At 44.3% G+C, this 144,179-nt stretch overlaps 2 protein-coding genes across 3 annotated transcripts; both read right to left on the bottom strand.

Moving 5' to 3' along the window:
• Nucleotides 1–10,084: 10,084 nt before the first annotated feature.
• CD276 (CD276 molecule) lies at nucleotides 10,085–117,571 on the bottom strand. Of its 2 annotated transcripts, none has more exons than XM_080642861.1 (8): nucleotides 117,343–117,571; nucleotides 31,317–31,437; nucleotides 20,043–20,381; nucleotides 19,574–19,870; nucleotides 16,130–16,264; nucleotides 15,012–15,053; nucleotides 13,579–13,614; nucleotides 10,085–11,877 (listed from the first exon to the last, which is right to left on the bottom strand). In XM_080642861.1, the coding sequence occupies exons 2-8, from the start codon at nucleotides 31,381–31,383 to the stop codon at nucleotides 11,855–11,857; spliced, it is 939 nt and encodes a 312-aa protein (XP_080498987.1). In that variant the 5' UTR covers nucleotides 31,384–31,437; nucleotides 117,343–117,571; the 3' UTR covers nucleotides 10,085–11,854. The 2 variants fall into 2 exon arrangements, with proteins under 2 accessions (XP_080498987.1, XP_080498986.1); XM_080642860.1 differs by lacking the exon at nucleotides 117,343–117,571 and adding an exon at nucleotides 62,589–62,622 and having other exon boundaries at nucleotides 10,138–11,877.
• A 15,123-nt stretch (nucleotides 117,572–132,694) lies between these two features.
• Nucleotides 132,695–133,140, bottom strand: LOC308244832 (NHP2-like protein 1; the record flags this gene model as incomplete). Its single annotated transcript, XM_080661112.1, has 1 exon — nucleotides 132,695–133,140. Exon 1 carries the CDS (start codon nucleotides 133,079–133,081, stop codon nucleotides 132,695–132,697), a length of 387 nt encoding a protein of 128 aa, XP_080517238.1. The 5' UTR covers nucleotides 133,082–133,140.
• Between the last annotated feature and the right edge of the window lie 11,039 nt (nucleotides 133,141–144,179).

Consider the following 144,179-nt stretch of genomic DNA (forward strand, 5'->3'; position numbering starts at 1 on the left):
TAGAATCGGTTTTGCTGGTGGCCTAAATGTTCTTTGCTTGCAGGTTCTTGCTGCCACAGGGACTGGCTATAAAGGCAGCCCAAACAATTGGTAACTCTACCAACATTTAAAATGCACAGGCCTGTGACCCCAAGTTTCCACTTATTGGGCTCCATACTGTAGAAACTCTAGCAGAAGTCCACATTGTTTATATCCAAACTAGATATAGGAACTGGCAAAATATATTCCAGAACAGTAGTACTAGGAGATATTATGTAAAAATTTAAATAGAATGAGGGATTCTTTGCAAGAAGCTAGACACAAAATAGAATATACTATTCTAGATACAGCTCTGGATCCCATTAATCCAGTGGTTTTTTAACCCTGGCTGCACATTAGAATCACTTAGGTTTTTAAGAATAGAGATACCTGGTGCCAATGGTTGAGATCATTGCTAACCAAGGGCTCTAGCCAGAAGCAGAGCACTCTGAAAGAGGAAACTATAGGATTCCACTTATATGAAGTTAAAGAACAAGCACAACGAATCTATGGTGAAAGCAACCAGAATAATATCTCTGGTGGGGCCACTGACTGAGAAGCATGTGTGGTATGTGAGAACATGGGCCCGCCCCTTCCCAAGCTCCAACTCCCCCGCCCACCCTGTGGGAATATGATGAAGGCCATCAGTAAGCAGAAGAGGACCGACCTTGGGAGCCTGGCCAGCTCCTCAGTCAAGAAACTGCCAAAGAGAAACTGCTTCTAGATGATAGCCTGGGCTGTGAACAACTGCGGAGAATCAGCTAGCGTTCTGATCTCCCACGGCTGTGTGCGCGCCCGGGCCCCTGTGCCGTTTGCCTTGTTTCCCACACTCGCTGCGAACCCTGTGCTGCAGACTGCACTGCACAGCCGCCACTAGTGCGCAGTAGTAAACCTGTGTCTTTCACAGCTAGGCCTCCGCGTTATTTCTTTGAAATCCACAAGTAATACCCCCAGGTTTTCTCAGACTATGGCTCTTTGCCTAACAAAGGGGCTCTGGGGAAGTTTCTGGATTCTAAAAGTGTTTTATATCGTGACCTGGATGATGGTTGCATGGGTAGAGATACTTGTGTGAAAATTCATGGAGCTATACACTGAGGACTAGTGTCTTTTAAACACTAGATGTATGTTACACCTCATTTAAAAAGTAAAGAAACAGAGAACTGACTTGGGTAAAGAAAAAAACAACAACAAAAAGTTGCACAATAATATGTCTGACTTCATTTTTGTAAATGAGTAACCTGGGGAAAAGTCTGGAAGGACAGCAAACCCTTAATAGTGCTTCCCTCTGAGTAGGGGACTGGAAGTGAAGGTGAGCACTTTATACATTTCTCTTTTGCTTGCATTTGGATCTGCTGCTCCCCAAACCCATCCATTCTGCCTCCTCACTTCATGTCAGCCTCCAGCTTCTCTGTGGGTCCCCTGCCCTTGGAGGCTTGGGGTTTGGCTACTTGGGGCAAACTTTGGCTCCATATCTCAGTTTAATACCTGGGCTTTGCAACAGGATATGTTGACATTGCCCCACTCAGATCAGCCATGGTCTCTGCTCATTGGCCCACAAGGATGAGCATCCTACTCAACAACTGCCTCCTGGGATGAGCAAGGTCACAAGCCTACCCCTGAACAGACCCCTTGGAAGGCACCATTCATGCCTGTGAACAGAAGCAGAACATTCTGGTGGAAAGAGGCAGATAGAGAAAGACAGAGTGACTCAAGGCCCCTGGCCATGCTGATTTCACTTCCACCAGTCTCGTCCCTCAGAGTGGTCAGATATACTAATTGGTCTTCACAGCCTTGTTTACAAATGGTCCTGGAGTTGAATTCCAGTCACACCTCAAGCCAGGCAAATGAACCCTTGCTCTGTCCCCTTTTTAATATGGATGTGACACCTGCAGGCTACAGCTTGACGCACTGTGAGATTTATTTCTCCATTAAAATGCAAGAGTTGGAGCTTTGCCCAGAAAGGGCAGCTAAAAATACTGCTCTCTGGGTACTTGTCACAGGGAACTTAGTGGCCACCTTCCTCAGCCCCTCCTCCCCCCAGGCAAGTCTGTTACCTGCTGGGTCGCTCCTAGAAGCACTTAATACAGTGTCATCTCTAAGCCTTAACCGCCCTGTTAGGAAGGAAAAGCACTGGTAATCATACCTGTTTTACAGATGGACAAACTGATCCAGTCAGTTTGTTCTGGGCCACAAAATCACCTAGGGAGCAAGAGTGTGCACCCTTGACTGCAGGAGAGGAAAGATAAGCCCTCCTATGTGCCCAGTACTTTATAGTTTGCAGTGTCTCCTTACCCACTGCCTGTCCAGCCCTCACAACAATCTTATGAAATGAACTACTGTCATCCCACCTTATAGATGGGGTTGAAGCCCAGTAATATGAGCAAACCCAAGGTGGTAGATAGGGGAAGCAAAGGCAGAGACTCTCATGGACCTTTTGGTTCTAAACCAGTGGTGGGACTTCAAGCAAGGTGACCCTATCACTCCCAGGACCACCTACTTTATAACAAGTGCTCCAGTTAGCAAGAATGTCACATCCTTTTCAGAACAGGACTCATCCCTGCTACTTAATAGATAAGAAAATTAAGGTTCAGAAGTATGAAGGACTTGGTCACAGGTTAGTAGCAGAGCCAGGAACCAAATTCAAGTGTCCTGACCCTCAGCCCTGGCTCCTGCTGCCGCCCCAAGGCCTGTGGAGTTCTGGGACCAACGGGCTAGTGCTCAGATTCAGTATTCCAGGGGGAAAGGAGCGCCGTGCATTCTGCAAGCTCCTGCAGCCCGAACCTGGTTCTCTGGACACGTTTGCCTGCCATGCTCAACCCTCCTTCTCAGTCTTTGGAGGTGGAAAGAGGTGAAAACCTCAGGCCTACTTTTCATATAAGAAAAGAAGGCCCACGGAAGCTAACACCTTTCTCCGGGTCACAGGTCCACTGAGTCATGTTGCTCAGTGGTTTGAGTGTCGACCCATGAACCAAGAGGTCACTGGTTCCATTCCTTTGTTAGGACAGGTTTGGGGCTCGATCCCCGGTGAGGAGCGTACAGGAGACAGTCGATCAATGTCTCTCTCTCATCGATGTTTTTATCTCTCCCTCTCCCTTCCTTTCTCTCCCAAAACCAATAATAATAATAAAATTTTATTAAAAAGAATAGCATGGATCAATGGAAGAAAAAAAAAATGGCGGCGGAATAGAAAGACGTGTTCCGAGCCTTGTCCCGGAGCAGAAAGAAAGAACAGCTGAGGGTCGCACTAGGAGTGTTTGTTGGCAAGTTGTGGGACAGCTGAACTCCAGAAGAAGGTGGGGGACTGCTAGACGGGGTTCCCCTGACCTGGCAGCCCCCACTGCGGCTGGGTCCCCTCCCTGAGCTGTGGGCTTGGACGCGGAGTCTGCGCCATCTGGAACCGGAAAGTAGAGCTTATCGGAAGCCTGAGAATCTACAACTGCGGCACCCACGGAACAGCTGCGAGCCCCAGAACCACGCTCCCCAATTGGCGCAAACACACGGGTTCAGAGGAGCTCTGCACTCCACCACAGAAAGGTCAGATTTCGCCTGGGATAAGGTGAGGTCTCTGGTCCCGGCGGGAGAGAGGAACGCACGTTTTGCGGGAGCTGGAGGACCAGGGAAGTCTGTGCCTAGAAAAATCCGTGGCTGTTGGGGCTGGCGTGATCTGTGAATGTGGAAGGGGGTCCTCAGAGCTGCTAACAGAAGGGCTCTCTATAAAGCAACCCATTTTGATCTGATGTGCAGGGACACCCTAAGAATTTCAGGGGTGTGCTAGACTTACGCGCAGCCCCGGTATGCGCACACTTGGGCTTTTTCCTCTTAAAATTCTTGCTTCTGATTGCTAAGCCCAATACGTAGGATCACCCAGTTGGGGACACCCTGGGAGACTGCAGGGGAAAGTTGTTTTTCTGGAACCTGGGGATCGGAGCGGGGAGTGACCATTGGAGAGACAGCTCTGAGGCAGCCCACTCCCACAAACCGGTGGTGAGTGCCACAGGGAAAGAAGGCTCTAACACTGCCTAGAGAGGCCATAGATAGACCCGGAAGTCAATCCAGAAACACTGCCACCCAGGGGCTGAATCACAAATTGACTCTTGTGTAATCAAAAATAAAGGAATACGAATTAAGACACACGGCCTGCTTAAAATCAGGGCTTACATCACTGAAGAGCAGTGGAACGCAGGGAACCGCAATACTGTCCGGACTGAGAAACAGGCGTGCCAAACAGAACAACAGAGGAAGTGAATGACCTTCACTACTCCACATTTTATTTTTATTTTTTATTTTTTTTATTTTCATTTTTTTGCATCTTTTACTCAAGAAACTAATTTTTTTCTTTTTTCCTCACTTGATTTTACCTTTTTAATTATTACATTTTTATTTTCAATCCGTATTATTACTACTGCTATTTTATCTTTTTTTTTTTTAAGTGTCATTTTATTTTCTCTTCATTTTGTTTTGGGATTAATGTTCTACATTCTATTTTTATCTTTCCTTTAGTATCATTTTACTCTATCTCAACTCTACCTTTATGCCATCACTCTCTTCCTCACTTTTCCCTTTTCAGTGTCCTGTTTACCTTACCCCTTTCCTGCTTTAGATTTTCTTATTCTTCTTTTGTTTATTGTTTTGTTTGTTTAGTGCTTCTGTTTTCCCTTGCCTCATTCAATATTAGTTGGTGTTGTAGTTTGTATTAATCCCCAGGTACTTGTTGCTGGCATTTGCTGGGATAAGTGATTGTTCTATTGAAGTTTTATCCCCAATATATATAGTCTGTTTCCCTTTCTCTCTTAGTCTCTTTCTTGTCTCTCTTACTTTTTTTTTCTTCTTTTTTTCCCTTTTCCCAATTTCATTTTGACACTCCTTTTTTTCTTCTTCTTTCTTTCTTTTTCCTCTTCTTCTTTCTCTTCTATCCCCTAATTTTCCTTTCTCTGGTGGTCACCTTTATTGGAGGTTATAAATATCATGAATACATTTCTGTTCAGTGCCTTGTGTGTTGTACCTGGTAGTGCTGTATTTTGTGCCTTTAAATCAACGCAGGAGAGAGAGAACTGCATAACCAGACACCCAGAGAAGAGAGACCATGGGGAGACAAAGAAACAGCCCGCATATGAAAGAAAAGCAGGCATCACCAGAAAAGGAAGTAAACAAAATGGAGGCAAGCAACCTTCCAGAAAAAGAATTCAGAGAAATGGTCATAAGGTGGCTGAAAAGAATGGAAGACAAATTCGACAATATGAGCAAGAACCAAGAGGAAATGAAGAAGAACCAAGAAGAAATGAAAAATGACATCGCTGTTGTAAAGAACTCAATAGAAAGCATCAAGAGTAGACTAGAAGAAGCAGAGGACCGCATCAGTGAGCTAGAAGACAAGATGGGAAAAAATACCCAAGTAGAGCAACTTCTAGAAAAAAAAAATTAAAAGGCAGGAGGAGAGCCTAAGGGAACTTTGGGACAACACTAAACAAAACAACATCTGAATAATAGGGGTTCCAGAAGGAAAGGAAGCTGAGCAAGAAGTAGAAAACCTCTTTGAAGAAATAATGACAGAAAATTTCCCTGATATAGAGAAGAAAAAACCCACACAAATCCAAGAAGCTCACAGTGTCCCAAGCAAAATGAACCCCAAAAGAGCGACGCCAAGGCACATTGTATTTAAATTGGCAAACACCAACGACAAAGTAAGAATCTTAAAAGCGGCAAGAGAGAGACAGAAAGTTACATACAAAGGAACCCCCATCAGACTAGCAACTGGTTTCTCAACAGAAACTCATCAGGCCAGAAGGGAATGGAATGAAATATACAAAGTCATGCAAAGGAAGGGTCTGAATCCAAGAATACTGTACCCAGCAAGGCTATCAATCAAAATTGAAGGTGAAATCAGGAGCTTCACAGACAAAAAAGGACTAAGGGAATTTATTACTACCAAACCAGCAATGCAAGAAATGCTAAAGGGTCTGCTGTAAAAAAAAAAAAAAGAAATAGGAAGCGAAGAAGGAATACAGGTGTAAAGAATAGGAATGGCGACAAATAAGTACCTATCAATAATAACTTTAAATGTAAACGGATTAAATACCCCAATCAAAAGACATAGGGTAACGGATTGGATAAGAAAACATGACCCATATATCTGCTGTCTACAAGAAACCCACCTCAGAAAAAAAGACACACAGACTGAGGGTGAAGGGATGGAAAAAGGTTTTCCAGGCAAATGGGACTGAAAAAAAAGCTGGGGTAGCAATACTTGTATCTGAAAAATTAGATCTCAAACTGAAGGACATAACAAGAGATAACTAAGGTCACTTCATAATACTAAAGGGAGCAATCCAACAAGAAGAAATAACTCTGGTAAACATATATGCACCCAATACATGAGCACCCAAATACACAAAAACACTCCTGGAGGATATCAAGGGAGAGATTGACAGCAATACAATCATAGTAGGAGACTTCAATACCCCACTATCACCATTGGACAAATCCTCTAAACAAAAGATCAGCAAAGAAACATCAATCCAAAATGACTCACTAGACCAGATGGAATTAATCGACATCTTCAGAACATTTCACCCCAAAGCCACAGAATATACATTCTTCTCAAGTGCACATGGGTCATTTTCAAAGATAGACCATATGTTGGGACATAGGCAAAGTCTCTTCAAATTCAAGAAGATAGAAATCATATCTAGCATCTTCTCAGACCACAGTGGCATAAATCTGGAAATCAACTACAATAAAAATAACCCAAGAAATCAAACACATGGAGGCTAAACAGCATGCTATTAAACCATGACTGGGTTACCAGAGAGATCAAAGAAGAAATAAAAAACATCATGGCAACAAATGACAATGAAAACACTACAATCCAAAATCTATGGGACACAGCGAAAGCAGTCTTGAGAGGGAAGATCATAGCTCTACAAGCCTACTGCAAAAAACAAGAAACAATGGTAATAAATTACCTAACCCAACAACTCAAAGAGTTAGAAAAAGAGCAACAAGAAAAGCCCAGTGTAAGCAGAAGGAAGGAAATAATAAAGATCAGAGCGGAGATAAACGACATTGAGACCAAAGAAACATACAAAAGATCAAGAAAACCAAGAGCTGGTTCTTTGAAAGGATAAACAAGGTTGATAAACCTCTAGCCAGGCTCACCAAGAAGCAAAGAGAGAGGACCCAAATAAACAAAATCAGAAATGAAAGAGGTGAAATAACAACAGATCCCGCCGAAATACAAAGGATTGTTAAAAAATACTACGAACAACTCTATTCCAACAAACTGGAAAACCTGGAGGACATGGACAGATTTTTGGAAAAATATAACCTTCCAAAACTCAATCAAGAAGAATCTAAACAGCTCAATATGCCAGTAACTATGGAAGAAATTGAAGCAGTCATCAAAGAGCTTCCGGCAAACAAAAGCCCGGGGCCAGACGGCTTCACAGGAGAGTTTTACCAAACATTCAAGGAAGAACTAAAACCTATCCTCCTCAGACTATTCCAGAAAATTCAAGAGGAAGGAACACTTCCAAGCTCCTTCTATGAAGCCAGCATCACCCTAATACCAAAACCAGATAAAGACAACACAATGAAGAAGAATTACAGGCCAATATCCCTCATGAACATAGATGCCAAAATCCTCAACAAAATTCTAGCAAATCGGATCCAGCAGTACATGAGAAAAATCATACACCATGACCAAGTAGGGTTTATCCCAGGAATGCAAGGATGGTACAATATCTGCAAATCAATAAATGTGATACATCACATAAACAAATTGAGAGATAAAAATCACATAGTCATATCAATTGATGCAGAAAAAGCATTTGACAAAATCCAACACACTTTCGTGATAAAAACTCTCAACAAGGTGGGAATCGAAGGATCATACCTCAACATAATAAAAGCTATATATGATAAACCCACAGCTAACATCATACTCAATGGGCAAAAACTAAAACCATTTCCCCTAAGAACAGGAACAAGACAGGGATGCCCACTCTCACCACTCCTGTTCGACATAGTACTGAAAGTATTAGCCACTGGAATTAGACAAGAAGAAGAAATAAAAGGTATCCAAATTGGAAAAGAAGAAGTAAAGCTGTCCTTATTTGCAGATGACATGATATTGTACATAAAAAACCCAAAAGACTCAATCAAAAAACTAACAGACTTAATAAATGAATTCGGCAATGTAGCAGGACACAAAATTAACGCCAAGAAATCTATGGCATTTCTATACATCAACAGTGAACTTACAGAAAGAGAGACTAAAAAAGCAATCCCATTTTCCATCGCTCCAAAGAAATTAAGATACTTAGGAATAAACCTAACCAAGGAGGTAAAAGACCTATATGCGGAAAACTACAGGAGACTGAAAAAAGAGATAGAGGAAGATGTAAACAGATGGAAGAACATACCATGTTCATGGATTGGTAGAATCAACATCATCAAAATGTCCATACGACCCAAAGCAATCTATAGATTCAATGCACTCCCCATTAAAATACCAACAGCATATTTCACAGACCTAGAAAGAACTCTCCAAAAATTCATCTGGAATAAAAAAGACCCCGAATAGCCACAGCAATCCTGAGAAAGAAGAATAAAGTAGGAGGGATCTCAATACCAGATTTCAAGCTGTATTACAAAGCCACTGTCCTCAAAACAGTCTGGTACTGGCACAAGAACAGACATATAGATCAATGGAATAGAATAGAGAATCCAGATATCGACCCAAACCAATATGCGCAATTAATATTTGACAAAGGAGGCATGAGCATACAATGGAGTCAAGACACTCTCTTCAATAAATGGTGTTGGGAAAATTGGACAGATACATGCAAAAAAAATGAAACTAGATCACCAACTTACACCATACACAAAAATAAACTCAAAATGGATACAGGACTTAAATATAAGACGGGAAACCATAAAAATACTGGAGGAATCCACAGGCAGCAAAATCTCAGACATATGCCAAAAGAACTTTTTCACTGATACTGCCCCTAGGGCAATGGAAGCCAAAGAGAAAATAAACAAATGGGACTACATCAAAATAAAAAGCTTTTGCACAGCTAAAGTAACCATCAACAAAACAAGAAGAAACCCCACTGTATGGGAGAACATATTTGCAAATGTTATCACTGATAAAGGTTTAATTTCCAACATCTACAGGCAGCTTATACAACTTAATAAAAGGAAGATAAATGATCCAATAAAAAAATGGGCAACGGACCTAAATAGAATCTTTTTGAAAGAAGACAGAAGAAGACCAAGAGACACATGAAAACATGCTCAAAGTCACTAATTATCCGAGAGATGCAAATCAAAACGACATTGCAACACCCTCTCACACCTGTCAGAATGGCTATCATCAACAAATCAACAAACGACAAGTGTTGGCGAGAATGCGGAGAAAAAGGAACCCTCGTGCACTGCTGGTGGGAATGCAGACTGGTGCAGCCACTGTGGAGAACAGTATGGAGTTTCCTCAAAAAACTGAAAATGGAACTCCCATTTGACCCAGTAATCCCACTCCTAGGAATATATACTAAGAAACCAGAAACACCAATCAGAAAGAATATATGCCCCCTATGTTCATAGCAGCACAATTTACAATAGCTAAGATTTGGAAACAGCCTAGGTGCCCGTCAGCAGATGACTGGATCAGAAAACTATGGTACATCTACACAATGGAATACTGTGCTGCCATAAAAAAGAAGGAATTACTACCATTTGTAGGCACCTGGATGGAATTAGAGAACATTATGCTAAGTGAAATAAGCCAGTCAATGAAAGAAAAATACCACATGATCTCACTCATTTGGGGATAATGAAAAACATTATAAACTGATGAACAAAAAGATAGATACAGAGGCAGTAATGCATCAAACAGACTGTCAAATTACAGTGGGAAGGTTAGGGAGAGGTGGGGGAAATAAGAGATCAACTGAAGGACTTATATGCATGCATATAAGAGTAACCAATGGATGCAAAACATTGGGGGGTGAGGGCATGTATGGGAGTGGGGTGGGGGGGCAATGGTAAGATATGTACACATATAATACCTTAATAAAAAAAATTTAAAAAAAAAAAAGAATAGCATGCAGAACTCCTTTCCCGGTACCAGCTTCTTACTAGGTCTCAGCTTCCCCATCTGCAAAATGGGGTATTAGCAGAAGCCCTAAACAAACCTGGGGTCAGAGTCTTCTTTAGGGGGTGTTTTAGGAATGAGTGGAGCCCCATAGAGTAACCAAAGGGCCCGACTTTCTACACAGCCAACTTCACTTCACCAAGAGGGAAACTGAAGCCAGGGAGGGGCAACACAGCTCCCAAGACCGAGTGCTGTAAGGATGGTGAAAGGAGGCCCAGTTGTGATGTCCAGGAAGGAATCCTTCCTGCTGAGTCCTGACCCGGCCCTATTCTATGCACTTCACAGAGAAAAAGCTTTCTACAAAGGCATTTATTTTCCTCCAAGTACCCCCCCAGTTAATGAAATTCCTGAGAGTCCCACATTTAAATTAGAAATCGCCACGTCTTCCACTGCTGGCGAACGGAGCTATGTCAGTGGGAGAACAGAAGTTCATTCTACCAGAGGCTGGGGCTGGCCAAAGAGAGGCCAGGAAATGTCTGCCCAGCCCCAGAATAGCACCATGGTGGGGGGAAGGGCGGAGGGGCTGTACCCCTGGCCGAGGCCCCAGGCGTCCTCCTTGCTGGGCTCTTGGGGTCTTTTTGGTCTTGCCTGACTGCCCACCTGCTCACCCTGAAAAGACACTTTGGGAGCCATCAGCTTCTCACCAGTTGGAGTGAGAGGTTCCATCCCTCTCTCCAGCTTTCTACCCACCCCTGCCACTCTGAGTAAGAACCAGGGATGGGATGGGGGTGAGGTACCTAGGTAGCTGGGGGCACAGCAGAGGGGTACAGCAGAGAGCAAAGCAGGAGCCCCTCTCATGAACTGCTATTTCCTCACAGGGTTGCAGCTGAAGGGCAAGTCCTTGAGGAAGCAGCTTGTCTTCTCAGGGAGGGTTCCCCACACCTAACACAGTACCAACCCCCATGGTGCTCAGTCAACATTACTTGATTGAATAAGCAAAAAGCAGAAAAGCAGGGAACAGAAGCTGATCCCCAGGACCCAGTGTGACCAGCACACGCTTCCTGTGGGGACGGTGGGCAGAGGGGGGCTCACAGGGCACAGACCAGGGCACAGTGGAAGAGACCGGCCCAAGGGAAAGCCTGTATGTGTCCCAGCATGTGCCCCTGTGCCTCTGCCTGCCTGGGGAGGGGACCTGTGCTCACTTAGTGGAGGAGGGAAAGGCCAGCCTTGGGGCCAGCGTGGGAGAAAGCAAGAGGAGACACCGCTAGACTCTAGGCCATACTGGGCTACAGTGCCCCATCTGAGGATACGGATTACAGGCAGGTGGGAGGAAATCTGAGAAGTGAGAGCTAGTGTATCAGGGCCACTGGAAAAACAAGGCGAGGAGTGACTATGTATCAAGTCTTAGGAGAAACAAGTCAGAAGGTCAGTCTGAATGTTGTGCTCTCTAGAGAAAAAATGCAGCCAGATGGTCCATGTAGCGTATCCACTGGCGAAGCAAGGTGGTGGGGTCTGTGTCTATAAGAAATAAGGCAGCAGGATGACTTGGGAGTCATGTCCATTGGAGAAATGAGGCTGCAAGTGGTCTTGTATCGCATCCTTTGCAGAAGGAGTAGATTCGCCAGGATGGGAGCCATCTGTTGGGGGCAGGGAAGCCCCAGCCCAGGGCTCACACAGAGGCCCCAGTGCAGGCAGAGAGGTGAGCCCAAGGCAAGGGCAGCAGCTCCCTGATCCTTGTGGTCAGGCTATTTCTGGTCCATCACCTGAATTTCATGATGGGAAGAAAAAAAAGGGGGGGGGAGCATTAAGTGTCCGAGTTCTACTCTTGGGAGAGTGCCAGAAGCCCAGGACATGGTCATATACTTCAGAGTGGGCAGTGTGTGTGGGAGTGCCCACAGAGGTCCAGCTAGCAGTCCCCAGCACTAAGCGCTGCCCCGCGGCCCCAAAAGACACAAACACCGGAGTTGGGCATCAGGCAGACCACCAGGGCGGGCGCCTGAGGGAGACAGCTTAGTCCTCACCAATCCCCATGGATCCACTCAACTCAAACACTTCCCTCCCACTGGCCCCTCTGCCTGGCACACTTTTCCCTTCCCATCTCTTCTATCGGCTAGCAGGAAACCCTTTCCAGCTTCTCTTTCCCACACCAATTTCCCTAGCAGCCATGCTGTGGGAAACCTTCTTCCCCCTGGCTTCTTGTCTCCATGTAGAGGGCACCTCATGGATTCATAGCCCTGGCCTCACTCTACTCCTGGCCTGAATGGAGAGTTTAGAAGGAAGACAGGGACATGTGTGACCCCACCCTTCCCTCTCCCATTCTTTGGCAGTCTGTCTGACTGGGAAAATAGGTCTCCTCCTGTGGACTGCCCCTGCGCTTGCCCAGCAAATCCAGAGCCTGGGACCCAGAAGAAAGCTAAATGCAGGGATGAGCATCCAGAAATTCCCAACAGGGACACCAAGGTGACTTGAAAAAACTCTAAGGCTCCATAACCTTTGGCAATCAACCTTGATTTTCTAGGTGGAAGCCACTCAGATCTGTGATAGGCAGTTAGAGAGACATGCACAGAGCAAGGACAATAGGCCAGGTACAGAATGTCACCAGGGTGGTGTCTAGCAAAGGACAATTGTAGAGTAAGACCTTGCCCCAGGGTGATTTCTCCTCCCCTAGCATATGGCTGGTTATGGGGTTTGGACCCCCTAACCTTTCCTTCCTAGAGATAACATCTAGGCCTCAGTTGTATGTCAGCTCCAGGCCCAGATAAGCAACAAAACCAGACACGGCCCACCTCAGGACCAGCTGCATTGGATAATGACCCCCTGCCCTGACCACCAATCAATCAGGGGAGACCTAGACCCTGAAAGGACACCTGGAAAGCTGCTGAATATTCTATTGAGAATTCCCCCTGGGACCTCCCCTAAACTCTCCACCCTTAAAACCCTTAGGACGGAGGACTCAGTGCATTCTCCCTTCTGGGAACATGCCCTTGCCTTTCTCTCCTCCTCCCCCTCTCTTCCTCCCCTCCCCCCATTGCCTTTCCTTCTCCCTCCCCCTGCTCCTCCCTGTCCCAGGCACTTGACCATTTGCTTCCTCACTCCCGAGCTCCAAGGACCCTTCCTCTACCTCTATAACTTGTTTACTAGGTGCATTTCTTCTAGAATTACTTTTTTACCTCTATGATTTACTAAATAAATGTTCTCTTACAGTTTGGGTCTTGACTCTGAATTCTTTCCTAGCCAGAACCCAAGTACCAAGGTTGCTGAACCCAGGTTTGGTCTGACCCCACCATTCAGAGGGTGGAGTAACCAAGGTCTCAGCAGCTCTACTAGGGGGTGTGAGGGGAGTGGAGGCTGCTCTCCTGGGGAGCAGGTCACCACCAAGGAGTACAATCACTTCCCCATGACCCTCGTGCCTCCTACACACAGGTGCACAGACACACACAATCTCAAGCACCACGTGTCATTACCTTCTTTGTTTTCAGAGTGCTTTAGAGGCCTCAGGACTGCAAAAAAGGAAGAAGCACATAGTTAGGAGGAACTGTGGAAAGTTGTGTTGTGGAGGGTGGTATGGAGAGATAGAAGAACTGGGAGGAGGCAGGAGAGTGGGGGCAACATCATAGCACCAAGGAAGGGGCCTAGGCTGCTCTCCCAAGTCCCAGCTCCACACTGTGGCTTGTTATTCCCATCTCTAGGCCTCAGTTTTCTGCATCAGTAGAATGAGAACAACTACCTGCCCTCCTGTGAGCTAGAGATGTAGTATCTACTCCACAAACACAGTGAAGTAAGGAGCCAGAGAGGTTGCAGATGTCCCCGGATGTCCCCAGGACCGTGTGGAACAGACACTGACTAAATCTCTAAGCCACCAGCTCCTGCCCTCCCTTCTTTCAACTCCATCTGCCTTTGAGCATGAAAAAAGGAGGCCTGATCCCAGAGCCGTCTCCACACCCGGACACCAAAGACAGATAATTAACTGGCATAATTTATAGCAGTCCCAGGTGTCTGTTTCTTGCCCTTCGTTCTATGGGTGTGGGGAGAGAACCGGTGTCAACTGGCATCATCCCAAATGGCTCAGCAGGAACCTGCCTCTCCCAGCCCAGGAGCCAGAAGGCAATGAGGGCACCATGGCCACGAGATACCAGCACCTTGGCACCCACCCCACGCTGGGATCCCAGTTTGTGTCCCCACAGCACTAGGACCTTCAAAAACCTCTTTCCTATCCTGTCATTTCAGAGAGCTCCAAAATAAGCTTCGGGTGCCCATCAGGGCAAGGGCAGGATGACATTTACAGATGAGAAACTGAAGCCCAAAGGAGGAAAGTTACCAGAGTTACTTAACCTCTATCCAGAGTGGGACTACCTTACACTATCTGCCTAATAACAGGACTCCAAGGTATTGAGCACTTCCTAGGTACCAGGTATGATAGGAGGCCATTTATAAACATTACCTCATCTAATCAAACCCACACACCCAATGAAGGGAGGCAGTTCTTAGGAGAAAACTGAGACTCAAAGATGAGGAGTCCAAGGCCCAGAGAAGCAAAGCTCAAGGCCACTTAGTTTATATGAGCAGGAGCTGGAACTGAAACTCAGGCTGCCCTATCCCTCTCCCTTAGGAATCCACCAGACTCCACAGTGCAGGGTCCCTAAGGGTGGAACTGGCTGGCAGATGGGTAAAGGTAGGCAGGCGAGGTGAAGCAGCACCTGGGAAGGAATCAGGGGAGAGCCACCTCCAAGCCTAATGCTGAGCAGAAACCAGACTCACCTGGGTGGTAAGGCCTCAGTTCACAGGACACGCTTCATTCAACCTCAAGCAAATATGGCTCCTCCAGGTCCTGAAAACCTCTCCCCTGTTCCTGTGTCCTTTCCTCAGTCAATAAGGCCAGCTACAAGCTTAGACTTACCAGTCTTAGATCCTTCTCCATCCCCATTCTGGTCCTCAGCTCCTGGAAGAGCAAACAAAAACTTTCTCAGCCCCATTTCCATTATTGCACTTCCCCACCTGGGGGTGCAGGAGGCAGGTAAATGGGAAGCAGGCCTGACCTGTGGTCAAGTATTAGATATAGAGTCATAACTTGAGAGCAAGTATCACAGAGCAGAGCCCTGGGGCAGGATAAAGGGCTCCCAGCCACTCATCTAGCCAAGGACCAGCTACTCACCCTCACCAATCCACTGAACCCATCATCTACCTGTCCATTCACTTACCAATCCAGTCAACCACCACCCTCCAACATGTATACCCACCCATCTATTGGTCCACTCATCCTTCCACCAGCCCACCCAGGCACTGCTGCACAAGCATCACCTATCTGTCAACTGACCAGCCTCTTCCCCATTCACATATTCACTGTCCTTCCTGACACCGAGTCATCTTTATCTCTCACCATTACTTTCATGTTTACCCAAGAAAACCTCTGTTAACCACTGTACCACCCACCAGGGTCAATTCACCCACTCATCAATGTCCACTCCCTCACCCACCACTCACCAGAGTCAATTTACCTACCAAGGTCAAGCCACCCATCTACTGAGATCAGCTCACCACCTGCCAGTCACCAAAAGTCAGCTCATACTGATCCTAGCCCAGCAAATGGCAGAGGATCCAGGCTCTGCCCCCTCTGAGGCAGACACATCCTCACATAATGACCCCAAACCCATGAAACATTCACACGTATGTTAAATTTCTAAACCTGTGCTCTCACTCACAGACACACTCGTGGGACTTACTAGTATTCTCACAGACACATTCATCACCTTCTCACACTTCAGCCTTACACGTCCACCACTCACTTCCAGTCACACTCATATACATATTCAACCTGCCATACTTGCACACTCACAGGTAGACTCAACTTGTTCACACACACAAGACATATTCAGCCCCAAGGTCATACACACACAATCTAGCCCCCCTGGCACACCCACATTCATTCTGTCAGGGGAAAGTAAAACTCATATTGATGTCACAGGCACACCAACATGCCCAAAGACATGTGCACGCACATCCACACACCCCTCTCACCTGCATTCTCCTCTTCACAGCTCTGTTTGATCTTTCTCCAGCACACGAAGGCCAGGGCCACCAGCAGTGCAACAAGACAGACAGAGAGTCCCACGGTCACCCACAGGGCCTCAGGGGGGAATGTCATGGGCTGTCCTGGGAGGGACAGTGGAGAGAAATCATCATCTCTGGCCCCCATGGCCATGAAGACAGTACCCTCTGGCTCCAAGGTGAATGGGGTCTCCCACCCTCTCTGGGCCCCAACACTATGTGCATGCCCTTTCCCTGCTCATCCATACACCCTCCAAACCCTGACAGACCATGGCTGGTATGAACATGCTTCAACCTGGTAAGGTTGAAGAATCTTCAGTTGATGATGCTCAAGAACTTTCTATGGCTCCCTGCGGATCTGAGAATAACGTTTCAATCTTTTTTACAAGATTCGAGGACCTCAATAATCTAGCTGCCACTTAACTCCCTCTCCCTCTCCTTTGTATCTAATTCCACTATAGGAACCTCTGCTGCAGCCAAACCGGTGTCCTGGCCCTTCTCTGCAGAGATAACTGGCTCCCTCCAGCCACCATACATTGCTGTCAGTTTCCCTGACTAAAAAAAATGCTCCTAAGCTCTCCACCTACCTTAAGTCCACCTCCTCAGGAGGCCTTCCCTGACTACCCAGGCCCCACCTGGTGATATTCCCCACCCTACCGATCAGGAGTCAGCAAACTAAGGCCTGTCAGTTAAATCTGGCCTGTGACCTGTGTTTGTATAGCCCGTGAGATAATTTTTGTAAAGAGTTGCCAAGAAATGGCAAGGGAAGAACAGAAGGAAGTAGGAAAGAAGCAGCAGTAAGAGATGATGTGTGGCCCATAAAGCCTGAAATATTTATTACCCAGCCCTTTACAGAAAGTATCTTCAGATCCTGCATGTCAATGGGGATGGGCACTGAGGGCGCTAGAATGAGGAGCTTGCCATGGGCATCTTTCTGTGAAATGCTGAGGGCCCTTCTGTGAACTCTCTCACGACAGATGGAAGGAGATGAAGTGCCCACACCTGGGTCAGGGCCAGCAGTTGTTCTGAGCATGCCATCCTCCAGCCCAGTCCCTGGATTCCTGCTGGCTCCAGGGTAGAAGGCTTGGGGACAACAAATCTAACCAAAGACAGTGCTGCCTTCTTGTGCTCTCTGGAAAACACAAGCACCCCAGGCATTAGCAGCCTGGGGCCCAGTGGCTCCTGTAGGATGCACCAGCTGTGCTGAGAGTAGTGTCCTCAGCCCTTCAGCAGTGGAGGCCCTGGCATAGATATGGGCATTTGAGGCAGATGCCACCTTCAGCTGGCATGGCTGGCAAAGCTGCCGGTCTGGACATAGGAAGCAGAGGGACCCATCACCTGATAAGCAGGAGAGGACAGCAGTTATATGAGGAGTCAGGAGGGCCAGTCCATGAAACCCCTGGGGAGCCCAGAGTGGGGCTCCTGCAGCTATGACAGAGCAGAGCCAAATAAATACCCAGAGGGAGGAAGACTCTTTCGGTGTTTATCGTGGGCTGGTGCCTAGAACACAGGTCAGACTTGCCCTCATTCAACCAGTAAGGGACAGAGCAGGGCTCAGACCTTTGTCTTCTGGTTCCCGAACAGTGCCTGCTCCATAAATCCCACTCACCTTCACTAACCTCCAGCAGGTATAGGAGAGAGTAGGCTGGAGGGCTGACAGTTTCAATACCAGAATGTTTTATAAGGCACAAAGCTGCCCGAAGTGAAATACAGGCCAAGGACTCCAAAGTAGGCCAGACCTGCTCTAACAAAAACAGGAGGCTGGGTGGTAGGGAGGAGAGAAAATTGGACTGAAAGGCTAACTGTTGAATTCTGGTCCGGGTTCATCTACTCACTGGAGGGTGCTGGAGCCAAGGTCAACAGACCCTCCCAGGCATGAATTTAGAGAGGCCACACACCCTCAAAATTTAAATACAAGCTATTGCATTTATCACTTATCCAATTTTCAAAGAGGTGCCTGACCCCCAGAAGAGCCAGAGCCACTGGGCTGGTCTGTGGCCTGGCAGGGCTTCAGTTTCCTCATCTGTGAAATGAAAGTACTAAATGTTAGTTACTAAAGTTTTAAATAAAGATCTTTGTCTTTGGTGGGGCAAACATTCTCCTTGCAATTACATTTGACTGACAAGCCCTTTTTGCATGGCATGGCAAATGTCCATTTCAGCCCAGTGTGCAAATTGCCAGGAAGCCCACCGATCCGTCAAGGTCTCTCAACTCTCACCAGTCCCTGGAGACTTCTCTTGAACCACTCCAGTCAACCTCATATCTGATAGTTCTTATTCTCTCCTGCAAACACACCAGAAAATATGCTGTTCTTTAAAAGGCCAAGGAGACCCCTCAGAACATCCAAAAGTCTGGGGCAGGGATCACTAGCCCAGAGGGTTTCCAGGAATAGGGTGGGGTTCATCTTGCAGGGGTGGGCAGAGGGAACACAGCCTTTACAGAAGGCAACAACTGAAAGAGAAGGAGGAGTGAGCCTGAATGCCTAGAAGACAAGTGAAGGCCTTGGAAGGTCCAGGTTCGCCTGTGAGAAGAGACAGGAATAAGTCAGTGAATTCTGAGGCTAGTGCAGAAACTGGGGACCAGGTGCAGATCAGGACATGGGTGCGCTGGGGGTTGAGTGGAAGTCATAGCAAGGAAAACAGGACAGAACCTGCTGTCCTGACCCAGATTCATGGGGAGGCCCCTGGAAAGGTCAGTTGGCTCATGGGGAGGAACTGAGGAGCCAGACTGAGATCCAAACACAGATGGAGACTGCTTCCCTTGGCCTCAGCCTGCTTCACATCCCCAGGTACAAGGGATGCCCACTAAGATGGGCATTCAAGGAAGAGAAAGGGTGTCTGTGCTAAGACCCCCCAAACCAGAGATTGTGGCATCAACCTAGTATTTGACCACATAGGAGCAGCAGAGAGAGCCCCAGCCATTCTGACTGCTGCTTGGGTTGTGAGCGCAATTATAGAAGAGCTGACGTTGATGGGCTGCTAGGGGCTGACCACCTGTAGAAACCCAGCTGTCTCTCAGGGTCTCAGAATCAAATGGCACCCATGGATGCGGCAAAGCCTTCCCATCAGCCAGAGAAGTTCCCATAAGAAAACACTCCCTCACCACGTCCTGGGACCATGCCTTGGGGCTGCCCCAGAACTCCCACCCACACCTTATATTCCAGGCAGGTACTTGGTTCCTTGTATAAGAAGCATAAGTGCTACCTAAGGTGCTGCTAGGACATTACAAATGCCTCTTACCAGTTCATTAGGCAAGTCCCTTAAGGACTTCTTGGGAGAGAATTTGAGACACCTAAAATGTATGAAAATGGTTTTTCAAGTCTTCTGAACATTCAAACCTATCTAAATTCCAGCCCAGCATCTAGAAAAGAGGGGTGGCTCCTTCATCCTCCCCAGCTGTTCATCAGTCCCCTACCTGTGATGGTGACGGAGCCGTGAGTGTCCTGCTGCAGCACGGGGTTGCGCACCAGGCAGCTGTAGGTGCCATTAGCACCCAGCACCACTCTCAGAACACTGTGCACGTCAAACAAACCCTGTTCATTGGCCATCTGTGATGTGGTCACATTGCCCACCAAAGGCACACCCTGCCCATCCTGCCAGAACACCTCGGCCTCAGGGTAGCCCTGGTAGCTGGAGCATGTGATGGTCACTATATCCCCAGGCTGCAGGTCCTTGTTGGGCTCCAGGGTCATGCTGGGCTTTGAGTAGGGGGCTGGAGGGAGGCAAAGGGTAGAAGTCAAGATAAGGCAAGGACAGAGGGGGCACAGTGGAGGAACAGGGTGCCTGGGGCTGTGAGTAACAGGGGTCAGCACTAGGCAGTGGGTAAGGAGCTAGGGAAGTGAGAGGGGTGACTCAGGGAAAGGTCGCCCCCTTCTGGTGCTCACCTGCCACCTGCAGGCTGACTGCAGCGCTGCCAAAGTCTCGGATGCTCACGAAGCAGGTAAAGCTGCCCTCATCAGCCACACAAACATGCTGAAGCCTCAGGGATGCGTTGCCCTGAGCCAGTAGGTCAGGGAAGAGTGCGGTGCGGTTGGCATAGGCGCTGCCCTGGTCCTGGCCCTGCGTGAAGCTGTGCACCAGCTGTTTGGTGTCTGTCAGCTGCCAGATGAGGTTGAGCTGCTCCAGGCTGAAGCCAGGCTCTGGTGAGAAGGAGCAGCGCAGGGTAGCATCGGTGCCCAGCAGGGCCACCACAGGGTCTTCAGGGACCTGGACCTCTACTGCGCCTGACAGCGAGGTTGGAGGAGCAAGGTAGTGAGGAGGGGTAGCAACACTCTATGTTACCACCCTACAGCCTCCCACACCTCCTTCCCAATCAACCCCAGGCCCCGTTCCAACTTTCCCATTTTCTCCCCACACCCAAAAGCAGATTGAGCCTCAGGACTCCCAGACTCCTAGAGTCTCCCTTATCTTCTGACAGAAATCACAGCAGGTTGGCCTTGGTCTGACAAGGTCCATTCTGGGGGCCAAACTTGGGCTGCCCCTGGCCCTAGCAAAACTCTCCTCCCAGCTAGGACTCATTTCCCTCCCCTTTCCTTCATCCCTGCTGAGATCTGAATGCTTCTCCATCCTTCCAGAAATCTCCAGGGCCCTGAGTCAGGAGATGTAGAGAGTAGAGAAGGCCTGTTACCATCGCCCTCACCCCTTACGACTACCAACCCTGCTTTTATCTTTTCTTAAATAAACATGATTGTGGGGCCTGTATCTCCAAGGCGGTGCCTGGGGGAAGAGTCAGTGGGGCAAGGTGGTCAGGATGGGTGGAGACACTCTGGGCCTCTCTAGTCCCCTTCTCCTTCAGGGTGAACCCCAAGCCCCATCCACCTGTCCTTGGAGGCCTGAGACCTAAAGTAAATTTACTGGTTGCAATCCTCATTCAATCAACACAAATACAGTAAGCACCTACTATTTGCCAAGTAGTTAGGAATGCAAGAGAATAGGACCAAAGTCACATCTATACAGAGCTAACATTTTAATGGGAGAGATGAACACACTAGCACACAAATCCTTATTAGCATTAGGGCTAGACTAGGAAGAAAACATGCCAATGAATTAGAAAGTACAGTGGTAGCTTTTCAAACACCTGGCAGGTACTTAACAGCTATCTGTGCTGGTTTCATTTTCCCATGAGTATATTTATAATAATAAAAGTGTAATATACTAATTAGACTGGACAGCCAAACAACCTTCCAGACAACCTTCCGGATGAAGCCACAGTGGTGGGGGCCAAGGCAGAGGCAGTTAGGGGCAATCAGGCAGGCAGGCGAGCAGTTAGAGGTGATCAGACAGGCAGGCAGAGTGGTTAGGGGCAATTAGGAAAGCAGGCAGGCGAGCAGTTAGGGGCAATCAGGCAGGCAGGCAGAGTGGTTAGGGGCAATCAGAAAGGCAGGCAGAATGGTTAGGGGCAATCAGGCAGGCAGGTGAGCAGTTGGGGGCATTGGGCAGGCAGGCAGAGTGTTTAGGGGTGATGAGGCAGGCAGGCAGAGTGGTTAGGGGCGATCAGGCAGGCAGGCAAGCAGTTAGGAGCCAGTGGTCCCAGAGGCTGGGCTGAGGGACCATCCCTCTCCCCTGCACAGATTTCATGCACCAGGCATCTAGTATTATCTTTATAAATTGGAAAGTGGAGTCTAAAAAAGTATGCATTGTAGTGTTAATAGTGGTTTTCTCTGGATGAGAAAGGATCACAGGTGCTTTTTTCTTTTCTTAAATAAACACAATTAGCTTGTACAGAAGGAAAAAAAAGTGCCCATACTTTTAAATATGGTAGTGAGGCACATTCTTAGAGCTATTAAGCTGAGATTTAAAGGGAATGAAAAAGAGCCTGACACACTGAAGCCCCACTAAAGTAATCTTGTTCTGTACAGTCAATCGCTGCATAACAGTTCTACTGTACTCATAGCCAGTCCTCAGCCAGTCAGCCTAAGCATCAATCTCTCCCACTGACATGCCAATAGCAATCAGGGCTCAACTACAGAGAAGGGCATACACAATCCACACAATGGACACATCTGGAGCACCTGGTTCAGGTGACCACAGAGAATGTGCCACTGGGCCCCACAGGACACCTACTACATCGACCACTCTACCAAGACCAGAAGGCAGAGCAGCTCTACCTAATAAATAGAAACCAACACAGGGAGCCAGCCAAAATAAGGAGACAAAGAAACAGTCCCAAATGAAATAACAGACCAAAACTCTGGAAAAAGAACTAAACACAATGGAGACAAGCAATCTACCAGATGCAGAATTCAAAACACTGATTATAAGGATGCTCAATGATCTCAGTAATGACTTCAACAAAGAAATAAGAGACATAAAAATGGAGATAGAAAACATAAAGCAGTTAGAAATGAAGAATTCACTAACTGAAATGAAGAATATATTAAAGGGAATCAACAGTGGAATAGAAGAAGCAGAGGATCAAATAAGCAATATGGAAGATAAAGTAGCAGAAAACACCCAATAAAAATAGCAAAAAGAAAAAAGAATTAAAAAAGTAGGATAGTTTTAAGGGACCTCTGGGACAACATCAAATGTATCAACATCCATAGCATAGAGGTCCCAGAAGGAAAAGAGAGGAAGCAAGGAAATGAAAAGCTATTTGAAGAAACAATGACAAAAAAATCCCTAACTGGAGAAGGAAATAGACACACAAGACTATGAAGCACAGAGTTTCCCAAACAAGATAAGCCCAAAGAGGCCCACACCAAGGCCCATCATAATTAAAATCCCAAAGGTTAAAGACAACGAATCTTAAGAGCAGCAAGTAAAAAAGCAGAGAGTTACTTACAAGGGAGCTTCTATAAGACTGACAGCTGATTTCTCAATAGAAACTCTGCAGGCCTGAAGGAATTGGCACAAAATATTCAAAGTGGTGAAAAATAAGAACCTAAAACCAAGATTACTCTACTCAGCAAAGCTATCATTTAGAATCAAAGGATAAAGAGCTTTCCAGACAAGAAAAGCTAATGAAGTTCATCACCACCAAACCAGTATTACATAAAATATTAAAGGGCTTTCATGAAGAAAAAGAAGAAAAAAAGATCAAAAGTATGAATGATAAGCCCTAGCTGGTTTTTCTTAGTGATTAGAGCATCAGCCTGCAGACTGAAGGTCACAGGTTCAATTCCAGTCAAGGGCATGTACCTTGGTTGCAGACTCCATCCCCAGTCCCCATCAGGATGAGTGCAGGAGGCAACCAATTGATGTGTCTCTCTCACATTGATGTTTCTCTCTGTGTTTCTCCTCCTCCCTTCCACTCTCTCTAAAAAATCAATGGAAAAAATATCCTTAGGTGAAGATTAACAACAAAAAATGTGAATAATAATATGGCAATAACTACGTATCTATCAACAATTACTTTAAATATAAATGTATTAAATGCTTAAATGAAAAGACATAGGGTGGCTGAATAAATAAGAAAACAAGATCCTCGCCCTGGCTGGTGATCTCAGTGGTTAGATTATTGGCCCATGTCTCAAATGGTTGCAGGTTCAGTCTCCATTCCCAGTCAGGGGACATGTCTCTCTCACATCGATGTTTCTCTCTCTCCCCCTCCCTCCCTCCATCCTACCCTCTCTAAAATTCAATGGAAAAAATATCCTCAGGTGAGGATTAACACACAAAAAAAAAAGAAAAAAAAGAAAAAAAGATCCTTATGTATGCTGCCTACAAGAAACTTACTTCAGATCAAAAGACACACACACACTGAAAGTAAAGAGATGGAAAAGGTATTTCATGAAAGTGAAATTTAAATAAAAAAACTGGGGTAGCAATACTTATACCAGACAAAATAGACTTTTAAAACAAAGGCTATAACAAAAGACAAAGAAGGACCCAGCAATTCCACTTTTGGTAATTTATCTGAAGAGATCGAAAACACTAATTCAAAAAGACATATGCACCCCTATGTTCATCGCAGCATTATTAACAACTAGGGGCCCAGTGCACGAATTTATGCACCTTGAAAGGGACTGTGAGCCGCAAGGCTGCAGTGGGCACAGGGGCGGGTCTTGGCCCATCCTCCACACCCTCGCCTGGCCCCTCCCACCGTGGCCCTGGTCCCCTGTCTGCTAGTAGCCCTGCTCCCACTGCTGCCCCCATGTGCTGAGGGTGCAGAGCGATTGGGGACGGCACCGGCAGTGGGTGCGAGCAGGGCTGGAGCCATCAGTGGGTGCAAGTGGTGGCTGCTGCCCTGATCACACCTCAGGAGCAGAGGGAGGTGGAGAAGCCCTCAGGGACCATCAGGACCAGCAGCCACCACTTGCATCTGCTGACGGTGCCCAGCGATCAGGATTGGTGCCAGGCGCTGGCTGCAGGTACAAGCGGGGCCAGCACCAATAATGGTTGTGGGTGGCGGTTCCAACACCAGCAGCAAGTGAGAGCAGGGCTGTCGCTGACAGCAGGTGCGAGAGGCAGCTCTGGCACTGGCAGCAGGTGCAAGCAGGGCCAGTGCCGGCAGCAGGTGCGAGCATTGGGCGGGACCGCAGCATGCAGGAGCAAAGAATTTTTAGTAACCACCAGAGGCTCGCCCTGATGACAGCGACCAGCGCCCCGCTTTGGTCTAGCACCCCAGCTCACCTGCTCCACCACCCCGCCACAGCCACTGCCCACCATGTTCTGCTCTCTGCCTCCTGCTGCCAATGCCTGCCATGTTCCGCATGCGACCCCTGGTGGTCAGCGCACATCATAGCGACTGGTTGTTTGGTTGTTCAGTTGTTCCACTGTTCAGTCTAATTGCATATTAGCCTTTTATTATATAGGATAGTTAAGATATGGAAGCAACCTACATGTTCATCAATAGATGAATGGATAAAGAAGTGGTACATACATACAATGGACTATGACCCAGCCATAAAAATGAATGAAATCTTAACATTTGTGACAACATGGATGGACCTAGAAAGTATTATTCTAAGTGAAATAACTCAGAGGAAGACAAATACCACATGATTTCACTTATACGTGAAATCTAAAAAACAAAATCAATGAACATGCAAAACACAGACTCAAAGATAGATACAGACATTTTGATGGTTGCAGATGGTAGGGGGTTTGGGAGGCTGGGTGTGAAAGAGGAAGGGATAAAGAAGTATAAATTGGTAATCACAAAATAGTCATGGGGATGTAAAATACAGAATAGGGAATACAGCCAATAATATTGTAATAACTTTATGGCGTTAGAAGTATACTAGATTTATGGGGGTAATCACCTCATAAGTTATATTAATGTCTAATCACTATTTTGTACAACTGAAACTAATATGATATTGTATATCAACTGTAATTGAAAAATAAAATATTACTTTGAAAAATAAAAATTAAAAAAAAAAAAAGATAAAGAGCCACATAGAGGCAATAGCAGGTGTGAAGGCCCTGAGTCAAGGTTCAGGTTACTATGTGATAATATCAGGAAACTGTTGGTGAGGCTGCAGCATTTGGATGGGAGAGCTTTGTGGACCTGAAAGGAATTAAGGGAAGTCATTTGGAGAGTTTTAATCGGGTATAATTTGGGTAACAATGCTTCAAATTCACTCTGGCTCTTCAGTGGTCCCTGTAAGAAGTGATGATGGTTTAGCTTCAGAGGGTGGCAGTAGCTATGAAAAAAGGAGACAGATTCAAGGTTTATTTAGGAGGTAGGATGAACAGGGTTTGCTGAGGGAGTCTAGGTGAGGGGAACACAGGAGCATGGATCTCATCAGCCAAGGTCAACTCCATCCCCAAAAGCCGGGCCCACAGGCATAGCCAGAGACAAACCCCCTGCTCCACACCTGCCCTCCATCCTATGGCTGTACCCTGTAGCTGCCCCACCTTATCACTTCTATCTCCATTCCAATTCTTCTTTTGGAGCCCCGCAAAATTAGGAAAGGATCCCCAATAGACTTTTTGGGGAAGGTGTGCCCCTACCCTGACATTGCCATTCCTGGGTCATAGTTCGATTAAGTGTGTGCTTTTGGTACCAGCAAAACAGGCACACCAAAAAAGTGTGAAAATCAGTCTTAACACATAATTTACTAAATACAGTATTCAGAAAGGTTTCTTGAATTTACAAAAATAGCATTTTTGTAAGAAAAAATTACAAACAACTATATGCCAACAAATTGGAATGAATGGATAAATACCTAGAAGCATACAATCTTCCAAAACTGAATCAGAGACAATCTGGATAGACAGATTACAACTAGTGAAACTGAAGTAGTAATAAAAAAAAAAAAAAAAAAAACTCCCAACAAACAAAAGTCCTGGACTGGATGACTTCACAGGTGACTTCTGCCAAACATTCAAAGAACTAACACCTATCCTTCTCAAACTATTCCAAAATGTTCAAGAAGAGGGAAAACGCTGAAGCTCATTTTATGAGGCCAGTATTATCCTAATTTCAAAACCAGATAAAGAAAGAAAATTATAGGCCAATATCTCTGATGAACACAGATGCTAAAATCCTTAACAAAATATTAGCAAATCAGATCCAGCAATACATTTAAAAGATCATACAACATGATCAAGTGGGATTTATTCTGGGGATGTAAGGCTGGTACAATATTCACAAATTAACAAATGTAATGCCTCACATAAACAAAATGAAAGATAAAAACCATACAATCATATCAACAGAGGCAGAAAAAGCATTTGATAAAATCCAGCACCCATTTATGGTAAAAATAAATAAATAAATAAATAAATAAAAATAAAAAAAAAACACAAATCTCAGCAAAACAGGAAGAGAGGGACCATACAGCAACATAATAAAGGCCATATATGAAAAACCTACAGCCAACATCATATTCAATGGGAAAGACTACAAATATTCCCCTTAAGATTGGGAAGAAGACAGAGATGTCTCCTTTCACCATTCTTATTCAACATAGTGCTGGAAGTCCTAGCCACAGTAATCAGACAAGAAGAAGAAATAAAAGATATTCAAACTGAAAAGGAAGAAGTAGAACTGTCATTATTTGCAGATTACACATTACTGTATATAAAGAACCTTAAAAATTCCACACACAAAAACTACTAGAACTGAAAAATAAATTCTGCAAAGTAGCTGGATACAAAATAAATGTCCAGAAATCAGTTGCATTTTTGTACACCAATAATGAACTATCAGAAAGGGAAACTAAGAAAACAATTTCATTCAAAATTGCCCCCAAAAGAATAAAATACCTAGGAATAAATTTAATCAAGGATGTAAAAGACCTGTACTCAAAAAATTATAACACACTGAAGAACAAAATTGAAGAAGATACAAATAAGTTGAAACATATACCATGTTCATGGATAGGAATAATTAACATCATTAAAAAGTCCATACTACCCAAAGCAATCTACAGATTCAATGCAATTCCTATCAAGATACCAATGGCATATTTCAAAAAACTAGAATAAATATTCCAAAAACTTATATGGAACCACAAAAGACCCCAAATTGCCAGAGCAATCTTGAGAAAAAAGAATAAAGTTAGAGGAATCTTTCTACCTGATATCAAACTATACAAGACCAAAGTAATCAAAACAGTATGGTACTGGCATATTGATCAATGGAACAGAATAGAGAGCCCAGAAATAAACCCATGCCTTTACAGTAAATTAATATTTTACAAAGGAGGCAAAAACATACAGCAGGGTAAAGATAGTCAATTCAATAAATGGTGTTCAGAATATTGGACAGATGTGTGCAAAAAATGAAACTAGACCATTTTCGGACACTATACACAAGAATAAACTCTAAATGGGTTAAAGACTTAAATGTTAGGCTCCAAACCATAAATATCCTAGAAGAAAACATAGGCAGTAAAATCTCAGTCATTTCTTGTAACAATATTTTTTTCTGATATATCTCTTTGGGCAAGGGAAACAAAAGAAAAACTAAACAAATGGGACTACATCAAACTAAAAAGTTTTTGCACAGAAAAAGAAACTATCAACAAAATAAAAAGACAACCCACCGAATGGGAGAACATATTTGTCCATACATCCGATAAGGGCTTAATATCCAAAATTTAGAAGGAACTTATAAAACTCAATACCAAAAATTAAAAAAATCCAATTGAGAAATGGGCAAAAGGCCTGAATAGACACTTCTCCAAAGAAAACATACAGATGGCCAATGCATATATGAAGGCATGCTCAACAATACTAATCATCAGAGAAGTGCACATTAAAACCACAATGAGATATCATCTCTGCACTTGTCATGTGGAGAAAAGGGAATGTAGATTGATGCAGCCACTGTGGAAAGCAGTATGGAGTTACCTCAAAAAATTAAAAATGGACCCAGTGATTCCACTTCTGGAAATATATCCAAAGAAACCCAAAACACTAATTTGAAAGAATATATGCACCCCTATGTTCATTGCAGCTTTATTTACAATTGCCAAGATTTGGAAGCAGTCCAAGTGCCCATCAGTAGAAGAGTAGATAAAAAAGCGGTGGTACATTTACACAATGGAATGCTACTCAGTTGAAAAAAGGAGGAAATCTTGCCTTTTTTGATAGCATGGATGAACCTGGAGAGTATTATGCTAAGTGAAATAAGCCAATCAGAGAAAGATAAGTACCATATAATTTCACTTATATATGGAATCTAATGAACAAAATAAACTAAAAAAGTGGAGACAGGCTCATGAATACAGAGAACAGACTGACAGCTATCAGAGGGGAGGGAGTTGAGGGCTAGGTGAGAAGGGTGAAGGGATTAAGAAAAGAAAAAAGAGAAAGGCTCATAGACACAGACAACAGTATGGTGATTGCCAGAGGGAAGGGGGTTGAGGAGAGGTAGAAGACGGGAAAGGGGAAATAAATGGTGATTGAAAGAGACTTGACTTGGAGTGGTGAACACACAATACAGATGATGTATTGTAGAACTGTATACCTGAAACCTGTATAATTTTATTAACCAATGTCACCCCAATAAATTCAATTTAAAAATATATAAATAAATAAATAAATAAATAAATAAATAAATAAAATAATATGGTAATGGAGAAAAAAAGAACATTTTATGGAAAGAAGGAGGTATCATAATCTGTGCAGTGCACTGAGATTTCTCCCTGCAACCCCAGGTGCTCCAGGCCAGCTCTGCTACTAGAGACCAAGTGGACCAGAGTGCCCTTCTTAGAGGGCATTTGGGGAAAGAAACCTGAGGAATCACCCAAAGTCCTTTCTCTAGAGCGCAGCAGTGGATAGAGATGTCTCTTTGTGACCACTAGATGGCGCCAGACACTAAGCTTTGTCTTCATCTATGGAGGAAGAAGGTGGTCCCTCCTCAGAGCAGAGGTGCTGATTAGGATTTGAAATACAAGGTGAGAATATTGTTATGAAAGTAGTTGCCACCATTGAATACCAATTCTGTGCCAAACAACAATGTGGGAAGATTTGTATCATTTATTCAATATAGTGAATGAGCACCTATTATGTGGCTGGCACCAATCCTCTTCTTAGAGCAGAAAAAGCAGTAAGAAAGTAAACATACAATATGTCAAGTGGAGATAAATGCCAGAAGAAGCATGAAGTAAGGTCAGGGATGGGGAGGGATGTGCTGTTTTATACAAGGTAGCCAGGAAAGCTTTGCTGAGGAGGTGACATTTGACTTATTAGTGCTCACAATGCCATTTTATAGAAGGGGAAATGAGGCTAAGAAATCTATACTAATAATAGACAAATATGTAAACTGACCATACCTCTGCGACACCCACAGCCAACCAGGAGTGAGTGTGCAAATTAACCTGACAAAGATGGCAGGCCTGTGGGCAGTGCACAAGCGCACAGGCACCGAGCAGCCAGGGGAGGGGCGGGATGCCCACGTGCCCTCTGTGTAGCCAGGGTGACGCAGCAGGCATCCCCAGGACCCCGTTGGCTTCGAGCCTGTGGCTAACACAAGTGCGCACACCAGCTCTGAGCAGCTGGGGTCCCGGGGACGCCACTGGAGTGTCCGGTCCTGTCAGCCTGGCCTGGGGGCGGCTGGAGTTCGCAGTCCTTTTGGTTTGTGCAGCCCCTGGACCAGAAGCGGAAACCAAGAGCATGGGGAGCACCAGGAATTCTGGGAGTCGTAGTTCTGGTGGCAGCCCCTGGACCGGAAGCGGAAGCCCAGAGCACCGGGAGCACCAGGAATGCTGGGAATCGTAGTTCTGGTGGCAGACATGTTGCGGGATCTCCTAGACCAGTGGTCGGCAAACTCATTAGTCAACAGAGCCAAATATCAACAGTACAACGATTGAAATTTCTTTTGAGAGCCAAATTTTTTAAACTTAAACTTCTTCTAACGCCACTTCTTCAAAATAGACTCGCCCTGGCCGTAGTATTTTGTGGAAGAGCCACATTCAAGGGGCCAAAGAGCCGCATGTGGCTCGTGAGCCACAGTTTGCCGACCACGGTCCTAGACACTAGAGCAGCCGTGGGCAAACTACGGCCCGTGGGCCGGATCCAGCCTGTTCGGCTGTTCTATCCGGCCTGCGGAGCCAAAAGAGCGGAGGGTTCTCTTGCTCTCCCCTCTGCTCCTTTACTTTGAATTTATATTAGTTCACACAAACACTCCATCCACGCTTTTGTTCCGGCCCTCAGGTCCAGTTTAAGAACCCATTGTGGCCCTCGAGTCAAGAAGTTTGCCCACCCCTGCACTAGAGCAAAGTGAGCCTGGAGCAAGTTACTGTTGCAGGTGGGGGATGGAGGGAAAGCAGAGGTGAGAGACATAAATAAAATCAGAGTGTCGAGGAAAAATTAAAGGGAAGATGTCCTGCAACTTCTAGGAAATCCCCACCAATGGAGCAAAGAAAAAAAAAAAGACCTCTATTATTCTGTAAGCACCAAACCAAACTGGGTTGGGGTCTCAGACAATTCGCTCATATGATTGCAAAGACAGACAGAAACTCCCGGATTGGAGAGGGCTCCCCTGAGGGCTCCCAGATTGGAGAGGGTGCAGGGCGGGCTGAGGGGACCCCCCCCCCTCCAGCCCCGCCGTGCACGAATCTCGTGCACTGAGCCCCTAGTGTAAAATAAGTTGCCTATTGGATCCTGGAGGTGGGAATGAGCATGGACAGGGGACAGGGGAGATTGGGAAGAGGTTCAATAACCCCTCCCCATCCCTGTTAGACAGAGAGGTGCCATAAAACCCATGGTGGGAGTGGGAGTCCCTCCCCCACCTCCAGCCCTAAAACCGCACCCCTCACCTGTGAAGAAGAACCACAGCACTCCTAGGGTAGTGGCCACCTGCACACCTATGCCAGGGCTGCCCATCTTCCTCTGAGGCAACTGACAGCTGGGCTCTCTGTGGCGGAAGGCTTCCCCTGCCTGTGAGAAAGAGGAATTGAAGCCTTTGTCTCAAAAGGTCCTCTCCAGGCATACTCACCCCATCTCCCCTGGACCAGCGTGGGGCAAGGTTGCAACTGCCAGCTAAGAGGTCCTTCCTCCCACACACCCACAAGGCTCTCTGCTGAGGGAATTTTCGAGAGATGCTGGCAGGAATTGAGTCACTGGGGAGGGTAAACCAGGAGAGGTGGCTGTGACCCACCATTTCAGAACTAAGATGCAAATATAAGGAAGAGGAGGCAAGTAGAGGCAAGGTCAGCCTGCTCAAGGCAAGGATGTGCTCAGATCAGTGTGGGGAGAGGAGCTGAGGTTAGAGCCAGACTTAGACAGAGACTAAGAAGTCTGGCCTTTACCTTGAAGGCAGCTGGGAGCCACCAAAGATTCTGGAATTGAGGAAAGGATATGGTCCTACTTTGCTTCATAAAGATTATTCTGCAGGCATCTGCAGGACAGAAGAGACAAAGTAGTTCTGGGTGAAAGATACAGGACTGGAGGGTGTGGGGAAAGAGAAAGGGAGCAGTGAGGGGCCCACGATTTTGTGCCCAGTGACCGGTGGGGTACTCACTGAGACAGAAACGGGTTCCGTGCAGGGCATGTGATGTTAGCATGGTTTGTGCAGAAACTTCCAGGAGCAAGTTCTGGGAAGCAGCTGGGTGTATGAGTGTGGGGCCCAGAGATAGGGAACATTTTCTAGTTTCATAGATATTGATTGAGTGACCAAGACAATCAGAAATGGAAGAGGCTGACCTCTTAGGGCTGACCCCCAAGACTGGAGGCAGGACTGAGTGAGAGGTAGGTCTGTGGCCTCAGCAGGGACCCCAGACCTCCCTGGGTACAGCCCTGCTCCCAATCTTGGCTGCCCAAGGTGTCTGACCTGGGCAGGCTGCTCAAACCTTGTCTCTGTGTCCCACAGCTGCTGCCTGATTGCTCCTGCCAAGCCACGTAGCCAGTGTTGATCTATGCTATCCAACATGATTGCCAAGCCTATAAACAATTTCACGTTCTCATAGCCCCCAGGGGAAATAGGCTGACCTGCTTGATCCCATTTTGTAAAAGAAAAAATTAAAGCCCAGATAAGTGAAGTGACATATTAATATGATGTAATTTGACAGAACAGCTGAGAAGTATTTGGGTTCCCAACCACAACTTTCTGCCCTTCCACGGAGCAAATCTCTACATTAGCATCAGCTCCAGCCACAGGCAGCTGGCTTCAACCCTTCTAATCCCAGCCAAGAACCGCCCCCCCAGCCACCACACACCCAGAAGCTGGGCTGAGGGAGTCCCTCAGCTAGCCCCCTTCCCAGCTGTCTGCAGTGGGGAAGTCCTGAGCAACCACTTCCTTCCCAGAGGCTTCCGTTCCAAACCTGGTGGCCCAAAGCCACTGCTGCATCAGCAGTCTCTCCCCCACTCTCCCCCACCACACATTCATAAAGGCATCCTTGGCTACAAGGGCCACCATGGCCCTCAGGAAAAGCCAGCAAGTGGCCTGCCATGTCAGCCTGCCCCTCCAAGGAAGCACCAGGACTAAGGATTAAGAAGCCCCCAGATTCCAAGTCTCCCTTCCTCACTTTTACCCCAGACAAACTAAGGCCTGTCTGCTCTTCCTGGTCCCTTCCCTCACTCTCTCCCTGCTGCTCTTGCCTACAGTCTCCTACCCTGACTTTACCCTCCTTACTGTCCCTGCTATCTCCACTCTGTCCCCAACGATAACCCCATTCTCTACAGTGCTTCCTCTTAGGACAACACATTAACCTGCTCATGTCCTTCCCCCTGCTCAAGAGCCCCCCATGGCTCCCCATTTACTACCAAAGTTAACCCACATCCCCTGCCCAACACTCAAGACCTTTCTTAATGACTGTCACTTCTATAAATCAAGTTAATTTCTGCCACTGGGGTTTTACTCCCCAGGTGTCTTGGAAATGCCTGCCACCTCAGTGAGTGTGGGGGATCAGGGAGCACCTGTCTCCGGATCAGACCTATCAGGACTCCCCAAGGACCCAGCTGTCCTTCCCTCCAGTGGAAGAATGAACGGATCCCAGGGGTGGGTGCTGGGCTTGCTCCCTTTGACTCCTTTCCTAGACTCTGGTCCCAGGAAAACTCCCACTTTTGTGGCTAACCCTGGGAAGAAGCCTGAGAGCCCAGAATTGAGGAGACCAGAGAATTCTGCAGCCCCCAGTGGCTCTACCACAGCAGCTGGGCTCCCAAGAGTAGAGGGCAAAAAGGAAAACAAACCTAGAAGCCTTCCCGGGAACAGAAAGCCAATCACGGTGTTTTGAAGGATAAGCAGCCCTGCCCAGTACTTAGAGGCCCTCTCCAGACCAAGGACCTCAGACTGCTTTCATTTGTAGGGCCCTGCCCACCTTCTCTACAAAGGGGAATTCTCACCCCCCCCCCCAGGTGGGACCTGCCCTGCAATATATGCCACCCTCTCCCACCCCCACCCCCCAGTGAGTCACCAGCCAGCCATTCCTCCCTCCTCCTGATCCTCCCTTCCCTACCCCAGTCCTGGCTGAATGTGGGAACTCCAAGAAGCTCTGCCAGGAAAGACCAGAGTGCCTGGGCTTTCTGAAGGAAGCAGGGGTTAGGGCCCAGGCCACCTTTAGCCTGAGAGTACAGCAGGCGCATCCAACCCCAACAGAGGTGGAGCCACAGGGAAGCTCCTGAGAAATGACCCAAGATGTGACCCCCATAAAGCCAAAACCAAAAACAACAAGGGCTGAGACTGGGTTCAAGATGCTCTGGGCTTGGGGGTGCCCAAGAGGGACCCCTTGCCCCAACCAATGCCACTAGCAGCTGCCCTTATTCTCCAGCCTCCTCCCAACCCTTTCAGGGGGTGCTTGGGCAGCACTTCCCACAAAGTTAAGAAGGATCAAGCAATATATTCAGTGTCAAATCTATGCTAACCAGCATAGTACAGGTGCACTGCTTCTAAAAATAGCAGTTAAGCCAAGGTAAGCTGCACACCTAGACTGCCCAGATACTTCAGCCAGTCTTTTTTTTTTTTTTCTTAAACCAGTTTGAACTAGGTTTCTATTACCTGCCATTGAAGGAGCCCTTGGATATACATTTGAGAAGGCTAAAAAGGGCTAATTCCAATGTAACCCTGATATTCGGGGCTAGTGATCTGAATCCAAGCCAGCAAGCTCAGTGTACATCCCTGATAACCTATAATTAAGTCCCTGTCTCCTTCCCAGATACTGGTCTTGCAGAACCTATTACTGTGAACAGTGCACTGCCCCGGAGGGAGGGTTATTAACGCTGGCGCCAGGCCAGATCATCAGATATGGCCTGGAGACCCTCAACACCTGGGGGCCTTCTTGCAAGGCCCGGGAAAAGAACTGGAAGCATAATCCATGTTTGTGGGACAAAGACCACAGGGAGGGAGATATAAAGGAAAGCCCCATGTGTGTTCCTTCACTCAGATTTGGAAGGCTGTTCCCTGAGTCTGCCGGTGTATTAAACAGTGTCCCTCCTTTTTCTTAGAAGCGTCTTTGGTTTTCTTTGGTCTTCTGCAACACATTCATTCATGTATTCCATAATGCATTTAACTATTAGGCAGGTACTATTAGGGCAGAGAGATGACTAAAATCAAGGAGCCTACATTCCAATAGGGAATCACTGCAGTTCAGTATAGTGTACTATTTAAAATGCAGTGAGGGTCACTTGGAGGCACCTCAGAGACATGATAACCCTGAGTCCTGAAAAATGATTAGTCCTCCCCCAATAGACAGACTGGGAAATGTGGCCCCTCCCCAGCCTGAGCCCTCCTGGCATTGCCTGTCTGCCTCTCAACTGAATTCTTTGAAAAGGTAGAAAGTTTGAGGTTTTAGTCCTAGCTCTGACACTTTACTGGGCAATCTTCACAGGTGACTTCCCTCTCTGAGTTCAATGTTCCCATCCATTAATGAAGAGCTTTGCTGGAGGCTATTAGAACTTCATTAGTATGTTTAGCCTTCATGTACTAGTTAAAGTTAGCCAATTAGCTGCCATGCAGGTCTCACTGAAATGTACAAAATCACTATGACAGAAATGACAAGTTTTCCTCTTACACCTAATCTTTCCTTCTTCTGTAGAATTTTTAGTTAGGCACATGGCCGCTCAGCTAAAGACTACAGATCCCAGCTTGCCTTGCAGCTAGCTGTGGTCATTTGACCATTTTCTAGCTAATAGGATGTGAGAGCCACTGATGTGTACAACTTCTGGGTCATGCCCTTAAAAAGAAGACATATAGCCTCTCTTTTCTTTTCCCCCTTCCCACTGGCTAGAACACAGATGTGGGGCCATGCTGCCAAAGGCAGCACCCTGGGGATTGCAGAGCAGCAAGATAGAAGGCTCCATGGGGCTGTAGTTTCAGCCCTGGACTACCCGGACTGTCACAAGGGTGAGAAATAAGCATCTATTCTAACATAAGTCACTGTTGTTTTAGGTCTTTCTTATAGCACCTGAAGTGACTAATCAGGGAGCCATCCCTCCGTTACTTTCCTTCCTTCTCTCCCCACTCTGCTTACCCCATGAAAATTGCCAATGCTCAGAGCAGCAAAAGAAACCACATATAAAATAGGTATTTCAAAATAAGAACTGGACACTATCTCATTAAAGTCACGTTGGTGCCTGGCCCAAATTTGAATTTCCAAGGTAGACATGATGGGCTTGTTTGTATGGGAGGGAAGGGCTAAAAGAGTAATGTGTACTGAAGGCTTGAACAAATGGGCATGTGGCACACAAGATGGGGACACCTGGAAAGGAAGCATGTATAGGGGGAAGAACAGTTCCTATTGGGCTTGAGCTATAGATCATCCATGCCAGAATGTCTGATGGACTCCTGACACAGAGAGCGGGAGCTCAGAACAGAGAGGGACAAGGGAGCCATCCATGCATTGGTGGTCACAAAGCCAAAGTTGGGATCAATGAGGGAGATCACAGAGTGAGAAGAGGTTCCTCAACAAATTCTGGAGAAACTGTGGGAGTTAATGGTCAGGATCAGAACAGGGAACTTCTCTCTGACCACCTCACAACCTCTCTTTTCCCCTCCACTAATAGATCCCCAATACTTCCCAAGTTAGTGTGCTGGCATTTGAGCAGCTCCTCTTGGTGGACAGCTCTACCTTATTTGGAGCCAAAATCTGTCTCTCAGATAACCCATGTTAGTCCTCATTCGACCCCTTGGACTGTAGAAAAAAGGCCTCTGTAATCCATCTTCAACATAGTCAACTTTTAGAGAAAACTAACAGCATGTGGCAGGTCGGTTACTGAATTTTCCCAGGGCTAAAAGGATGTAGGGAGGAGGGGAGAGGGTATTAAAACAAAGAACTGTGTACATAACCAGTAGCACCTTTTCCAGGTAGATCCACCTGCCATAATTAGAAAAAGGTACATGGAGACTAGAAAAGGCCTCAGCCCATTTTTTAAAATAATCCAGTATGAGACAATAAGACAAAGGCGATGTATGGGGAAAACTGTTAATCCCATAGTACTCAGCCATTGAGGAACCGGGGGAGGAACTCTCACACATTAGGAATAAATTGCCTGTGATCACCACTCCATATGTGCCTGTTCAACCGGACACCTGCTCTTGCAGGAGTGCATTAAATGTCCCATTTCCGCCATACTTTATGTCTCCGAATCTGTTATTTGAATTTGGACAGGTGAGGGTTTCTCACAATTTGGGGGTGAGTCCAGATCTTGGGGTGTTCAAGAAACCTCCAGTAAAGGGGGGGTGAGTGCAGTGCAAGAAACCTCCAGTAAGGCCCAGCTGGTGTGATTAAGTGGTTGAGCATCGGCCTATGAACCAGGAGGTCACAGTTCGATTCCCGGTCAGGGCATATGCCCGGATTTCAGGCTCTATCCCCAGTGTGGGGTGTGCAGGAGGCAGCCAATCAATTGTTCTATCTTATCGTTGATATTTCTATCTCTCTTTCCCTCTGAGGTCAATGAAAATATTTTGGAAAAAAAGAAAAGAAACCTCCAGTAAGGAGGGTTGAGTGCATAGAATAGTCACAGGGACTTGCTGAGGATGGGAAACAAGAATTCTAGGCCTAGGAAAACCAAGGAAAGCAGAATCATGGAGGCTCCCTTACACATTCCCCCAGATAGTCCACTGGGGAGAATGCTGATGTTCTGGGGGAACAGTCCCAGAACCAGGGACAAAAGAAACAAAAGATGATCAAATATTATTGTTTTATATGGCCTAAAGACCCAATTCATAGACAGTCTGTCTTTTTGCCCAGGTTTGATTCAGATGAAGACTGGGTTATCCTGATCAGCTCTGGATGGCAAGAGACCTCTAGCAGTCCTTGGCCTGGTCTCTGAGTCCTTAGCCCAGATTCGCTCTGGGACAAGAGACATTATTCTGCTTCGGTGTTTTTTGTTTATTTGTTTGTTTTTATGCAGGGCATTCAGTGGTGTCTGTGGCTCAACAGACAAGGAGCATGATATGAAGTTCTTGTCCGTCAGTTGTGCATGCCTGTAAATATTGTATATAAGAATGTCTCTGTTGATGTTTTGTGTCTCTTTGTTGTTTGGTTTAATTTGTTTAAAGATGGGGCATGTCCTGCTTTGGGGGGCCCAACTACTTGTGGCAGTGTTTGCAGGAACTTCCAGCAGCTGCCAAGAGTTCTTAATCTCGGGGACCCTTCCTGCTCTACCCTCTCAAGGCATCGACAGCCAGAAACTCTTAGCTAGTGAGAGTTCTTGTCTATCTATCTGTAATGTAACTTGGTTACTGATGTTCATTGCTTGCTTTCTTATCTTGGGGGGACTTAGTTTTCTCTTCGCCATTTTATGAAAAAGGGAATCCTCTGTCTTTGCTGTTTGGCCTTTGTGCCACTCAGAACCCATTTGCTGTGCTAGGTTAGTGTGAGATAAGATTCTAAGACTAATGTCCCAGTCCACCCTTTTGAGAGTACTCACTTATTTACTGTAGGGTTTTTGTTTCTGTTTTTGAGATCTCTTCTTATATGCTATTTCATATTGTTAGTCTACTCAGAAAAAAGATTTCATATTGTTAGTCTACTCAGAAAAAAATCCTATGTAATAAAGAGGTAATATGCAAATTAACCCTCATACCATAACACCATCACAAGATGGCAGCGCACACAGCGGGAATGGGACCGGCTGCTCCGCACGCCCACTGCCGCAGTTCCTGCAGCCCCTTGCAGGGAGGGAGGTCCGGTGGCCGCTCCGCACACCTGCCACCAGGGTTCCCGTGGCCATGCCAGTGGGCGCGCCTGCCTCAGGAGTTCCCTCAGCCCCACCAGGAGGCGGGTCCCAGCTGCTGCTCTGCATGGCTTCCACCAGGGTTCCCTCAGCCCCGTGCGCTGCAGGGGCGGCTCCATGGGGGGTCCCGTGGCTCCGTGTGGCTTGATGCTGCGTCCATCTGCGTGGGCACAGGCAGGTCTGGATCTCGTGGGATTTTGAGGCACATGCAAGTGGGCAGGGATTTGACTCTGGGTCTCCTGGCACAGGCGGACTTGACGCTGTGTCCCCGTGGGTGCCGGCCCAGACTCTGACAGTAAGGAGGAGGGAGTCCCATCCCCAACAGAATCAGCCAGAATCAGCCGTTGGTCAGCCAGCTTTCAGCGGCCTGACAGCCAGGACTCTCATTCACCTGCAACCCAGACCCTGACAGCAGGGAGGTGGGAATGTGTCTAAAGAGCAACTATTGACACAATGTAGCTCTACAGCTGAAAGAAGCCATCATCATGGACAGAAAATGTCTGAAGACCAACGTGCCTCTGAAGCTGAAAAAAAGGCAGTGTCAGTGACAGAATGTATCTGAAGAGCAACTATTGGCACAACGTAGCTCTAAAGCTGAAAGAAGCCGGTGTCATCAACAGAAAATGTCTAAAGACCAACGTGCCTCTGAAGTTGAAAGAAGATGGCGGCGATGACAGAATATGTCTAAAGAACAGTCATCAACAAGTACTACCAATACTGGTAGGAACTGCCTTCTCAGTGAAAATGGAGTACATGAGGATGCAATTCTCGAACATAGTTGTGGTGGAATGACTGTTAGATGACAATTTTGCCTATCACTAAATTTCTCTGATGAAAAACCATCCGATGGGAAATTTACTCGATGTTGTAGCAAAGGTAAAGTTTGTCCAAATGATATACATTTTCCAGAATACCCAGCATATTTTAAAAGATTAATGACAAATGAAGATTCTGACAGTAAAAATTTCATGGAAAATATTCGTTCAATAAATAGTTCTTTTGCTTTTGCTTCAATTGGTGCAAATATTGCATCGCCATCAGGATATGGTCCATACTGTTTTAGAATACACAGACAAGTTTATCACCGCACTGGAACTTTACATCCTTCAGATGGTGTTTCTCAGAGGTTTGCTCTACTCTGTATTTTAGATATGGCTGAAGTGACAAGTAAAAGATTAGCAATGCCAGAAAACCAGGGCTGCTCAGAAAGACTCATGATCAACATCAACAACCTCATGCATAAAACAAATGAATGAACAAAATCATACAAGATGCTACATGAGGTAGAAAAGGAAGCCCAATCTGAAGCAGCAGCAAAAGGTATTGCTCCCACAGAAGTAACAATGCCGATTAAATACGATCGTAACAGTGACCCAGGTAGATGTAATTCTCCCCGTGTAACCGAGGTTACTGTCATATTCAGAAACGAAGATGGAGAATCTCCTTTTGAAAGGGACTTGCTCATTCATTGTAAACCAGATCCCAATAATCTGAATCCACTAAAATGAAACAAATCAATATCCTGTTTCCTACATTAGATACAATGACATATCCTATTCTTTTTCTACATTGTGAAAAAGGCTGGGGAACAGATATTGCATTAAGACTCAGAGAAGACAGTGTAATCGACAATGATACTAGACAAAATGTAAGGACACGAGTCACACAAATGCAATATTATGGATTTCATCTCTCTGTGCGGGACATGTTCAATCCTATTTTAAATGCAGGAAAATTAACTCAACAGTTTATTGTTGATTCATATTAAAAATGGAGGCCAATGGGATAAATTTCATTAAAGCAAACCAATCTAAGTTGAGAGTTGAAAAATATTAGTGGTTTGATGGATTATCTCACATCTAGATCTCAAAATGACAATACGCCAATCGGTAAAATGATAATACTTCCATCATCTTTGGAGGGTAGTCCCAGAAATATGCAGCAGTGATATCAGGATGCTATGGCAATTGTAACAAAGTATGGCAAGCCCAATTTATTCATAACCATGACATGCAACCTCAAATGGGCAGATATTACAAACAACTTACAATGCTAGCAAAGACCTGACTTGGTAGCCAGAGTTTTTAATATTAAGCTGAATGCTCTTTTAAATGATATATGTAAATTCCATTTTATTTGGCAAAGTAATAGCTAAAATTCATGTCACTGAATTTCGGAAACACGGACTGCCTCACGCTCACATATTATTGATATTAGATAGTGACTCCAAATTACGAACAGAAGATGACATTGACTGCATAGTTAACACAGAAATTCCGATGAAGACCAGTGTCCTTGACTTTTTCAAATTTTAAAATCAAATATGGTACATGGACCATGTGGAATACAAATTCCAAATAGTCCATATAGTTGGATATCCCCTGAGGGGTCCCAGATTGGAGAGGGTACAGGCTGGGCTGAGGGACACCCCCCTCCACCCCATGCATGAATTGTGTGCACCGGGCCACTAGTATGGTAAATAAAACCTTCTAACCGCCCCCCCGCAAGTCTTTTTCCTAGGAGGACCAGATCTGCAGAAGTGCCCTCCAGCAGGCTGTGGAAATTGGGCCACTCCCATTTTATAAAGAAAAATAAAATAAAATAAAATAAAATAAAATAAAATAAAATAAAATAAAATAAAATAAAATAAAATGAAATAAAATAGTACTTTCACATTAAAGCCACTGAAGGCTGGTGAGTTATCCTTGTTACAAATTTGCCAAGAAAATGCCTTGGGTAATAATAATTGGCTTTAAAATTTCAAAGTTGTTAAGACAAAATAAATATAACTAAAATGAAGGGTATATGATTAAGCTTTTTCAGTGATAGTTATATGCCTAAACATAGTTTTCCAAAGTCTTTGGTAACTTAAAATTTTTGGAGTTTTCTAGGTTGAATAGTAAAAAATTATTAAATATCTAGGTATTTTGAAATAATAGTGTTGGGTCTGATCTAATAATTGAATCAATACTTCCTCCCCTGGGAACTGACCTTTAGGCCACTTCACAATGGACATTCCCTTTCACTTAGACCACATTCCATTTCGCTAAGACCACATTCCACTTGCTAAGACCATTATCCTTCCCTCTGGACCTTCCTAGGATCCAGACCTTGCCCAGAGAATTCTCTGCCCAGAAAAAGCCTTCCTACAGTCCTTTAAAATCTCTAACTCCCCATTTTTGGATTCTGGCACCATTTGGGGGCTCAGCCCATCTGGTATCCAGATGACCTAATAAATTTATATTCCCTTACCACTTTGGCCTTGTGCATTCCTCCTTTGGTGACCCTAAAATTTGGTGCTGAAGCCTGGGAGCGTTCCACGGGGAAGGGGAGCCATCATACTGGCTTCCGTCACCCCATGTTTGCTACTCAGAGAGCAGTAGGCAGCAGCAGCTCATCCTGGGTTTACCTCCAAATCCTATTTGGGTGACTTAATTGTTGGCCTCGATTAGGCCTCCCTCCCTTATGGGCCCTCCCAAACCGGCCAAGGAGGACGCTAGATTGGGAATCTCTCCTTTTCCATTGCTGACCCTCCATCCCACACCAGCCAATCTTCTCTAGGTGAGTAACCTCCCACAATTTCCTTTGTCTCGAGTTTTGACCACTCACTCTCACTGACTTCTCAGAAGTCTCTCGTCTCAAAAGTCCTAGCACTAGGCCAGAAGACTCCTCAGCCATTCAGCTTTAGGTCCTTCTGGATTGAGGATGCCTAGACTGGAGGGTCACCCCCTCGTTTCTCGTGGTGATTTGTTTAGCAGCAGGGACGCCTCCCCTAAACAGTCACCTTTGGATTTGTGGTCTGTCACTCACCCTTCCTCTCTCATGGTCACGCTACACTCACAGGGGAGATCACGCCCAAACACTGCATTTTCTTTTGTAACACTGTTTGGCCACAATGTAAACTAGATGGTAAGTCTCAATGGCCTGAAAATGGCACTTTTGATTTTAACACATTATGTAATTTAGGTAATTTCTGTCACCACAAGGGAAATGGTCAGAAATTCCCTACCTTCCAGGCCTTTTTACCCTACAGTCTCAACTCTCTGTCTATCAGTCCTGCTCTATCCATCAGATTCTACTCCTTCACACAAAACATCATACCCCTAACACTTCTGATTCTGAATCTACTTTTGACCCAGCAGACCACCGACCTTCACCCACTTATGCGTTGCCTCCCTGATCTGCAGTGGATTCCCATAACCCAGACCCTCCTAACCAGCAACCATCTTCTCCCCCCGCCCCTGAGAGCCCAAATACCGAGAGCACGAGCTCCAAAACAGCCTTATCCCACCCAACACTCACTCTCGGGCCACCCAAAGACCGCCTTCCTCAACAGCTTCTTCTATTCCCAAGCCCATTCTACCCAAGGGAGGGAGCAGGAACTGAGGGGATAGTCCGAGTCCATTTCCCATTTTCTATGTCTGACCTCACACAGACTGCGAGGCATCTCAGGTCTTTTTCCACTGATTCCACCACATTTACTAAGGAATTTGAATACCTGACCCAGTCCTATGACCTGACCTGGCATGACATCTATGTCATCCTGTCCTCCTCTCTAACCCCAGAGGAGAAGGAGTGCATTTGGCTAGCAGCTCAGGACCATGCTGATGCCCTCCATAGACAGGACTCTGGTTGGCACTGGCACGGTCCCTCAAACTAACCCAAGGTAGGACTGTCAAGTTAATTTTCCAGGTACCAGCTCCGTAGCCATATTGCCGGACTCAAAAAGGCTGCCCGTAAGGCAGTCAACTATGACAAACTTAATAAAATCACTCAGGGCTCTGATAAAAACCCAGCTCTCTTCCTCTTGCCTCATGGAGGAACTTACCACCTTAGACCACACCTCCCCAGAGGGAACCTTCTTCTGAACATCCATTTTTATATCCCAATCAACCCCAACAGACACCACAAACTTCAAAAAATAAACATAGGTCCACAAACCCCTCAAAAAAACCTCATTAACCTGGCCTTTAAGGTCTTTAATAATAGAGATGAGGAGACCCAAATCCAAAAAACAAAGGTGAGATCAGGTCAAGGCTGAGGCCCAGAATGAGGCCTTCCAGCTCCTAGCCACTGTTCTCATGAACCCCAAATGAAGTGCTGGTCCTCCAACCAAGGGTAAGTCAGGGGCTAAGCCTCCTCCAGGCCCATGCTTCAAATGCAACAAAGGAAGGACACTGGGCCAAGTCTTGCTCAAACCCAAAGTGTGGAAGGGAAGGTCACTGGAAATCAGACTGTAGTCTGTCCTCTCCAGGTCAGACCTCAGCCAGTCCAGGAAGGCTACCCTCTGGATCTGGTTTGGTGATCCCTGACCTCCTGGGACTGGCCACTGAAGACTGAAGCTGCCCAGGCCCTGACAAGACCCCACAGCCTTACATCACCAGTACAGAGCCTCGGGTAATAATTGTGGTGGCAGGTAAGCTAATCTCCTTTTTAATTGACTCTGTGGCTACTTATTCTGTCCTCCCAAATTTGCTGGGACCCTTGTCCCCTCCTCGGTCTCCATTATGGAGATTGAGGGACTAGTCTCACAGCCATTAGCCACCTCACCCCTGCACTGCATCTTACTAGACACCCCCTTTATCCACTCTTTTCTCTTTCTACCTCAGTGCCCAACAAGGGTTACCACGCATCCCCTCATAATGCCCAGTTGTCCTGAACCACAGTCACCTACCTCAGTTTCACCCCACAAAGTCCAGCCATTACCTTAAAATGTAAACACGTTATCTCCTCCATGACTTTCCCCTCCTCTAAACAAGAAATACTTTCCTTTCTTGGGCTTGCTGGGTACTCTCACCCCTGGGTTCCCAACTGTAGTCTTCTTGCAAAGCTCCTCTATGATAGGGCAAAGGGATCTCTCACTGAGCCTTTATATCCCAAGGCCAGCATTTTACCCCTTTAATGCTCTGAACACTGCTCTCACCTCAGCGCCTTCTCACCTCCACCTTCCCAAAAAACAGTTTCTTTACTGCAAAACTGAAAATGCTTACTTACCAGTCCTGCTACTATCAGAAGTTGAACTCATTATCACCAAAACCTTAACATGTGATCTCTAAAGGAAAATGTGGCAGCTTTAAATCCAAGGGGCTGGAGGCCTGGGAACAGGCTGTGGACCTGCTCCCTCTTCCCCATGCATTTTCTCCAGCCTCATAGGCCTATACATAATTTTTTTCAAAGTCTTTGGTCATTTAAAGGCTTTGTACCATTGCTGGGTTAGATGATAAACATCTAAATATTTTAAAATAACATGAAATACTGAAACATTGATTGCTAGACAAGTTTTAAATTTGCCTGCTCTTAGCTTTTATTTCAGATGGTCTCTTGTACTTTGTTGAAGGTATATTTTCTTAGAAGTAAGTGTGTTTAAAGTGTGTTCATAAATGTCAATCTGAGAAATGCTGGTTGTTTACTTTTTGGCTAATGCTGGTTATTTGTGAATCAGTAGAAAGGTTTGTGAAAATTATAGAAAAGTTTGTCCAGGAAGTCAGGACCTGATCACCCCTGACTTCTGAAGGGACCCCTTCACTCCTAGAAAGCTAAAGCAGCCCCACCCAGGCTGTCTCTTGTTGCTTATGTCCCTAGATCAGAGCCTAGACTTTCTTTATTTCCACCGCTCATTCACAGTCCTCGACACTATCACTGAAAGGCACAACAGGTCTTCCTGCTTGGCATTTAGGACCTTCTCTCCCCTTTTCTAGCCTTCTTAAGAGTTATACACTGCAAAGGACACCAAGTAGGGAATGATCCCGTAACACAGGGAGATAACAAAGCAGACCAAAAGGCCAAGGCAGCAGCTCAGAGGAAGCCTCCGTCTCCCCAACTCTTAGCTATACCCCATCTAACACCCAAATACACTCCAGAGGAACTTCAGTTATTAACTCCTGGAGCCACTCAGGAAGATCCCTGGTTAAAATTTCAGGGAAAATATATCCTTCCCCAGGGACAGGCCCATGATATCTTATGGGCTATTCACAATTCCCTACATATATGATACAGACTACTTTTACAACTCCTAAAACCCCTCATCACGTGTCCTAGCCTAACCTCCCTACTGTAGGATATCACCAAAACCTGTTCTACTTGTTACTCAGTATCTCCCCAAGGAAGGTTAGATTAGACCTCCTTCTTTTCCCCACTCATCAGTCTAGGGGCCAAATCCCTGGACAAGACTGGCAAATTGACTTCAATCAAATATCTCTTAACCCTCATAGATGCCTTCTCAGGCTGGGTAGAAGTATTCCCCACTATGTCCGACCCACCTCATTACAATCAGAAATGGACCTGCTTTCATATCTCAAATGACTCAACATGTCTCCTCCACTCTGAATATCCAATGGAAATTACACTTCCTACCGGCCCCAATCTTCAGGCAAGGTAGAAAAGGTGAATTCCTTAATTAAGTTTCACCTAACTAAATTAACTCTCAAAACTAAAGAACCTTGGAGTACTCTCCTACCTCTAGCCCTTATGCGCATTAGGGCAACCCCCGTGCACCCTCCTTTCTTAGTACCTTTGAACTCATGTATGGAAGACCCTTCTTATTAGGAAACTTCCCTTCCACAGAGACCCCTCTAGGAGTCTATGTCTCCATTTTAAATTTCATCCGACAATTACTGAGAAAACATGATGATTGACTTTTTATGGGAGACACCCCTCCCTCCCGCCCCATTCCTCTATAGACAGGGGAATGGCTCCTCCTAAAGAAAATCCATTTGTCAAACAATTTATATGGCAAGGCCCTTATCAGGTACTCCTAACTACCCCAACTGTGCTAAATTATCGGGCATACCCCATGGTTCCACCTTTCCAGATTAAAACCCATCCCAGGAACACCTCTATCACATTAGCTGGAGTCCCCTAAGTCTCACAGCCACCAGATCAGGCCCACCAGACTCCACCTTACCTACATCCCAGAAGAAGAGGATGAATGCGTGAGCAACCCTGCAGTGCCCCCTATGCACTGACCCTAATAACCCTGACCTCCCTGAAAGCCCACCTCCCCTCCTAATACAAACCATCCAGGTCCTAGCTACTGCCCCCTCTCCCTTTGCATCAGAATTTTCACCTTTCTAAGGGACTCCCTTCTACAAGGGGATTTCAATTATCCATGGGGTGAGATTTCCTTCTTTCTAGATCCAGAACATACCCTTTCCCCACCTTGGGACGATCCTGACCCTGGAAGTGGGGATTAGCTCTCCTTCCCATCCTATCCCAACCCTCCTCTCCTAAACCCATAAAGAACTTTCTCACCTCCACTCATCTAGAACGAACACTTAACCTTACCATTCCCTCTTAAACCAGACCAATCCAACCTTTGCCAGGAATTGCTGGCTCTGCCTTTCCGTCTCCTCTTCAGTGTATACCACCATCCCTATACCAATCAAGAGATGGGATCATGCAAAAATCACTCTAGCTTATAAAAAGGAAAAGAGAACTATATTTCTCAAAAGGCAGACACCCTTCTAGGTAATTATCCTACAGACCAGGCAAATCAAGCCTCCCTTCTTTTCCGTACTTATATTCAATCTTTTTACTAAGGCAGCTACTTCTTCCATCCTGGTCACAGGTCCTATCACTCTATACACCCCACTAATCGCCTAAGACCCTCTATGCTTTACAAGGTCACAGGACAATATATCAATAGGCCATCTCTCATCATCAGTTTGCAACACCACAGTCAACCTAGAACTACCCAACGGCCATTGGTCCCAATGGGTTGACTACCAGGTCTCCGCAGAAGCCAATGGTTATTTCCTAGAGCCGGTCCATTTTACTTCTTATCCAACCATCCAGGCCCAAGGCTTCAACTGCTCCTTTCCTTCCCTTTCTCTCTTCCCTTGGCTAACAGCCCACTCTAGTATTCGCGCCCACTTTCACTACAATAGGATCTCAAGTACACATCTGTTACCCCTTATCAATAGCACCATGGTGACTACCCTCTGGGTTTGGAGTGTGGAACTGGAAAAAGGAACCTTATACCCTTTAGTCCATCTCTTCTCTCTACACCTTTTAGCTAATCTCCATGATAAGGGATTTTTCTTCCTCTGTGGGGAAAACTCATACATTTGCTCCAACCACTGGACAGGGACCTGTACTTTCATCTATCTCTCACCCAATGTAGATGTAGCCCCCAATAATCAGTCTTTACCAGTCCCTGTAACCCATCCTATCTGGCACAAAAGGGCAGTCCAGATAATCCCTCTCCTCATAACACTCTGAATCACAGCAGGTATTGGGACTGGCATAGGGGGCTTAACCACTTCTCAACCATATTTTGAAATCCTGTCTCAGGACCTACAAGAAAGCTCTGGATGCCTAACAAGTGGCAAAACTGGGAAAACAAGAACCTCACCCCTAGGGTAACCTATCCTCCTCTTTCATATCACCAGTCAGACAACTTACTAGTATGTCCCTGATCTTTTCCTCTCTAAAGATAACATCTAAGCTTCAGTTGTCTTTCAGCTCCAGGCCCAGAAAAGCAGCAAAACCAGACAAGTGATGCTGTGGCAACCTCAGGACCAGCTTTTACCTCCCAAGTCAATCAACAGGACTGCTTTCAAGCCTTCACCAACCAGTCTCTCAGGGAAATCATGCTAGAACCCCTCGCTCCAACCAGGAGGAATCTATACAGTGTTCCAGATGACTAAAATAAAAGTCCATCCCCCTATGATCTCGACATCCTCCCTCAACAAGAAGTAACTACGGAAGATATGACTTCATCCTTATTCCATAAGACAAAAAAGCTGGAATGTTAGGTCTGATCAACTAATTGAATCAATACTCCCTCCCCTGGGAACTGACCTTTAAGCCACTTCACAATGGACATTCCCTTTCACTTAGACCACATTCCACTTGCTAAGAACATTATCCTTCCCCTCTGGACCTTCCCAGAATCTGGACCTGCACAGAGAATTCTCTGCCTGGAAAAAGCCCTCATAAAGTCCTTTAAAAATCTCTGACTCCCTGACTTTGGGTGCTGGCACTATTTGGTATCCAGATGACCTAATAAGTTTATAATCTCTTACCACTTTGGTCTCAGGCATTCCTCTTTGGCTACCCTAACTAGTAGGACACTGAAATATTAATCTGAGTTTGCCTCATATGGAGAATCTAGAGGATGGATTTGAATCTGTTAATGAAGAAGTCTTGTATTTTATTTGAAGTAACTCTTCAAAATGTGAATGTATTGCTAATCTGAGGAATGTTAATTACTTATGTGTCACCTAAAATTAGGGCTTCTAAGAGTTAAGAATTCTAACTAATTGGAAATAAATTATGATTTTGGTGTAATAGAAGGCACAAGGCATAGAACGATTTGTGGAAGTTGTAGAATGTTTGTAAAGAAAAATGTTAAGAGAGACTGAACCATCTTGAAGGGGAGAGTGGCTGTAATCAGAAGCCTAGCCTTACCTTCAAATAGGAAGAACTCAGATACCTCCTGGGACCATACGACCACAACACCCAGGGACCAGCTGCGAACCCACGAACACCGGTCTCAAGCAGCGTGAATACGCAGATGCAGATGAGCCCTGCACCTTCTCACGGAAAGGTTAAATATCACCTAGAAAAAGGTGAGGTCTGCAATCCAGGCTGGAGGGAGAAAAGTGCACAGTGGAATCCAGAGTTTCAAAGGAAGTCTGCGCCCCACAAAATCGATGGCCGTTGGGGTCAGCGTAGCCTGCGAATGTGGAAAGAGGTCCACGGGGCTGCTGGCAGAAAAGAACTCTAGAAATCAACCCATAGCTGGGCTGGGCACAGAAAGGCAACCGGAAGTTCTACCAGTATACCAGCTGCGCACTGCCAAGGGAAAAAGATGTGCGCAGAGACATGCGCAGTGCTGAGGGAAAAAGTTGTGAGTCTGTGTGCTTACTCTGGCTATTTTTCTCTTTAAACACTTGCATTTGATTACTATGCCCAGTACATAGGATCTCCCAAATAAAAACACTCTCAGAGACAGCAGGGGAAAGTTGTTTTTGTGGAACCTGGGGATCAGAGTAGGGAGAAATGATCAGACACCACCTCTGGGGCACTCCATTCCCCCAACCCAGTATTAAGTGCGGCAGGGAAAACAAAAATTAAATACTGGCTGGCGAGGACTTATAGCCACAGATGTCAATGCAGAAACACTGCCACCCAGGGGTGGAATCATAAATTACCTCTTGTGTAAACACATCTAAAGGCAGTCTGAGAAACTAAGAAATACCACCTGCTTGAAAATAGGATTGTGGTTTACAACACAGAGGAGCAGTGGAACGCAAGGAACTTCAATACTGTACTGACGACCTGACAGAAAACAGGCATGCCAAACAGAACAGTAGAAGAAGTGAATGACATTCACTATGCACATTTTCATTTTTTATCTTTTACTTAAGAAACTAATTGTTAGGAGAAACCAAGATGGTGGCATAGGTAAACACCTAAATTTCAAAACTACAACTAAAAGAAAAAACGGACATCATCCAGAACCACAGGAAGGCTGGCTGACTGGAAATTCTACAACTAGAAGGAAAGAGAAAAGCACACTGAGACTCAGAGGAGCTGCAGGAGGCAGAGGTACTGAGACGCGTGCGTGCGCAGAGAGGACTGGCAACTGAGTGCGCAGCTGGCTTTCTCAAGCGGGAAGGAGACAAAAGTTCCCGACTGCACTGAACTCCAGTTCTGGGCGAGACTCTGCGGACACAGACTCATTCGGGGAGAAACTGGACTGTCTGGCAGCGGGCAGAACTCGAGGGCACCTTTCTCTCAGAGGTGCTTGCAGCGATTACCATTACCATGGGACACTGAGACACAGGGGCCTATTAGGGCAGGGCTGACAGGAAACCAATGCTGTCGGCTCAGCCCTAAGACTCTGCCCCATCCAAGCTGAGCACAGAGGCTTTTGCAGGTTTTGTCTCATAAGGGTGTCTCCAGCACAGAAGTTCTCCCAGCGTAGACAAAGCTGACCCTCACAGCCAATTGGCCTGGAGGTCAAGTCCTCCCAGTGATACCAACAACAATCAAGGCTTAACTACAACAAGACTGTGAACACAGCCCACAAAGGGGTGCACCAAGAGTGTCCACCACATGTAACTGGGGAGGCTGAGCTACTGGGCCCTATAGGACATCTAGCACACAAAGCAACTCTATCAAATCAGGGAAGCAGAGACAAAGAAATAGGTCAAAAAAGAAAGAAATGGAGGAAAGCAAATGACTGCATATAGAGTTCAAAACCACGGTAATAAGGTTTTTCAAGAATATCCTAGAAAAGGCAGATAAATTTAGCGAGACCCTCGAGGACCTGAAAAAGGACCAACTAGAAATTAAACATACACTGATTGAAATAAAAAATATTATACAGAAATCTAACAGCAGACTAGAGGATCGCAAGAATCAAGTTAAAGATTTGAAATACAAAGAAGCAAAAAACACTAACCGGAAAAGCAAAAAGAAAAAAGAAACCAAAAATATGAAGATAGTGTAAGGAGCTTCTGGGACAATTTCAAGCGTACCAACATCAGAATTATGGGGGTGCCAGAAGAAGAGAGAGAGCAAGATACTGAAAACCTATTTGAAGAAATAATGACCGAAAACTTCCCCCACCTGGTGAAAGAAATAGACTTACAAGTCCAGGAAGCACACAGAACCCCAAACAAAAGGAATCCAAAGAGGACCACACCAAGACACATCATAATTAAAATGCCAAGAGCAAAAGACAGAGAGAATATTAAAAGCAGCAAGAGAAAAACAGTTAATTACCTACAAGGGAGCACCCATACGACTGTCAGCTAATTTCTCAACATAAACTGTGCAGGCCACAAGGGAGTGGCAAGAAATATTTAAAGTGATGAATAGCAAGAACCTATAACCAAGATTACTCTACCAAGCAAAGCTATCATTCAGAATTGAAGGTCAGATAAAGAGCTTCACAGATAAGGAAAAGCTAAAGGAGTTCATCACCACCAAACCAGTATTATATGAAATGCTGACAGGTATTATTTAAGAAGAGGAAGAATAAGAAAAAGGTAAAGATAAAAATTATGAACAACAAATACATATCTATCAACAAGTGAATCTAGAGAAACCAAATTGGCGGCATAGGTAAACACCTAAACTGCTGCCTCACACAACAATTTCAAAACTACAACTAAAAGACTAAACGTCTATCACCCAGAACCACAGGAAAGCTGGCTGAGTGGAAGTTCTACAATAGAAGGAAAGAGAAAAGAGCATTGAGACGTACACAAGCCCTGAAAAGCTGAGGGACGGAGGCGCGTGAATCGGGCTGGTGGCTGGTGTCTGGGTGCGCTGCTTCTTTCAACCTGAAGGGAGACAAGCTCCAGATTACTCTGAATTCCAGTTTCTGGGGAGATGCTGGAGACCTAAACTCCTATGGGGAGAAGCTGGACTATCTGCCATCGAGTCGGAAAGTGAGGGTGACTTTCTTACAGAGGTGCGCCCAGCAATCATTGTTTACTGCGCCAGGGCGTGAGACACAGGGACGCGGAAACACAGAGACGGCTGACTGGCAGGCATCGCTCTTTGCCATGCCCTAGCCTAGTAACTCCCTGAGACCCGGCCCCGCACAATCTACAAATCCACCCAAGCTCCACGCAGCGGCTTTTGCATATAAATGGCCTGCCCTATCGCAGATTAACCAAACAAACTGCAGCTCTGGTCAGACAGCTCCAAAACCTCCAAACCCCAAGCAAAGAGGAGAAAACTGTAATTCTCGCTGTAGCTCCTGCTGGGTGGCCTGAGACAGTAGCTGACCAGCACACCATTGGAGATCCAGAAGCTAGTGTATCTAGTGGTCAGTGTGAGACGACACCAGATTTCAACTCCTCACATCCATAAGTGACACATTCAAGAGGCAGACTCGGTGAGCACCAAAGCCCCACTGATGCAAGTCCGGCCCCCTAAGCGTGTCTTCAGCGCAGCAGTTCTTCCATTATAGACACAGCGGGTCCTCACAGCCAATTGGCCTGGAGGTCAAGTCCTCCCAGTGACACCAACAACAATCAAGAATTAACTACAACAACGCTGTACACACAGTCCACAAAGGGATGCACCAAGAGTGTCTACCTCAGGTAACTGGGAGGCCAACCCACTGGCCCATATAGGACACCTAGCACACAAAGCCACCCTACCAACTCAGGGAAGCAACGAAAATGCGGAGACAAAGAAACAGATCACAAACGAAAGAAATGGAGGGAAACAAATGACTGTATGTAGAGTTCAAAACCACGGTTATAAGGTTTTTCAAGAATATCCTAGAAAAGGCCTATAAATTCAAAGAGACCCTCGAGGATATGAAAAAGGACCAACTAGAAATTAAACATACACTGACTGAAATAAAAAATATTATACAGAGACCCAACAGCAGACTAGAGGAACGCAAGAATCAAGTCAAAGATTTGAAATACAAAGAAGCAAAAAACACTCAATCGAAAAAGCAAAAAGAAAAAAGAATCCAAAAGTTTGAAGATAGTGTAAGAAGCTTCTGGGACAACTTCAAGCGTACCAACATCAGAATTATGGGGGTGCCAGAAGAAGAGAGCAAGATACTGAAAACTTATTTAAAGAAATAATGACTGAAAACTTCCCCCACCTGGTGAAAGAAATAGACTTACAAGTCCAGGAAGCGCACAGAACCCCAAACAAAAGAAATCCAAAGAGGACCACACCAAGTCACATCATAATTAAAATGCCAAGAGCAAAAGACAACGAGAGAATATTAAAAGCAGCAAGAGAAAAACAGTTAATTACCTATAAGGGAGCACCCATACAATTGTCAGCTGATTTCTCAATAGAAACTATGCAGGCCAGACGGCAGTGGCAAGAAATATTCAAAGTGATGAATAGCACAAACCTACAACCAAAATTACTCTACCCAGCAAAGTTATCGTTCAGAATTGAAGGTCAGATAAAGACCTTCTCAGACAAGAAAAAGCTAAAGGAGTTCATCACCACCAAACCAGTATTATATGAAATGCTGAAAGGTATTCTTTAAGAAGAGAAAGAAGAAAAAAGTAAAGAGAAACATTATGAACAACACATACATATCTATCAACAAGTGAACCTAAAAATCAAGTGAATTAAAAATCTGAGGAACAGAATAAACTGGTGAATATAATAGAATCAGGGGCATAGAATGGGAGTGAATTGATAATTCTCATGGGGAAAGGGGTGTGGGGGGTATGGGAAGAGAGTGGACAAAAATCGAACACCTATGGATGAGGACAGTGGGAGGGAGGTAAGGGCAGAGGGTGGTGTGGGAACTGGGTGGAGGGTAGCTATGGGGGGAAAAAGGAGAAACAATTGTAATAATCTGAACAATAAAGATTCATTAAATTTAAAAAAACTAATTTTTCTTTTTTTCTCACTTAATTTTACCTTTTTAATTATTATATTTTTATTTTTAATTAGTATTATTACTACTATTATTTTACCTTTTTTAAAGTTTGATTTTATTTTTTCTTTATTTTATTTTATTTTATTTTACAATTAGTGTCCTACATTCTATTTTCATTTTCCCTTTAGCATCATTTTACTCTATCACAACCTTACCTTTATTGCAACACTCTCTTCCTCACTTTTCCCCTTTTGTTGTCCTGTTTCTCTTACCCTATTCCAGCTTTAGATTTTCCCTATTCTTTCTTTTTACCCTTTGTTAAAAATGCATCCTACTTATATATCTAATTTCCGCTCCCCTGCTCCAAGTCCATACACACTTATCTCTTCTCCTTCTTCACTATCCAATTGTTTTTGTTGCTTCCCTTTTTTTCTTTTTCTTTTTCCTTTTCATTTTTTTTGTTTTATAGTTTTTGTTTTACTTTGTTTTGTTTTGTCCTTCTTTCTCTCTGCCCTATAGTTGTTTGTGTGATTGTTGATTAGTTTGGGTTTTGTTGTTTGTATGATTGTTTCTCTTTTTTTGCTTCTGTTTTTCCTCTCCTTGTTTGTTATTAGTTATTGTTTGTACTTTGCATTCATCTCTGGGTGTTTGTTGTTTGCATTTCTTTGGATTAGTTGTTGTTCTATTGGAGTTTTCTCCTCAGAAAAATAGTTTCCCCCCTTCTTTTTTATTCTCTTTCTTTTCCCTCTTACTTTTTTTTTCTTTTCTGAATATCATTTTTGTACTCTTTTTTTGTTTTTAATCCCCTAATTCTCTTTTCTCTGGTGGTCACCTATATTTGGGGTTATTACTATCATGAGTACATTTATGTTCAGTACCTTGTACATTGTGCTTTGTTGTGTTGTATTTTGTAAGTTTAGGTCAACACAGGAGAGAGAGAACTACATAACCAGACACCTGGAGAGGAGAGATCATGGGGAGAAAAAGAAACAGCACACATATGAAAGAAAAGGAGGCATCACCAGAAAAAGATGTAAACAAAATGGAGGCAAGCAATATGTCAGATTACTAATTCAGAAAAATGGTCATGAGGTCACTGAAAAGAATGGAAGACAAATTCAACAATATGTGTAAGAACCAAGAGGAAATGAAGAAGAAAAAAGAAGAAATGAAAAATGACATCGCTGCAATAAAGAACTCAATAAAAAGCATCAACAGTAGACTAGAAGAGTGGAGGACCGCATCAGTAAGCTAGAGACAAGGTAGGAAAAAATACTCAAGGGAGAAACCAAGATGGCAGCATAGGTAAGCACCTAAACTGCTGCCTCGCACAACCATTTCAAAACTACAACTAAAAGACAGAACGGACACCATCCAGAACCACAAGAAAGCTGGCTGAGTGGAAATTATACAATTAGAAGGAAAGACAAAAGCTCACAGAGAATTGGAGGTACTGCAAAGGGTCTTTGTGCATGCAGAGAGGACGGTTGGCTGAGAGCCTGGCTGAGTTTCTCTGGTGGGAGGGGGAAGGAAGCCCCCGACTGCACTAAACCCCAGTTCCGACTGCACTGAACCCCAGTTCCAGGCGAAACCCCATGGATCCAGGCTCATACAGGGGGAGTCTGGACTGTCAGGTAGAGAGAAAGGCACCTGGAGACTCGGAGACTGGGGGGAGACCCGGGGGAGCCCCGGCAGGCAGGGGGTCTGGAGGCACGCGCGCCAGTGTGCACAAACACTGTGGAGGTTGCCACAGGCTTTCCCTAGCAGAAGGGAGTCGCAAGCTCCTGACTGCACTGAACCCCAGTTCCAGGTGAGCCCCTGGGGACCCACGCTCTTACGGGGGGGAATCTGGACTCTCGGGTGGAGGCTCGGGAGCCGGGGAAGGCAGAGGTCTGGGGGCGCGCACACAAGGGCAAGGCTGACGGGAAGCCAAGACTGTCTGCTCTGCTCTGAGACTCCACCCCATCCAAGCTGAGCACAGAGGCTTTTGCAATTTGGCAAGTCTAATCCTATAAGGCTGTCTCCAGCACCGAACTTCTCCCAGCGTAGACACAGCTGATCCTCACCACCAACTGGCCTGGAGGTCAATTCCTCCCAGTGATACCAACAACAATCAAGACTTAACTACAACAAGGCTGTGCACACAGTCCACAAAGGGGTGCCCCAAGAGTATCCACCTCAGGTTAACTGGGGAGGCCGACCCACTGGGCCATATAGGAAACTTAGCACACAAAGCTACCCTACCAACTCCGGGAAGCAGTGAAAATGCGGTGACAAAGAAACAGATCACAAACAAAAAAAATGGAAGAAAACAAACAATTGGATATGGAATTCAAAATCACGGTTATAAGGCTTTTCAAGGATATATTAGAAAAGGCCGATAAATATAACGAGACCCTCAAAGATATGAAAAAGGACCAACTAGAAATTAAACATACACTGACTGAAATAAAAAATATTATACAGAGACCCAACAGCAGACTAGAGGAACTCAAGAATCAAGTCAAATAATTGAAATACAAAGAACCAAAAAACACTCAACCGAAAAGCAAAAAGAAATAAAAATCCAAAAAGCTGAAGATAGTGTAAGAAGCCTCTGGGACAATTTCAAGCGTACCAACATCAGAATTATGGGGGTGCCAGAAGAAGAGAGCAAGATACTGAAAACCTATTTGAAGAAATAATGACAGAAAACTTCCCCCACCTGGTGAAAGAAATAGACTTACAAGTCCAGGAAGCACACAGAACCCCAAACAAAAGGAATCCAAAGAGGACCACACCAAGACACATCATAATTAAAATGCCAAGAGCAAAAGACAAAGAGAGAATATTAAAAGCAGCAAGAGAAAAACAGTTAATTACCTATAAGGGAGCACCCATACGATTGTCAGCTGATTTCTCAATAGAAACTATGCAGGCCAGACAGGAGTGGCAAGAAATATGCAAAGTGATGAATAGCAAGAACCTACAACCAAGATTATTCTACCCAGCAAAGCTATCGTTCAGAATTGAAGGGCAGATAAAGAGCTTCACAGATAAGAAAAAGCTAAAGGAGTTCATCACCACCAAACCAGTATTATATGAAATGCTGAAAGGTATTCTTAAAGAAGAGGGAAAAGAAAAAAGTAAAGATAAACATTATGAACAACACATACATATCTATCAACAAGTGAACCTAAAAATCAAGTGAATTAAAAACCTGAGGAACAGAATAATCTGGTGAATACAGTAGAATCAGGGGCATAGAAAGGGAGTGGACTGGTAATTCTCAGGGGGAAAGGGGTGTGGGGGGTTCAGGAAGAGACTGGACAAAAATCATACACCTATGGATGAGGACAGTGGGGGGGAGGTAAGGGCAGAAAGTGGAGTGGGAACCGGGTGGAGGGGAGCTATGGGGGAAAAAGGAGAAACAATTGTAATAATCTGAATAAAGATTTATTTTAAAAAAAATACTCAAGCAGAGCAGCAAGTGGGAAGAAAAAAAAAAAAAAACAGGAAGAGACCCTAAGGCAATGGTTGGCAAACTGCGGCTCATGAGCCACATGCAGCTCTTTGGCCCCTTGAGTGTGGCTCTTCCAAAAAATACCACGGCCTGGGCGAGTCTATTTTGAAGAAGTGGCGTTAGAAGAAGTTTAAGTTTAAAAATTTGGCTCTCAAAAGAAATTTCAATCATTGGACTGTTGATATTTGGCTCTGTTGACTAATGAGTTTGCCGACCACTGCCCTAAGGGAATTTTGGGACAACATGAAACAAAACAACATCCACATAATAGGGGAGCCAGACGAAAGGAAACTAAGCAAGGAATAGAAAAACAGTGTGGAGAAATAATGACAGAAAACTTTCCTGATATAGGGGGGAAAAAAATTGAATAAGTCCAAGAAGCTCACAGAGTCCCAAACAAAATGAACCCCAAAAAAACAACACCAAGGCGCATACAATTACATTGCCAAACACCAACGACAAAGTAAGAATAATAAAAGTGGTCAGAGAGAGACAGAAAATTACCTACAAAGGATCCTCCTTCAGACTAGCGAGTGATTTCTCAACAGAAACACTTCAGGCCAAAAGGGAATGGAAGGAAATATACAAAGTCATGCAAAGGAAGGGTCTGAATCCAAGAATACTGTACCAGCAAGGCTATCAATCAAAATTGAGGGTGAAATCAGGAGCATCACAGACAAAAAAAAGGACTAAGGGAGTTTATTACCACCAAACCAGCAATGCCAGAAATGCTAAAGGGTCCTCTGTAAAAAAAGAAAGAGGAAGGGAAGAAGGAACACAGGCATAAAGAATAAAAATGGCGACAAACAAGGACCTATCAATAATAACTTTAAAGGTAAATGGATTAAATGCCCCAATCAAAAGACATAGGGTAACTGAATGGATAAAAAAACATGACCCATATATCTGCTGTCTACAGTAAAGCCCCCTCAGAACAATGGACTCACCCAGACTGATGGTGAAGGGATGGAAAAAGGTTTTTCAGGTGAATGGAAATGAAAAAAACGCTGGGGTAGCAATACTTATACCTGACGAATTAGACCTCAAAGTGAAGGTCATAACAAGACATAAGGAAGGCCACTTCATAATACTAAAGGGAGCAATCCAACAAGAAGGTATAAACATATATGATAAACATATATGCACCCAATACAGGAGCAATCAAATACATTAAAAAAAAAAACTTCTGAAGGATATCAAGGGAGAGATTGACAGCAATACAGTCATAGTAGGGGACTTCAATACCCCACTAACAACACTGAATAAATCCTCTAAAAAAAATCAGCAAAGAAACAGCAATTTTAAATGACTCACTAGATCAGATGGAATTAATTGACAAATTCAGAACATTTCACCCCAAAGCCGCAGAATATACATTCTTTTCAAGTGCACATGGGTAATTTTCAAAGATAGACCATATGTTGGGGCACAGGCAAAGTCTCTTCAAATTCAAGAAGATAGAAATCATATCAAGTATCTTCTCAGATCACAATGCCATAAAACTAGAAATCAACTACAATTAAAAAAATCAAACACGTGGAGACTACACAGCATACTATTAAACAATGTCTGGGTTACCAAAGAGATAAAAGAAGAAATAAAAAGAATCATGGTAACAAATCACAATGAAAAAAAAAAAAAAAAACCAATCCAAAATCTATGGGATATAGTGAAATCAGTCTTGAGAGGGAAGTTCATAGCTATACAGGCCTATCCCAAAAAACAAGAAACAATGGTTATAAATTATCTAACCCTACAACTCAATGAGTAAGAAAGAGACCAACAACAAAAGTCCAGCATAAGCACAAGGAAGGAAATAATAAAGTTCAGAGCAGAGATAAACAACACAAAAAACCCAAAAAAAAAGTACAAAAGATCAACTAACCCAAGAGTTAGTTCTTTGAAAGGATAAACAAGATTGATGAACCTCTAAACAGGCTCACCAAGAAGCAAAGAGAGAGGACCCAAATAAACAAAATCAGAAATGAAAGAAGTGAAGTAACAACCGATCCCACAGAAATACAAACAATTTTATGAAAAAATACAATGAACAACTCTATTCCAACAAAATAGACAACCTAGATGAAATGGACATATTCTTAGAAAAATACAAGCTCCCAAACACAACCAATAAGAATAAAAAAACCTGAATAGGCTGATAACTACCGAGGAAATTAAAACAGCAATCAAAAATCTTCCAGCAAACAAAAGCCATGGACTGGACAGCTTTACAAGGAAGTTCTAATAAGGATTTAAAGAACAACTAAAACCTACCCTCCTCAGACTATTTCAAAAAATTCAAGAGGAAGGAACACTTCCAAGCTCTTTCTATGAAGCCAGCATTACCCTAATCCCAAAACCAGATAAAGACACCACAAAAAAAGAGAACTACAGGCCAATATCCTTGATGAACATAGATGCTAAAATCTTCAACAAAATTCTATCAAATCAGAGTCAGCAATACATTTGAAAGACCATACACCATGACCAAGTGGGATTTATTCCGGGGGATGCAAGGATGGTCAATATCCGCGAATCAATAAATGTGATGCATCACATAAACAAACTGAGAGACAAAAATCACATAATCATATCAATTGATGCAGAAAAAGCATTTGACAAAACCCAACACCCTTTCTTGATAAAAACTCTCAGCAAAGTGGGAATAGAGGGATCATATCTCAACATAATAAAAGCCCTATATGACAAAACTATACCAACATCATACTCAATGGGCAAAAACTAAACTCATTTCCCCTAAGAACAGGAACAAGACAAGAATGCCCACTTTCACTACTCCTGTTCAACATAGTATTAGAAGTACTAGCCATAGCGATCAGACAAGAAGAAGAAATAAAAGGCATCCAAATTGGAAAAGAAGAAGCAAAACTGTCCTTATTTGCAGATGACATGATACTGTACATAGAAAACCCCAAAGACTCCATCAAAAACTACTAGACATAATAAATGAATTTGGCAATGTAGCAGGATACAAAATTAACACCCAGAATTCTTTTTATACACCAATAATGAACTCACAGAAAGAGAAATGAAAAAAACAATCTCATTTACCATTGCGCCAAAAAAAATTAAGATACCTAGGAATAAACTTAACTAAGGATGTAAAAGACCTGAACTCAGAAAACTACAGCACATTGAAAAAAGAGATAGAGGAAGAAATAAACAAATGGAAGAACATACCATGTTCATGGATTGGCAGAATCAACATAGTTAATATGTTCATACTACCTAAAGCAATCTATAGATTCAATGCAATACCTATTAAAATACTAATGGCATATTTCAAAGATCTAAAACAAACTCTCCAAAAATTCATCTGGAATAATAAAACACCCCGAATAGCCACAGCTATCCTGAGAAAGAAGAACAAAAAGTTGGAGGACTCACAATACCAGATATCAAGCTATATTACCAAGCCACGGTTCTCAAAACTGCCTGGTACTGGCACAAGAACAGACATATAGACCAATGGAACAGAACAGAGAACCCAAAAATGGACCCAAGCCACTATACTCAATTAATATTTGACAAAGGAGGCAAGAGCATACAATGGAGTCAAAACAGTCTCTCTAATAAATGGTGCTGGGAAATTTGGTCAGATACATGCAACAAAATGAAACTAGATCACCAACTTACACCATACACAAAACAAACTCAAAATGGCTAAAGGATTTGAATATAAAAAGGGAAACCATAAAAATCCTACAAGACCCCATAGGCAGCAAAATTGCAGACATATGTCATAGCAATATCTTTACAGACACAGATCCTAGGGCAACAGAGATTAAGGAAAAAAATAAATAAATGGGACTACATCAAAATAAAAAGCTTCTGCACAGCAAAAGAAACCATCAACAAAACAACAAGAAAGCCCACTGCATGGGAGAACATATTTGCCAATGATATTTCAGATAAGGGTTTAATCTCCAACATTTACAGGGGACTCATACAACTTAACAAAATGAAGATGAACAATCCAATAAAAAAAAAAAATGGGCAAAGGACCTAAATAGACACTTCTCGAAAGAGGACATACAGAAATCAGAGACATATAAAAACATGCTCAAAGTCACTAATCATCTGAGAGATGCAAATCAAAACAACAATGAAGTACCATCTCACACCTGTCAGAATGGCTATCACCAACAAATCAACAAATGACAAGTGCTGTGAGGATGCGGAGAAAAGGGAACCCTCGTGCACTGCTGGTGGGAATGCAGACTGGTGCAGCAACTGTGGAGAACAGTATAGAATTTCCTCAAAAAACTAAAAATGGAACTCCCATTTGACCCAGTGATCCCACTTCTAGGAATATATCCCAAGAAAGTAGAAACAGCAATCAGAAAGAATATATGCACCTCTATGTTCATAGCACCATTTACCATAGCTAAGATTTGGAAACAGATTAAATGCCCATCAGTAGATAAGTAGATTAGAAAATAATGGTACATCTACACAATGGAATACTACGCTGCTATAAAAAAAGAAGGAATTCTTACCATTTGCAGCAGCATGGATGGAACTGGACAGCATTATGCTAAATGTAATAGCCAGTCAGTGAAAGAACAATACCACATGATCTCACTCATTTAGGGATAATAAAAAACATTATAACCTGATAAACAAAAAGATAGATACAGAGGCAGAGAAGCATCAAACAGGCTGTCAAATTACAGTGGGAAGGCTGGGGAGGGGAGGAGGTAAGAGATCAACCGAAGGACTTGTATGCATGCGTATAAGCATAACCAATAGACGCAAGACACTGAGGGTGAGGGCATGTATGGAAGTGGGGTTGGGGGCAATGGGGGGATATGGACACATGTAATCGTTTAATCAATAAAAAAAATGGAAAAATAAATAAAAGGGGCATGCCTAAAAAAAAAATAAGAGAGAGAGAGAGAGAGAGAAAGTATATATGCACCCCTATGTTCATAGCAGCACAATTTACAATAGCTAAGATTTGGAATCAGCCTAAACGCCCATCAGCAGATGAGTGGAATAGAAAACTATGGTACATCTACACAATGGAATACTACGCTGCTATAAAAAAGAAGGAATTCTTACCATTTGCAACAGCATGGATGGAACTGGAGAGTGCCAGAAGTCAATTCCAGCATGTCAGCAGGGCTGAATCATCTGGAGATGGCTGAGGGCATTTCCCCACACCTAAGAGGATGCATAAAATGATTGCTTGCTGCCAGACACCTAAGGGCATCTTAATCTACATGTTATTGCCTCCTACTGGCCAAACACCTGAACAGCCATAGGCAATTCTTCCAATCTGACAATGGATTCTGTATACTAAACCCTGGCCTTTGATGTATATCTACCTTGCCTTAGGACAGTTGGTGTTAATAAAAGCAAGGGGTCCTGAGACAAAAAAGAACTTGGAGAACTTGGTTTCTTTAGCCAAGCTCCTCTGGCCCCCCAAATGCCTTTCCAAATTATGTTTCATCTCTGGACTCTTTAATCATTTACACACAGCGCCTTCTCCAGATTCCTGAACCCTTCTAGATGCTGGATCAAGAACAATGGCACTAATTGGCACCCAAAATATGGACGTCTGGAGAAGAAGAATTCGCCTGAGCAGATAAAACAACACTGGTATGGTGATAAGATTGAACTTTGTGTAAAGCTTGTACCAAGCTCTGGAAGTCGTGAAACCAGAGTGGGCAAGAAGAGTCTTTTGTTTTAAGTCAGATTATAATGGGGAAGAATTTGGTTAAAAGGCAAAATTATAAAAAAAGTTGTAATATTAAAAGGTTCTTTTTTAAATCAGGTTGAAAAAAGAGTGCCGTGGTCATCTTTAATGTGGTTTCTTGTTGAAATAATAACATACCTAATTTGTTTTGAGGATCAATAATCTGTAATTTCTAAAAAGCCTCCAGATCCTCCGCTTCTGGTTTCAAAAGGGACTGGAGAGGGCGGGGCTATCAGCTCTCTTGCAAAGAGATTCTCTAATGCTTTGTTTAAAAATTACTTAAGAACACATTGGGGAGAAACCAAGATGGCGGCATAGGTAACACCTAAACTGCTGCCTCGCACAACAATTTCAAAACTACAACTAAAAGACAGAACGGACACCATCCAGAACCACAGGAAAGCTGGCTGAGTGAAAATTCTACAGCTAGAAGGAAATAGAAAAGCTCACAGAGAATTGGAGGTACGGCAAAGGGGCTTTGTGCACGCAGAGAGGAAGGGCGGCTGAGAGCCTGGCTGACTTTCTCTGGTGGAAGGGGGAAGGAAGCCTCTGACCGCACTGAACCCCAGTTCTGACTGCACTGAACCCCAGTTCCGGGCGAACCCCTGGGGACCCACGCTCTTACGAGGGGAGTCTGGACTCTCGGGCGGAGACTCGAGCTGGGAAAGGCAGAAGTCTGAAGGCGCACGCGGGCCAGTGCGCACAAAGGCTGCGGAGGTTGACACAGGCTTTCCCTAGTGGAAGGGAGTCAGAGGATCCTGACTGCACTGAGCCCCAGTTCTGACTGGAGTGAACCCCAGTTCCAGGCGAGCCCCTGGGGACCCACGCTCTTGTGGGGGGAGTTTGGACTCTCGGGCGGAGACTCGGGAGCCGGGGAAGGCGAAGGACTGAAAGTGCACACACGCGCGCGTGCCAGTGCGCACAAAGGCTGCGGAAGTTGCCACAGGCTTTCCCTAGTGGAAGGGAGTCAGAGGATTCTGACTTCACTGAGCCCCAGTTCTGACTGCAGTGAACCCCAGTTCCAGGCGAGCCCCTGGGGACCCACGCTCTTGTGTGGAGAGTCTGGACTCTCAGGCGGAGACTCAAGCTGGGGAAGGCGGAGGACTGAAAGCGCACATGCGCGCAAGCGCAAGGCTGACAGGAAGCCAAGACTGAGTCTCCACCCCATCCAAGCTGAGCACAGAGGCTATTGCAATTTGGCAAGTCTAATCCTATAAGGCTGTCTCCAGCACCGAACTTCTCCCAGCATAGACACAGCTGATCCTTACAGCCAACTGGCCCGGAGGTCAATTCTTCCCAGTGATACCAACAACAATAAAGACTTAATTACAACAAGGCTGTACACACAGTCCACAAAGGGGTGCACCAAGAGAGTCCACCTCAGGTTAACTGGGGAAGCAGACCCACTGGGCCATATTGGAAACCTAGCACAAATATCTACCTTACCAACTCAGGGAATCAGTGAAAATGCGGCGTCAAAGAATCAGGTCACAAACGAAAGAACTGGAGGAAAACAAACGACTGGATATAGAATTCAAAACCATGGTTATAAGACTTTTTAAGAATATCCTAGAAAAGGCCGATAAATATAACGACACCCTCGAAGATATGAAAAAGGACCAACTAGAAATTAAACATACACTGACTGAAATAAAAAATATTATACAGAGACCCAGAAACAGAATAGAGGAACACAAGAATCAAGTCAAAGAATTGAAATACAAAGAAGCAAAAAACACTCAACCGAAAAAGCAAAAAGCAAAAAAAAAAATCCAAAAAGTTGAAGATAATGTAAGAAGACTCTGGGACAACTTCAAGGGTAACAACATCAGAATTATGGGGGTGCCAGAAGAAGAGAGAGAGCAAGATACTGAAAACCTATTTGAAGAAATAATGACAGAAAACTTCCCCCACCTGGTGAAAGAAATAGACTTACAAGTCCAGGAAGCCCACAGAACCCCAAACAAAAGGAATCCAAAGAGGACCACACCAAGACACATCATAAATAATATGCCAAGAGCAAAAGACAAAGAGAGAATATTAAAAGCAGCAAGAGAAAAACAGTTAATTACCTACAAGGGAGCACCCATACGACTGTCAGCTGACTTCTCAACAGAAACTATGCAGGCCAGACGGGAGTGGCAAGAAATTTTCAATGTGTTGAATAGCAAGAACCTACAACCAAGATTACTCTACCCAGCAAAGCTATCATTCAGAATTGAAGGGCAGATAAAGAGCTTCACAGATAAGAAAAAGCTAAAGGAGTTCATCACCACCAAACCAGTATTATATGAAATGCTGAAAGGTATTCTTCAAGAAGAGGAAGAAGAAATAAGTAAAGATAAAAATTATGAACAACAAATACATATCTATCAACAAGTGAACCTAAAAATCAAGTGAATTAAAAACCTGAGGAACAGAATAATCTGGTGAATATAATAGAATCAGGGGCATAGAAAGGGAGTGGACTGGTTATTCTCAGGGGGAAAGGGGTATGGGGTGTTCATGAAGAGAATGGACAAAAATCATACACCTATGGATGAGGACAGTGGGGGGGGAGGTAAGGGCAGAAGGTGGGGTGGGAAATGGGTGGAGGGGAGGTATGGGGGAAAAAAGGAGAAATAATTGTAATAATCTGAATAAAGATTTATTTTAAAAAAAACAAAAAAGAACACATTGGGATAAGCAAATGTTGGTAAAAATCACCTTAAGAGCTAGTCATTACTTTGGAAAGCAAAATAGGGAAAACTTGAAAATCTGTCTTTTTCTATTAAGCATGCCTTTAATTGGGAAAATAAATGCGGCCAACTCAGTTGCTAATTTTTTCCCCAAAGCAAGCAGGAGATGGGGGAAGGGAGGCATGTGGTGATCCTGTATTGACGCCCACTCCCCGTGTATGCTATTTTTAGAGGTCTCTTCTGGACATGTTCGTAATTTAAAAGTTTTACAAAGTTTAGAAATGTGTCTGGGATTTCTGTGCACGTGTAAAGAGAAAAGCTAGCTAAAAACAAATGCGCGCATCATCCGATTTCGGATTTTAGAGTTTTGAGCTAAACTTGACTCTCTTTATGGACGCTACAGAATAAAAACCCAAGACTATTTTTTCCTCAGAAAGATGGCAGATTTGACCCAGGGAAAAAATGCAGACTAGGTTCTAGCAACAAGATTGGTATTTCCATAATAAAAAGTGTATTTAAATAACAATGGACCACGTTCAAAAGTTAACATTAAAGCCATCAATAAAATCAGTAAATTGTCTGTTACAAAATTTGCCAAAGAAAATACCTTAAATAATTATAATTGGATTTAAATCTCAAAAATTGCGTTGGCCTGCGGACTGAAGAATCCCAGATTCAATTCCAATCAGGGGCATGTACCTTGGTTGTGGGCACATCCCCAGTAGGGGGTGTGCAGGAGGCAGCTGATCGATGTTTCTCTCTCATCGATGTTTCTAACTCTCTAACCCTCTCACTTCCTCTCTGTAAAAAATCAATAAAATATATTTTTTAAATCTCAAAAATTGTTGAAACATAGATAAATAATATCCTATCTAATAAAAGAGTAATATGCAAATTGACCATCACTCCAACACACAAGATGGCTGCCCCCATGTGGTCAAAGATGGTTGCCCCCATGTGGACACAAGATGGCCACCACAAGATGGCCAGCAGGGGAGGGCAGTTTGGAGGGACCAGGCCTGCAAGGGAGGGCAGTTGGGGGTGATCAAGCCTGCAGGGGAGGGCAGTTAGGGGTGACCAGGCCTGCAGGGGAGGGCAGTTAGGGGCAATCAGGCTGGCAAGGGAGCAGTTAGGCATCAATCAGGCTGGCAGGGGAGTGGTTAGGGGGTGATCAGGCTGGCATGCAGAAGTGGTTAGGGGCAATCAGGAAGGCAGGCAGGTGAGCAGTTGGGAGCCTGCAGTCCTGGATTGTGAGAGGGATGTCCGACTGCCCATTTAGCCCTGATCCTACCAGCAGTCAGACATCCCTCGAGGGGTCCCAGATTGGAGAGGGTGAAGGCTGGGCTGAGGGACAAAATTTGTGCACCGGGCCTCTAGTATTAATTATAAAAATCTAAGTAGCCCAGGTGAAGACTGGCTATGTCCTTTGTTAATTAAGAAAGCTGGCTTCATGCAGCAAAAAAAACCTGTTTCTCCAGCCAAGGACAAAGCTTTTTCCCATTGCTGGTAACCAGCAGGAAGAAGATAGCAATTTGCATTTGTATGGCTACAGGCCAGCTACCAAACTCTAGCAGCTAAATCTAAGAAATGCCAAATATTTGACTTACCAGCTGTTAAAGTTTAAGGTTTAATTTAAATTAGAAGAAATTATATAGTTGTGGTAGTTAAATGCCTAAAATATAGAAATTTATTTTTGAGAAAATAATTTTTGTATTTTCTCTGAAAAAAATTAGGAATTCAAAATATATTGCTTATTGGTCTAATTAAATAAGAAGGATTGATTCTGTGGTCTGAAATAAATTTTTAATACAAAGACCAGTTTAATTTTAATTGATATCTTTTAATAATTACAATAGGTATATAATATAATCTTTGGGTTATATATATATATTTAATGGTCTTTCCAAGTTAAAATTTCAAAACTTTAACAGAAAGTGACTTTTGGAGCATTTCACGGGCCCTGAAATGTTTTCAAAGAATTTGTTCTCTCTTCTTAAAAGAGAAATTTTTGAAACTAAACCAATTTAATATACTTGAAATCACATGGAAAGCTTTGTCAAATAAAAATTAATAACTATATTTTACTTATATACATATATTTTAAATGTTATGAAGGTTTTGGGCTCTAAGAAGGGCAAAATAAAGTGACAATATATTTCTTAAATACAGCCAAATTTTTCAGCAACAGAAATTTAAAAGCCAAAAAAGCCTTTAGTCACCTGCATTTTAAATAGGCTGGGGGTGGGGCAGCATTTGTGCCTTGTGAATTAGACGTATAAGTTTACTAAATTTACTTGCTTTGCTTTTTTAATAAAGATGCCTACTTTAATTACTTAAATTCGCTTTTTAAAATATAATCAAGGTCTCATATAAATTAAGCTATATGAGAAGCCAATATTTTTATAAGCAATTGGATCCTAGTAAAGTCTTCTAAGAAAGTTACTGAGACCTTCCATAATCCCTCAGTATATGCAAATAAGCCAAAGGGGATACTCATTAAAAGTATAATTCTAAGCTTAATAAAAAGGAGAAATTTTAAAATTTTGAGATCTCTTCCACTAATATTTACAGGGTAAACTAAAGATTGTTGTTAAAGTACTAAATCTGACAATATTTACAGTCACCATAAATGAAAAATCACTTGAAATATATGGCTTTGTGGCACTATTTGTTAAACTCTCAAAAAGCAACCATGGAGAAGAAACCAAGATGGCGGCATAGGTAAGCACCTAAACTGCTGCCTCGCACAACAATTTCAAAACTACAACCAAAGACAGAACGGACACCGTCCAGAACCACAGGAAAGCTGGCTGAGTGAAAATTCTACAACTAGAAGGAAAGAGAAAAGCTCACAAAGAATTGCAGATACGGCAAAGGGTCTTTATGCATGCAGAGGGAAGGGCGGCTGAGAGCCTGGCTGACTTTCTCTGGTGGAAGAGGGAAGGAAGCCCCTGACCACACTGAACCACAGTTCTGATTGCACTGAACCCCAGTCCCAGGCGAAACCCCGTGGTCCCAGGCTCATACAGGGGAGTCTGGACTGTCAGGTAGAGAAAAAGGCACCCGGAGACTCGGAGACCCGGGGGAGACCCAGGGGAGCCCAGGTGGGCAGGGGACTGGAGACGCGCGCGCCAGTGTGCACAAAGGCTGCAGAGGTTGCCACAGGCTTTCCCTAGCAAAATGGAGTCGGAAGCACCTGACTGCACTGAACCCCAGTTCCAGGCCAGCCCCTGGGGACCCACGCTCTTGTGGGGGGAATCTGGACTCTCGGGCGGACACTCAGGAGCCAGGGAAGGCAGAGGTCTGAAGGCGCGTGCATGCCAGTGCACACAAAGGCTGCGGAGGTTGCCACAGGTTTTCCCTAGTGGAAGGGAGTCAGAAGCTCCTGACTACACTGAGCCCCAGTCCTGACTGCACTGAACCCCAGTTCCAGGCGAGCCCCTGGGGACCCACGCTCTTGTGGGGGGAATCTGGACTCTCAGGCAGAGACTCGGGAGCCAGGGAAGGCAGAGGTCTGAAGGCGTGTGCGCGTGTGCGAGCACGCACGCAAGGGCAAGGCTGACTGGAAGCCAAGACTGTCTGCTCCGCCCTGAGACTCCACCCCATCCAAACTGAGCACAGAGGCTTTTGCAATTTGGCAAGTCTAATCCTATAAGGCTGTCTCCAACACCGAACTTCTCCCAGCGTAGACACAGCTGATCCTCACCACCAACTGGCCTGGAGGTCAATTCCTCCCAGTGATACCAAAAACAATCAAGACTTAACTACAACAAGGCTGTACACACAGTCCACAAAGAAGTGCACCAAGAGTGTCCACCTCAGGTTAACTGGGGAGGCCGACCCACTGGGCCATATTGGAAACCTAGCACACAAATCTACCCTACCAACTCAGGGAAGCAGTGAAAATGCGGCGTCAAAGAAACAGATCACAAACGAAAGAAATGGAGGAAAACGACTGGATATAGAATTCAAAACCATGGTTATAAGGCTTTTCGAGAATATCCTAGAAAAGGCTGATAAATACAATGAGACCCTCGAAGATATGAAAAAGGACCAACTAGAAATTAAACATACACTGACTGAAATAAAAAATATTATACAGAGACCCAAAAACAGACTAGAGGAACACAAGAATCAAGTCAAAGAATTGAAATACAAAGAAGCAAAAAACACTCAACCGAAAAAGCAAAAAGAAAAAAAAATCCAAAAAGTTGAAGATAGTGTAAGAATACTGTGGGACAACTTCAAGGGTAACAACATCAGAATTATGGGGGTGCCAGAAGAAGAGAGAGAGCAAGATACTGAAAACCTATTTGAAGAAATAATGACAGAAAACTTCCCCCACCTGGTGAAAGAAATAGACTTACAAGTCCAGGAAGCACACAGAACCCCAAACAAAAAGAATCCAAAGAGGACCACACCAAGGCACATCATAATTAAAATGCCAAGAGCAAAAGACAAAGAGAGAATATTAAAAGCAGCAAGAGAAAAACAGTTAATTACCTATAAGGGAGCACCCATACGATTGTCAGCTGATTTCTCAACAGAAACTATGCAGGCCAAACGGGAGTGGCAAGAAATATTCAAAGTGATGAATAGCAAGAACCTACAACCAAGATTACTCTACCCAGCAAAGCTATCATTCAGAATTGAAGGGCAGATAAAGAGCTTCACAGATAAGAAAAAGCTAAAGGAGTTCATCACCACCAAACCAGTATTATATGAAATGCTGAAAGGTATTCTTAAAGAGGAAGAAGAAGAAAATAAAGCGAAAAATTATGAACAACACATACATATCTATCAACAAGTGAACCTAAAAATCAAGTGAATTAAAAACCTGAGGAACAGAATAATCTGGTGAATATAATAGAATCGGGCATAGAAAGGGAGTGGACTGATAATTCTCAGGGGGAAAGGGGTATGGGGGAGTTCAGGAAGAGACTGGACAAAAATCATACACCTATGGATGAGGATAGTAGTGGGGAGGTAAGGGCAGAAGGTGGGGTTGGAACCGGGTGGAGGGGAGCTATGGGGGGAAAAAGGAGAAACAATTGTAATAATCTGAATAAAGATTTATTTTTAAAAAATCAACCATGTTTGTTGCATTTCTTGCTTGGTATAAGAGAAAAACAGAAACTTTTAAAAGAGACTAAGTGTGATAAAGAGAGGTTTCCTTCAAATGTCTGGAAAACTAATTAAAAATCAATATGTTAGGCCTCAAGAAATAAAAGTAAATAATTTGTGTTTTTCCTTCCTAAACAAAGCTAATGTAAAAATTACTCAAAGAGATGGATAGAAGGTGGCTGCCGACAGGAAGGCAGAATGCAAGATAGTGTGTGAGTGAGAAGAGGAAAGGAGAGGGTGTGGTTGCACAGGAGTATATATTTGAGGGTGATGGACAGCTATACTCCAAGGGACGGTTGGGAATTGCTGGACCAGGTTCCCCTGACCCGGCAGCCTGCTGAAAACTCTCCCGGAGCAACCAGCTCTAACGTGGAGACCGTGCCATCTTGAAGGGGAGAGTGGCTGTTATTAGAAGCCTATACATCCTGGGAATCTACAACAACAACACCCAGGGAACAGCTGCAAACCCAGGAACACCAGAGCTCAAGCAGCACGAATACACGGACTTGGAGGAGCTCTGCACCTTTTCACGGAAAGGTCATATTTCGCCTAGGACCATGGTTGGCAAACTGCAGCTGGCAAGCCACATGCGGCTCTTTGGCCCCTTGAGTGTGGCTCTTCCACAAAATAACACGGCCTGGGCGAGTCTATTTTGAAGAAGTGGCATTAGAAGAAGTTTAAGTTTAAAAAATTTGGCTCTCAAAAGAAATTTCAATTGTTGTACTGTTGATATTTGGCTCTGTTGACTAATGAGTTTGCCGACCACTGGCCTAGAAAAGGTGAGCTCTGCAATCCAGGCTGGAAAGAGAAACACAGACAACGGGAGCTAAAGGTTCCAGGTAACTAAGCGCCCCACAAAATCCGCATCTGTTGGGGTTAGCATGATCCAAGAATGTGGAAGGGAATCCACAGGGCTGCTAGCAGGAGGGAACTTTAAAAAACAACCCATAGCTGGACTGGGCGCAAAAAGATAGCCTGAAATTTTAACAGTGTGCCGACTGCTTAGTGCCAAAGATGTTCACAGACTTGCGCACAGGGCCATAGGGTAAAAGTCACAAGTTCGCGCACTTACTCTGCCTCTTTTTTTCTCTTTAAATCCTTGCTTTTGATTACTAAGCCCAGTACATGGGGTCATCCAATTGGGGACACTCTCAGATACTGCAGGGGAAAGTTGTTTTTGTGGAACCTGGGGATCAGAGCGGGGAGTAACTATCAGAGAACCAGATCTGGGGTAGTCCATTCTCCCAAACCAGTATTAAGTGCGACAGGGAAAAAAAATCTAAATACTGTCTAGAGAGGACTTATAGCCCCAGAGGTCAGTCCAAAAACACTGCCACCCAGGGGTTGAATCACAAATTAACTCTTGTGTAAACACAAATAAAGGAGTCTAAGAAACAAAGAAATACTGCCTGCTGGAAAATCAGGACTGTGGTTTACAAGACAGAGAAGCAGTGGAATGCAGGGAACTTCAATACTGTCCTGATTACTGGACAGGAAACAGGCGTGCCAAACAGAACAGTAGAGGAAGTGAATGACCTTCACTACTGCACATTTTTATTTTTTATTTTTTTTTTAAATATATTTTATTGATTTTTTACAGAGAGGAAGAGAGAGGGATAGAAAGTTAGAAACATCGATGAGAGAGACATCGATCAGCTGCCTCCTGCACGCCTCCTACTGGGGATGTGCCCGCAACCCAGGTACATGCCCTTGACCGGAATCGAACCTGGGACCCTTCAGTCCGCAGGCCGACGCTCTATCCACTGAGCCAAACCGGTTAGGGCCACATTTTTATTTTTTCATCTCTTACTTAAGAAACTAAATTTTTTTCTTTTTTCTTCACTTGATTTTAACTTTTTAATTATTATATTTTTATTTTAAATCAGTATTATTACTACTACTATTTTACCTTTTTTATTAAAAAAGTATTTTATTTTCTATTTTATTTTAGGATTAGTGTTCTACATTTTATTTTCATTTTTCCTTTAGCATCATTTTACTTTATCTCAACTTTACCTTTATGCCAACACTCTTCCTCAGTTTTCCCCTTTTGTTGTCTTTTCTCTCTTACCCTATTCCTGCTTTAGATTCTCCCCATTCCTTCTTTTTACCCGGTTAAAACTCATCCTACTTATATATCTAATTCACCCTATTTATATGTCTAATTTCCAGTCTCTAAGTTCATACACACCTCTCTCTTTCTTCATTATCCAAATTTTTTTTCTGTAGAGAGCCGTCTGGGAAGGCACATGGATACTTTTTTAATTCTTATCAGCTGAGCCCAAGGGCACTGGCAGAATCCTGTTATCAGTACTGATTTCCATGTACTTGGAATGAGGAACAAAAAGGACCTTGACCCACCCAAAATAAGGAGCTTACTCAGATCCTGATGAATAGGATCTGGGCACACCCGAAACTCCTTTTGATCATAAAATCCCTTTTGGAAACCAATAAATATGCTGTGTTGTCTGAGGTGAGGGTGACTGTCTCTCTATCAGAGGACAGGAAGCCACCCGGCACCCATCTTGAATATTTCTGTCTCTTGTCTCTTTCTTTCTCTAATTTCTTAATCCCCAGCTCCTCCCCTCAGGAACCTGTCTTTCTCCCTTTCTGTGTGGGTCGCGGAAAAGGAAGAAACACCGCACCACATTTGGCGCCCGAACAGGCACCTGAGTACGGAGGGAAAATAGGCGAGGGGGTCACTTCCACGACGTGCGCGCAGATTAAGGTAAGTTTTTGGGAAGTGTATTGTGTGTTGTGAATTGTGAATTCACTTGAATAACCGGGTGTAAACATGGGTAATTCAGAGTCTTGAAAAGGAGATTCTTCCTCCTCCTCCTCCTCCTCATCCTTCTCCTTACCCCCACCGTCCCCCACTTCACCTGCTGCCGCTCCTGCCACTGCTCTTAAGAGTCGGCCTAACAAGTATTTACCTCCTAAATATGAGCGGAAGCCAGAGATTGAGAAAAGGAGATACAAACATTACCATGAGCGAGATGATTTAGATGATGAGGAAGATCTTGCTCACAGTTTTGAAAAAACGACCCTAACCCCCCGGCCTTTACGGCCAGAAACTGGCACACAGCCAAATATGAAAGTAACTACAACTGTTGTGCCGCTGGTACTATCCCCTTTACAGCTGACCTTACAGGAGGCAAGACGAGCTGGAGAGGATATTACAGGATTTTCAATGTATCCGATCCTAGAAAGGCCAGACCCTACTAACGCCGGGCCGATACTGAGAGTGCACAAGGCCATTCCTTTTAAAACCCTCAAGGAGTTTAAAACCTCTGTCTCCATGTATGGCCCCACTTCTCCATTTGTCTTGAGCTTGATTGACACTGTAATTAGTGAAGCTCTGCCTCCTCAAGACTGGCAAACATTGGCTAAGGCATGTCTTTCCCCTGGAGATTATTTACTGTGGAAATCCAATTGGACTGAAATTAGTGAAAAACAGGCAGCTAAAAATCAACAACAAGGTGTGCCTATCACTCTTGAAATGTTAATAGGAACTGGAACATGTAGCAGCTTACAGGCTCAGATGATGTTCCCTTTGCAAGCTTATCAGCAGATAAATATTTGTGGCACTAAGGCTTGGAGGGAGTTGCCCACTAAGGGAGAAAAAAGCATGGACGTTACAAAAATTATACAGGGCCCAGAGGAGCCCTATCAGGACTTTGTGGCATGGTTGCTTCAGGCAGTAGACAGAGTGGTTGGAGATTCCAATACGGGATCCCTGTTAGTGAAGCAACTGGCTTTTGAGAATGCCAATAGAACATGTCAGGAGGCTCTACGCCCCTACAGAAAAAGGGGGTCAACTTCTGAGTTCATCCGTATTTGTGCTGATATTGGGCCATCCTATGTTCAGGGAGTGACTTTGGCTGCTGCATTGAAGGAGTCTCTGCAAAGGGACCATTCAGGGAGCAAAGAAAAACGGACTTGTTTCACTTGCGGAAGGCCAGGCCATATTGCAAAGAATTGCTGGCAACAGGTTGCCTCAAGGGGACAAGGAAGTTCAGCTCCTAGTCTCCCTGCTCCGCAGTTGGGGTTTTGTCCTCCCTGAGGCAGGGGAAGACACTGGGCCAATAACTGCCGCTCCCAGAGAGGCATTGATGGCCAGCCTCTTGACCCACATCAGGGAAACGGCAAATGGGGCCGGCCTTGGCCCCACCAAACAGTGGGGGCACTGTCGTACCATACCGGCCTGCCTACAACCGGTCCACTATCAGGGAACTCTACCGCGCCACCCCAGGAAGTGCAGGATTGGACCTCTGTCCCACCGCCAAATATGTACTAACTCCCAATATGGGTCCACAAGCAATCCCTACAGGGATTTATGGACCATTACCTAAGGGCACCATGGGACTTATTTTAGGAAGAAGTAGCTTATCTATGAAAGGATTTCAAGTTTTACCAGGTGTGATAGATCAAGACTATACTGGTGAAATTAAAGTTATAGCACAGATAACAAGTACCATAATTCAAATTTCTCCAGAAACTAGGATAGCCCAGATTGTAATCTTGCCCTATTGTATGGCTGGGAAACTTCTCTCCACAGAGCTTCGGGGAGAAAGAGGATTTGGATCCTCTAATCAAATGTACTGGGCACAGCTAGTTAAACAAGGGCACCCAGAGCTAGAGTTAAAATTAAATGGGAAATTTTTCCGAGGAACAATAGATACCGGGGCAGATGTTTCCGTGATTGCCTCCAGGCACTGGCCCCCTGCATGGCCTCTTAATACAGCTACTGCCAATCTACAAGGCATTGGCCAAGTTTCTCAGCCTCAACAGAGTGCGCAGCTTATCAAATGGGAAGATTTAGAAGGAAATATGGGATATTTTACACCTTATGTGCTTGATCATTTACCTATTAACCTCTGGGGAAGGAACGTTTTAGAGCAAATGGGAGTATTACTAATGAGTCCCAATGCTGTGGTTACAACTCAAATCAAGGATGTTATCCCTTTAAAGGATCAGGCAAAAGGCGGCAAGGCAGCCTATCCCCTATCCCCACGTCTACCCAGCCAGGGGGAAGAGGGCACGTTTGTATTTTCCCAAAAGGTGCTTCTAACCCCATCTGGGTGCCAAAGCGAGCAGTACATCACCACCATAGACCTGGAAGAACAACACATCCCACCATTCAAGAAGCTGAATATCACACCTCGGGTGATAATCTCAGCTCAGCCAACAGCCTCTGGTGCAGAGAAGTTTAAAGGTGGCAGGAGAGGGCAAAGCTATCTGCTCTCCTGCAATGAGATTACTTAAAAGTTTTCTTTAAAATTCATAAAATAATCCACAGGAAGATTCTGATCTTGGCCAAATTGGATGTTAGTTATAAAGAAAAAATGTGAGATCTGTCTTTTAAGCATGAAAAAATGTGGCCAGATCTGTTGCAAAAACTTCCCCTAAAGTAAGCAGGATGTAGGGAAAGGGAGAGACACGTGGCGATCCAATATAGACACCACTCCCCAAGAAAGCCACCATAAGAGGCCTCATATTCACCATCTTTCCTTTTTCCAGCTAATGAATTAAAGTTTTTACAAATTCATAAATGCATCAGGGATTTCTGTGCTCATGTAAAGCGAAAAGGCCAGTTTAAAAACGAGTGCGCATTTGAACAGACTGTCAAACTACAGTGGGAAGGCAGAGGAGGTTGCGGGGGGGGGGGGGGGGGGGGGAGGGGCTGTAAGAGATCAACCGAAGGACTTATACGCATGCATATAAGCATAACCAATAGATAAAAAACACTGGGGGGAGGGGGCAGGTAAAGGCATGTACTGGGGGGAAGGGGAGGCCGGGGGAAGGTCAATGGGGAAGGAAAAAAAAAAAAGGAGACAGATGTACTACTATTTGTAATACTTCAAACAATTAAAAATAAATAAATAAATAAATAAAATCTTAAAATAAATAAATAAATAAATAAATAAATAAATAAATAAAAACGAGTGCGCATAGTTTTTGAGCTGGGCTTGACACTTTTCTGTGTACAGAATAAAAATCCTAGAGATTTTGGCTTTAAAGATGGCAAAGATGAACTGGGAGACAAATTAAAGCTAGTTTCCCAAGGCATTTTAAGCAGCCCCTTTTGAAATTCCCGCCCTGAGGCAAGTAACCAGCAGGAAGTAGATAACAAGTTTGCATATGAATGGCGATGCAAAAACTAGTAAATCATATATGAATATAAATATTTGTTTGATGGTTTTTTTTCCATGTTAAAATTTCAAGGCCTTAACAGAGATGATTCTTGTAAAGCTCCAAGGGCCCAGAGTAATACAAGAAAATTATTCTCTCTTCTTAAAAGAAATCCTTTTAAAACATCTAATATACTTGAAATTGCATGGTATTATTCTACAATGTCATTATAATTTTTGATATTTTACAAACAGCATATTGTACAATTAATCCAAACAAACTTAAAAATCTAAATTTTTTTTAATGTTTGGCAACAATTTAAAAGGGACATGAAAGGATTCAATTCCTTCCACTGTGTGAAAGGCCCCTTGGGAAGGTACTTGAGCATTCTATATTGGCCCTTTTTGTCAAAAGGAACCCTCTTCTCACAATTCAATTGCCCACAGCTGTTGCTTGAGTTTTCAGTTCATTCTGAGGTTGAAACCTCATGTTGGATGGTACCATAGATCTGTCTCTCGCACAATGGTGTGAGCTGGGCCCTCCCTGGAGAAGAAACCTGGGTTCCCCAAGATATATGATCAATGCCGGGGCCCCCCACCAGTGCGGGGATCCCAAGGCAGGTGCTGGGCATGGAGGCCATAGGGGCATAGGCTACCAAGGAGACAGAACTGAACCTTACATCACCCTGCTTGGGCCTGGAGGATGGCTGGTTAGTCAATGACGGATAAGACTCCTCAAGGGAGGGGCAACCTAAGACAGGCACAGTCGCAGGGGGCCATCAGGAGAGAACTTGGGGGTCAACAGAGGTGTGGCACAGATCCTCACCGCCCCAACATTACAGGGGCTTGAACACTCTCCCCTTCTGAGGGAGGTCTCCTACCCCATGGCTGCTTCGTGCTTCCCATGCCCAGCTCAGATTGGGACCCAGGCAACAAACAGATTTGGCCCAGCTAAGACTGAAACCCAGTTACAAACAAGAGACTTGGCCCAGCTAAGACTGAGACCCAGGCAACAGAGAAGTGGTTGATGGCAGCTGCCCTATATCTAAATCTAGCCTAAATCCAGGAGTGCTCAGGGCTTTCTCAAGGATGCATATAATTCTTTCTATTAACTAAAATTGTCATTAAAGTATTAAATTTGTCAGTAAAATAGTCAAGTTTTCAGATTAATTTAAATTGGCTAAATGAAATAAGGGAATATTCAAGAAAATCTAATTGTACAAAAGCCTGTTCCTAAAGTATTAACCAAAATTTCTATTGGTAGTTCATTTCATGTTAAAATCGTTTAACATGCAATGAACCCTAAAGCAGTCATAATTTGGGGCAAAAAATTAAAAGGATCCCAAGTAAAATTCATAAAAAAGATTTCTTTATTAACCTTTGGACTAGAATATGTTTATATTTCCAAAAACTCCAAGACCATGTGGATTCCTGCAACAGAGGAATTAGCAGGAAATAATTCAGCCATGAAGACAAGAGGAGAAACAGTTCAGATATGGAAGACGCCAACGACACCTTTCCATGCTAGCAGTCAGCAGCTGTCACTGCCGGTTGCCCAGGACCAAACCAGAGGTCAAACCTGCATTACCACCATTTGACCACCATCCAGGTGTCATTGCTGACGTGTACACTTGGAACTTGTGGACATTTAAACTTGGACTCAGAACTGTTGGACATTAAAATTTGGACTCAGAACTTTTGAACATTAAAATTGGGACCTAAACATTTTTTGTTCTTATATGTTTATTTCTGGTCTGTAAATGCAAGATTTCTTTTAAAAAATTAAAATGGGGGATATGTAGAGAGCCATCTGAGAAGGCAGATGGATACTTTTTTAATTCTTATCAGCTGAGCCCAAGGGCACTGGCAGAATCCTGTTATCAGTACTGATTTCCATGTACTTGGAATGAGGAACAAAAAGGACCTTGACCCACCCAAAATAAGGAGCTTACTCAGATCCTGATGAATAGTATTTGGGCACACCTGAAACTCCTTTTGATCATAAAATCCCTTTTGGAAACCAATAAATATGCTGTGTTGTCTGAGGTGAGGGTGACTGTCTCTCTATCAGAAGACAGGAAGCCACCTGGCACCCAGCTTGAATCTATTTCTGTCTCTTGTCTCTTTCTTTCTCTAATTTCTTAACCCCCAGCTCCTCCCCTCAGGAACCTGTCTTTCTCCCTTTCCATGTGGGACGTGGAAAAGGAAGAAACACCGCACCACATTTTTCTCTCTGCCCTTTATTTGTTGTTGTTATTCTATTTTGGTTGTTGTTGTTATTGTTTTTTTTTTGTTCTGTTTTGAATTTTTCCTCTAGGTTTTTTTGGGGTTTTTTTTGTCTTGCTTTCTCTCTGTCCTATTGTTGTTTGCTTGATTGTTGATTAGATTGGTTATTGTTGTGCTTGTTTGTGAGATTGTTACTCTTCTATTTGTTTTTGTTTTTGTTTGTTTTTTGCCTCTGTTTTTCCTCTCCTTGTTTGTTATACTTATTGTTTGTAGTTTGCATTCATCTCTGGTGATTGTTGTTTGCATCATTTGGGAATAGTGGTTGTTCTATTAGAGTTTTCTCCCCACATAAATAGTTCCCCACCCCATCTTTTTTATTCTCTTTCTTTTCTCTCTTAACTTTTTTCCTTTTCTCAATATCATTTTTGCACTTTTTTGCTCTCTTATCCCCTAATTCTCTTTTCTCTGGTGGTCACCTTTATTTGGGGTTATCAGTATCATGAATACATTGGTGTTCAGTGCCTTGTGCATTGTGCCTTCCTGTGTTGTATTTTGTGCCTTTAAAATAAACACAGGAGAGAGAAAGCTACATTACCAGATACCCAAAAAAGAGAGATCATGTGGAGACAAAAGAACAGCCCACATATGAAAGAAAAAGAGGCATCACCAGAAAAGGAAGTAAACGAAATGGAAGCAAGCAGTATGTCACAGAAAGAACTCAGAGAAATGGTCATAAGGTCGCTGAAAAGAATGGAAGACAAATTCAACAATATGTGTAAGAACCAGGAGGAAATGAAGAAGAACCAAGAAGAGATGAAAAATGACATTGCTGCAACAAAGAACTCAATAGAAAGCATCAACAGTAGACTAGAAGAAGCAGAGGACTGCATCAGTGAACTAGAAGACAAGGTAGAAAAAATACCCAAGCAGAGCAGCATCTAGAAAAAAACTCTAAAAAACAGGAGGAGAGCCTAAGGGAACTTTGGGACAACATGAAACGAAACAACATCTGCATAATAGGGGTCCTAGAAGGAGAGGACACTGAGCAAGGAATAGAAAATCTATTTGGAGAAATAAGGACAGAAAACTTCCCTGATATAGGGAAGAAAAAACTCACACAAGTCCAAGAAGCTCACAGAGTCCCAAACAAAATAAACCTCAAAAGACCAAAGCCAATTGGAGGGGGGCAATGGTAAGATATGTACACATATAATACCTTAATAAAAATTTGAAAAAAAATATACTTTAAAAAAAAAAAAGACCAAAGCCAAGGCACACTATAATTAAACTGGCAAACAACAACAAAGTAAGAATATTAAAAGCGGCCAGATAGAGACAGAAAGTTACCTTTAAAGGATCCCCCATCAGACTAGTGACTGATTTCTCAACAGAAACACATCAGGCCAGAAGGGAATGTATTGACATATACAAAGTCATGCAAAGGAAGGGTCTGAATCCAAGAATACTGTACCTAGCAAGGCTATCAATCAAAATTGAGGGTGAAATAAATTGCTTCACAGACAAAAAAAGACTAAAGGAGTTAATTAGCACCAAACCAGCAATACCAGAAATGCTAAAGGTCTGCTATAAAAAGAAGAAACAGGAAGCTAAGAAGGAACACAGGTGTAAAGAAAAAAAAAGGGCAACAAACAAGGACCTATCAATAATAACGTTAAACGTAAATGCATTAAAAGCCCCAATCAAAAGACATAGGGTAGCTGAGTGGATAAGAAAACATGACCCATATATCTGCTGTCTACAGAAAACCCACCTTAAACAAAGGACTCACACAGATTGATGGTGAAGGTATCGAAAAAGGTTTTTCAGGTGAATGGAAATGAAAAAAAAGCTGGGGTAGCAATATTTACATCTGACAAATTAGATCTCAAAGTGAAGGCCATATGCGGCTGGGTCCCCTCCCGGAGCTGCGGCCTTGGACACGGAGTCTGCGCCATCTTGATCCAGAAAGTGGAGCTTATCTGAAGCCTGAGAATCCACAACTGCGGCACCCACGGAACAGCTGCGAGCCCCAGAACAACGCTCCCCAACTGGCGCAAGCACACGGGTTCAGAGGAGCTCTACACTCCACCACGGAAAGGTCAGATTTCGCCTGGGATAAGGTGAGGTCCCTGGTCCCGGCGGGAGAGAGGAACGCGCGTTTTGCGGGAGCTGGAGGACCAGGGAAGTCTGTGCCTAGAAAAATCCGTGGCTGTAGGGGCTGGCGTGATCTGTGATTGTGGAAAGGGGTCCTCAGAGCTGCTAAGAGAAGGGCACTCTAAAAAGCAACCCATTTTGATCTGAAGTGCAGGGACACCCTAAGAATTTCAGGCAGTCCAGACTTACGCGCAGCCCCTGAGCTCCCTGGGTGCCTGGGCTTATGCGCAGTCCCGGAGTCCGCACAACTGGGCTTTTTCCTCTTGAAACTCTTGCTTCTGATTACTAAGCCCAATACATAGGACCACCCAGTTGGGGACACCCTGGGAGACTGCAGGGGAAAGTTGTTTTTCTGGAACCTGGGGATCGGAACGGGAAGTGACCATCAGAGAGTCAGCTCTGAGGCAGACCACTCCCACAGGCCCGTGGCGAGTGCCACAGGGAAAGAAGGCTCTAACACTGCCTAGAGAGGCCATAGATAGACCCGGAAGTTAATCCAGAAACACTGCCACCCAGGGGCTGAATCACAAATTGACTCTTGTGTAATCAAAAATAAAGGAATACAAGAAATTAAGACACACCGCCTGCTTAAAATCAGGACTGGCTTACAACACCGAAGAGCAGTGGATCGCAGGGAACTGCAATACTGTCTGGACTGAGAAACAGGCGTGCCAAACAGAAAAACAGAGGAAGTGAATGACCTTCACTACTTCACATTTTATTTTTACCTTTTATTTTTTTATTTTTTTATTTTTTTTTTATTTTCATTTTTTGCATCTTTTAATCAAGAAACTTTTTTTTCTTTTTTCATCACTTGATTTTACCTTTTTAATTATTACATTTTTATTTTCAATCTGTATTATTACTACTGCTATTTTATCTTTTTTTTTTTTTAAGTGTCATTTTATTTTCTCTTCATTTTATTTTGGGATTAGGGTTCTACATTCTATTTTTATCTTTCCTTTAGCATCGTTTTACTCTATCTCAACTCTACCTTTAGGCCATCACTCTCTTCCTAACCTCCCCCTTTTCAGTGTCCTGTTTATCTTACCCTTTTACTGCTTTAGATTTTCCCTATTCTTTCTGTTTACCCCTTGTTAAAATTTCACCCTACTTACATATCTAATCTCCAATCCCCTGTTCCAAGTCCACATACACCTCTCCCTTCGCTGTCTGAGCTATCCATAAACTTGTCCTTCTCTCTGTCCTTTTGTTGTTGTTTGCTTGAATGTAGATTATATCCAATTTTTATGCTTTTTTGTGAGATTGTTTTGCTTATTCTTCTTTTGTTTATTTTTTTGTTTGTTTTGTGCTTCAGCTTTCCCTTGCCTCACTCCATATTAGTTAGTGTTGTAGTTTGTACTAATCCCCAGGCACTTGTTGCTGGCATTTGCTGGGATTAGTGATTGTTCTATTGGAGTTTTATCCCCAATATATATAGTCTGTTCCCCTTTCTCTCTTAGTCACTTTCTTGTCTCTCTTACTTTTTTTTTTCTCTTCACTTTCCCTATTCCCAATTTCATTTTCACACTCCTTTTTTCTTTTTTTCTTCCTTTCTTTCTTTTTTCCTCTTCTTCTTTCTCTCCTATCACCTAATTTGCCTTTCTCTGGTGGTCACCTTTATTGGAGGTTATTAATATCGTGAATACATTCCTGTTCAGTGCCTTGTGAGTTGTACGTGGTAGTGCTGTATTTTGTGCCTTTAAATCAACCCAGGAGAGAGAGAACTACATAACCAGACACCCAGAGAAGAGAGACCATGGGGAGACAAAGAGGCAGCCCGCATATGAAAGAAAAGCAGGCATCACCAGAAAAGGAAGTAAACGAAATGGAGGCAAGCAACCTTCCAGAAAAAGAATTCAGAGAAATGGTCATAAGGTGGCTGAAAAGAATGGAAGACAAATTCGACAATATGAGCAAGAACCAAGAGGAAATGAAGAAGAACCAAGAAGAAATGAAAAATGACATCGCTGCTGTAAAGAACTCAATAGAAAGCATCAAGAGTAGACTAGAAGAAGCAGAGGACCGCATCAGTGAGCTAGAAGACAAGATGGAAAAAAATACCCAAGAAAAGCAACTTCTAGAAAAAAAAATTAAAAGGCAGGAGGAGAGTCTAAGGGAACTTTGGGACAACACGAAACAAAACAACATCCGCATAATAGGGGTTCCAGAAGGAAAGGAAGCTGAGCAAGGAATAGAAAACCTCTTTGAAGAAATAATGACAGAAAATTTCCCAGATATAGGGAAGAAAAAACACACACAAATCCAAGAAGCTCACAGAGTCCCAAGCAAAATGAACCCCAAAAGACCGACGCCAAGGCACATTATAATTAAACTGGCAAACACCAATGTCAAAGTAAGAATCTTAAAAGCAGCAAGAGAGAGACAAAAAGTTACATACAAAGGAACCCCCATCAGACTAGCAACTGATTTCTCAACAGAAACTCATCAGGCCAGAAGGGAATGGAATGAAATATACAAAGTCATGCAAAGGAAGGGGCTGAATCCAAGAATACTGTACCCAGCAAGGCTGTCAATCAAAATTGAAGGTGAAATCAGGAGCTTCACAGACAAAAAAGGACTAAGGGAATTTATTACCACCAAACCAGCAATGCAAGAAATGCTAAAGGGTCTGCTGTAAAAAAATAAAAAAATTAAAAAAATTAAAAAAAAAAGAAAGAAAAAAAACAGGAAGCGAAGAAGTAACACAGGGGTAAAGAATAGGAATGGCGACAAATAAGTACCTATCAATAATAACTTTAAATGTAAATGGATTAAATGCCCCAATCAAAAGACATAGGGTAACGGATTGGATAAGAAAACACGACCCATATATCTGCTGTCTACAAGAAACCCACCTCAGAAAAAAAGATGCACACAGACTGAGGGTGAAGGGATGGAAAAAGGTTTTCCAGGCAAATGGAACTGAAAAAAAAGCTGGGGTAGCAATACTTATTTCTGACAAATTAGATCTCAAACTGAAGGACATAACAAGAGATAAGGAAGGCCATTTCATAATACTAAAGGGAGCAATCCAACAAGAAGAAATAACTCTGGTAAACATATATGCACCCAATACAGGAGCACCCAAATACATAAAAAAACTCCTGGATGATATCAAGGGAGAGATTGACAGCAATACAGTCATAGTAGGAGACTTCAATACACCACTATCACCATTGGACAAATCCTCTACACAAAAAATCAGCAAAGAAACATCAATCCTAAATGACTCACTAGACCAGATGGAATTAATTGACATCTTCAGAACATTTCACCCCAAAGTCACAGAATATACATTCTTCTCAAGTGCACATGGGTCATTTTCAAAGATAGACCATATGTTGGGACATAGGCAAAGTCTCTTCAAATTCAAGAAGATAGAAATCATATCTAGCATCTTCTCAGACCACAGTGGCATAAATCTGGAAATCAACTACAATAAAAACAACCCAAAGAAATCAAACACATGGAGACTAAACAGCATGCTATTAAACAATGACTGGGTTACCAGAGAGATCAAGGAAGAAATAAAAAACATCATGGCAACAAATTACAATGAAAACACTACAATCCAAAATTTATGGGACACAGTGAAAGCAGTCTTGAGAGGGAAGTTCATAGCTCTACAAGTCTACTGCAAAAAACAAGAAAAAATGGTAATAAATTACCTAACCCAACAACTCAAAGAGTTAGAAAAAAAAAGCAACAAGAAAAGCCCAGTGTAAGCAGAAGGAAGGAAATAATAAAGATCAGAGCAGAAATAAACGACATAGAGACCAAAGAAACAATACAAAAGATCAACAAACCAAGAGCTGGTTCTTTGAAAGGATAAACCAGATTGATGAACCTCTAGCCAGGCTCACCAAGAAGCAAAGAGAGAGGACCCAAATAAACAAAATCAGAAATGAAAGAGGTGAAATAACAACAGATCCCGTCGAAATACAAAGGACTGTTAAAAAATACTACGAACAGCTCTATTCCAACAAACTGGACAACCTGGAGGACATGGACAGATTCCTAGAAAAATATAACCTTCCAAAACTTAATCAGGAAGAATCTAAACAGTTCAATATGCCAGTAACTATGGAAGAAATTGAAGCAGTCATCAAAAAGCTTCCGGCAAACAAAAGCCCTGGGCCAGACGGCTTCACAGGAGAGTTTTACCAAACATTCAAGGAAGAACTAAAACCTATCCTCCTCAGACTATTCCAAAAAATTCAAGAGGAAGGAACACTTCCAAGCTCCTTCTATGAAGCCAGCATCACCCTAATACCAAAACCAGATAAAGACAACACAATGAAGGAGAATTACAGGCCAATATCCCTCATGAATGTAGATGCCAAAATCCTCAACAAAATTCTAGCAAATCAGATCCAGCAGTACATCAGAAAGATCATACACCATGACCAAGTAGGGTTTATCCCAGGAATGCAAGGATGGTACAATAGCCGCAAATCAATAAATGTGATACATCACATAAACAAATTGAGAGATAAAAATCACATAGTCATATCAATTGATGCAGAAAAAGCATCTGACAAAATCCAACACCCTTTCTTGATAAAAACTCTCAACAAGGTGGGAATCGAAGGATCATACCTCAACATAATAAAAGCTATATATGATAAACCCACAGCTAACATCATACTCAATGGGCAAAAACTAAAACCATTTCCCCTAAGAACAGGAACAAGACAGGGATGCCCACTCTCACGACTCCTGTTCAACATAGTACTGGAAGTATTAGCCATTGCAATTAGACAAGAAGAAGAAATAAAAGGCATCCAAATTGGAAAAGAAGAAGTAAAGCTGTCCTTATTTGCAGATGACATGATATTGTACATAAAAAACCCGAAAGACTCCATCAAAAAACTAACAGACTTAATATATGAATTCGGCAATGTAGCAGGATACAAAACTAAAGCCAAGAAATCTGTGGCATTTCTATACACCAATAGTGAACTTACAGAAAGAGAGACTAAAAAAGCAATCCCATTTACCATTGTACCAAAAAAATTAAGATACTTAGGAATAAACCTAACCAAGGAGGTAAAAGACCTATACACGGAAAACTATAGGACACTGAAAAAAGAGATAGAGGAAGATGTAAACAGATGGAAGAACATACCATGTTCATGGACTGGTAGAATCAACATAATCAAAATGTCCATACTACCCAAAGCAATCTATAGATTCACTGCACTCCCCATTAAAATACCAATGGCATATTTCACAGACCTAGAAAGAACTCTCCAAAAATTCATCTGGAATAAAAAAAGACCCCGAATAGCCACTGCAATCCTGAGAAAGAAGAATAAAGTAGGAGGGATCTCAATACCAGATTTCAAGCTGTATTACAAAGCCACTGTCCTCAAAACAGCCTGCTACTGGTACAAGAACAGACATATAGATGGAAGGAATATAATAGAGAATCCAGATATCGACCCAAACCAATATGCGCAATTAATATTTGACAAAGGAGGCATGAACATACAATGGTGTCAAGAGTCTCTTCAATAAATGGTGTTGGGAAAATTGGACAGATACATGCAAAAAAAATGAAACTAGATCACCAACTTACACCATACACAAAATAAACTCAAAATGGATACAGGACTTAAATATAAGACGGGAAACCATAAAAATACTAGAGGAATCCACAGGCAGCAAAATCTCAGACATATGCTGAAAGAACTGATACTGCCCCTAGGGCAATGGAAGCCAAAGAGAAAATAAACAAATGGGACTACATCAAAATAAAAAGCGTTTGCACAGCAAAAGTAACCATCAACAAAACAAGAAGAAACCCCACTGTATGGGAGAACATATTTGCAAATGTTATCACTGATAAAGGTTTAATCTCCAACATCTACAGGCAGCTTATACAACTTAATAAAAGGAAGATAAAAGATCCAATAAAAAAATGGGCAACGGACCTTAATAGAATCTTTTCTAAAGAAGACAGAAGGTAGGCCAAGAGACACATGAAAACATGCTCAAAGTCACTAATTATCCGAGAGATGCAAATCAAAACAACAATGCGATACCATCTCACACCTGTCAGAATGGCTATCATCAACAAATCAACAAACGACAAGTGTTGGCGAGGATGCAGAGAAAAAGGAACCCTCGTGCACTGCTGGTGGGAATGCAGACTGGTGTAGCCACTGTGGAGAACAGTATGGAGTTTCCTCAAAAAACTGAAAATGGAACTCCCATTTGACCCAGTAATCCCACTCCTAGAAATATATCCTAAGAAACTAGAAACACCAATCAGAAAGGATATATGCACCCCTATGTTCATAGCAGCACAATTTGCAATAGCTAAGATTTGGAAACAGCCTAGGTGCCCGCCAGCAGATGACTGGATCAGAAAATTATGGTACATCTACACAATGGAATACTATGCTGCCATAAAAAGAAGGAATTATTACCATTTGTAGGCACCTGGCTGGAATTAGAGAACATTATGCTAAGTGAAATAAGCCAGTCAATGAAAGAAAAATACCACATGATCTCACTCATTTGGGGATAATGAAAAACAGTATAAACTGATGAAGAAAAAGATAGATACAGAGGCAGTAAAGCACCAAACAGACTGTAAAATTACAGCGGGAAGGTTAGGGAGAGGTGGGGGAAATAAGAGATCAACCGAAGGACTTATATGCATGCATATAAGAGTAACCAACGGATGCAAAACTTTGGGGGTTGAGGGCATGTATGGGAGTGGGGTGGGGAGGCAATGGTAAGATATGTACACATATAATACCTTAATAAAAAAATTAAAAAAAAATTCTAAATGAATCACTAGATCAGATGGAATTAATTGAAATCTTCAGAACATTTCACCCCAAAGCCACAGAATATACATTCTTCTCAAGTGCACATGGGTCATTTTCAAAGATAGACCATATATTATGTCACAGGCAAAGTCTCTTCAAATTCAAAAAGATAGAAATCATATCAAGCATCTTCTCAGATCACAATGGCATAAATCTGGAAATCAACTACAATAAAAAGAATTTAAAAAATCAAACACCTGGAGACTAAATAGCATGCTATTAAACAACAATTGAGTTACCAGAGATATCAAAGAAGAAATAAAAAGCATCATGGCAACAAATGACAATGAAAACACAACAATCCAAAATCTATGGGACACAGCGAAAGCAGTCTTGAGAGAAGTTCACAGCTCTACAAGCCTACAGCAAAAAAAACAAACAAACAAACAAAAAAAAAAACAAAACAAGAAACAATGGTAATAAATTACCTAACCCTACAACTCAAAGAGTTAGAAAAAGAGCAACTAGAAAAGCCCAGCATAAGCACAAGGAAGGAAATAATAAAGATCAGAGCAGAGATAAATGAAATAGAGACCAAAATAAATAAATACCAAAAAAAAATAAACAAAACCAAGAGCTGATTCTTTGAAAGGATAAACAAAATTGATAAACCTCTAGCCAGGCTCACCAAGAAGCAAAGATAGAGGACCCAAATAAACAAAATCAGAAATGAAAGAGGTGAAGTAACAACTGATCCCACAGAAATACAAACAATTATGAAAAATAACTATGAACAACTCTATTCCAACAAAATAGACAGCATAGATGAAATGGACATACTCTTAGAAAAATACAAGCTCCCAAGCTCAACCAAGAAAAATCAAAAAACCTGAATAGGCTGATAACTACCAAAGAAATTGAAACAGCGATTAAAAACCTTTCAACCAACAAAAACCCTGCTCTGGACAGCTTTACAGGGGAGTTCTACCAAGGATTCAAAGAACAACTAAAACCTACCCTCCTCAAACAGTTTTTAAAAATTCAAGAGGAAGGCATACTTCCAAGCTCTATCTATGAAGCCAGCATTACCCTAATCCCAAAACCAGATAAAGACACCACAAAAAAAGAGAACTACAGGCCAATATCCTTGATGAACATAGATGCTAAAATCTTCAACAAAATTCTATCAAATCAGAGTCAGCAATACATTTGAAAGACCATACACCATGACCAAGTGGGATTCATCCCAGGGATGCAAGGATGGTACAATATCCGCAAATCAATAAAATGTGATACATCACATAAACAAACTGAGAGACAAAAATCATATAATCATATCAATTGATGCAGAAAAAGCATTTGACAAAACCAAACACCCTTTCTTGATAAAAATTCTCAGCAAAGTGGGAATAGAGCAGAGGTTGGCAAACTGCGGCTGGCGAGCCACATGCGGCTCACGAGCCACGGTTTGCCTCTCTGTTGACTAATGAGTTTGCCGACCACTGCCTTAGGGGAAAAAACTTAAAAAACATTTTAATAATGTACTAATGTCTTTAACCTGAAGTCAAAACTTCTGGATAAGGGTAATACCTTACCACAGTGGTCGGCAAACTCAGTCAACAGAGCAGCAAACCGCAGCTCACAAGCCGCATGCAGCTCGCCAGCCACAGTTTGCCAACCACTGGAATAGAGGGATCATATCTCAACATAATAAAAGCCCTATATGACTAACCTACAGCCAACATCATACTCAATGGGCAAAAACTAAACTCATTTCCCCTAAGAACAGGAACAAGACAAGAATGCCCACTTTCACTACTCCTGTTCAACATAATATTAGAAGTACTAGCCATAGCGATCAGACAAGAAGAAATAAAAGGCATCCAAATTGGAAAAGAAGAAGCAAAACTGTCCTTATTCGCAGATGACATGATACCATACATAGAAAACCCCAAAGACTCCATCAAAAAACTACTAGACCTAATAAATGAATTTGGCAATATAGAATCAAAATTAACGGCCAGATATCTATGGCCTTTTTATACACCAATAATGAACTCACAGAAAGAGAAATGAAAAAAGCAATCCCATTTACCACTGTACCAAAAAAATTAAGATACCTAGGAATAAACTTAACCAAGGACGTAAAAGACCTGTACTTAGAAAACTACAGTACAATGAAAAATAGAGATAGGGGAAGACATAAACAAATGGAAGAACATACTATGTTCATGGATTGGTAGAATCAACATCATTAAAATGTTCATACTACCTAAAGCAATCTATAGATTCAATGCAATACCTATTAAAATACCAATGGCATATTTCAAAGATATAAAACAAACTCTCCAAAAATTCATCAGGAATAATAAAACACCCTGAATAGCCACAGCTATCCTGAGAAAGAAGAACAAAGTTGGAGGGATCACAATACCAGACATCAAACTATAATTCCAAGACATGGTTCTGAAAACTGCCTGATACTGGCACAAGAACAGACATATAGACCTTGGAACAGAATAGAGGACCCAGAAATTGACCCAAACCAGTATACTCAATTAATATTTGACAAAGGAGGCAAGAGCATACATGGAATCAAAAAAGCCTCTTCAATAAATGGTGCTGGGAAATTTGGTCAGAGACATGCAAAAAAATGAAACTAGATCACCAACTTACACCGTACACAAAAGCAAACTCAAAATGGCTAAAGGACTTGAACATAAGACGGGAAACCATCAAAACCCTACAAGACTCCATAGGCAGCAAAATTGCAGACATATGTCGTAGCAATACCTTTATAGACACAGATCTTAGGGCAACAGAGATTAAGAAGAAAATAAACAAATGGGACTACATCAAAATAAAAAGCTTCTGCACAGCAAAAGAAACCATCAACAAAACAACAAGAAAGCCCACTGCATGGGAGAACATATTTGCCAATGTCATCTCCAGTAAGGGTTTAATCTCCAACATTTACAGGGAATTCATACAACTTAACAAAAGGAAGATAACCCAATAAAAAATGGGCAAAGGACCTAAATAGATACTTTTCGAAAGAGGACATTCAGAAAGCCAAGAGACACGTGAAAACATGCTCAAAGTCACTAATCATATGAGAGATGCAAATCAAAACAACAATGAGGTACCATCTCACACCTGTCGGAATGGCTATCATCAACAAATCAACAAACGACAAGTGCTGGAGAGGATGCAGAGAAAAAGGAACCCTCCTGCACTGCTGGTGGGAATGCAGACTGGTGCAGCCACTGTGGAAAACAGTATGGCGTTTCCTCAAAAATTTAAAAATGGAACTGCTATTTGACCCAGTGATACCACTTCTAGGAATATATCCCAAGAAAACAGAAACACCAATCAGAAAGGATATATGCACCCCTATGTTCATAGCAGCACAATTCACCATAGCTAAGATTTGGAAACAGCCTAAATGCCCATCAGCAGATGAGTGGAATAGAAAACTATGCTACATATACACAATGGAATACTATGCTGCTATAAAAAAGAAGGAATTCTTACCATTTGCAGCAGCATGGATGGAACTGTAGAGCATTATGCTAAGTGAAATAAGCCAGGCAGTGACAGCAAAATACCACATGATCTCATTCATTTCCTATCTAATAAAAGAGTAATATGCAAATTGACCATCACTCCAACACACAAGATGGCTGCCCCATGTGGTCAAAGATGGCTGCCCCCATGTGGACACAAGATGGCCACCACAAGATAGCCAGCAGGGGAGCACAGTTGGGAGGGACCAGGCCTGCAAGGGAGGGCAGTTGGGGGTGATCAAGCCTGCAGGGGAGGGCAGTTAGGGGTGACCAGGGCAGCACAGAAGGGAAGTTGGGGGCGACCGGGCCTGCAGGGAAGGGCAGTTGGGGGGGACCCAAGCCTGCAGGGGAGAGCAGTTGGAGGGGACCAGACCTGAAGGGGAGGGCAGTTAGGGGTGACCAGGCCTTCAGGGGAGGGCAGTTAGGGGTGACCAGGGCTGGCAGGGGAGCAGTTAGGCATCAATCAGGCTGGCAGAGGAGTGGTTAGGGGGTGATCAGGCTGGCAGGCAGAAGCGGTTAGGGGCAATCAGGACGGCCGGCAGGCAGGCAAGCAGTTGGGAGCCAGCAGTCCTAGATTGAAGAGGGTGCAGGCTGGTCTGAGGGACACCCCCCCATGCACGAATTTCGTGCACCAGGCCTCAAGTATGGATAATAAAGAACATTATAACCTGATGAACAAAAAGATAGAGAGGCAGAGAAGCATCAAACAGACTGTCAAATTACAGTGGGAAGGCTGGGAAGTGATGGGGGAGTGTGGGTAAGAGATCAACCAAATGACTTGTATGCATGCATATAAGCATAACCAATGGACACAAGACACTGGGTGGGTGGGGTGAGGACATGTGCCAGGGGGTAGGGGAGGCTGAGGGAAGGTCAATGGGGAAACAAAGGAGACATATGTACTACTATTTGTAATATTTTAAACAATAAACAAATAAATAAATAAAACAAAAATATTACTCGAAGACTAATTGAAGAAATTAATGTCATTTACTGTCCATAACCTAGGACTAGTAAAGTTAAAAAATTAACCTTATTTCAGATTGATTTAAATTGGCAAATTGAAATAAGTGAATATTTAAGAAAACTTAATTATACTGGACAGGAAACTGTTCCTGAAGCATTAACTAATTTTTTTATTGATGGTTAATCTCATAGTAAAAGCTGCTTAACATGCAATGAATCCAGAGCAGTAATATTTCTGTACAAAGATTTAAATTAAAAGTTATCAAGACTGCATTGTAAAATTTCCAAAAGCCTCCTAATAATATTTAAATTAAAAAGGGGGGGTGGTAGAATAATCCCCTGTAATAAAGTTACATCACACCTTAATTGCTTTAAATTTTTACTTTGAAAATTATTCTTCATTTGTAATGCTGATAGCAAGACACATATGGTGTCAGAATAAGTCAAAGGAAAATCGTTTGGGCAAAAATGAATGGATCCCAAGTCTAGTTTACAGAAAAGATTCCATTATTAACCTTTGATGGAGAATATGTTTGTATATTTCCAGAAAACTCCTCCAAGCCCCTGTGGATTCCTACAACAATGGATCCCAGAGAGGAACTGACCAGATTGCTCCAGCCACAGAATAGTAGTGGCCCCCAAACAACACGCCCAGGACAACAAGAGAAGAAACAGTCCAGAGATGGAGATGGTGAAGATACCTTGCCATACTAGTAGTCAGCAGCTGTGCATTGCTGCAGGTTGTCCAGGACCAAGCCAAAGAATGTCAGACCTACATTGCCACCATTTGTCCACCATCCAGAACTAGCATATCATTGCTGGCATGTACACATAAGGAACTGTTGGACATTGAATTTGGGACTCAAAGAACTGTTGGGGCCCAAAAAGAAACTTATTACAGACTGATGCCTTTAATGCCTGACAGCAATTTAAAGGGACTTGATAGAACTCTATCCTTTCTGTTGAATTTAAAAATCTTAAAACATACATTCTTGTTAAATTTATACAGTATAATCAAAAAGGGTGAGATGCCAGAAGCCAATTCCAGCATGTCAGCAGGGCTGAATCATCTGGAGATGGCTGAGGGCATTTCCCCACACCTAAGAGGATGCATAAAATGATTGCTTGCTGCCAGACACCTAAGGGCATCTTAATCTACATGTTATTGCCTCCTACTGGCCAAACACCTGAACAGCCATAGGCAATTCTTCCAATCTGACAATGGATTCTGTATACTAAACCCTGGCCTTTGATGTATATCTACCTTGCCTTAGGACAGTTGGTGTTAATAAAAGCAAGGGGTCCTGAGACAAAAAAAAAAAGAACTTGGAGAACTTGGTTTCTTTAGCCAAGCTCCTCTGGCCCCCCAAATGCCTTTCCAAATTATGTTTCATCTCTGGACTCTTTAATCATTTACACACAGCGCCTTCTCCAGATTCCTGAACCCTTCTAGATGCTGGATCAAGAACCCCGGCATTAATTGTTAAATTTATAAAATCAAAAAGGGTGAGATGCCGGAAGCCAATTCCAACATGTCAGCAGGGCTGAATCATCTGGAAATGGCTGAGGGCATTTCCCCAAACCTGAAAAGGATGCATAAATTGATTGCTTGCTGCCAGACAGCTAAGGGCATCTTAATCTACATGTTACTGCCTCCTCCTGGCCAAATACCTGAACAGCCGGAGGTAGTTTTTGCCAATCTGACAATGGATTCTGTATACTAAACTCTGGCCTTTGATGTATATCTACCTTGCCTTAGGATAGCGTTTCCTCAAAAATTTAAAGATGGAACTGCCATTTGACTCAGTCATCCCACTTCTAGGAATATATCCCAAGAAACTAGAAACAGCAATCAGAAAGGATATATGCATCTCTATGTTCATAGCAGCACCATTTACCATAGCTAAGATTTGGAAACAGACTAAATGCCCATCAGCAGATGAGTAGATTAGAAAATAATGGTACATCTACACAATGGAGTACTATGCTGCTATTTAAAAAAAGAAGGAATTCTTACCATTTGCAGCAGCATGGATGGAACTGGAGAGCATTATGCTAAGTGAAATAAGCCAGGCAGTGAAAGAAAAATACCACATGATCTCACTCATTTATGGCAAATAAAGAACATTATAACCTGATGAACAAAAAGATAGATACAGAGGCAGAGAAGCATCAGACAGACTATCAAATTACAGCAGGAAGGCTGGGGAGAGTTGGGGGGGTGGGGTAAGAGATCACCCGAAGGACTTGTATGTATGCATATAAGCATAACCAATGGACAAAAGACACTGGGTGGGTGGGATGAGGGCATGTGCTGGGGTGTAGGGGAGGCCAGTGGAAGGTCAATGGGGGAAAAAAGGAGACATATGTACTACTATTTGAAATACTTTAAGCAATAAAATTAAATTAAAGAAAAATGTTAAAAGGAAGTTATATAAATGACACAGGCCAGTAAACCAGGAATAGGGAAACTGAGATGGTTAAACAGCAATTTGGAGCCATCTAGTAAATCCTATCTTTCCTAAAACAAGGACACTTAAGAATAAATTATTTGCATTTTGCCGGAGGGTAAGTAGCTTATATCAACCTACTCAGGGAGACAGATAGCAAAAATCCAATTAGTGTCATTTACTGACCACACCCAAGGACAAATGAAGTTAGAGAATAAACCTGATGAAAATTTTCTTCTTAAGCCACATGGGAAGCAGTTGGGGGTGACCTGGCTGGCAGTGGTGGGAAGTTAGGGGCAACCAGGCAGGCAGGCAGGTGAGCAATTAGGAGCCAGTGGTCCAGGATTGTGAGAGGGATGTCCGACTGCCAGTTTAGGCCCAATCCTAGAGGGTGCAGGCTGGGCTGAGGGGACCCCGACCTGTGCACGAATTTTGTGCACCAAGCCTCTAGTAAATTTATAATTCTTTATCCCTTTTGGACTCATGTGTTCCTCCTTTGGTGACCCTAACAAGGGGTAGTTTGATAAATTTAAGAAAAAAAGTGGCATTCATAGTGTAGTGAGGCATTGGGAGGCTGACAGTTCTAACAACGTAGACGTTGGTAATTTCATGACAGAATTTCAATACTTAGAGGCCAAGGGATTTGTTCCCAACAATGTTCAATTGTGATGAGACAGGCCTCTTCTGGGAGGAAATGGCAAAGAGGACCTACATCACACAGGAGAAGTCACTGCCAGGACACAAGCCAATGGAGGAGAGGCTGATGCTACTGCTGTGTGGGAATGCAAGTGGGGACTTTAAATTGAAGCATCTACTCATCTACCATTCTGAAAACCTAGGAGTTTTCAAGAAAAATAATGTGTGGACAAAAAGGGGTCACATGTTAACCTGAGTAGCTCAGGGAAGGCCTGCATGGTGGCCTTGCAAACTCTAGAGTCCTAAAGTAACCACAAAAAATGGTCTAAAATTAAAACTTTTTAACTAAAAGCAATTTATAGTAAGTAGTCATGTCTTAGGCTAGATTCTTCCCTGATAAAAGTCAATCTTTACCTAAATAAGCCTGTCTGATGTCTTTTGCATCTATGATAACATATCATTGGACTATCAGGGTAACTTGTAACCCCTTTTTCCAGACCCCTCAGGGCACAACCAAATGTGCCTGAGCGCCAGGACAAAGATCATAAATTCCTTCATTGTTATTGTTATCATGTTAATTGTTGACTGTTAACTATCGTATATGCACTTAAATAAAAGAAATATGTGTTTATCATTTTACTTTTTATCCAATCTCAGAGGTTCCCCCCCTTCCCTTTGCTTTCTCCCACCTCCCTAATCTATCACCAATGGATTTCATGTAACCCATTAGGTCTCCTCCTTTGATTAGCCTATCTAATAAAGAGGGAATATGCTAATTGACCCTCACGCCGTTGCAAAGATGGCGGCACCCACAGCCAATAAGGAGGGAATACGCTAATTGACTGTCCCGCCCTCAAAGATGGCGGCACCCACAGCCACAAGATGGCGGCAACCAGTCCCCTCATCCCTGCCTGGGTGGCAGACACCCGGCCATTCTGCACGCCTGCCTCCAGAGTACCCCAGTCCCCTCAGACCCACAGCCACCCAGGGCTAGCACGAGGCGCAGGCAAGCCTCAGATGTCGGCTGTCCAGCCGTCCAGGGCCGGCCCAAAGCGCAGACAAGCCTCAGATGGCGGCTGCTCAGCTACCCAGAGCCCCCCCGAGGTTCAGGTAACCAAGTCAGGCCGAGGCTTTTGTGTTGGCACTGGCAGCAGCAGAGGTGTGATGGGGCGTTGCCTTCCACTGATCACTGGGTCGCCTCCCGCCCCTGAGGGCTCCCAGACAGTGAAAGGGGGCAGTCTGGGCTGAGGGACCCCCCTCCAGTGCATGAATTTTCATGCACCAGGCCTCTAGTAATGTATCAAACAAGGCGAAAAACTGCCATTCTCCAGAGCACTAGCCCAATACGTTGAGATTCTGCTTCCCGGCAATTGTCGACAGTTTGGCTCAAATAAACTCACAAAAATTCATTACAGGTTTGAATGTTTTTGTGTTTTTTTTAAGTAAATCTTTATTGTTCAGATTATTACAATTGTTCCTCTTTCTTCCCCCCATAGCTCCCCTCCACCCGGTTCCCATCCCACCCTTTGCCCTTAACACCCCCGTCCTCGTCCATAGGTGTACGATTTTTGTCCTGTCTCTTCCCGCATCCCCCACACCCCTTTCCCCCCAAGAATTGTCAGTCCACTCCCTTTCTATGCCCCTGATTCTATTATATTCACCAGTTTGTTCTGTTCATCAGATTTTTAATTCACTTGATTTTTAGATTCACTGGTTGATAGATATGTATTTGTGGTTCATAATTTTTATCTTTACCTTTTTCTTCTTCTTCTTCCTCTTCTTAAAGAATACCTTTCAGCATTTCATATAATACTGGTTTGGCAGTGATGAACTCCTTTAGCTTTTTCTTATCTGTGAAGCTCTTTATCTGACCTTCAATTCTGAATGATAGCTTTGCTGGGTAGAGTAATCTTGGTTGTAGGTTCTTGCTATTCATCAGTTTGCATATTTCTTGCCACTCCCATCTGGCCTGCATAGTTTTTGTCCAGAGATCAGCTGACAATCGTATGGGTGCTCCCTTGTAGGAAATTAACTGTTTTTCTCTTGCTGCTTTTAATATTCTCTCTTTGTCTTTTGCTCTTGGCATTTTAATTATGATGTTTTTGGTGTGGTCCTCTTTGGATTCCTTTTGTTTGGGGTTCTCTGCGCTTCCTGGACTTGTAAGTCTATTTCTTTCACCAGGTGGGGGAAGTTTTCGGTCATTATTTCTTCAAATAGGTTTTCAGTATCTTGCTCTCTCTCTTCTTCTGGCACCCCCATAATTCTGATGTTGGTACGCTTGAAGTTGTCCCAGAGGCTACTTACACTATCTTCATATTCTTGGATTCTTTTTCCTTTTTGCTTTTCTGGTTGAGTGTTTTTTGCTTCTTTGTATTTCAAATCTTTGACTTGATTCTTGCGATCCTCTAGTCTGCTGTTGGATCTCTATATTATTTTTCATTTCAGTCAATGTATGCTTAATTTCTAGTTGGTCCGTTTTCATATCCTTGAGGGTCTCGCTAAATTTATCAGCCTTTTCTAGAAAATTCTTGAAAAACCTTATAACCATGGTTTTGAACTCTATATCCAGTCGTTTGCTTTCCTCCATTTCTTTCATTTGTGACCTATTTCTTTGTCTCCGCATTTTGGCTGCTTCCTTGAGTTGATAGAGTGGCTTTGTGTGCTAGGTGTCCTATAGGGCCCAGTGGCTCAGGCTCCCCAGTCTCCTGAGGTGGACACTCTTGGTGCACCCCTTTGTGGGCTGTGTGCACAGTCTTGTTGTAGTTAAGCCTTGATTGTTATTGGTATCACTGGGAGGACTTCACCTCCAGGCCAATTGGCTGTGGATCAGCTGTGTCTACACTGGGAGAACTTCTGTGCTGGAGACACCATTATGAGGCAAGACTTGCTTCAGTGGGGCTTTGGTGCTCACTGAGTCTGCCCCCTGAGTGTGTCCCTTATGGATCTGAGGAGTTGTAATCTGGATGGTCCTACTCTGACCACTGGGTACACTGGCTCTTGGATCTCCAAGGTGGTGCTAATTTAGACTCTGCCTGAGGCCACCCAGCAGGAGCTACGGAGAGATCTGCAGATTCCTCTTCTTTGTTTGGGTTTTGGAGGTGCCCAGATGAGGCCCAGCTGTGAAGCAATGCAAGCTGCTGCAGGGCCTTGGGCCTTCTTTTGGATGTTCTGTGTCTCTCTGACTCATCTGCAGTTTGTTAGATAAGTTTAGAATTCAAAGGACCAGGCCATTCATATGCAAAAGCCTCTTCACTCAGCTTGGATGGGGCGGAGTCTCAGGGCGGAGCAAACAGCAATGACTTCGTGGAGCAGGATCTCAGGGTGGAGCAAACAGCTATGGCTTCCCATAAGAGGCCCCTGGGTCTCAGTGTCCCACGGTAATCCGGTAATCGCTGCAAGCACCTGAGAGAAAACTGCCCTCGAGTTTTGCCCGCTGCCAGACAGTCCAGTTTCTCCCCATATGAGTCTGGGTCCCCAGAGTCTCGTCCAGAACTGGAGTTTTGAGCAGTCAGGAGCTTTTGTCTCCCTTCCACTTGAAAAAGACAGCCACGTACTCAGTTGCCAGCGCTCTCTGCACTCGCACCTGTCAGCCAGCCCTCTCCGCGCGTGCACCTGCGTACCTCTGCCTTTACTTCTGCAGCTCCTGTGAGTCTCAGTGTGCTTTTCTCTTTCCTTCTAGTTGTAGAATTTCCACTCAGCCAGCATTCCTGTGGTTCTGCATGATGTCCGTTTTGTCTTTTAGTTGTAGTTTTGAAATTGTTGTGTGAGGCAGCAGTTCAGGTGTTTACCTATGCTGCCATCTTGGTTTCTCTGAATTTTTTTTTTTATGTTAACAAATGTTGAAAAACAAAGTGAATGCCATATGGAGGGCTAATAGCAAACCTTGTGTAACCTTTTTACTAAGTGGATTTATGAAGTGTTTGCTCCAAGTGTGAATAAATACCTTTGGGAAAAACAAATGCCACTCAGTGCACTTCTTATAATGGACCATGCTCCTGCCCACCCTCCAGGTGAAAGGATTTTCAAGACAAGAAAGGCAGATTAGGGGAGGGTGGTCCATGGGAGAGAAATGCATACATGACAGGCAGAGACAGCTCTAATCTGCCAGATTATTTACAATAATGTTACAAGATAAGGGGAAGCCGAAGGGGGGTGGGGGGCAGCAGTGAGGTTTGAAACTTTGAAACTGATACCATGCAGGAAAAGGGGAAAAATGGCCAATTAGGAAACAACAAAGAGGGATGAACAGACAAAGAGTTGCCAGAATTTATAAACCCATAGACAAAGAGACTCTGGACTGGTGTGTTTTTTTTCCATTTTACAGAAAGAGAAAGGATTTTTCCCATTTTGGGGACCCGCCTCCCCAGTGGGGGTTCCCCTTAGGAAACCCCTATACACTTATAATAAATTCCCACACTTTTGCCTAAAATCTTTTAGTTCACAAATTTTATTCTTCAAACTTTGTAGGACAAGAACCTGCGAGGAGAATCCCAGCTTGCTATTCGGGGTATCACAGGCTTGGAGGCCGAGTTGGCGGTAGAATACATCTTCATCACTATTAGGTTCTTGCCACCTAACAACTGCTCTCATCCAGCCCATGGGCCAGCAGGTCATTTCTAATTTTAAGAGCTCTACACAAAGGCACTGTTTCTGAGGTGTTTTGAGGTGACCTCTGAAGCTAATTTAACCCTCAGGGAGTTTTGGAAGGAACATTTTAATATCCCCACTTGCATGAGGCTGATAGACAAAGCATGGGAGAAAATGTGCAATCAGCCTGGAAGACATTGTGGCCTGAGTCTGTTGCTCTAAGAGACTTTGAGGGCTTTGAGGATGAGCCTGTGTCTGTTGTGGAGGGCATTGTGTCTCTGGGCGAGTCCATGGCTTGAAGGTGGATGATGATGATGTGGAGAAGTTGGCGGAGGACCACAGCACTGAGCTGACCACCGAGGAGCTCCAGGACCTTCAGAGGGAGCAGCAACAGGCGGCAGCTGAGGAGTCTCTTCAGAGGAGGAGGAGGGAAGGGGGGGTATTCCTACTTCACTAATCAAGGAAGTGCTTCGCAAATGGGGAGAAATGCAAAGTTTTATTGAGAAATATCATCCTGACAAAGAAGTAGCAAACCCTGCCATAATAATGACAATGCAGTGTTTCACTCAGGCAAGTGTTAAAACAGACAAAAACACATCATTGGATAGGTTTTTAGTGAGACAGAGGCCCAGAAGCAAGTTCTAGTGGAGACAACGAGAGACAGAAAGAAGCCCAGAACAGCTACCTGATGTTTTTACAGAAGGGGACTCCCATTCCAAACAATGACATCCTCCATCCCTCCATCCCTCCTCTCCATAGTCAGTCATCAATAGCTCTCAACATTAAAGATGAGTTCTAGTGTTCGTAAATTTCACTTTTTACTCTACATTTCATTTCCTTTTTGTTAAATTTTCATTTACATTTCATGTCCATTTTGTTTTTAAAGTGTTAATTTATAAACAGTACATTAGACATGTGCTGTATATAAGAAAGGTTAAAACAGAATCATTTGGGGTTTTGGAACAAATTAATTAAATTTACATGATTTATAATGAGGAAAAATGATTAGGTTTTTTAACAAATAGCTTCTGGAACAGCCTTCCAGAACAAATTAAGTTCAAGAACCGAGGTTCCACTGTATATTATTTTGTTTGCAGCAAATAATAATAATAATAATAATAAAAGCCAACCGTGTTGAATGCCTGCTATACACTAGGTTCTGTTCTACGTGCTTTTACACAAATTAAATCCTTTAAGCCTCCTAACAATTCTAGGCACTATTATTATCCCACTTCACAATGAGGAAATTCAGGCACAGATTTGTAACTTGCCCAAGGTTACAGAGCTGCTAAGTGGCATACTTGAAATATCACTTTTTAATATATATTTCTTAAACATGTTTTTATTGATTTTTAGAAAGAGAGGGAGATGGAGAGAGAGAGAAACATCAAGGTGAGAGAGAAATTTCAATCAGCTGCCTCCTGTACACACCCTGACCAGAGACTGAACCCACAACCTGGGCATGTGCCCTGACTGGGAATGGAACTGGCAACCTTTTTATGCACAGGTCGATGCTCAACCAACTGAGCCACACCAGCCAGGACAAATATCCTATCTAATAAAAGAGTAATACGCAAATTGACCATTACTCCAATGCACAAGATGGCTGCCCCCATGTGGTCAAAGATGGCTGCCCCCATGTGGACACAAGATGGCCAGCAGAGGAGGGAAGTTGGGGGCAATCAAGCCTGCAGGGGAGGGCAGTTGGTGGGGGACCCAGGCCTGCAGGGGAGGGCAGTTAGGGGTGACCGGGTCAGCAGAGGAGGGCAGTTAGGGGTGACCAGGCTGGCAGGGGAGGGCAGTTAGGGGTGACAGGCCAGCAGGGGAGGGCAGTTAGGGGCAATCGGGCTGGCAGGGGAGCAGTTAGGCATCAATCAGGCTGGCAGGGGAGTGGTTAGGGGGTGATCAGGTTGGCAGGCAGAAGTGGTTAGGGGCAATCAGGAAGGCAGGCAGGTGAGCAGTTGGGAGCCAGCAGTCTTGGATTGTGAGAGGGATGTCCGACTGCCTGTTTAGGCTCAATCCTACTGGGATTGGGCCCAAACTGGCAGTCAGACATCCCTCAAGGCGTCCCAGATTGGAGAGGGTGCAGGCTGGGCTGAGGGACACACCTCCCCCCGCCCCCCCCCCCCCCGTGCACGAATTTCATGCACCGGGCCTCTAGTCAGTTTTATAATAAAAATAGGAAAAGGGTTTGGGTAAAAATATATAATTAAAATAGGATATGACCAATTCTTTGATGCAGGTTTATATCAGATATTGTGGGAATAGAGGGTCAAGCAGTTTGCTGGAGGAGTGGAGAGGATTAGGAAGGGCCTCACAGAGGAGGAGACACAGTTCAGCTGTCTAGCATATGGGACAGCACAAGCAAGGTCGTGGAGGAGGGAGCAACCACAGGAAGATAGAGACTCCTAGGAAAGGCTAACAGGAGATGAGGCCAGGTAGTCAGGGGTCCGTTAAGGACCCTGAATTGATCCTGGAAACAGTGGAAAACTGTGAAAGGCTAAAACCTACACCTACACTTCTCTCCCTCCCCTGTCTATCCCAAACTGTCCTGAAATATCTCTGACAGCTTCTCAGAGATCTTATTTCCAAGTTCACTCAGTGCCAGGGTATGCAATCCCCATGGCAGGAAGACAAATCCCTTTAAAGCAGATTATCACCTCCCCACCTGGGAGGTCCTTCTTCACAGCTTCTGGTCTTTTTTTCACTGACAAACATGCTGAACAAATCTTCTGTCTTCAGTATTTAGTCTTTTGTTGTTGTTGTTGTTCTTACTGTTTTTAATTTAATTTAATTTTCCCCATCACCTTTTATCCCCTCGATGCCGTCTTCCACCTCCACCCCCGGAATCACCACACTGTTGTCCATGTCCATGAGTTCTCTCTCTCTCTCTCTGGTTTTTCATTTTCCTTTCTTTTTGTAATCTTCACCCAAGGAGTGAGGATATTTTCCCATTGATTTTTAGAGCAAGTGGAAGGGAGATGTGAGGAGGGAGAGAGAGAGAGAGAGAGAGAGAGAGAGAGAGAGAGAGAGAGAGAGAGAGAGAGAGAGAGAAACACAAATGAAAGAGAGACACATCAATTGGTCGCCTCCTGCATGGGATCAGGGATCAGACCTGCAACCCAGGTATGTGCTCTTGACCAGGAATCAAACGTGCGACCCTCTAACCACTCTAACCACTGGGCAAAACTGACCAGGGCTCTTATTTTAAAAAAATATATTTTTTATTGATATTTTATTGATTTCAGAGAGGAAGAGAGAGGGAGAGATAGAAACATCAATGATGAGAATCATCCATCAGCTGCCTCCTGCACGCCCCCCATTGGAGATGGAGCCCGCAACCCGGGCATGTGCCCTGACTGAAATTGAACTGCGATCACCTGCCTCCTGCTTCATAGGTTGATGCTTAACCACTGAGCCACACCAGCAGAGCCAGGGCTCTTTTTTTTCTCAATCCCTCCGTTCTCCCATACTGCCCCCACAAACACACTCCAAATGTCTGCCTAATCATAAGTCAGTCACTAGTCTTGATACTCTTACTCTGCTTCACAGCCTCTCTCCTATTCTAGATTTACTCCTTCTGATAGCAGGGCCACTTTCCTGCAGGGAACCCAGTCAATCTAATGCTAGTGGGGTTTGGCCAGTGAGCCTAGCCACACCCAATCAGAGACTTCCCAGCATCTTAGGGAATTATCAGAAAAGACTCTTTCTTGCTGAGGTTGTTAAGAAGGAGGATGTGCAATGAGTCTATCAGCTACCAACAATATAAAAAATTGACTCAAACAAACAGGGGCAGAGTTGAAAGCTAGAGGGATATAGAGCCCTGAAAATATCATTTAAGCTCCTATACCTGATGCAAGCTGCACACCTAGACTACCCAGGAACTTGAGCTAATCTTTTTTCTTTTTTTCTTAAGCCAGTTTGAATTAAGTTCTATTACCTGCAACTGAAGAAGTCCTTGAATATACATTCACTTATGTATCCAGTAATTTTTTTAACTATTCACTGAGTGCCTGTTAGGCAGACACTGGGAACAGAGAAATGATTAAACTGTGTGTCTGTCCTCAAGGAGCCTGCATTCCAATAGGAAAGGTGGACAAGTACACTCATCACTGCAGCCAGTGTACTGTACTCCTTAACATGCAGTGTAAGCCACTTAGAGGCACCTTAGATACTTGGTAATCCCAACACTGAGCCCTGAGATTGACACGAAGCTACCAGGTAGAGGGAAAAAGGCCATTCCAGACAGAGAGAGAAACCTGTGCAAGGGCACTAAGATAGGAAGCAGCATGGCAAGCTGGAGGAATTGCAAGCACTTCAGAATGGGCTGACATGAATTGCAAGGTGCTGATCACAAAATGGGGAGAAGCTAAAAGGAAGTCAGGGGCCAGAAAGGAAGTTTTGTTTGGACTTTGGAGGTGATACGGAAGAGTCTGAAGCACAGGAGTAACATTGTTATAGGTAGGCTCAATCTTGATTAACTGATTAATATGTAACATCACCTTTGTTGAGGAGTTTTAAATTCGAAAGGAAGATATATAAAAGGGCAACAATTTACTCAAAATAATGAGTTAATGGTGGACTTCAGGGAATTAAATAATTTTTTTCGAGATTGTACCCTTCTGAAGCTGCTCAAAACACTTCACTTCACCTGTATGTAAACCCACTACTGGTCTTGGATGTAGGATCAAGTCATATTATATTTGTACTAGAGGCCCGGTGCATGAAATTTGTGCACGGGGGGAAGGGTGTCCCTCAGCCTGGCCTGCACCCTCTTCAATCCGGAACCCTTCGGGGGATGTCTGACTGCCAGTTTAGGCCCGATCCTGCAGGGACAGTCGCAGGATCCATCCAGGACTACTACTCACCTGCCTGCCTGCCTAATGCCCCCAACTGCCCTCCTCTGCCAGCCTGGTCCCCCCCAACTGCCCTCCCCTGCCAGCCTGATCTCGCCCCCAACTGCCCTCCCCTGCAGGCCTGGTCACCCCCAACTGCCCTCTTCTGTAAGCCAGTTTGCCCCCAACTGCCCTCTCCTGCTGGCCTGGTCACCCCCAACTGCCCTCCCCTGCCGGCCTGATCTCACCCCCAACTGCCCTCCCCTGCTGGCCTGATCGCCCCTAACTGCTCTCCCCTGCTGGCCTGATCGCCCCTAACTGCCTCTGCCTTGGTGCCCATCACAATGGCTTTGTCTGGAAGGAAGTCAGACATCTGGAAGATGTCTGGTCGACCTGGTCTAATGAGCACATTACCCTTTTATTAGTGTAGATGATTATTCGCTCAACAATCGTGGACTTATTTCCATATTAGTATGCCTTCTTTTGAAAAAAAGTGTGTAGACCTACTACTGGTCCTGGATGTAGAATCTTTGCAGGGGTCAGCAAAGATCCAGATAGAAAATATTTTAAGTTTTGTAGGCCATCCAGTATCCTGCTGTGGCAAGAGAGCAGTTGTAGATAATGTATAATGGGACAAAATAGTTCTGTTCCAATAGAACTTTATGGACACTCATATCTGAATTGAATATAATTTTCATGAATCACATGATTTTTTCCAACCATTAGAAATGTAAAAACCATTCTTAGCTGTGGCTATACAAAAACAAGCAACAAAAGATTTGGCCCACGGGCCATAGTTTTAGAAACTAGTTTAGCATCACTGCACAAAGATACCCAAGTAGCAGCAAAAGTGGGAAACAATGGGGAACTGATACATTAACTATGGCCAATCTAGATAATGGAATAGCATACAGCTTTTCAAAAGAAGGCATACTAATATGGAAATAAGTCCATGACATACTAGTATTGTTGAGTTAACAACCATCCTATCTAATAAAAGAATGATATGCAAATTAACTGTCACTCCAACACACATATGGCTGCCCCCATGTGGACACACGATGGCTGCCACAAGATAGCCTGCAGGAGAGGACAGTTGTGGGTGATCAGGCCAGCAGGAGAGGGCAGTTAGGGGTGACCAGGCCAGCAGAGGAGGGCAGTTGGGGGCGATCAGGCCTGCAGGGGAGGACAGTTTGGGGGGACCAGGCCTGCAGGGGAGGGCAGTTGGAGGGGGGTGACCAGGCCTGCAGGGGAGGGCAGTTGGGGGGGACCAGGCTGGCAGAGGAGGGCAGTTAGGGGCAGTCCGGCTGGCAGGGGAACAGTTAGGCATCAATCAGGCTGGCAGGGGAGTGGTTAGGGGGTGATCAGGCTGGCAGGCAGAAATAGTTAGGGGCAATCAGGCAGGCGGGTAAGCGAGCCGTTGGGAGCCAGCAGTCCTGGATTGTGAGAGGGATGTCCGACTGCCCGTTTAGTCGATGTTTTAGGGATGTTTGATGGGCAGTCGGACATCCCTCGAGGAGTCCCAGATTGGAGAGGGTGCAGGCTGGGCTGAGGGACACACACACACACACACACACACACACACCCTGTGCACGAATTTCGTGCACCAGGTCTCTAGTACAAATATAATGTGATCTCATTTCTGTATTAACAAAATGTCTTATGGTCTCAGACCTAGTCACCTAATCTCTATCATTGCAGGCCCTTCCTTCTCCAGCACTTTCTTGTACCTTCTAGGCTCTCTCTTCAACTTTCTATTATTTTCCGCCTAGACCAGTGGTCGGCAAACTCATTAGTCAACAGAGCCAAATATCAACAGTACAACGATTGAAATTTCTTTTGAGAGCCAAATTTTTTAAACTTAAACTTCCTCTAATGCCACTTCTTCAAAATAGACTCGCCCAGGCCATGGTATTTTATAGAAGAGCCACACTCAAGGGGCCAAAGAGCCGCATGTGGCTCGCGAGCCGCAGTTTGCCAACCACGGGCCTAGACGATTTTATCCACTCTAATGCCTTTAAATATCATTTATATACTGGCAACTCCTGAATTTACTTCTTCAGTCTGCACCTTTCATCTGAGTTCCAAACTTAAACTGCTTCCTAATGTCTGTACAGGCATCTCCCTCTTCACATGTCCCTCTTCAAACTCTTGATTTCTTCCCCAAACCTGTCTTCCCCAGCCCTTTACGCTTGATAAAGGCACTACTCTCCCATCCTCTGTTCAAGCCAGAAACCTGAGTTTCTCTCACCTCTATAGTCCATCACAAAGAACAAGCATCCCAGTACATATATATATATATATATATATATATATATATATATAGCCTTTATATATATATAAAGCCTAAGCGACCATTGCAACCAAACAGACAATCAAACAGGCTGCGTGGGGCAACTAGGCTGGCAGGCTGCTTGGGGCGACCAGGCCTGCAGGGGGGGAGTTAGGGGTGACCAGGCTGGCGGGGGGGTGGGCAGTAAGGGGCGACCAAATGACTGAGCAGCAGGCTGCGTGGGACAACCAGGCCGGCAGAGGGGTTAGTGAGGGGCGACCAAACAACCGAGTAGTAGGCTGCATGGGGCGACAAGGCCAGCAGGGCGGTTAGTGAGGGGCGACCAAACAACTGAGCAGCAGGCTACATGGGGTGACCAGGCCCACAGCGGGGCAACCGGGCCGGCAGTGGGGGGGGGGGGACAGTGAGGGGCGACCAGACTGGCAAGGGCGGCAGTAAGGGGTGACCAGGCTGATGGGGGGAGGGGCAGTTAGGGGCAACCAGGCCGGCAGGTGGGGGCCAGTTAGGGGTGATCAGGCAAGCAGGCAGGTGAGCAGTTAGGAGCCAGTAGTCCAACTGCTGGTTTAGGCCCAATCCTGGAGGGGTCCCGGATTGGAGAGGGTGCAGGCTGGGCTGAGGGGACCCCCTCCCTCACATGCACAATTTTCGTGCACCGGGCCTCTAATATATACACTGAGTAGCCAGATTATTATGATCTCTGAATGCATAATAATCTGGCCACTCAGTGTATATATATATTATTAGAGGCCCGGTGCATGAATTCATGCTTGGGTGGGGTCCAGCCAGCCTGGCCAGGGGGAGGGGACATGGGCAGTTGGCCGGCCTGCCTGCTGGTCGAACTCCTGGTTGAGGGGACAATTTGCATATTAGCCTTTTATTATATAGGCTATACACTGAGTGGCCAGATTATTATGCATTCAGAGATCATAATAATCTGGCCACTCAGTGTATATATATATATTAGGGATCTGCAAACTACAGCAGCTTGAGTACCAAATCTAACCCACCACCTGCTTTTATTCAGCTCACCAGTTAAGAAAGGTTTTCCCTTTTTAAATGGCTGGGGAAAATCAAAAGAAAAAGATTATTTTGTGATACAAGGAAATTATATGAAATTCAAATTTCAGTGTCTATAAATAAAGTTTCATTGGCACACAGCCACACTTCATTCATTTGCACATTGTCTGTGGCTGCTTGTACACTACAACAGCAGAACAAATAATAGCAATTGGCCTCAAATATTTACTTTCTGCCCCTTTGCAGAAAAGGTTTGCTGGCCTGATATATCTTTACTCTATCTCTTCCACCTCTGCTTCTCTCTCCAGTCTGCCAAATCACCTTCAACTCTTGCCTGCATAACCACAGAAGTCTGTTCACCAGTCTCCCCACTTTATCCCTTGTCCCCCACCCACTTCTATACTCCAATCTATAATCTATACTCTACACAGCAGCCAGAAGAACTGCTATGAAAACTCAAATTGCATCATATCATCCCAAGACTGTTCCTCTTACTTGGAATAAGATCCAAGCTCCTCCATGGCACTACCTGGCTGGGCTTCATCCCCCAAGACTGGCCACCCCCGACAGTGGGCCTTTCAGTTCCCTTTCAACTCTCTCTATCCTGAGATTCATCTTGGCAGAAAGGTTGGATCAGAGGTCCGCCACTCTAAGGTAGTCCCTGTCATTCATTGCCCAGTTTGTTTTCTTCTCATCATACCGGAAGTTCTCTGAGCAGGAAACGCATCTGCTTTATTTACTATTGTATTCTTAATTCTAGCAAAAGCTTGGGAATAATAAGAGGTCAGTGCATTGTACAGTGAATGAATGAATGTTTAGGTGGACAGAGGGATGGGTGGATGGATGGATGGATGGATGCTTGTATATGGGAAAAGGGTCTAGAACCCTGATAGGGAACCCAACCTGGGGTGTGGGAGTCTACAACTATTTTCTAGTTGATACATTTCTGTAACTTTGACAATGAGAATGTAATTATTTTACACTTAACCAAAGAAAAGAGCAACATTGAAGAGTTATGTCGATTTTAGACCAGGCTCCATTACTCACTGCTAGGTTTGAGTGAACCCATTGTGTCTCTGGATCTTCATCTCCTCAACCCTCAAAAGAGGGTCCATGCTGCAACAACATGATGGGCTGGCCTAGCTACAAGGGTCTTCATGGAAGAAGTGAGCTCTGGTATTTCAGAAGATGACTTTGGAGTCAGAGGTAGAGTTTCAAATCCAGATTCGTTACTTCCTAGTCATGTGACTTTGGGAACCCATACTCTCTAAACCTCAGTTTGCTCATTTGTAAAATAGGGATTATAAACTCTACCATTTTAGGGTGATTGTAGGACTGAATTAAGCAGAATTATCTAAACCTACCTAGTTAATATAGGTGCTCTATGAATGGGAAGAGGCTTCGGGAGGGGGCAGTCTCTGGAGTTCCCTGGAAACAGCTCCATGTTGACCTTCCCTTTTTATGATAATCTGAGTCAGTTTAGAACTGCTCCAAACCCCATGATCCCACCCAAGAGAAGAAATCAATTCTTCCTCTCAAAGTGATTTCTGTGTGAGTCTGGGCAGCAGTGTGTCATCAGGACCAGCCCGGCAGAAGTGGCAGCAAGGTTTTCTTGGCATCCTCCACCTACTTCCCTCCTGGCTTTAGGAAGAACAAAGAAGAGAGGAGACTAGGACAGAGGAGAACCCTTGGCCTTTCCAAGCCACACCATCCCCACCCAGCATCCTCTCCACACTGAAATCAGGGAATCAGAATGGGAGGAGGCAAAATCAGAGAGAACCCAGCCCATCTCTGTGGGTCCGAGAGCATGAAGAGACTTTTACTGCAGCAGCTGGTCTGCCTTTCACACCCTCTTCTGGCTAGGATAGTGATTTTCAACCAGTATACTACAAAAGTTTTTTAAACATGTAATACCTCACTATTTAGGCAGAGGCACTGACCTCTTTTCCCTTAGATTGTCAAATAAAAAATGACAACAACCAACACAACAGTAGTTAACCAGTGTGAATGAATAAAAATTATACCAATTTTTTTTCAGATTGGCCAAAATATATTTTTTGGTGTGCCACAGAATTTTAGTAATTACTTTTATGTGTGTATGAGATGAAAAAGGTTGAAAATCGCTTGGCTAGGGGGCCACCCCAACATGAGTTTGCATCTTCTAGGGCTCAACATCATTTGAAAAGGCAGTGTGACACTATCTCAGAAGTTGAAGTGTGTGCAGAGGCCATGCACACACATGGAGGCACATATATGTGTGTGCGCATGCACACACATACACACATACACACATCATTGGAGGTACAGAACCCTGAGGTAAAGCTACACTGAACTCAGAAGAGGTCTACCCAGAAGAAGGGATGGGAACAAGGGGAAGGGAGAGAGAAAGGAAAGAGATGAGGGATTGCAAGATCAAATTAGAGCAGGGCTCCTGGCAGGCTGCAGCACACATGCCTCCATTCAACCTCTGTTGTGTCCTGCTAGGTGCCCGCCTTCATGTGTCTGGAAATCCCATCCCTTCCAGAAGACTTTCCAGACTTCACTCAGGAAGTACCCATTTTCTCCAGTTGTGTTCTGTCTAAATGCCTCCCTACTTCTAAATTCTTTAAGTTTCTATCCTGAAAGAAGCTCATTCTAGTAGAACAACTCTGCTGACCCCTGTTCACCTAAGCATCAGCCCTCTTGCTCTCCAGGGATTCCCCCTCAGGAGTGTAGCTGGCTCCTTTAGTCCTCAGAGCTTGAAGGCCTCTTGGAATTCACCTGGTTCAGTGTCCACCTCCATGCCCATTGTACAGATAAGAATCTAAGGCCACAGAAAGAGGGCAGGCTGCCCAAGGGCCCAGGCTGAGTCATCAGTCACCATTAGAAGTGACTAAGAGCTCTCAAGTGTCACCAGGACTTGATTCCTCATCTGTTAAATGGACTTAACAGGCTGCCTTGTCTGCCTCAGGGTACAGCTTGGGCTCAGACACAGGCAGGCCTGAGTTTAAATTCTGACTCAGAAGGCTTGCTAGACACATAACCAGGTATAAATGACTTAACCTCTTTGAGAACCAATTCCACATCTCTAAAACAGGGTAACAATTCTTACTCCACAGCTATCCTAATAATAAAAGCCCAGGGTTGTAACTTGTAACAACCGATCACGACCAAAGGCTGACCAACCAGAAGTCAGTACTGGGTTGCCGTGGCGACCTTCACAGCCGCTGCCATATGCTGTGGGGCTGCCACATGCTGTGGGCTCCACTGGTCGGCTCCCTCCAGCCCATAGGAGGCTGGCAAGCTGCAGCTGGTGGAAAGCAGTGAGCCCAGGCCGAGCCGCCCTGCGATCACGGGGAGAACAGGCCAGGCCCAGCCGCCCCGTGAACAGGCCAGGCCCAGCTGCCCCGCGATCATGGGGCAAACAGGCCAGGCCCAGCCTGGCCATGCTGCCCCGCAATCCCAGGAGAAGAAGCCGCTCCTCTGACCAACCTGCACTAGGGACCTGTTCGGGCGCGTGGTGTGGAGTCCAGGGCCTCTAGCCTGCAGCCACGGGAAGTCTCCCTCTCCCCAGAGTTAGGAGCACCAGCCCAGGTCTACCCAGCGGCCTGGTCCTGACTGCGGGGTGAGTTCCTGCAGGCTGGGGTTTGATCCCCACGCATTAGTAGTAGGAGACCAGTGCCTTTGTTATTGCTGTGTGTCCAGATTTTAATTGGACAAATGCCCGGTGTCCCGGGCGCCAGCTTAGTAAAATCTTTTAGGAGGAGAATTCTGTCTGGGTTTCCTCAAATTCCCTCAGCCCCTACTCACCCCTCTGTAAAGGCGCAAAACAAGTGAGGCCCCTTAAATATAAATCAGAGCTCTCAGCAACGGTGGGCCTCTCTCATCACAGTCATTAGGACTGGATGGCATTTGAGTATTTATCTAGGCACCATGACAGAGAAAGACAAGCTCAAGTCATGATCTCTGCCCTTAAAAAATTCACAATCTTATTAGAGCGAGTGGATGATGAAAGTGCAGTAATAACAACAGAATGTAAGGCAACAATACAGAGAGGAACAGAAGCAATTGCTAGGATGATTTTCCAATAATTAGTACAAAGAGTATGTGCTGTGAATTAAATAAAAAAAAATATGTGTGGAAGTAGCTGCTTCATGAGTATGGCATCCCTTCCTATTTTAAAGGAAGCTGAGTTTCATGTGAACTGTGTACTATGCCATGATATCTGAGGCACAGGACAAGGGAGGCCCTAAGTGTACTATGCTTTGATATTTGAGTCATTCTTTATTGTTCAATGTAATTTATTTCTGTACACCTCAGTTTTGTAATAGTTAAATTACTAGAATAATACATCTTGCTATAAAATATTACTAGAAGATCAAATAATCAGGTGATATTTATTGTTATTTTCTATAAATGAACACAATCTCTGGTATTCTAAAGTGATAGATATTATAGAAATATTCAGATAGGGAGACGTACAGGCTTGATTACAAGTGAGGCTTACTATCACAACTCAAATTTATTGCTTAAAAAAAAGCAGGGAGCCAATTAGAAACTGAACCAAATATAAGCCCTTGAAGGGCAAATGTAAATTGGATAAGCTTTGCTATTACAAGAACAAGAAGAAAAAATTCAGATGCAAGAATGAAAACCACCTTGCATCCACTCTAAGTAGCTGTTAAAGAAAAAGAATGATATACTATGAAAATACTTAATACAGATTGTAAAGACATTTGTTCAAAGAGGATTTCCTAGAGTAGGTGATATTTCAGTTAATTTTTTTAAATGTGAAGAGGTTAGCTAGATAAGAAAAAGATGTAGGGGTCCCGAATTGCAGAGGGTGCAGGTGGGGCTGAGGGACACGCCCCCCCCCCCCCCCGCCATGCACGAATGTCGTGCACCGGGCCTCTAGTCTATATATATAAAAGCCTAAGCGACCAAATGACTGAACGACTGAACAACCAGCCAACTGGTTGCTATGATGTGCACTGACCACCAGGGGGCAGACACTCAATGCAAGAGCTGCCCCCTGGAGGTCAGTGCGCTCCCACAGCCAACCTCCCATGGCCGGCCAACCTCCCGCAGTCCCTACCCCAGCTGGCTGCGCCCCCCATTGGCCCCAATCAGAAGGAAGGGGGGCTGGCCAGCCAACCTCCCACGGTCCCTCCCCCTGTCCAGCCAACCTCCCACAGTCCCTCCCCCCAGCCAGCCTCTCCCCCCTCGATTGGCCCCAATTGCTGGCCAGGCCGAGGGACCCCACCCATGCACGAATTCGTGCACCGGGCCTCTAGTTATGAGAATAAAATAAGACAATATACAGAAAAGACTTAGGAAAGTACCTAGCACCCAAACAGTGGTAACAATTATTACTATTATTGTTATCACTGCCATGGTCATGGGGACTAGGCCTCCTGGGCCCCTCTGCACTGAGCCTCCTCTTTCCCTCCCACCCTGCATTGCCCAGCCAATAATCCTCTCTGTTGAGCTATACATCCAGGTCCCTGGGACCATTACTCCTCCTATGATACCCTTTCCACCTAGAACCCCCACCAGCACCCCAGCTCCAAAGCAGAAAATGCATAATTCAGCTCCATCCCTGTGTCTGGCTCACCCCTAGCAGTCCTCTCCCCCTTCCTCCTTCCAAAAGCTAGGTCAAGCACCACACATCATAGGCTCCAGCCCCTACTGCTGCCATGTCCCCCAATATAGGGCCTCTCCCCCAAGCACAAATTTCAGTGTCTCCCCTGAGGAGTTCCAGTTCCTCAGAGTCTATGCTGACTTTAGGGTGACCTAGGAGCCCTGCCTCCCTGACGATGTATCTTTCCCTGCTCCAAGGCTCCCAACAAAAAATGCTTCTCGTCCCCACTCCCAGATTTCCCTCCAACATATTCTCTCTAGGCCTCAGGAAGGCCAAAAGGCATAGGGGTGTGGAGGAGGCAGAGTACTGGTCAGAACCAGAGGGTATAGAAGTGTTTCCTGGAGGTATGGTTGTGCTAATGATACCCTACCTCATAGGACTGTTATGGTGATTAAATGAAATGATATTTATTGAGCATACAGCACAGCTCCACCTCCAACCTGAAAATCCAATGTTCTTATCTGGAACTTCATATTGCAGGTGAGGCAGATTGGGGATGGCAAGTGATGGAGGGTTGCATAACAGCCCTCTTCCAGATGTTTTTGTTCCATTCTGAGCCAACAGGTCCAGGCTGTTCCTTCCCTCTTTTGCTGGTGGACCTCCCTGTCACTCCTGTCCTGGCAGGGTGTAGGAAAGGGATAGCAATGAGAAGTTGCCACCCACTCAGAGGATAAGCACATGGGCAATAACATCATCCTGCCTGCCTTTTTTCTCTTTTGCTTGACCCCATGACTCAGGGTCACAGGCTCAGGCCCTATGTAGTCATAAACTTGGAGGCTGTTTGGACCTAAGTCATTTTCTTCACCCAGCCCAAACCATGTCAGCAACAGGCCAGCAACAGGCCAGATGCCTGTGTCACAACACTTTCTAGGAGTCTCTCTAGGTGCTGTGGAGTCCCAACTCATGGCTCTATGATCCCATTGTGTCTCTAACCCCAAACAGTAATGTCCAGGTCATTGCAAAACCCAAATCCTACTCCAAAGAATGAAGATTGTGACTCTGGAGAAGACCACAGTTTAAGGATGTGAGAATTCCCACATGAAGACTCAGAAGTCAACTTCACCAGTAATAAGGACACAATCTCCTCAAAACAGACAACACTTCTCTAACTGTCCTTTCCACAAACATTCAAGCACCCAGATGCCAGGCATCTGAGCTTCCCAGACATCCAGCCACCTGCTCCATTAGGTGAAGAGGACCAGGGACAGGAAGGAAAGTGGTCCTCAATTGTGGCACCCTTCTCATTGCATTGACACCGGCTGCTCACCTCTAACAAGCTGGATGTCTGATTTCTTGGAACGCAGGCATCTGAAGTAAATTGGAAAGCTCAGAGCAGGCAGGCAGGAGAAACTACCAATGAGGTCATTGAAGAGAGAAAAGAACTCCAAAGATCAGCCATGGGACCAATAAAAGCATCGCTGAAGCCACTAAATGAAAAGATTACTCCAAGAGGCCCCTTGTCTTATGATCCCTGAGTGCAAACACTAATGCTCACAGTGCTGACCTGAAGTCATGAAGAAAAATGAGTGTCCTGATGTCAGATTGTGCTGTACATAATGTAGCGAGAAAGATTTCCATGCTCAACAGTTAACAGAAGTGGTAGTGCTTAAGCTGGGAAACTTCAGATGTCAGGGAAATGTACTCACCCAAAGTAGTCCAATCAGACTCCACAGCCCCACAGCCCTCACCTTTCCCTGCCGCTGAGATCAGACTGACCCACCCACATGTTTAAACTTCAATTTCAAGTTTAGACTTCAATTTCCCTCAGCCTCCAAAACCACCCAAACTATAAGGAGGGTGGCACAGCATCAGATTTCCTAGGAATGTCTGGGAGGCCAGAAGGGATTAGCCAGGAGCTGAACTAAATAAAGAACTCTCTTAAAGACAGGTGCTTCATTAAGCTCACTGCTCAAGATGCCTGTAAGGAAAGGACCCAGGGCCTTAAATAAATGACAAAATCAGACTCATTTACAATTATCCACATCCCATTTTAAGGTAATTTTTCTCAATTAGGTCAATCACCCCTCCCCCCCCCCCCCCCGCCTCAATTTTTTTGCTTTACTATTTGCTTGACGTTTTCTCTCAATGACAGACCTGTCACCCACCACACATTTCTTATTAGGGCAGGTTGCCCTTTGAAATAAATCCCCTTTTCTTGCAGTTCACTACCTTAGGCCCCCAAACCTGTCAATTCCCTGGCTGAACAGCAAGTGAGGGTCTTGGGACCTGGAATTCATGGGACCTGGAATTCAATCCCCTCCCCTCTAGTTTTCCCCTGCCCTGGTCCCTACCTTACCTTCCCTCCACCCAACCTCACCTACCATCTCCCTGAGACTTCCCAAGCCCAAACCACCCCAACACCCCTGTGCTTTCCTTTTCTTTGGTGTCCTGTCTCTTCCCTCCCCCTATACCTATTCTCCCCTTCACTCAGGCCAGCTGTCCCTACCTGTTCTCAGAATCTGTCCCCCTCAGGCCCACTGCCGCCTGAATGGAAGTTCTCCCATCATCCATTCCTTCATCCTTCCAGCTCAAACAGGGTGGACCCTAAGCACTCCCCCTTCCCTCCCAGGCAGCTCCCCTCCTCAAACTCTGGTCAGGAAGTTTTCCTCCGCAGGGTGCAGTGGACTGCTATCCTCCTGGCTCCAGCTAGCTGGTTAAGCTGTTCAAAGTCACCAACACAGTGACAGATCTGCCTACTGCCCCATGCACACCCGGGACTTCCGCAATCAGGACTACCCACCCACCCTCCTCCAGCGGCGGCGGCAGGCGGAGGACAGGTCGCACAGTGCCCCAGCCCCCCCGGGCCAAAGGGAGGGGGAGGCCAGGTGGAGGCCGGGTAGGGATCGAGCCACCCCCAGAGGCCCCTGGGCCCGGGGGTCGGTGATGACGCTGGTTCTGGTGCTCATCATGCGAAGGCCAGGCCGGGACCGGCGAGAAGGCCGGTGGAAGCGCCCTGAGAGGGGGACGCCCCACTGGCCGCTCCAGCGGCCCTGCAGCAGGCACAGGCCGCAGACAAAGGCCGCTGTGTCCGCGCCACGCAAGCACTCACCGCGCCGCGCCCACTCCCGGGATCCCGGGCTCAGCGGGGCTGGAGCTGCGGAGTCGCCGCCACCGGAGGCCGGACCGAATGGGAATCGGGGGGCGGCCCGGGAGCCTGAGGGGCGGGGCGGGACGGGCTGGAGGAAGCCGTGGGCCCGGAAAGGCGGCGGGTGCGCCCAGAGACCGGATTGGCCCCGGGGCGGGGGTTTGGAGCAAAGGCCTGAGACCGCCCGCTGTTCAGGGCGCGGGGTTTGGACCCCGCCCCTAAACCCAATCCAGACCACGTGAGGAGACCGGTCGCCCTGGGAAGGGAGCGCAGGTCTAATCTCTACCCCTTTCCCCGCCCCCCCACCCCGTCCCTCACCCTCCCCTGTTTCCACAATCCCAAACTGCAAAGTTTATTTTCTGTGAGGGAGACAGGTGACTAGTCACTGAACCCCCTTTCTACCCCTCTCAACAACTGGCAGCTGAGTGGGAGCTCAGGTCGTGCTGTCCGACCCTAGACTGGTTCGAGGCCTGGAAAGGGTTAACTCGACTGCGAGGAATTAAGAACTGCTCTATAAATACAGCGTCGTGGGCGCCTGAGCCAACCGCAGGGTAATTTCCAAGGAGCTGGTTTTCCTCTTTTCCTCCCCCCCCCCCCGCCGCAAGCCAGGAGCTGGCCAGACCAGGCTGGCTCCAATAGAGGGAAGCAGCTCTGACACCCAAGGCCTTGGGCTCTGTCCTTAAAAGACCCAGCTCCAGCCTGAGAGGAAATGGAGTCCAGACTCTGCCTTGGCCCATCCCTTCCTGCATCTATTCTGTGACCTTTTCTTCAATAGTTACAAACAGTAACAGCTACAGTGTAACAGGATTCTGTGGGCCAGGGTCTTTCCATGCTGGGCCTCTTGGGATCCTCACAACAGTCCATCAGATAATATTATCCCTGTTTTACAGATGCAAAAACTGAGTCTCTCACACTGTGCTTTTGCCAGACCTACCACCAAGTGGCGGTAGATGTATCCCAGGACTTAAGAAATATGCATGAACACGTGCATCTCTGCATGTCAGCCACTGTTTTAAAGCTCTGTACCATTTTATCTCTTTTCATCTTCTCAACAACTCAGTAAAGTAAATGTTATTTTTATCATAGCATTTATTATCTTTATGAATAAGGAAATTAAGACACAAAGAGATTAAGTAACTTGCTTGAGGATATCCAGGATTTGAGGAACCAAGATTTGCCCCTTGAATTTAGTGCTGAATTCAAACTTAACTCTGTGGGGGGTGTGTGTGGTTGTGGTGTATGGGCTTGTGTATTTGTGAACACCTGAGCAACTCTGTGTTTCAGTCTATGTGCACATGCATTCCTGAGTATAAGTTTGATGGTGGCTCTGTATGTTGGGTTGCTCCCAGGGATGGGAGCAGGGAGTAGGGCATCAAGGCCAGGCCATCTGGAGGTCATAAGCCTCCCCACCAATCCATACTGCTCCCTCTGCCCTGTCAGGCCCTGTGCAGCCTGGGCCTGGCCTTGAAAGTCTCAGCCCCCAAACCCCCACACACCCCACATCCTGGGGAGAAGCATCCAGAGAGAGGTGTCCTAGGCTGAGAGAGCCAGGAGCCCTGCAGCAGAACCCCAGAGGAATTAACTTTCCTTCCCTTGTTCAAAAGTCAGTTCTGTGCTTTGTGCCTTGCTGTGGTAACACAGGTTCTGTCCCAGGGGACTACAGTCTGACTGGGAAGGCACGAATCAGCTGTGATGGACAGTGAAGGAACAACACAGGGCAGTTGATAGTGGGGGAGAGGGGAGACTTCTGATAAAAGTCAAAAGACAGTTATGATAATAGTGTTCAAGAGAACAGGTCAAGAGGGAAGGAAATGAGTATGGCTCTTATTCATGGACACAGTGGCTTGAGAGGGCACTGATCCCCCAGAAAGAACAAACACCTGGGGCAGGCGATAGCATGTGAGACGCAGATACCTGGCCGGGGACACAAACAGAGTGTCCATCATACACACAGGAATCCCCTCAGTTCAAAAAATATTTGTTCTATGCCCAGTTGAAAATACATCCTTTCTCAGACTTCCTTGCAGCCAGAGGTGGTCACGTGACTCAATGTAGCCCATGAGATGGGAATGAAGCTCACTAGTTGGGGCTTTGTGGAAAGCTCATTAAAGGTGCAGGCTTACCCTACTATGGAAAACAGCAGGTAGTTTCTCAAAAAAATTAAAAATAACATCACCATGGGATGCAATAATCCTACTGCTTAGTAGTATATACCCAAAAGAATTGAAAACAGGGTCTCAAAGATATATTGTATACCCATGTCCATATCAGCATTATTCACAATAGCCAAAAGGTGGAAACAACCCAAGTGTCCATCAATGGATGAGTGGATAACAAAATATGGTATATATGTACAATAGAATATTACTCAGCCTTAAAAATGAAGGAATTCTGACACATGCTACAACATAGATGAACTTTGAGGACATTATGTTAAGTGAACTACAAATACTATATAGCTTCACTTATATGAGGTATAGAGTAGTCACATTCATAAAGACAGAAGGCAGAATGGTGGCTGCCAGGGGCTTGGGGGGAGGAGGGATGCAGAGTTGTTGTTTAATGGGTGTAGTGGGTCAGTTTTGTACCCCTGCCCTGAATTGCTTCTAGTTCTTGGCCTGGCCCCTGAGTTACCATTGCTCACTCAAGATTGATGAGGAAGGAATGATGACCTTTGATAACCCAGGTTATCTGTAAGGACATCAGATCAATATTCTGGCAAAGGAATGGGGGTGGTGTGGGGTCTGACCCTCTTATTACTTTCCCCAGGACAGGAAGTATGAGTTTATGGTGAGATTCAACTTCCTTTTCCTCCTCCGACATATCAAAGGACACGTGCCCCCTCTTTGATTAAATACACTTGAAACGCGCAAACTGGACTCCAGAGCCCAGCTTTAGAGTGGGTCTCTGAAAACATGTCAGCTCTTGGGAGCAGCTAAGCAGCTCATCTTTCAGAAAGAAGCTCACAGACATTGGCATGCCTGGCCTAGGAATGACACTCAAAATCTATTCGTTTCCACCCGGACGACATGGCTCATTGGTTGAACAGCATCAACCTATGAACCCAGAAGTCATGGTTCAATTCCCGGTCAGAGCACATGCCCAGGTTGCAGGCTTGATCCCCTGTGTGGGGTGTGCAGAAAGCAGCCAATCAATGATTCTCATCATTCTCTCTCTCTCTCTCTCTCTCTCTCTCTCTCTCTCTCTCTCTCTCTCCCCCCTTCCTCTCTAATTTAAAAAAAAAAATCTATTCATTTCCATAAGAAAAAACAATTATTCTTGGCAATGCTGGGAGTTTTAGGCCCTACCTAGCTGGGCATATTTTTGAGGATTCCTATGACACCAATATCTTAGAATTGGCCTCCCTCAACTCAGGCTGGTTCCTGCACGTTACCTATTGAGGTGTTTGCATTTTCAGGCCTCAAGTCCTTGAGATCTTTGCAAAGGCCACCCCAACCCCACCCACTCATTTAGGGATTACCAGGCTGATTACCAGACTGCCACCTGGAGCCATCCATCCAGCCTGCGCTGTCTAAGGCAACCACATTTTTTCCAAATGACCAGGTCCAGTGTAGGGTTGAACCTGGTACATACTGACCACGGCAGATTCCCTATTCCCAGCGCCTGAGTGTTGGAGTAGACTTCAGGTGTCTGGATCCAAGTAGGTCCAGCTGGAAGCCTCTGAAAGGCAACACAACAGGAGCAGCCTGAAAAAGAGAGGAGCCTCCAAGTAGGCTCACTGGGGAACACCACACCTCCTGCTGACACACATCTCCCAACAAGGCTTGTGTGTGGCTGCTTCCATCTGACCCACTGTCCCCTCTTCCTTGGTCACCCTCTTCATTGTCTGCCCTCCTCCCTTGTCCTTGGTGGAACCATTCAGTCACCACCTCCCAGGCTTACAATGCTCCAACACCAGGAATCCATCTGAGTCTGTGTCCTGCTGCTGGAGGGTCAGAGTGGTCCTCCAAACAGGATGGTTGGGATGGCATTAAAAACAAAACAACAAAATAAAGACAGCACCGTTGTGCCAGGGGAAATCTTGCATCAGAGTTGCTTTGTCTAATGACTTCTAATCACATGCAAATGACTAAGGGCATTATTACTTGCTAATAACTGAGAGTGAGCGCCTCCTTCAGTGTTGTGCCATAGGTGCTTCCTTTCTGTCATCCTAGCCCTGGCCTAAAACAGGCTCAGAGAAGAGCGCACATAAAGGACTTAACAGTTCCAGCTAGGAGAATAAGGTTGCATGCCCCTGGCTGGGAGAGCAAGGGGTCTGGCATCAGAAGTCGGCAGTGGAAATCCTTACAAAGAAGACAGGATAAACCACTTGAAATCCAGAAATCCTGAACTCAATCCAGATACTAAATCTCTAGCATTAATATTGCTGTTTCCAGTCACAGATTCTATTATGATCATTTGATTTTAGTTGGGCTTGTGACACTGTGCCCAGTTATCTGATCATATTCCCCCAAGGACTATGGGAGACAGGAAGGCTTAACTGCCCAATGGTGAGAACAGCTTATTTAACGCTCCCTAATGGGGTAAGTTCTTCATGTCAATCCCTAATTTCTGAGGCAGGACCACCAATTGCCATCCCTAGCCCCCATTCCCTCCCTGGCTTCTCTCAGCCTACTGTCCCTATGTTCTGGAAAAATAGAGTGTGTGATCTTGGACCATGTCTTGGCTGCTGCTATAATGAAATCATCAGAAACATAACTTCTAAAGAAATCTCAACTACCAGATTTTCCCAGGAAACCCTTGGGTTTCCAAATGGGGACTTTAGCAGCAGCAATAACTTTATCCACTCAGGGAAATGTGTGGCCACCTCTGAGGAATGACTGCAGCCATCAAGTTACACCCTGGAAATTCCCCAATCAGCCCTTCATCCTGTTGGGGTCAGCATTGCTGTCAAAACATGATCCTTCTCCATCACTCTCCATCCCTCTGTAAATATCCACACAGTCCAGTTTGTCTCACTTCAGGGAAAGGGGGTCTGTCAGAGGTGGTCCTCTGAAACTGGACAAGTCCAATTCCTTCCCCCCAGCCTTCTGGCGCAGGTGCCAACTTCAACCCTGGTCTGTTCTGACATGCGCTGCCCAGTGTTCTCTGCTTGTCCAAGTCATATCTCCCAGGTATTTTGAGAGCTCCCTCAGGGGAGAAACCCTAGCTCATTCTCCTCCAGGATCCCCATTCCCACTCTCCCACCCTCCACCCCATCCCCCCATGTTGAGAAAGTGAATGCCTTAACCCTGGCTGGCAGGAGTGGGATGCAGACAGTAAGTACAGTAAGCTAGAAACCAGAATGTCCCAGCCTGCCAAGTAGTGGTCATGTGGCCAGAGGAAGTGGGTCAGCTGTTCTGGGCCTCTGCCTCCTCTTCCAAGAGTCATCCCCTGGTCCCCACACTGGATCCTCTGTAGCCAGCTGAGCCACCAGCTTTTTCTCACTGAGAGCACCAGAAGGATTTTCTCCTCCCCACTGTAACAGGCAGGACTAATGAAGCATACTACACAGTAAACAAGATGCCTGAAAAACCAGGAAGGGACTAACAGGTGCCCTCCAAATTCCATGCTCTTTTTTTATTTAAAAAAAATCTTAAGTTACAGATGACATACAATATTATACTAGTTTCTGATGTGCAGCCTAATGATTAGACATTTGTATGACTTACAAAGTGATCACCCCCGTAAGTCTAGTACCCATCTAACACCATACATAGTTATTATAATATTATTGACTATATTCCCTACGCTGTACTTTATATCCTGTGACTATTTTTATAACCAGAAATTTGTACTTCTAAATCCCTTCACTTTTTTTCAGTCCTCTCCCCAACCCCCTCCCATCAGGCAACCATCAATTTGTTTTCTGTATCTATAAGTTTCTTTCTGTTTTTTTTTGTTCATTTATTTTATTCTTTAGATTCCACATGTAAGTGAAATCATATGTCTTTCTCTGACTTATTTCACTTAGCATAGTACTCTTTAGGTAGTAAAAAACGGCAAGATTTTATTCTTTTTTATGACTAATAGTGGTTAATTAATCTAGGACAAAGAAGGCAAAAATACACAATGGGGTAAAGACAGTCTATAGTGCTCGCTTCGGCAGCACATATACTAAAATTGGAACGATACAGAGAAGATTAGCATGGCCCCTGCACAAGGATGACACGCAAATTCGTGAAGCGTTCCATATTTTTTAGAAGACAAGATGGGAAAAAATACCCAAGTAGAGCAATTTCTAGAAAAAAAAAATTAAAAGGCAGGAGGAGAGCCTAAGGGAACTTTGGGACAACACGAAACAAAACAACATCCGCATAATAGGGGTTCCAGAAGGAAAGGAAGCTGAGCAAAGAATAGAAAACCTCTTTGAAGAAATAATGACAGAAAATTTCCCTGATATAGGGAAGAAAAAAACCCACACAAATCCAAGAAGCTCACAGAGTCCCAAACAAAATGAACCGCAAAAGACCGACGCCAAGGCACATCATTATTAAATTGGAAAACACCAACGACAAAGTAAGAATCTTAAAAGCGGCAAGAGAGAGACAGAAAGTTACATACAAAGGAACCCCCATCAGACTAGCAACTGATTTCTCAACAGAAACTCATCAGGCCAGAAGGGAATGGAATGAAATATACAAAGTCATGCAAAGGAAGGGTCTGAATCCAAGAATACTGTACCCAGCAAGGCTGTCAATCAAAATTGAAGGTGAAATCAGGAGCTTCACAGACAAAAAAGGACTAAGGGAATTTATTACCACCAAACCAGCAATGCAAGAAATGCTAAAGGGTCTGCTGTAAAAAAAAAAAAAATAGGAAGCGAAGAAGGAATACAGGGGTAAAGAATAAAAATGGCGACAAATAAGTACCTATCAATAATAACTTTAAATGTAAATGGATTAAATGCCCCAATCAAAAGACGTAGGGTAACGGATTGGATAAGAAAACAAGACCCATATATCAGCTGTCTACAAGAAACCCACCTCAAAAAAAAACATGCACACAGACTGAGGGTGAAGGGATGGAATAAGGTTTTCCAGGCAAATGGAACTGAAAAAGAAGCTGGGGTAGCAATACTTATATCTGACAAATAAGATCTCAAAGTGAAGACATAACAAGAGATAAGGAAGGCCACTTCATAATACTAAAGGGAGCAATCCAACAAGAAGAAATAACTCTGGTAAACATATATGCACCCAATACAGGAGCACCCAAATACATAAAAATCTCCTGGAGGATATCAAGGGAGAGATTGACAGCAATACAATCATAGTAGGAGACTTTAATACCCCACTATCACCATTGGACAAATCCTCTAAACAAAAAATCAGCAAAGAAACATCAATCCTAAATGACTCACTAGACCAGATGGAACTAATTGACATATTCAGAACATTTCACCCCAAAGCCACAGAATATACATTCTTCTCAAGTGCACATGGGTCATTTTCAAAGATAGACCATATGTTGAGACATAGGCAAAATCTCTTCAAATTCAAGAAGATAGAAATCATATCTAGCATCTTCTCAAACCACAGTGGCATAAAACTGGAAATCAACTACAATAAAAACAACCCAAAGAAATCAAACACATGGAGACTAAACAGCATGCTATTAAACAATGACTGGGTTACCAGAGAGATCAAGGAAGAAATAAAAAACATCATGGCAACAAATGACAATGAAAACACTACAATCCAAAATTTATGGGACACAGTGAAAGCAGTCTTGAGAGGGAAGTTCATAGCTCTACAAGTCTACTGCAAAAAACAAGAAAAAATGGTAATAAATTACCTAACCCAACAACTCAAAGAGTTAGAAAAAGAGCAGGAAGAAAAGCCCAGTGTAAGCAGAAGGAAGGAAATAATAAAGATCAGAGCGGAGATAAATGACATAGAGACCAAAGAAACAATACAAAAGATCAACAAAACCAAGAGCTTGTTCTCTGAAAGGATAAACCAGATTGATGAACCTCTAGCCAGGCTCACCAAGAAGCAAAGAGAGAGGACCCAAATAAACAAAATCAGAAATGAAAGAGGTGAAATAACAACAGATCCCGTCGAAATACAAAGGATTGTTAAAAAATACTACGAACAACTCTATTCCAACAAACTGGACAACCTGGAGGACATGGACAGATTCCTAGAAAAATATAACGTTCAAAACTCAATCAGGAAGAATCTTAACAGCTCAATATCCCAGTAACTATGGAAGAAATTGAAGCAGTCATCAAAAAGCTTCCGGCAAACAAAAGCCCTGGGCCAGACGGCTTCACAGGAGAGTTTTAACAAACATTCAAGGAAGAACTAAAACCTATCCTCCTCAGACTATTCCAAAAAATTCAAGAGGAAGGAACACTTCCAAGCTCCTTCTATGAAGCCAGCATCACCCTAATACCAAAACCAGATAAAGACAACACAATGAAGGAGAATTACAGGCCAATATCCCTCATGAATGTAGATGCCAAAATCCTCAACAAAATTCTAGCAAATCAGATCCAGCAGTACATCAGAAAGATCATACACCATGACCAAGTAGGGTTTATCCCAGGAATGCAAGGATGGTACAATAGCCGCAAATCAATAAATGTGATACATCACATAAACAAATTGAGAGATAAAAATCACATAGTCATATCAATTGATGCAGAAAAAGCATCTGACAAAATCCAACACCCTTTCTTGATAAAAACTCTCAACAAGGTGGGAATCGAAGGATCATACCTCAACATAATAAAAGCTATATATGAGAAACCCACAGCTAACATCATACTCAATGGGCAAAAACTAAAACCATTTCCCCTAAGAACAGGAATAAGACAGGCATGCCCACTCTCACCACTCCTGTTCAACATAGTACTGGAAGTATTAGCCATTGCAATTAGACAAGAAGAAGAAATAAAAGGCATCCTAATTGGAAAAGAAGAAGTAAAGCTGTCCTTATTTGCAGATGACATGACATTGTACATAAAAAACCCGAAAGACTCCATCAAAAAACTAACAGACTTAATAAATGAATTCGCCAATGTAGCAGGATACAAAATTAACGCCAAGAAATCTATGGCATTTCTATACACCAATAGTGAACTTACAGAAAGAGAGACTAAAAAAGCAATCCCATTTACCATCGCACCAAAAAAATTAAGATACCTAGGAGTAAACCTAACCAAGGAGGTAAAAGACCTATACGCAGAAAACTATAGGACACTGAAAAAAGAGATAGAGGAAGATGTAAACAGATGGAAGAACATACCATGTTCATGGATTGGTAGAATCAACATCATTAAAATGTCCATACTACCCAAAGCAATCTATAGATTCAATGCACTCCCCATTAAAATACCAACAGCATATTTCACAGACCTAGAAAGAACTCTCCAAAAATTCATCTGGAATAAAAAAAGACCCCGAATAGCTACAGCAATCCTGAGAAAGAAGAATAAAGTAGGAGGTATCTCAATACCAGATTTCAAGCTGTATTACAAAGCCACTGTCCTCAAAACAGCCTGTTACTGGCACAAGAACAGACATATAGATCAATGGAATAGAATAGAGAATCCAGATATCGACCCAAACCAATATGCGCAATTAATATTTGACAAAGGAGGCATGAACATACAAGGGAGTCAAGACAGTCTCTTCAATAAATGGTGTTGGGAAAATTGGACAGATACATGCAAAAAAGTGAAACTAGATCACCAACTTACACCATACACAAAAATAAACTCAAAATGGATACAGGACTTAAATATAAGATAGGAAATCATAAAAATACTAGAGGAATCCACAGGCAGCAAAATCTCAGACATATGCTGAAAGAACTTCTTCACTGATACTGCCCCTAGGGCAATGGAAGCCAAAGAGAAAATAAACAAATGGGACTACATCAAAATAAAAAGCTTTTGCACAGCAAAAGAAACCATCAACAAAACAACAAGAAATCCCACTGTATGGGAAAATGTATTTGCAAATATTATCACTGATAAAGGTTTAATCTCCAACATCTACAGGCAGCTTATACAACTTAATAAAAGGAAGATAAAAGATCCAATAAAAAAATGGGCAATGGACCTTAATAGAATCTTTTCTAAAGAAGACAGAAGGAAGGCCAAGAGACACATGAAAACATGCTCAAAGTCACTAATTATCCGAGAGATGCAAATCAAAACGACAATGCGATACCATCTCACACCTGTCAGAATGGCTATCATCAACAAATCAACAAACGACAAGTGTTGGCGAGGATGTGGAGAAAAAGGAACCCTCGTGTACTGCTGGTGGGAATGCAGACTGGTGCAGCCACTGTGGAGAACAGTATGGAGTTTCCTCAAAAAACTGAAAATGGAACTCCCATTTGACCTAGTAATCCCACTCCTAGGAATATATCCTAAGAAACTAGAAACACCAATCAGAAAGGATATATGCACCCCTATGTTCATAGCAGCACAATTTGCAATAGCTAAGATTTGGAAACAGCCTAGGTGCCCGTCAGCAGATGACTGGATCAGAAAATTATGGTACATCTACACAATGGAATACTATGCTGCCATAAAAAGAAGGAATTATTATCATTTGTAGGCACCTGGATGGAATTAGAGAACATTATGCTAAGTGAAATAAGCCAGTCAATGAAAGAAAAATACCACATGATCTCACTCATTTGGGGATAATGAAAAACAGTATAAACTGATGAACAAAAAGATAGATACAGAGGCAGTAAAGCATCAAACAGACTGTCAAATTACAGCGGGAAGGTTAGGGAGAGGTGGGGGAAATAAGAGATCAACTGAAGGACTTATATGCATGCATATAAGAGTAACCAACGGATGCAAAACATTGGGGGGTGAGGGCATGTATGGGAGTGGGGTGGGGGGGCATTGGTAAGATATGTACACATATAATACCTTAATAAAAAAATTTAAAAAAAAACACAGTCTATAAAATAAATGGTGTCGGGAAAACTGGACAGATACGTGCAAAATAACGAAACTGCATCACTTTCTTACACCGTATACAAGAGTAAACTCAAAATGGATTAAAGTCTTAAATATAAGACCTGAAATCATAAAACTCCTAGAAGAAAACTCTAGCAGTAAACTCTGTGACACTGCTCTTAGCAATATGTTTTTGCATATATCCTCCTCAGGGAAGGGAAACAAAAGAAAAATAAACAAATGGGACTACATCAAACTCCTTCATATTGGGGAACCCTAGGACTTAGTACTCAGAACTCTTTATTTCTGGGTCTACATCCACTTTCTTGGTCATCTCATCTCTTTAAATACTCTGTGCTAATAGCCCTATCTGGTTTGGCTCAGTGGATAGAGCGTCAGCCTACAGACTGAAGGGTCCCGTGTTCGATTCCGGTCAAGGGCATGTACCTTGGTTGCGGGCACAGCCCCAGTAGGAGGTGTGCAGGAGGCAGCTGATCTATTTTTCTAACTCTCTATCCCTCTCCCTTCCTCTCTGTAAAAAAGCAATAAAGTATTTTTTAAATTTTTTTAAATAAATAAATAAATACTCTGTGCTAACAACTCTCAAATTCAAATCTCCAGATTGGACTGTCCTTGAATTCTGCCTTTCCAATAGCCTACTCAACATCTCCATTTGTCTCTAATCAAATTCATAATTTCCATTTCATCCCACACCCACCATCAAAAAAACACACAACAACACAAAACGCAAACAAATGATTTCTCCTATAGCCTTCCTGATCCCAGGTGATAGCAGCTGCCTTCTTCTAGTTACTAGAATCTAGTAGTTCAGGCCAAAAAAAATCTTGTACTCTTTCTTGATATTTCTTTCTTGCAAACCCCACATCACCAATCTTATTGGATCTACCTTTAAAATATATTCACTGAGAGCACCAGAAGGAATGGATGACCTCTTTCCATCTTCACTGCTACCACCCTGGCCCAAGACATTTTCATCATTTACTGTATTATAATAGCCTCTCAATTGGTCCATCTTTTCTCTCCATAGTTTACTTTCTACACAGCAGCTAGAATTACCCTTTTAAACAAAGGGAAACTTTAATCCCCCACTCAGATTTCTCCAGGATAAAAGCTGAGTCTTTAGATTGGCCTATGAATCCCTAGATGACCTGGCCCCTTGCAATTCTTTTTTTTATAAAAGTTTTTAAATTTATTTCAGAGAGGAAGGAGGAGGGAGAGAGCCATAGAAACATCAATGATGAGAGAGAATCATTGATCAGCTGCTTCCTGCACGCCCCCTACTGGGGATTGAGCCTGCAACCTGGTCATGTGCCCTGACCAGGAATAGAATCACGATCTCCTGTTCATAGGTCCTACCCTGGCCCTATCTCCCTCCATAGAATGTAAGTTTCATGAGAGTCAGGACTTTCTTTTGTTGACTACCGTACTTCTGCACCTAGGATAGTGTCTGGCACATAGTCGGTACTCAATTACAGTTTGTTGAGTGGGTGGATGGGTAAATGGAAGGACCAGTAGTTGAAGAGCACATGGATGACAAATGTTTCAGTGCTTTCTTCAAGATCTGGAATACCTGAGCATGTTTATGTGCCCATGGGGAAGGTAGAAAGAGCGGAAGAAAGTAAGTCCCCTGAGGGAGAAGGGGCATGATACTTGGCACTGAGAAGGCAGTAAGAGACAGGATTCGGGGCCTGGGAAAAGCCACTCCTTCCTTGGAGTAAGAGATGCAAAATCAATGGAGGCCCCACAGAAGGCTTTTCCCCCTCCCCCCAGCACTCCCCGGAAAGTACTAGTATAAGATAAGATCATCTGAGAGTGAGGGAAATGAGAGTGGGCAGAGGCTAAGAAAAAGGAAGAAGATTTTATATAGTGACTATGAGGAATAGGAGATTGATCCTCCGGAACACATAGCATTGTTTTTAAGTAGTGATGAAAGATCACAGTTTGGAACCACATACCCTCTCCCTTTTCTGCTTTGGGGTTGCAAGCAAGATCACAATAGGGCAGAGAGCTGCTGTGAGGAGGCAGCAATCCCAGCCTCCAGGTCCAGAGTCAATGCCTTACCTAATGACCCATTTCTCTTCAGCTGCTTGCCCACCATGACTGAACCCATCTGACCCCAGCTCCTTCCCTAGGTCTGGTTTCCCCATAACTGTAATTCAACCCAGAGTGTCAGGATGGGTTCTTAGAAAGCAGACTCTGAGATGGAGATTAGCATGCAAGACGTTTATTAGAGATGTTCTTAGGTTCAATGCCAGGAGAAGAAAAGAGAAGGAAATAGGACTGGGCAGAAGGAGAAGATGGGCCATAATACAGTCCCAACAAAGGACCTGGCTAACCCCATGGGGGGCCAGGATTGGCCTTTCTTACTCAAGCACTGATCAATTGTTGGATGTGGGTTTTCTGGGAAGGGGGAATGACACAAAGCAGAGGCAATTCCAAATGAAGACTTCCAGCTGAGAGATGTCTTTCTGTTGTACTTCTAGTAGCGAGGGGAGTAAGTCCTTCAGTCATGAAGGGGGATCCCAGCACCACAGTATCCATCATAGTAATACATCTTTAGTTAGCCCTTACTCTATGCCTGGCCCAGGGTCTCCCTCAACCTCAGTGGGGGAGGCAGGGAGCTTAGAAGCTTCAGGAACTTACTTGAGGCACCAGGGTACAGGTATTATACGCCTGCATAGAAGTCAGAAGCCTTGGGTTCTAATGCTAGGTCAGCTACTAATTCACTATGTGCAAGTCTCTGGTCTCTCTCAGCCTCAGTTTCCCCATCTGTACATGAGGGATAAGCTGAGGTCCTATCCAATAGCCTATGGCTTTATGATGCCTAAAAATCATTGATGGTGAGGAGTGAGGCCTGCCTGTGCCTCAGTCTTGGATCTCAAAGGCCCCAGCCACCACCCCAACCCTCTCAGTTTGAGAGCTGTCAGGCTCAGGTTTTTATGGCCAGGGGTCACAAGCTGAATAATCAAAATATAAGTTCAAGGATAGATTTATTTATTTTATTTTATTTTTTATTGTTTTTGTTGATTTTTATTTTTTTATTTTTTAATATATTTTTATTGATTTCAGAGAGGAAGGGAGAGGGAGAGAGAGATAGAAACATCAATGATGAGAGAGAATCATTCACTGGCTGCCACTGGGGACTGAGCCCGCAACTCAGGCATGTGCCCTTGGCCGGAATCGAACCTGGGACCACAGGCCGACGCTCTATCCACTGAGCCAAAACAGCTAGGGCTCAAGGATAGATTTATAATAGAGTGAGCATTCATGCTCCTTTCAACTCACTCTGCCCTTCTCATAATGGATTTTAGCTCTTCCCAGAAGCATTATGGCCTCTGGCCCTACACACTGAATATTTTATGGGCAAAATTCTTGGAGGTCATTCAGTTTATTACTGTTTTCTGGCACCATAGGCCACACAGAGACACCCTTATCTCCCAGAGACTTATAAGTGCACATTAGTCATTAGCAGCCTCTGGAAGCTTCAGGGCCTTTGAAAGGCCAGAGGACGAGTAATTTGGAATTCTACTTTTGCCCTGGAAATAATAAGAAATTCTTAAATTATGCCCCACTCTATATGCCCATCCTCTGCCACCAGGTTTACATTTCTCAGGATAGTCCTATGTTCACCTAACTCGGCTGCTCATTATGGGAATTGCTTTTGTTCATGTTTATGCTTTTTTTCTAAGAAGAAGCAGACTTCATTACTTAGCTCAATACTTTTCTCTTTGACTACTCATGACCAGAGTGAAATTAGGAAGATTGTGGTGCCACCACCCACATTTCTGAACTAATGTACTATGTAAAGAAGCCAAACATAGTTGGGCCTGATCTTTGGAGTGATAGCCCATGGGAGATAGAAAGGCCCTCAGTTATTAGTTAGTCCAGCCACTCTCATTTTACAGATTGGAAAATGGGGACAAAGGAGGATGACACCCCAGCTTCTTACTAAGTATGAGATCCTTCAAAAGAGAAGGAAGGCTTTCATATCATCGTCTTGCATTTGAAATGACTTTTAAAAAATAAATATATAACAGAAATTTGAAAATAAGATAAAGAACCATTAACATACCAGAATATTGGGGAATTTCTAGAGATGGAAAGCAAATGGGGGGTGTCAGATTCCTATCTTGATGCTGAAATAATTGAACTACAGATTCCCTTCCCCAAACTCAACCTTGGAGACATTGTACACATGAGAGAGTTTTTTGTTTGTTTTTTTTCAAAAATATAAAAAGATATACTACTACAATATTTTATAACAATAGAACGTAGCTGGAAATCCTACATGGTAACACGGACAATATGATACACAACCCCAGGGGGAAGAGGCGAGAGAGTATGGCAGAGGCCATCGGTTTAGACCAAGAGCCTTTCGATGGACTGCTGAATGGACTGGATCTGCTGCTTCAGCTGGGAGCCTTCTTTGATGGTGACAGAACAGGCGATGACAGGCCTGGAGACCCCAGAGGCCCGCCCCAGTGCCTGCTTGGAGCGCACAAACACGTAGGGTACATTCTTGTCTTCACACAACAGCGGGAGGTGCAAGATGATCTCCAGGGCCTCTGCGTCTGCAGCCATCACAATGAACTCAGAGATGCCTCTGTTAAGGGTTTTGGTGGCCTCATTGGCTCCTTTGCGAAGCTGCTTGTAGTTGCATGACTGCTGGACGAGGTCCAATAGTTTTTTGGTGAGGTGGGCATCTGCGAGAGGGTAGGCCGTCGGATTTACATCAGCCTCAGTCATAGCTGCAGGTCCGCGGTCTCGCCTCTCCTCAAGACGCGCCGCCGACGTACGTCAGAGAAGGCGCGCTCCACTCCACCGCAAAGTCCCACGGAAGTACCACATGAGAGAGTTGTGATGTATCCCAGAACCTAATCCCTGGAGAGACCAGAAGCCAGACAGGTCCCAGTCTAGATGAATATTGCAGCGTAGAGATGGAGAGAGTTGGATATCAAGAGTAAATGAGGCCCAGCCACAGTGGCTCAGTGGTTGAGCATCGACCTATGAACCAGGAGGTTAATTCCAGGTCAGGGCACATGCCCAGGTTGCAGGCTCAATCCTCAATTGTGCAGGAGGCAGCCGATCAATGACTCTTTCTCATCATTGATGTTTCTATCTCTCTATCCCTCTCCCTTCCTCTCTGAAATCAAGCAAAATATATCTTTCTCTTTCCACTAAAGACTGAGGAATGCATTTCCCAGGCTGAGCTGAAACACTGAGGATGTCTCAAAGGAGCAGAGCAGAGTAAGCCAGTGCAGGCCAGAGCAGTCTGACACAGGATGGAATAGACCAGGCCAGAGCAGAGTGGACAGGCAGCAGGAGCAAAGCAGAGCAGAGCTGTCTAGCTGGAGAGGGGCCTGGCCCCAGTGTTGCCTCACAGTGTGCTGTTTTCACAGTCGTGCTGTATGACAATTGAGCTGTTCCACAGCTGTGCTATATCACAGAGCTGTGTTGCACTGAATAAAATTTCCTTCTTTACCGCGCCCCAAATTGGGGGTTCCTGTTGGTGTTGAATAGGCATCAATGACCATCAGTTGACAAGAGTTATTTGTGAATATTTCCTCAGGAATAAATGAGCCTATTTATTTCAAAGTGGCTTTGGGGTATAGAAGCCACTACCTGGCTTATTTACAAAGAAATTGGAAGAGCTTGTGCCCTGCCCGGTCTGGCCCTCAGCACTCACCACTGGGGAACAGTTCTACCTCCATCTCCACTAGGGAAGGAATTGCAACAGGGTTTGGCAGCTTTGGGGTGGGCACTGCCTGCACAAGCAATGGAGCCCCTCCTTCTCTGAGCCTCAGTTTCCCTATCTGTATCAGAAGAAGGTTAAGCCAGAGCCTATATGTGTCCGGTGAGCCAGGGAGGACCAGCATCAGCTGAAAGGCAGACAGCCCCGAGTCCCTGGGCTAACTGGTCTGGAGCTCCCCTTCCAGGGGACCCACCTGCTGAGAGCTGCAGTCCCCCAGCACTCCCAACATGCTGTCCTTGCATTTCCAGTCCACCCAAGTGCCTTGCAGAGCTGCATAACTGGAAGAGGTTGTGCTTCAGGTGTCACAAGCTAAAATGTGTTGCATCTTCTTAGAAGGTCAAAACTGAGTGTGGCCTCTGAAAACAGACACACTTGAGTTTGAAGTCCAGCGCTGTTACTTCCTATCGGTGTGCCTGCAGGCACTTGATCTAAACTGTCAGAGTCTCAGCTTCCTCCTCTGTAAATGGGGATAATAACAGTGCCTAAGTCACAAGGTTGTCATGAGGATTAAATAAGATAATGTAAGTAAAGTGCTGCGCACATGCTAACTCCTTAGTAGGTGTCCTGTTATAATCCTCCTATCTAATAAAAGAGTAATATGCAAATTAACCATCACTCCGCTACACCCACAAGCCACACCCACTAGCCAATCAGGAGCAAGTATGCAAATTAACCCCAACCAAGATGGCTGCGGCCACGGAGAGAGCAGGAGGGAGGCTTGGGTTTCCCTGGTGCTGGAGGAAGCCAAGCTTTCCACACACCCTGGCTGGCCCAGGCCTCCGCTTAAGGCTACAAAGTTTCAATTATAGAAGATAAATAAATCCCAACAGAAATGGCTGCCACCACAGAGGGAGAAGACTTGGCTCTGCTCCAGGCTACAAAGTTTCAATTGTAGAAGATAAATAAATCCCAGATACCAGGGCCTCTGCTTGGGTCGCCGGGGGGCGTGGCCAGCCTGCAAACCACCACAGGCCCCTCGCCCAGGCCCCACGCCCCAAGGGAACCCCAACCCTGATCCGGGACACCCTTCAGGGCAAACCAGCTGGCCTCCACCCATGCACCAGGCTTCTATCCTATCTAATAAAAGAGTAATATGCAGATTGACCATCACTCCAACACATAAGATGGCTGCCCCCATGTTGTCAAAGATCCTGCCCCCATGTGGACACAAGATGGGCGCCACAAGATGGCCAGCAGGGGAGGGCAGTTGGGAGGGACCAGGCCTGCAAGAGAGGGCAGTTGGGGGTGATCAAGCCTGCAGGGGAGGGCAGTTAGGGGTGATTAGGCCAGCAGAGGAGGGAAGTTGGGGGCAAACAGGCTGGCAGGGGAGCAGTTAGACATCAATCAGGCTGGCAGGGGAGTGGTTAGGGGGTGATCAGGCTGGCAGACAGAAGCAGTTAGGGGCAATCAGGAAGGCAAGCAGGTGAGCAGTTGGGAGCCAGCGGTCCTGGATTGTGAGAGGGATGTCTGACTGCCCATTTAGGCCCAACGGGCAGTTGGACATCCCTCGAGGGGTCCCAGATTGGAGAGGGTGCAGGCTGGGCTGAGGGACACCCCCCCCCCGTGCACGAATTTCGTGCACTGGGCCTCTAGTGTTTAATATGTAGATGTGAATGAATATCTACACTAATAAAAGAGAAACATGCAAATTGACCATCACTCCACTACACCCACCAGCCAATCAGGAGTGAGTATGCAAATTAACCCAACAAATATGGCGGCGGCCACAGAGCTGGAGCGAACAGGAAGCTTGGGTTGCCTCCAGTGATGGAGGAAGCCAAGCTTCCCACCTGTCCTGGCCACCGCTGAAGGAGGGGGTGGGAGCCTGGGTTGCCGGGGGGCGTGGCCAGCCTGAAAACAGCCCTCAGCCCCTTACCCAGGTTGGCTACACCCCCATGGGGTGAGCGTCCCCGCTGGGGGTTTTGGCCAGCCTGCAAACAGCCCCTCACCCAGGCTGGCCAGGAACCCCAGTGGGGACCCCCACCCTGAAGGGGGTGTGGCCAGCCTGAAAACAGCCCTCAGGCCCTCACCCAGGCTGGCCACGCCCCCCCAGCAGGGACCCTCACCCCATGGGGGCGTGGCCGGCCTGCAAACTACCACAGGCCCCTCGCTCAGGACGCCTTACACCCCAAGGGAACCCCCACCCTGATCCGGGACACCCTTCAGGGCAAACCAGCCAGCACCCACCTGTGCACCAGGCCTCTATCTATACTAGTAAAAGGGTAATATGCTAATTAGATGGGGAGACCTTCCAGGAGAGCTTCTGGACATTCTTTTGGACAAAGCCATGGTGGCAGGGCCGAGGTAGAGGCGGTTAGAGGCCAAGAAGGGAGAGCAGTTGTGGGTGATCCGGCCGGTAGAGGGGCGATGGGGGTGATCAGGCCAGCGGGGGGGGGGGGGGCAGTTGGGGGTGAGAAGACCAGCAGGGGTGCCAGTTGGGGGTGATCAGGACCACGGGGGGGAGGCAGTTTGGGGTGAGCAGACCAGTGGGGAGGGTAGGTGGGGGCAAGCAGGCCAGCAGGGGGGGCAGTTGGGGGTGATCAGGCTGGTGGGGGGGCATTTGGGGGTGAGCAGGCCAGCGTCGGGGGGCAGTTGGGGGCGAGCAGGCCGGCAGGCAGAGTGGTTAGGGGCAATCAGGCAGGTGAGCAGTTAGGAGCCAGCAGTCCCAGATTGCAAGAGGGATGTCAGACTGCCGGTTTAGGCCTGATCCCTGTAAACCAGCAGTAGGACATCCTGCAAGGGGTCCCAGGTTGGAGAGGGTGCAGGCCGGGCTGAGGGACAGCCCCCCCACCCAGTGCACAAATTTCATGCACCTGGCTACTAGTCCTATATAATAAAGAGGTAATATGCAAATTGACCATCACTCCAACACACAAGATGGCCGCCCCCATGTGGTCAAAGATGGCCACCCCCAGTGGACACAAGATGGCCTCCACAAGATGGTCAGCAGGGGAGAGCAGTTGTGGGCAATCAGGAAAGCAGGGGAGGGCACTTGGGAAGAACCAGGCCTGCAAGGGAGGGCAGTTGGGGGAACCAGGCTGGCAGGGGAAGGCAGTTAGGGGCAATCGGGCCGACAGGGGAGGGCAGTTAGGGGTGACCAGGCTGGCAAGTGAGGGGTGACCAGGCCAGCAGGGGAGGACAGTCAGAAGTGACCAGGTTGGCAGGGGAGGGCAGTTAGGGGTGACCAGGCTGGCAGGGGAGGACAGTTAGGGGCAATCGGGCCGGCAGGGGAGCAGTTAGATGTTGATCAGGCTGGCAGGGGAGTGGTTAGTGGGTGATCAGGCTGGCAGGCAGAAGTGGTTAGGGGCAATCAGGCAGGCAGGCAGGCGAGTGGTTGGGAGGCAGCAGTCCTGAATTGTGAGAGGGATGTCCGACTGCCTGTTTAGGTTCAATCCTCCTGGGATCGGGCCTAAACTGGCAGTCGAACATCCCTTGAGGGGTCCCAGATTGGAGAGGGTGCAGGCTGGGCTGAGGACACCTCCCCCCCATGCACAGGGGTCCTTCAGCCCAACCTGCACCTTCTCCAATACAGGAGCCGTCAGGGGATGGCCTACTGATGGTTTAGGCCCACTCCCCGTGGTTCTCTGTTCTCTTAGGGGCTTCACTGCAGCCCTGGAGACGAAACCCCCATGCCCTGCTGTCCGCTCTCTGTCTCTGTCTGTTGGGCCTGGGGGCTTCCCCACTGCCATGCTGCGAACGAAGCCCTCATGCCCTGTGTCCATGCTCTGTCTGCCGGGCCTGGGGGCTTCGCCGCTGCTGCCCTGCGAATGAAGCCCCCTGCCCTGCTGTTCACTCTCTGTCTGCTGGGCCTCAGGACTTTGGCACCACCATGCTAAGGAAGCCCCCATGCCCTGCTGTCCACACTCTGTCTCTGTCTGCCGGGCCTGGGGGCTTCACCACCACCGCCGTGTGAATGAAGCCCCCATGCCCTGCTGCCCGCTCTGTCTGCTGGGCCTGGGGGCTTCACCACCACCACTGCGCTAAGGAAGCCCCCATGACCTGCTGTCTGGGCTCTGTCTGCCAGGCCTGGGGGGTTCGCCACCACTGCGGATGCATGAAGGAAGCCCCATGCCCTGCTGTCTGTGTGCTGTCTCTGTCTGCTGGGCTTTGGGGGCTTCCCTGCCACTCTGCGAAGGAAGCCCCCATGCCCTACTGTCTGGGCTCTGTCTGCTGGGCTTGGGGGCTTCCCTGATGCCGCACTAAGGAAGCCCCCATGCCCTGCTACCTGCCCGCCGCCCCTGCCCTCCCCACAGTGCTGACAGGACTGGGGACTCCTGTGGGGCTGAGGTGACTGCGCACTGCCATCTTGTGGCTGTGGGCGCTGCCATCTTTGTTGGGTTAATTTGCATACTCACTTCTGATTGGCTGGTGGGTGTCATGGAGGTACGGTCAATTTGCATGTTTCCCTTTTATTAGTGTAGATTATTAATAATTATACTATAATTAATAAATAATAAAACATACAACTATAAACCTACTTTGCCAGTCTCCTACTTTATGTCTTGAAGGTATGTATTGTTATATTAACACTTGTATGTTAATATACAAATATATGGTTTGTTTACAAAATAGTATACTAGTATGTATTCTTCTACAATCTGCTTTTTCCCTTAACATTATGTTTTTTCAGACAAGCTTCATTTATTTTACATATATCTATTTTTTTTAAAAAACAAACTACTGTGAAGTGTTTTACAATGTGTCAGTTTAACCTCCCACTGTTAAGGAACATTTAGTTTGGTCCTTCTTTTTCTTTTCTTATTATGGCAATACAGCAATAAATATCTTAGATATATATTTTTTATTTCTTTATTTTTATTATGAATTATTCCATTTTTCTTATGACCAAAGAAGAATTGAACAAGATAACTCTTCCTAGAGAACTTTAACAAGAAGAGTTTCGTCTTTTTTAAAAAAATAATTCTTTATTGTTGAAAGTATTACAGATGTCCCCCTTTTTCCCTCATTGACCCCCTCTAGCCCCCTTACACCCGCTTCCCCTTCCCCAGGCCCTCACCGCCCCATTGTCTGTGGCCATGAGCCATGCATATATGCATACAAGGCTTTTGGTTGATTACCTCCCACCAATCCACCCTCCCCCGCCTTCCCTCTGAGATTCTGCACTCTGTTCCATGCTTCCATGTATCTGTATCCACTCTATTCATCAGTTTATTTTGTTACTTAGATTTAACATATGAGTGAGATCATGTGATACTTGTCTTTCTCTGATTGACTTATTTCACTTAGCATGACACTCTCTAGGTTCCTCCATGCTGTCTCAAAGGGCAAGAGATTCTTCTTTTTTACTGCTGCATAGTATTCCACAGTATAAATGTTCCATAGCTTTTTTATCCACTTATCCATTGATGGGTACTTGGGCTGTTTCCAGATCTTAGCTATTGTAAATTGTGCTGCTATGAGCATAGGGGTGCATACATTCTTTCTGATTGGCGTTTTAGGTTTCTTGGTATATATTCCTAGAAGTGGGATCACTGGGTCAAATGGCAGTTCCATATTTAATTTTTTGAGGAAACTCCATACTGTTTTCCATAATGGCTGCACCAGTCTGTATTCCCACCAGCAGTGTACTAGGGTTCTCTGTTCTCCACATCCTCGCTAGCACTTGTCATTTGTTGATTTGTTGATGGTAGCCATTGTGACAGGTGTGAGATGATACCTCATTATCTTTTTTTGTAAAATGTATTTTTATTGATTCAGAGAGGAAGGGAGAGGGAGAGAGAGAGACAGAAACATCAATGATGAGAGAATCATTGATCGGCTGCCTCCTGCACGCCCCCTACTGGGGATCAAGCCTGCAACCAGGCATATGCCCTTGACTGGAATTGAACCCAGGACCCTTCAGTCCGCAGGCTGACACTTTATCCACTGAGCAAAACCAGCTAGTACTCATTATGGTTTTAATTTGCAGCTCTCTGATGATCAGTGACTTTGAGCATTTTTTCATAAGTCTCATGGCCATCTTAATGTCCTCTTTGGATAAGTATCTATTTAGGTCTTTTACTCATGTTTTAATTGGATTGTTTGTCTTCCTTTTAAGTTGTATGAGTTCCTTATATATTTTGGATATTAACCCTTTATCAGATGTATCATTGCTAAATATGTTCTCCCACACAATGGGTTCCCTTTTCATTTTGTTGATGGTTTCTTTTGCTGTGCAGAAGCTTTTCATTTTTTTAAATATATTTTTATTGATTTCAGAGAGGGAGAGAGAGATAGAAACATCAATGATGAGAGAGAATCATTGATTGGCTGTCTCCTGCATGCCCCCTACTGGGGATCAAGCCTGCAACCGGGCATGTACCCTTGACTGGAATCAATCCAGGATCCTTCAGTCCGCAGGCTGATGCTTTATCCACTGAACCTAACCAGCTGGGTCCAGAAGCTTTTTATTTTGATGTAGTCCCATTTATTTATTTTCTCCTTAATTTCTTTTGCCCTATGAGCTGTATTGCTATGAGAGATGTCTAAAATTTTGCTGCCTATGGTTTCCTCTAAGATTTTTATGGTTTCATGACTTACATTTAAGTCTTTTATCCATTTTGAGTTTATTATTGTGCATGGTGTAAGTTGGTGGTCCAGTTTCATTTTTTTTTGCATGTATCTGTCCAATTTTCCCAACATCATTTATTGAAGAGACTGTCTTGACTCCATTGTATGCTCTTGCCTCCTCTGTCAAATATTAATTGAGCGTAATGGCTTGGGTTAATTTCTGGGATCTCTGTTCTGTTTCATTGATCTATATGCCTGTTCTTGAGTCAGTACCAGGCTGTTTTTTTATTATGGTGGCTTTCTAGTATAACTTGAAATCTGCTATTGTGAATCCTCCAACTTTGTTTTTCTTTCTCAAGATTGCTGCAGCTATTCAGGGTCTTTTTAGATTCCATATAAATTTTTGGAGTATTTGTTCTAGCTCTGTGAAATATGTCGTTGGCATTTTAATAGGGATTGCACTGAATCTGTAGATTGCCTTAGGTAGTATGGAAATTTTAATGATGTTGATTCTACCAATCCATGAATATGGTTTATTCTTCCACTTGTTTATACATTCTCCTATCTCTTTTTTCTATGTCCTGTAGTTTTCAGAGTATAAGTGTTTTTGCCTCTTTGGTTAAGTTTATTCCTAAGTATTTTGGTTTTTGTTGTTGTTGTTGCAATGGTAAATGGGATTGTTTGTTTAGTTTCTCTTTCTGAGAATTAATTATTGGTGTATATAAAAGCCATAGATTTTAGGGTGTTTATTTTGTATCTTGCTACATTACCAAATGCATTTATTAAAATCTAGTAGATTTTGGTGGTCTTTAGGGTTTTCTATGTACAGTATCCTGTCATCTGCACATAATAAGAGGTGTACTTCCTCCTTTCAAATTTGGGTGCCTTTTATTTCTTCTTCTTGTCTGATCGCTGTGGCTAGTACTCCAGTACTAAGTTGAATAAGAGTGATGAAAGCGGACATCCTTGTCTTGTTACTGTTCTTAGGGGAAATGCTTTTAGTTTTTGCCCATTGAGTATGATGTTGGCTGTAGGTTTGTTATATATGGCCTTTATTATATTGAGATATGCTCCCTCTATTCCCACTTTGCTGAGAGTTTTTATCAAAAATGTGTGTTGCATTTTGTTGAATGCTTTGTCTGTGTCTATTGATATTATCATGTGATTTTTGTCTTTCAATTTGTTTCTGTGGTGTATCATGTTTATTGATTTGTGAATATTGTACCACCATTGCACTCCTGGAATAAATTTCCATTGGTCATGGTGTATGATCTTTTTAATATATTCCTGGATGCGATTTGCTTAGTATTTTGTTGAGGATTTTAGTATCTATGTTAATTAGGAGTATTAGTTATAAATCTCTTTCTTTGTAATGTCTTTATCTGGTTTTGGAATTAGGGTAATGCTGGCCTCATTCAAAAAGCTTGGAAGTGTTCCTTCCTCTGGGATTTTTTTGGAATAATTTGAGGAATATAGGTGTTAGTTGTTCTTTGAATGTTTGTAAAACTCCCCTGTGAAGCCCTCTGGACCCAGGCTTTTGTTTGTTGGGAATTATTTTTATTATTGCTTCTATGTCTAGTTGTTATTGGCCTATTCAGATTTTCTGATTTTTCCTGATTACGTTTTGGGAGATAGTATTTTTTCTAGGAATTTTTCCATTTTATCCTCATTGTCCAGCTTACTCATAGTATTTTCTTACAATCCTTTGTATTTCTGTGGTGTCAGTGGTTAATTCTCTGCTTTCATTTCTGATTTTATTTATTTGGATCCTCTCTCTTTGTTTCTTGAGTCTAGCAATCTTATTTATCCTTTCTTGGTTTCATTGATATTTTGTATTTTTTTTTAGTCTCTACGTCATTTATTTCTGCTCTAATATTTATTATTTCCTTTATTCTACTTACTCTAGGCTGTTCTTGTTGTTTTCTCTCTAGTTCTTTAACTTGTAGGGTTAAATGTTTTATTGTTGATTTTTCTTGTGTTTTTGTTTTGTTTTGATTTTTCAGTATGCCTGTAATGCTATGAACTTCCCTCTCAGGACTGCTTTTGCTGTGTCCCAGAGATTTTGGGTTGTTGTGTGTCCATTTTCATTTGTTTCCAGGAATTTTTTTTATTTCTTTCTCTTTTTTTATTTTTTTATTTTATTTTATTTTTTTTAATTGTTTGAAGTATTACAAATAGTAGTACATATGTCTCCTTTTTTTTTTCCTTCCCCATTGACCTTCCCCCGGCCTCCCCTTCCCCCCAGTACATGCCTTTACCTGCCCCCTCCCCCCAGTGTTTTTTATCCATTGGTTATGCTTATATGCATGCGTACAAGTCCTTCGGTTGATCTCTTACAGCCCCGCCCCCCCCCCCCCCCCACCCCGCAACCTCCTCTGCCTTCCCACTGTAGTTTGACAGTCTGTTCAATGCTTCTTTGCCTCTGTATCTATTTTTTCCCCATTTCATTCCTTTAAAAAATCTTGCCTCTGCAGACTAGAAATAAACATATAATAACAAAAAATGTTTGAGTCCCAATTTCCATGTCCAACAGTTCTGAGTCCCCGTTTCAATGTCAAACAGTTCCTTATGTGTACATGTCAGCAATGATATCTGGATGGTGGGCACATGGTGGCAATGCAGGTCCGACCCTCTCTGGTTTGGTCCTAGGCAACTTGCTGCGTCGCACAGCTGCTGACTGCTAGCGTGGCAAGGCATCATCAGCGTCTTCCATCACTGGACTGTTTCTCCTCTTGTCTTCGTGGTTGGAGCAGACCTGTCAATTCCTCTCTGTTGCAGGAATCCACATGGTCTTGGAGTTGTTTTCTGAAAATATACAAACATATTCTCGACCAAAAGTTAATAAAGGAATCTTTTCTATATAATTGATTTGGGATCCTTTTTATTTTTGCCCAAACAATTTTCCTTTGTCTTATTTAGACACCATGTGTGTTTTTCATGGGTGTCTTGCTGTTAGCATTACAAATGAAAACTAATTTTGTAAAGTAAAAATTTTCTAGATGTAATTTACTTATAGGAAATTTTTCCTTACATGATATTACCCTTCTATCCCCCCTTTTTTGATTAATGGAGGCTTTTGTAACTTTTATAATGCAGTCTTAATGACTTTAAATTTTAATTTTTTGACAAAAATATGACTGCTTTAGTTTCATTGCATGTTCAGGAATTTTACCATGAGATGAATTACCAATAGAAATTTTAGTTACCACATTAGGAACAGCTTTTTGTCCAGTACAATTAAATTTTCTTGAATATTCACTTATTTCAATTAGCCTATTTAAATTAATCTGAAAACTTGATTATTATTTTACTGTCAAATTTAATACTCTACCAACAATCTTAATTTACCCTGTAAATATTAGTGGAAAGGATTATTTGCATTCTTGAGTAGGCCCTGAGCATTCCTGGTGCTAGGCTGGATTTAGATATAGGGCAGCTGCTGTCGGCCAAGTCTCTGTCTGTTACCTGGGTCCCAATCTGAGCTGCGCCAAGTCACTGTCTGTCACCTGTGTCCCGATCTGAGCTGGGCGTGGGAAGCAAAGCAGCCATGGGGGCAGAAGACCTCCCTCAGACGGGGTGAGG

The sequence above is a fragment of the Plecotus auritus genome, assembly GCF_963455305.1.
Source record: "Plecotus auritus genome assembly, chromosome: 1".
NCBI lineage: Eukaryota > Metazoa > Chordata > Mammalia > Chiroptera > Vespertilionidae > Plecotus > Plecotus auritus.

Coding starts and splice junctions, on each gene's coding strand:
- CD276 (XM_080642860.1), bottom strand. Junction 19,871..20,042: donor AGTCAGCCTGCAGGTGGCAG/GTGAGCACCAGA, acceptor GCCTCCCTCCAG/CCCCCTACTCAAAGCCCAGC. Junction 16,265..19,573: donor CGGCTCCGTCACCATCACAG/GTAGGGGACTGA, acceptor TGTCCCTCCCAG/GACAGCCCATGACATTCCCC.